At 37.2% G+C, this 144,179-nt stretch overlaps 1 protein-coding gene across 1 annotated transcript; it reads left to right on the top strand.

Annotated features, from left to right (window-relative positions):
- Window positions 1-87,261: 87,261 nt before the first annotated feature.
- Window positions 87,262-90,391, top strand: LOC131061716 (laccase-12). Its single transcript, XM_057995529.2, has 6 exons — window positions 87,262-87,716; window positions 88,136-88,287; window positions 88,384-88,628; window positions 88,784-88,912; window positions 88,998-89,942; window positions 90,035-90,391. Exons 1-6 carry the CDS (start codon window positions 87,606-87,608, stop codon window positions 90,163-90,165), a joined length of 1,713 nt encoding a protein of 570 aa, XP_057851512.1. The 5' UTR covers window positions 87,262-87,605; the 3' UTR covers window positions 90,166-90,391.
- The last annotated feature ends 53,788 nt before the right edge of the window (window positions 90,392-144,179 follow it).

Raw genomic sequence — 144,179 nt, 5'->3', positions numbered from 1 at the left:
CATCTCATAGCATATCAAAGCATACATCATACATTTACATCATGCATCATATCATCTATATAAGCATTGCATCATCATAAAGTAAAGAAAGAACATATAGAACATGCATCCATAACACATCACATGATCGAAGAAAATGGTGTCATCTATATATATATATCAAAAATTATCCAAATGTATGAAATCTGTCATGTTTGTGCTCAGTACAAACAAAACAATGATAAAAAATATAATAGAGACAACGTCTCTCAAGTATGACTATCTCCTGAGGGGGATGGTCTCACCACTGATGTCCCAACCTCTGGATCTCTAGGAGGATCCTATCTCAAAGGCCCCATCACACCTCTGCTCTTTGACCGCGATCTAGTCTCTCGAGATTGACTCAATCTCAACTACGTAAAGCTCTACACTTTGCTCTCCCTAGGCACTGCATCCTCATAGTGGCATTGATAGTACTCCACCTCCCTCACTCTCAAGGACAACTCTCTCATGATGTCCCTCATAGGACCACCTATTTCCGCTCTCTGTAGGTTCCCTACCAGCTCCTCCATTTGACCACGCCGCTCTATCTCCGTATCACGCTCTAGGGTTAGTTGGGTAATCTGACACTGCTGCGTCAATAGCTGTTCCTGTAGCTACTAAACTGTCAATTGCAGAGTCTTGATCTGAGCATCCTCCACATGTGTCAGGACTCGAACCCGTAGGGGTACCTGTGAAGGGGTACCCCCTATCCCTCTACCTGTCCTTGGTGCTTGTGGGGGTAACTCATCAGTCCTCCTCCTCTACGTTGGCAACCTCCACTCATCCATCTCTCCCACTACTGCTATCGCCTCTCCCATTGTCCTCTCCTCCCCTACTCCAATCACCAAACCTCCTCTCCCTCTATCCATCACATCTTGTCGAACTACTCTCTCCACCTGAACACCCCCATCTCTACCCCTGTCTCCTGTCCTCCCCCGATATCCTCTCCACTGTCATCCTCCTCCACCTCCATCATCTCCATCATCACCATCTCCCACAACCTCCTCCTCATCATCATCAAAGGCAAGCCGCATCTCCTTGGGATCTGATATCCTGGCCACAACACGAGCTGCAAACAAACCAGTAAACTCATGTGTCATCCCCACATCTAATATCTTAAGAGCATAGTCCCATATTTGACCCACTAAGCTACAGAAATCCTCTACAACTACTTCGCTATCAATAGTAGGGCCCCAATCCGATATATCCTACCTTCGGTGTGCATACAAACAAGTCCCCTGTGGTATACGCTGCTGCCGACCATATTGCCGCAAAACCCTGCCCACTTGGAATCTCTCAATCACAAAAGCCATCCACCCTATCAAAAATTGACTCACAAAAACATATGGCATCTCCAGCCCATCCTTGGCCCATACCTCACAATCTGTATACGGTCGCCAGACTACCATATCTATATCATCCAAAACCCTCCTCCAGTGCTCAAGTTTGCCCAGCTTCCGCTGGACAACTAGAGCCTAGTAACCATATGCATATGCCTGCCCAGCAGGCCTATCTCTATCCACTAGTGGCCTTGCTGCTGGAAAGTGCTCCCAACACCATACCTGTAAAAGTGTCACACCAGCTGACAAACTGTCGTAACCCAGATACAAAACCTCATGTAGGTCCCTGTACAAGTGAGCTAACATGGCTGATCCTCGAGTGAACCTATGGCCCCGGGTCACCATCTCCTCGAGCACCAATCCCCAACCCATAGAAAGTCCCTTCGACCTATGATCGGGACATAGGAATTCATCGATAAAACCTACTAGTATTGATGAGAGAGGCACATAGTCCAGATCCAGGAACTCCTACCATGGGATCTCATACCTGTGTGGGAGAAAAAGTGACACTAAGCAAACATGCCCTAATCTCACTTTCAACCACACACTTGTGGAATACGAAAGAGCCTAGAGGTATCACACAATTGGCTACTTCTTTTTGTGGAAGAGAGAGCCACGGGATACCTATTAGGATTTCTATTCCTTTGTTACAATTGAAAGATGAAATGATGCAAGTTCAATCCCTAACCCCAAAGTGCAAGTATGAACTAATAACAAGATTGCAGAATTGAACTTAAACAATGGAAAACTGTAAACACAAGGACAAGATAAGAATGTAAATGCGTACCCGGTGTTAAAATATGAATGAAAATGTTCAGGACGGGGGCGCGGGCGCCACTGTCCTGATTCTGCCCCTGAAACTGCTCTGGAAACTGCTGTTTTGCAAAGCTGTCAAGAATGCTAAAAACTGATGTCAAAAGGACCAAGGCGCCCAGCGCCCCTATCCCAGGGACCAGGGCACCCAGCGCCCCTGTCTTGGTAGGACCAGGGTGCCCCACGCCCCTGTCCTGGTCTTTTGCTCTGAGATTTGGTGTGAAGTTCGGTCTCCGTCTGCTTCTTCCGGATCTGTAACTTGTGGCGTCGTCCGGATTCCGAAACTTGCACTTATATCTGAAAAGGTGTGGTGGGCGGCTATATAGGTTTTTGCCTTAGTCAAACCCCCGCTTTGGTGATTTCCACCTCCACGAATAGCCAAGTTGTATTGTAAAAGTAATGTGTGTGCAGACCTTGTGTGTGTGCAAGATCCTAAGATGCAAGAAAGCAAACTAGAGCAACCTAGAAAGTAAACCCTAATTGCTTGTAAATGATAATGTAAATGCTCTAAATCAAGATGCAAAGTGATCTAAAGCATGAATAAAGGATATATTGAAGCTTGTGCAAAGACATGAAAACAACATGAAATCATACCCAACCCCAAGGAAGGAGTACAAGCCAATCTTCAGTCGGTAATCTCCTATTGCTCTTCAATGTCTTCCAAGCCCTAAGTGGATGAATGAAATTGATGAATTCTTGATGGATGAATGTTGAATGTTGTTGAAGCCTTCAAAGATCTGCTCTTTCGCTGCATAGAAGGTCCTTGAAAGCCAAAAATCCCATCCTTTCAAATGAAGAAAGAGAGCTCTTATGTATGAAACCCTAGGTCTTAATTTCAACTTTAGGCCGACTTAGAGATTGAATCTCCTGCCAATTTCTTGGGGTTAAGCTTTATTTTATGATTGGATCGTGCTCCTAAAATTTCAGGAAAAATATCCGGGACCATGTTGCACTCCGAGCGCCATGGTCCCGACAACTTTTCACCAAATTTTCAGGGCCGTCGGATATGATGATTTTAGAGAGAATCCCAAAGTTACAGGTAATTTCGAGATGTTTTGACCCCTGAAATCAAGCCCCCAAGTTCAAAATAGGACCTAATTAGGGTTTTTGATTAAATGATGTATTGGAGGAATAAATTGAAAGGGGCACACTTTAATGAAAGGGCCCAACGTTATGATGTAGGAGATGATAAAATAGGACCTTAGACCTAATTAATTTAATTAATTAAGTGCTAAAGGGGAAATGCAATGCAAAATACAAAATGCGCCAAGGCGGGTGCTAAACTAGGTGTGAAATTGTACCACCCTAGCAAGTGCGTACAATTTACGACGCTACATTTAGCCCCCACTTTAGCGGTCATATGAACACTACGTGCATATGCAAGCTAAAGTACAGAAAAGTAAACATTATTTGAAAAAGGATATATCCATAAGTCTGTCGAACGAAGCCCCCAGCGGTATCTGCAGTACACAGTTAGGAACCGCACCCTACAAAACACACGTTAGATCACAAAATCACCTAATGCTTACTAAGGAAGGTGATGAAAATTCGAGGGTAGCTATATGCCCCCCCCTGTTTCGGCTTGCTAATTTTAGTGAGTTGAAACAGGGTATCATGTTTACCGCTTCGAATTGTTAAAAAAAATATCGATGACAAATGCTCACAAGAAGATTTGATATGAGATCAAAAACTAATGGAGAATCATTTGGTAAGAAAGAGGACTAAATCTCAATTCCAACACAACAAAGAGTGTGAGGATTTGAGAGTTCTCTAACATGAGATGAAGGATGTAAATGGAAACAAAATGCAAAGAGAAAGAAAGGAAAAAAAAAGCATGAATACACACATTGGTGATCCATGAGAAGAATAGTGAGAGAGAAAACATGGACTTCTCACCCCTAGATCTTGTCTAGGTGATCCATGGGAAAGAGGACATGGAAAACTAGCCCCTAGAGTCTGTCTAGGTGATCCATGTAAGGGAGGAGAGTGAGCAAGTGTAGCCTTATGCCACTAGTTCCACTCCACCTTGTGCATGTGTGTGTAAGGGAGGTTAGAAGCACCTCATAGGAGTCTATGCCCGAGTATGCTACAACCTGTATATGTATAGTACAAAAGCGTGACATCTCGCTCTAAGAGTTTGTGCCCTGGTTCCGAGAATAATCACCTTGCATAAAAGAAAAATGGAGACATCTCACTCTAAGAGTCTGTGCTCTGGTTCTGAGAATGACCCATTTCTCAAAAAGTGTAATGTTTATGTCATAAGAAAAGTAGAACAAGGATACCTACCTTCATCACAAAAGAAGATACCCCAAAAATGCAACAATGTCATAGATCCAAGCAAGAGAGTTTTGCACTCTTTAAGCAAGGATAAGATAGTTGGAAAGGGATATCTTGTAGTATGTGTAAAGGAGATCCTTAGAGGAGAAGAGATCTTTGTACAAAAGCCACCTATCCTGGAGAGGAATTGTCTTAGACAAATATAACATCTCCTAGAATAAGACAAAGCAGAGAATAAGAATGCAATACTTCCTTCTTTTGCGAGGTGAAAGTGATTCTTAATGAAGGATGACGCTCTTTTTAACCCAATTAGGAGAGTGAATTCATTATGGATGTATTTTACCAAGTGCAAAAGAGGTTGTAGTCAAGGACTTACACCTCTTGTAAGAGAGAATCCTTGAACAAACAACAACAAATGCGTACAAGGCATAACATCAAGTAATAAAGTCCACACCATCCACAAAATAGGAAAAAGTGGATCCTTAGATAAAAATAAGGAAAGATCATTGCCTCCCAAGGATAAGGACAATGAGAAGGACTTACACAATCTTCTAGGGAGAGATTTGGACATAAGCAAAAGCAGAGATGTATGAAATCACTCTTGTCTACATAGGAACAAGAAAATTAGGCTATTATGTTGCTTCAAAAAAATATGATTGCACTTGAAATTGTACCATCATGAATGACAATGAGCCCCCAGTAAATGAGCTACCAATGTCACATAATGATGAGCAACATAACAGCCATTAATGTTATTTAAAGACATGATAGATTGAATGAGGTATTTGAATATGACATGCTAAATGCTCAACTATAAGTGAGATCAAAAACATGTATAAAGTGATAAAAATTGAAGAAGAAAAGTCACAAGAAATCTTAGAAGAGGGATGAGTGTAATTTATTAGAGCCTTATCCCTAGAGGAAAGGACTTTATGATGAATAGGAGATAAAGATTCATAAGTGGATTTTGAAATTTGAGGGGAGTCATAAAGAGATTTGTTCATCGCCAAGATTTCCTTATGAGGGGAACGAGAGTTGATAAAAGTAGAAGATGATTTAGTTGAAGTGAGATCATCATCACTACTAAATATAGCATTCACATTAAGAGATGGTCTTTTAGATGCTTTAGTGCGTTTGTAGGGATTGTAGCCAAGTCCAAAGGCATAATTGTGAAAATTAGTCTCTAGAGGAACCTTCATCCCTTGTTCATGAGCGCCACAACCATTTCCATGATACCCATGCTTAGCAAAAATGCGAAAACCACGACCATAACGATCAGCCATTTCAGAAAGAGAAGGTGGTTTTTCATAAGACAAAGAATCAAACTCTTCAGAATTAGAAGTGTGAGGAGAAGAAGTTTGAGAAGTGGCCACAAAATTATTACTCATAGGTTCAGGTAAGACTGATTGATCTCTAGTTTCTTCCTTCTTTTTAACTTTAAGCTCTCTAGGAGGAACCCTATACTCACCTACGAAGGTGGGAGTGAAATCAAGAGATCCCCAATCGTCTTCAGTGAGAACCTTCTCAGGATCAAAAGCCTCTTCATGTGTAGATTCAAGTTGAGAAGAATCTTCATTCAAAGAATTTTGATTATCAGAGGATGATGATTTGTCCATAGGTAAAGAGTCATCACTAGAAGAGGAAGATTTAGAAGAACTCCCTTTGGAAGTAGATGTTTGCAAAAAAGCTTGAAAATTAGTATCACCTATCAAGGTATATGTCTTATTGTTATAAATGAATTTAACTTGTCTATGCAATGTAGAGGGGACAGCTTGCATACCGTGAATCCAAGGTCTCCCTAATAACAAGTTGTATGTTAGATTTCCCGACATAACATGGATAGGAGTAGGCAAAGTAACAGGTCCCACTGTGATGGGTAAGGTGATAATACCTAATGAAGACTTAGCCACATTATCAAAGCCTCGAATGGGATGAGATTCAGGCTCAATAAGGGATGTATCCACATTCATCTTATGCAATAGATTAATGCTACACACATTAAGGCCAGAGCCATTATCTACTAATGTTCATCTTATAGCAGTGTCGTTTATGATAACCACAATCATCAAGGGATCATATTGATGTTGAATTTCACTAGTAGGCAACTAATCTTGAGTAAACACAATTTGAGCTTTAGGATTCATCATAGAGTTAACCAAAGACACTATATTACTAGATGTATTAGGTGGAGGAACATTCAAATCTTTCAAGGAATCTTGTAACATTCCATGATGAGTGGAAGAAGCTTGGATCAAATCCCAAAGGGATATCTTGGCAGGAGTAGTTTTAAGCTGTTCTATGAGATCATATTCCTTACCAAGAACTTGTGAAATCCGAGGATCTTGAGGAAGAATAGGTTGGGAAGGAGGAAGCGAAGTTGGGCTAACTGGAGGAGGATTAGGTTGCCTATTGTTTCTTGTGTTATAGGTATGGGCAACCGCATGATAACTCTCTCTAGTTAGTTGCTTAGCATACTCATAAGGGCTCTTAGTAGAATAACCTCCTTGCACAGTAATAATAGGTTTGTTAGGAGTGCAAAAAGAATAATTATCATAACCACCTTGAACCACTAAGATAGGCTTATTTAAAGGTTGAGAATTTTTAGAAGGACAAGCACCTTGGACAGTGAAGAGAGGTTTGTTAGGTGTTTCATTCACATGTATCAAATTTATTGAGGATGGTTTAGAGGAATGAACAAAAGTGTTGGAAGAATTGTTGATAGTCTTCTCTTGCACTAAAATCTTATCATGGATTAAATCAATTTTAGGAGAGAGACAAGGGGTAGGCATTGATGTTCCAGTAGGAAGAGTAATACTAGGAAAGGTCATATCATCCTCTATCATCAAAGGATCTACATGGGGAATAAACTCTCTAGGAGAAGGATCAACATTACTCTCTAAAGTCTCACTTTTGAGATGGAGATCTTTGAATGAGATGTTAACCATCTTGTTTTGAACTAGGGTTTCCTTATGAGTAGAACCAAGTTGAGGAGAGGGAGATACTTTATTTTTAGAGGGAGAATGATTGAGATTCAAGGAAGGTGAGAAACTATCAAGGGAGTTTTCAATCTTGATTTCATCCCCTTTGGCTAGGGGTGGAGAATAATCTATACCTTCTTCTAATGGTTCATCCCAAATAGTGAGGTTGTTGAAAGGAATGTTTGAAGTATTGTTAATTTCGGGAGAGGAGATAACATTGTTTATTAATTCCTCATCCTTAGGAGGGAGAGCATCAATAGATGTGTTAAACTCATCCTCTTTCCTCAAAATATGTTCAATATGATCTTTTGGGGAGAGAGAATTAAGGAAATTGCTTATTATTTCATCTTCTTTCTCTAAGGGATGCTTATGGGTAAGACAAACTTTAGGAGAAGGGTAAGCATTTATCACTAATTCATCATCTCTAGTGGGAATTTTGTTGGAAAAGGAAATGCCATCACTAGGAAATGTAGGGATAATGTCATCTTCTTGCACAAAAGGATCCTCATGAAGGGAGTGTTTTTTAGGAGGAACATGAACATATTTCTCCAAAGATTCATGCTTAGGAAGGAGATCTTTGAAAGAAGTGTTCATAACCTCTTGTTGCACTAACATGCCCCCATTGGAAGGACCAACTTTAGGAGAAAATAAGTCAATGTCCATCAATACTTTTTCTCTTAGAGAGGCATCATGTAGGGAGGGTGAAGTAACATTAAGAAAGGTGTTTATGATATCATTCTCTTCCTTTAGGATAGCTAAATAGGAAGGGCACATTTTAGGAGAATTGTCAAGATCACTCTTCAAGTCTTCATCCTTAGAGCATGGGAGAGTCTCAAAGGGATTGGAAGCAACTCTTTTAGGCACTAAAATGTTGTTATAGATGAGGGGAGGTTCTTTAGGAGAAGGAAGAATTGAAACAAGGGAAGCTAACCCATTATCACATCTATGAAATGAATGCATCATGACAACAATTTTCCTCTTTCAAATGATAACACATGCAAAATAGAAGGAAATGTTTAATTTTAACCAATGCAAGCACTTAGAATGTAGATTTAGAAAATGAAATTTATGATTCAAATGAGTTCCTAAATCAGATTTGAAATTAGTGATCCCAATTAAGCTATCCACAAGTTCAACTTTGAATTGAAAAATTAGGGTTTTAGCAAAAATTTCCTCTAGATTTTTTTTTTTTTGAATCTTGCAAGAAATTTAAACTTGTAAATACAAATTTGATTTTGAAATAGCATAAACACTCAAATTTGACAACATAAATCAGAATTAGAGAAGATTGGGGTTCACGTTGGGTTCACCAAAATGTGTGGGAGAAAAAGTGACACTAAGCAAACATGCCCTAATCTCAATTTCAACCACACACTTGTGGAATATGAAAGAGCCTAGAGGTATCACACAATTGGCTACTTATTTTTGTGGAAGAGAGAGCCATGGGATACCTATTAGGATTTCTATTCCTTTGTTGCAATTGAAAGATGAAATGATGCAAGTTCAATCCCTAACCCCAAAGTGCAAGTATGAACTAATAACAAGATTGCAGAATTGAACTTAAACAATGGAAAACTATAAACACAAGGACAAGATAAGAATGTAAATGCATACCTGGTGTTAAAATATGAATGAAAATGTTCGGGACGGAGGCGAGGGCACCACTGTCCTGATTCTGCCCCTGAAACTGCTCCGGAAACTGCTGTTTTGCAAAGCTGTCAAAAATGCTAAAAACTGCTATCAAAAGGACCAGGGCGCCCAGCGCCCCTGTCCCAGGGACCAGGGTGCCTAGCGCCCCTGTCCCAGGGACCAGGGCGCCCAGTGCCTCTGTCCTAGTAGGACCAGGGCGCCCCACGCCCCTGTCCTGGTCTTTTGCTCTGAGATTTGGTGTGAAGTTCGGTCTCCGTCTGCTTCTTCCGGATCTGTAACTTGTGGGGTCGTCCGGATTCCGAAACCTGCACTTATATCTAAAAAGGTGTGGTGGGCGGCTATATAGGGTTTGCCTTAGTCAAACCCCCACTTTGGTGATTTCCACCTCCACGAATAGCCAAGTTGTATTGTAAAAGTAATGTGTGTGCAGACCTTGTGTGTGTGCAAGATCCTAAGATGCAAGAAAGCAAACTAGAGCAACCTAGAAAGTAAACCCTAATTGCTTGTAAATGATAATGTAAATTCTCTAAATCAAGATGCAAAGTGATCTAAAGCATGAATAAAGGATATATTGAAGCTTATGCAAAGACATGAAAACAACATGAAATCATACCCAACCCCAAGGAAGGAGTACAAGCCAATCTTCAGTCGGTAATCTCCTATTGCTCTTCAATGTCTTCCAAGCCCTAAGTGGATGAATGAAATTGATGAATGCTTGATGGATGAATGTTGAATGTTGTTGAAGCCTTCAAAGATCTGCTCTTTCGCTGCATAGAAGGTCCTTGAAAGCCAAAAATCCCATCCTTTCAAATGAAGAAAGAGAGCTCTTATGTATGAAACCCGAGGTCTTAATTTCAACTTTAGGCCAACTTAGAGATTGAATCTCCCACCAATTTCTTGGGGTTAAGCTTTATTTTATGATTGGATTGTGCTCCTAAAATTTTGGGAAAAATGTCTGGGACCATGTTGCACTCCGGGCGCCATGGTCCTGACAACTTTTCACCAAATTTTCAAGGCTGTCGGATATGATGATTTTAGAGAGAATCCCAAAGTTACAGGTGATTTCGAGATGTTTTGACCCCCGAAATCAAGCCCCCAAGTTCAAAATAGGACCTAATTAGGGTTTTTGATTAAATGATGTATTGGAGGAATAAATTGAAAGGGGCACACTTTAATGAAAGGGCCCAACGTTATGATGTAGGAGATGATAAAATAGGACCTTAGACCTAATTAATTTAATTAATTAAGTGCTAAAGGGGAAATGCAATGCAAAATACAAAATGCGCCAAGGCGGGTGCTAAACTAGGTGTGAAATTGTACCACCCTAGCAAGTGCGTACAATTTACAACGCTACAATACCCACACACTGTCTCATCATGGAAAATGCACCGTAGTGCCTCAGTCCCACCCTCCGTAGTCTGCTCATACGGCAATAAAGCACCTACTACAGGAATCCGCAAAATCCTGTAACATTCCTTTGGAGTGACTGTCATCTCACCAGTAGCGAAGTGAAAGGTGTTCGTATCACTGTGCCACCTCTCAACAAGTGTTGTAAGTAGACCCCAGTTCATAGTGAACCGAGGCATATCTAACAAGGATGATAAGCTGCATCTCTCAATAACATCCAGGTCAGCCTGTGCCAACCGTGGTATTAATGCCCAAGGTCTAGGAAACTGCTCCCACGACTGAACCACTCCCAATCGCTCCTATCCAAAAGAAAAACAAGTCCAATATCAGTTTCCACATCAAAACAAAGATATAAAATCAAAATCACATCAAAAACATGAAACAATTTGCAAAAACTAATCAAGTTCCACATCATATCATTCCATATCAACTTGTAACACAATTCAAGTTTTCAAAAACATATCAAAACTTGTAAAACAACTCAAGTCTCGACATCAAGTTTTCCATCCATATCAGCTTGTAAAACAACTCAAGTTTCCAACCCATATCAACTTGTAAAAACTCAAGTTTCCAGCCCATATCAGCTTGTAACACAAATCAGGCTCCACACATATCAACACATTAATATCTACATCAAATAACTTGAAACAAATCACAAATTAAACTAAGTTATATCAACTCATATTGGACAAAGTATCATAAACATGACAAAAGACATAGCAAATGGCACAAATCCATCCCCCTATGCAAAACTGACCTTTTCCTATGTCATTTTTCACATCCAAAAATCATCTAAATCTTGCAAAACCTGATCCATGCACTAATTAAACTTGGCTATGCACTCAACTATACCCATGCGCTACCCTACTTTCTCCACGCACTATTCTATCTACCCTATGCGCTAGAATAACTCTACGCGCTATCCTTTTTTCTCCATGCACCAACCAGTCTACCCTAAGTGCTAAAACCGACCCATGCGCTAACCTATCCCATGCTTGTGCTACCTATTCAACCCTATGCGCTAGGTCTAACCTACATGTGACATCCCCCTACCCATGCGACCTCCTGTGGACCCTATGCACTTGGCTTCATATATGCACTACCTTTTTAACTCAAAGCACTACCCTATGTTCATCATGCGCTAACCTGAGGCCACGCGCTAACCTAAAACTTTCATGTGCTAACCTATTCATTTTCGGATGCTACCCTAAATTAATACCCTATGCGCTACTACATTTATCATATACACTAACCTAGGACATCTATGCGCTAAAACGTTAAAACTGAATTTCAAAAAAAAAAAATGGACCAAAAACATTCAAATGAAAAATAAAAAAGGGGTCAAAAGGGTTGACTTACTGGTGGTCCATACGTGGCAAGCCTCTGATACCTCTGAACATGCTCGAATTGATGTGTAGGATAGGGAATAGGCATTTTGTCTTCTCTCTGAAAATCTCTTTCTCCAAAGTCAACAAGCACAAATGAGACAAAACAAAGCACTTTTTCCCTTTTATAGGGTAAAATGAAATTAGGGTTAGGGAAATGCGCATATAATTTGCTTGCGGTCTCCCTCATACCCTAAAGCACGTCAATTATCGAGAGATGAATCAATTTCAACATTTCACCTAACCAAAATTTTGCACCGCAAACGCAATTATCAAATCAAATCAAACTTTTCCAAAAAATTTTGATTCATCTTCCGAGGGGGCATTATCACCATCGTTTATCAAATCTGGGGCATCACACATCAAATCTAGGGCACAACATAAAAATCCATAAAAATGACATTAATCATAAAATCGCAACGACACATCATTTTCTTTGAAATAACATGTGCACACACGTACTTCAAAGAGGGGCAAAATGTAGACGTATAAAAATGACCATATTCCTAATGAATATTTTATGTTCATTTCTCTATGTAATTAAATCTAATTTAATAAAATTACCCACATTCCTCTATTTAATTAAGTAAATTACTCAATTAAATTCACTATACCATTTAATCAGATAAATTCATTTTATTCAATTAAAGCCCTTGTCCACTTTTTAATTAAATTCAAATTTAATTAAAATAGTTATCTGAAATTAAATAAATCTAATTTATTTAATTGCAACCAAATTGAATTAAATTCAATTAAAACCTGTAGATGTGAGATAGAGAACCATGGGACCAACCTTGGGAAGTTGAGTAATACGTCGTTACTCCATAGCTTGCACCAAGAAGTCCTGTGTGTGTGTGTGGACTAGTATTTTGAAATATTTTCACATATTGAATTCTATCAGCCCACTTTTCCCGCATACAAAACCCATTTTCCCTCACCCACTTGCAAAAATCCTACACCTCCCACTTGCATCCTAACCCTCTTTCTAACCTCTTCTAGATTCTTCTAAACCTAATTAATTAACCTAAACCCATACTTTATCCCTTTTCCCTAAAGTTGAGGAGGTCACTTCTCAAATTTGGAGTAAAGTCTTCAAAATGCATTAAAGCCTTTATCCATTCAACAAGCTAACTTGTTGAATACCCCCAAATTTGGAAGGACTCTTACAAATTTGTCCCCAAAATCTTCATAACCATTAATGGCTAACTCAACCTTCTTACATGGTTAAAGAATTTCCATAAACTCAACCTCCATCTAACCCAAGGGTCTCATCAAGCATTTATTGCTTTGACCATGGTTATCCCTTTAACCTTTGCAAAAGAGTTTGCCTCTTGGGTAAAAGCTTTATCCATTGGATAACCTTAACTTAACCTTAACCCTTAACCCCTAGGGTAACCATGAGGTCTTCTCAAGCATTTAATGCTTATTACATCTCCTCTCAACCAACCTTATGTTGACAATTGTGACCATTTCATTGGTGCTAATTACAAACATGGATTCTCAAATTTCAAACTTAGCCCTTGATTAAATCTTTGAATCTTGGCCATCCATTGCCCTATTTTTGCTATAAATAGAGCTCTCCATCCTCCATTTTGGATATCCAAGTCTTTAGCATCACACTTATACTCAAATCTATTCAAGCTTCCACATTTCATATATGCTCATCATTTAGCCTCTCTTTTAAAATAGGGATTAATCTAAATATGCAAATTTAGAGTATGTTCCTTATCATTTGGCTTAAATCATAAATTAATATAGTATGCTAGGATAGTCTTGTTTACTAACCTTGTCATCTTATAGCTAGTTTATTGCATTTGTAGCATCATGCATAGCTTAGGATGCATCTCATCTTAAAATCAACAAAATCATCCCTCATTCTTGCATTTGTCATCCCTAAACAATTTTTCTCAGTGATCTGAGAGCAAAAAAATATTGGTTTGAGGGACCGTGCAAGATAGAGAAGCATGGAACCATCCTTGGGAAGCTGAGACATACTTCATGACTCCATAGCTTGCACCAAGAAGTCATGTAGGTGTGTGAGAAAGGCTTCCTAGAACTCCATTTTTCACATGTTGTGTTCTATCGACCCGCTTTTCCCGCATACAGAATCATATTCCTATTCTGGATTATGAGGGTATTAAAGAGGCAAATAATCTTGAAGAAGGAGAAATTGAAGTTTCTCTAGTTAGTAGAGAAGATCCAATATTGGATAAGGGAATGTTTGTCGTCCCTAAGATTGACTTAGCTCTTAATGGGTTGGATGGCTTGGGATTTCAACACTCAATCAAGTTGAAGAACCTTAACTCCCTTAAGGAGAATCCCCATACTCCAAGTTATGGTGGGCTAATCTGCCAAGATCAAGATGATAAAATATTTGCATGAAATGAAGAAGATGATGAAGAAACTTTTACAATGGTTGGAAGAAAGAAAAATAAGAAAATGGATCATAATAGTGGAGTGCAAACCAAAACCAAGGCTAAGGCGAATGTTGGATATTCTAAATCTCTACCAGGAAGAAAATCTGCTAGATGGCATAGAGAATTTGAAAGCTAACAAAACATTGCTGATGAGAGCCAACAGACTATTTGGGAAACTTGTTCCCCAAGTAGAAAATGAAGATTATTTCATGGAACATCAGGCACCTTAATGGCCTCCGTAAACAGGATATTCTCTGGAATCTAGTAAGAGACCATAAGTCTGATGTTGTTTTAATCCAAGAAACTAAGATGAGTAAAGATAAAGTTGAAAAAATTAATCTTTTCAAATTAGGAGGGGTTATTGGTAGTAGCTCTGATGGTGCTCCTGGTGGTGTTTCTATCTTTTGGAACAAGAATACCATTGAGGGTGAAGCTATTGTGGTAGATTGCAACTTGATCTCTATTATATTACACCATAAAAGGGATGACTTCAATTAGGTCTTATCTAATATCTATGCCCCCAATATGAAGGTGGCCAAGTATAAGTTTTGGAAAAAGATTGAGAAGATGAGGGGGTATTTTTCACATGAAAGTTGGTTGATTATGAGAGATTTTAATACCCCTCTCTAGGAAGCTAAAAATTTTGGGGGATCTCAAGCTCATTTGGATAGAAGAATGGATTTTATGGAGTTCATCAATAATATGGCTCTTTTAGATGTTGAGCTGCAAGGGGATTCCTCTACTTGGTCTAACAGAAGGGATGGTGATGAGTTGATCCAGGTAAGGTTGGATAGATCCTTGATTTATAATGAATGACTTGCTAAATACCACTGTTCTTTATCCATCATTAATAGAGTTGGGTCAGATCATTTCCCCATCTCCTTCACTACTAATAATCTCATTAAAAAATGCAACATTCCCTTCAGATTTGAGAAAATGTGGTTATCTCACCCTTCCTTGGAGGAAAACATATTTAGATGGTGGAATATTAGTGTGGAGGGCACTGCGATGTTTAAAGTGGTTAAAAATTTAAGATTTGTCAAGGATAATGTCAAATCTTGGAACAAAGAGATCTTTGGAGATATCTTTTCTACTAAATCTGCTTTACAAATGGAGTTAAAAATAGTTCAGGATAGTATTCAGAAAGAAGGATATAAGTCTGTGTCAAGAGTTAAAGAAAATGAAATCATTGCTACATATCATAGTATTATTGCCAATGAGGGAGAATTCTAGAGATGAAGGTCAAGAGCTTTGTGGCTTTCGGCGGGGGATAAAAACACCAAATATTTCCACATGTCTACTATGAAACGCAAAGCTACAAATAGAATATCCCAACTGGTGATAGATGGAGATGTCATTAAAAAGGAGGAGGAGATTGCAGTTGAGGTTGTTCATTTCTTTGCTTCTCTTGTGACTACTCAGCCTAATCTCCTTATGAGAAGTCAGGATTCTTTGCTGGAAAATATTCCAAAAGTTATTAGGGATGATCAAAATAAAAGCCTATCGGCTATTCCTACGACAGAAGAGATCAAAAAGGCTATCTTTTCCTTTTAGGGAGATAAAGCCCTTGGTCCAGGTGGGTATCCCATGTTTTTCTTCCAGTCCATACGACACATTGTTGAGAAGGATATTGTTAATGTTGTCAAGGAATTCTTTGGGTCTAAATCTCTTCTCAAGGAAGTCAACTCTACTTTTCTGGTTCTTATACCCAAAATATTTGCGGTAGACTCTTTGGACAAATTTAGACCTATTAGTCTTTATAACTCCTTGTACAAGATTATTTCCAAGGTTGTCACTTCTAGGATACTAGCAGTTCTCCCCTCCCTCATTTCCCCACAGCAGAATGGTTTCATTCTGGGGAGGCAAATCCTGGATTCCATTATTATGGTTCATGAGAATATTCACTCTCTGGATGTCTCTAAGAAAGAGGGGTTTCTTATTAAGCTAGATCTTGCTAAATCTTATAACAAAGTTGACTGGTTTTTTCTGAGAAGGATCGTCCATGCTTATGGCTTTGATGAAAAAGTTTCTAGTATTAGTTGGCAACTTATCTCTACTCCTTCTTTCTCTATTATCATTAATGGATCCCCCTCTAGATTATTAAAGACCTCGAGAGGTTTAAGATAAGGGGATCCAAACTCCCCCATTTTGTTTACTCTCATGTCAAAAAGCTTGAGCAGATATCTTCATAAGCTGGCTAGTATAGGGGAAATCATAGGTTTGAGACCCTCTTCTTCCAATATTGTATGTTTGTTGCCCCCTCTTCATTTTTCCGCTTATAGCCCATCAAAATAAGGGTCATTATTTTCATAGAACTTAAGTCTTCATCAAATGAGTTTCGTACTCATTCGTTGAAACTTTTATAAAGTTCAAAATTCGGGTTCAAAGGAAATGTGATCCATTTAGTTCTAAGTCTTCATCGGCATAGTCATTGAACTTTAACTTTGAACCTTTCCAGTTCAAGGTTCAAGGTTCAATTGGTCTTTTGTCTTGTGTTTTGTGGCTATCTCTTTAGTACTAGTCATGTGGTCACTTTGAACTTGAACCATTGAACCTTTTTTTAAAAATGGTTCAAGGTTCAAGGTTCATTCTCGTGTCGTTGAATTTTCCTTTTGTCTCTTCCTGCCTGTTAACAAATGTTGATCTTTTGTCATTGAACTTTGAACCAATGAACTTCTTTTAAAATAGTTCAAGGTTCAAAGCGGTGTTTTCAAATCAGCCCGATGGTGTTTAGGAAGAAAACGCAGTGCAATCAAAATAGAATTCTCCTTGGTTTTCATGTTTTCAAATTGCAATTATGGAAACAATAATGAGAAGGCATGTCGATTGTGTGGAGTTGATTTCTAATTAATAAGCATGTCAGAATTATATCAAATCACAAGTGGTTTTACATGGATGAATGAGCTGGGATGAAGCGTGTGTTGGTTCTTTTCAGACTTTCCCATCCTTAAATATGGGGCGTCTCAAGTAAGACAATTATTGTTGTCATTGGCGAAGAGTGGAGATGCAGAAGGTAATTTAGCTCAGTTCTTCCGAGGGTTTCACAGTTTGATGTTGAAGACAAGTGAGTTCAATTGCTTATTTTCCCCTACTCTATTTTAGTTCTAAAATTGTAAAAGTGTAATTCTTTGCCTTGAAGTTGAATGATGTCTGATTGACACAATTTAAAGCAAAAATGAGATTGACTCTTCCAAAATTGGGTTGAACGTCATGCTTGGTTAGTACCCTCCTAGAGTTAGATGATATAGCCTTCATTCAAGATGAGTTAGATAATTTTCTAGAGAGTACCAAGAACCCAACAGCCAATTCCATGATGGAAAAGATAGTTCACAGTGGTCTTGTTGAGGTCGTTGCATTCCCAATTGTTGCTCCTTGTCCAGAATTAGTATATGCATGCATGAATAGATATGATTCTAGTAATAGGTGTATTAGAGCCAATAATGGAGACATTCTAGTGCGGATTGATAGAGAAACAGTAATGGCTGTAATTGGAATTCCTCACAAAGAGCCGTATGAAGATTGGTCCATAGGAACCTCATATGCATTTTTCTCTAAAAAGAAAAGTGTTTATCAGAAAATCATTGCTAGAAACTAGCTCCTTAAAATATAGAAGGGAGGTTCTAGGTTACCTAAACCCTTGACAAGAGAGCATTTCATTATAGAAGTTAGGGATATCGTGATTCTTTTGAATAGGCTTAAGGGGAATTCACATGCCTTCTATTGGGAGGACTGGATGTATTTTTACATTCATGTATTATTAGCTGGTGAAAAATATCTTGACTGGGCACAAGTAATTGCTGAGAGATTGCACAAAGGTTTGAGTAATTTTGTTGGAACAGCTAATTTTCATACGACTCCATACCTGTTTTATATTTTAGCCTGTATCAGAGAATGGCCAGGAATACATCAAGAACCTTGGGTTAATGGAATGAAGGTCTATGAGTGCTATCCACATTTGCAGATATAGAGGTACACAGAAAACTTCTTGAGATGGAATGATGTCTTTGTGGGAAGATTAACTTTTGAACTGCAGGGAAATTTGAAAAATAGAATGTCACCTGAGGCACTAAAGTTGGTCAGCACATATGGGAGTTGTTTTATTCAATTTCCTAGATTTACTTATATTAGAATTGGTGGCTTTGAAGATGAACCTTTCAAATTGCCCAGATATGCTCTTGATAGTTATGTACTTTTAGAAGTTTGCAGACAGTTAGCTCATGTTGATAAGAAATTAGGGATGAAGAGTGAGTCTGAAACAATTTTCCCAGTTGAACTCGAATATTATAGCTGCCAAACTATTTCTGATGCATTGAACTTAGAATTAGAGCTCAAGAAGATGAATTTTCCGCCATATGTTGCTCAACAGGGGTTTGATAGCAAAGAATATGCAATGAAGCACCTAAATGTTGATGTGAACTTTTCACATATACCCCAGTTAGAAGACTACTAGGAGGATTGCTGTGATGAATTTGAAGTCCGGAGAAGATTATGGTCAAGGTTAACTTTACGGCAAATCCTTACTTTGAAATTGCCAATAAACATAGCAGAAATACAAGAAGAGGAAGGTGAAGATGTATTGGACCCGGAGTTCAATAAAAGAGTTCATGAGCAACCTATTCCTGAAATTGATTGGGATAGGAGAGAAGAAGAAAATATTCAGTCTAAAACTTTTAATGTTATAAGGAGAATAGAAAAATGGTTAAGAGATCGTAGATCTGGAATAAGACTAACCACTACCTCAGCCGAGAAATCAGCTGAGCAATCTCATGCTACTGTACCAATTTCTTCTTCTAACATTATTGTTGATATTGCAGGTGTCACTAATACTCAAGGTGAGAAGGTTCAAACGAGAAGGTTTAAAGAACCACTATTTGGTCCCTCAATAGTTCAAGTCACCCATTCCAGAAGTAAGAGGAAAGGTGCAGAAATTTTAGGAAAAGAAACTATCATAGTTCTTGATAGTGAAGAGGCGCAAGTAATTATGGGTGAACCGGAAGCAAACATCCCTGCAACTCAAGATGAAGGTAAAGAAAAGGAGAAACCTGAGGAAAGCCCCAATCAAGTGACTACTTTGGCTACCATGGATTCATCTAAATATCAGACACTGCCAGCAAAAGTATCCCCAAATGTTTCAAGGTTGTTGGGAGTGTCAATTAGTAAGAAACGTAATGTAGTCCCTACCAGTGTACCCATGGAGGATATGGTGAGTAAATGTCGCGAGAAAACACCTAAGTCTAAGAAGCTAAAACCAGAAGCTATGCTGGAGGTAGATGAGAATACAGGGCATTGGGTAGCTGAAGTGGATAGGCCGATTTTAGACAAAGACCCAAAAAATGCTACTGAGCAGGACTTTGCTATTGAAAAGATTGATTTAGGAACTACTTGAAGGGTTGCTGATCCAAAACACCTAGAGTCCTCCGCTAAAAGAATGTTGTCCAGAACATGGAAGGATGAGAAGGACAAATAGGACTTAAAACAGACATTTAAGCAGATGGCAGAGTACATCAATGCCATACATCATCCCATTCCACAACCCCTGTCACGGGTTTCTCAGAGTTTTGATCCTAAATCACCTATGAACCAAAATTTGTTGGATAAGGTTTAGAGAAATCATGTGTTGGCGGAAACCTTTGAGGAGTGGCTTGAATCCATAATTCAGCAAGGAACAGAGTATATTGCTAATCTAGTTAGGATGTATGAGGATGTTGTAACTGTAACTCAAGAGCTTGAAACAGAGGTGTCAGTGTGGGAGAAGGAAAGGAAAAAATGGGTTGTAGTATTGGTTCAGATGAAAGATGTGCAGAAATATGGTGTCATGAACTTCCTCATAGAAAAGGCAGTAAATGATTTGGATGACAAGGTACTGCATGTGGCCAAGGAAAACATTGAATGGAGAAATTCAATCATAAAGCAAGGTCACAAAGAGTCCATTAAGTTGTTGAAAGAATTGAAAGAACTCATTGTCATGATGCAGAAAGACTTAAAGTGCATCGATGTACAACTTCTAAAGGAACATGGACAGACTATCGAGCATGTAGTAGATATGGTGTAGAGTTTTAGAGGGAAAATAAACTCTTTAAAGAAGCAAAATCTTTCACTAGAGATGACTTCACCAGGGTAGCTCGGATTGAATCTATGTTGGTTGTCTATTTAGATCACTTAGAAGTGCACAAAATTAAAGTCACGCAAGTGGGTATGGATAAAGAAGTTTGGAAGCAACGCATCCTGCACATTGGGCTCCCACATTACCAGGTTGTTCATAACTTCTCCGCGGCTCATATGGAGTGGAAAAATATACGTGGCACCACGCACACCCCAGAGATAATTTAGGTTGTTTTCTATTCTTATCGTTATGGCTCTATTTATGGCTTGTAGCCATTTAATTAATTTCAGTTACAGGCGGTTGTTTCTTGAATTTCATAGTTTCATTTTGTTAAAAAAGACAATTAAGCCTGGTGGCTATATATATTAGTAATGATGTTTTTGCGTGATATAAAATTTTGTAAAAATTTGAAGTAACAGACTGGTCTTACTTGTAATTTTAGTGAAATGACCACCTTTGAATGGAATGGAATATATGATACGGCTTTAGAAAATCTGTGTGTTTTGAATGTGTAAAAATTTCTGTTGGAATGATTATATGTTCATGTATCTGATTCCTTTCTCTGATTTTTCATTTGAAGTCTATGAATCAATTTGATAAATGAAATTAGCTGAAATATTTGAATATTTTGATTCCCCTTGTCCTGTGAGTCATGAGTGAGTATCAATCAAAATTTAAATATTTTTGATCATTCTGTGAGTTAATCTTCATTCGAAACCTAATGTCTTACTATGAATTTCATTGTCTATCATTAAGCATTCATGTTGTGTTGACAAGTGAATGTTGAAGCCTTTTTGTTTGCTTTCTAGTTAAAAGTGAATTATATGATGAAATTTATCCAAAACTCATTGAATACCATATAGGGAGTTGTACCTTTATACAGAGGGTAAAATAATAATTATTTACCCAACTGTTGGTTCTCATTGGTTTTCTATTTGGGCAACGGGAATATTTATTTATAAATTTTGAGAAATCCAATCCGTTAGCCAATAGATTTTTGGTGACTCTACTGGGGAGTTGAATAATAAGATTAGTTTTACAGCCATAAGTTACTTTGAATTGGTTCGTAGTTTATTTTGAAGTCTATAGGGTGTGAGCACACTTGAGACCAGAAGATATACTAGATCCCAAAGGCAAGAATGATTAGTTGATTCAACTTTTGAAGAATTGCAAAACCTAAATTCCTTCCCTTCCTTTACACCTCAAAGAAGGGAAAGAAGTAGGCCCCCGAGATCTCCTTTTGTTCCTTCCCAATCTTCTATTTTCCATTCCTTGACTTTACATGGTGTTTTCTTTCCCTCTATAATTAATCTTACCCCTTTGAATATTATCCTTCCCATGGCTGCAAATAATCCCTGGGGTGCAGCAGTAGGCCCACTTGCCCTTGGAGCAAATTTGAATCCCTTACCTAAAGGTTCTAGAGAACATTTACCTAAGTTTAATGGTGATGGGAAATTTACAGCTGATGAGAATTTTAATGCTTTTAATGTTACATGTGGTGTGCTGGCAGTTCAGCATGAAGATGTTGCAATAAGGTTGTTTATTCAGACATTGACTGGAGTAGCAGCTGACTGGTTCTACCATTTGCCAAATGTTGTAATAACAAACTGGCAGGACTTGAAAACTAGGTTTGAGGATAGGTTTAAAGTGGCAGAAGATGACCATTCTCTTTTAGCCCAATTAACTCAAATGAAAAAGGAAATACCTGGATCCATGAGAGACTTTGTGGCAAGGTTTGACAAGATTGTTCATAAGATTCTGGTTAATCAGAGACCTTCTAATGATAATTTGAAATGTTTCTTCATTAATGCAATGCCTGCAGAAATAAGTTTCTTTATTCGTAGGCAAAGGGTCTAGGACTTAGCCACTGCCAAAACCGCTATAGTAGAATTAGAAGATGATTTGATCAATGCAGGCAAATGGAGAAGAGAAGTCCAAACTGCTAACTCACAGCCATTAACTTCCACAAGTCCCTCTGATCCTATAATCCAAAGGTTGGTTAATGATGTGATCACTCTCAAGAGACAACTTCCCAAGGTGAATACATCATACCCTCAACCTTATCAAGACATTCCAAGATGGCCTAATAATCAGCTTGCCAGAATAGGAAATAAAGCTTTACAATTGCCCCCAACTCAGCAAAGACTAGCCATTGAAGCACCCCCTCCCAGGAGAATTATGTGCATTTTTCACTTAATAGATAACCATGATGGTAACTCTTGTCTAGAAATGGTGAGACATGCATAGATGCTTAGCACAGGAGAAGTTCTAAATGAGCCTACCTCAATCAAGGAAATTCATGGACAACCTAGCGACTCAGGAATACACTTCCTTGAATATGAATCTGAATCAAATAGAGGAGGTGATATATTGGTAACCCTTGAAGATCCCTCTTGTGCTTTTTTCACTAGAAACCAACATCAATTTAAAAATACAATCACTCCATTATCCTATGAAAATTCAACCAAGGGTAAGGAACCTATGAACTGAAATTCAGAAGCATGTTCAAAGGTTCAAGAGGTTCAGATATTGAAGCGACCTGAGTCTGATATCCCTTTTGATATTGTTGAGTTTTGTAAAACATCAAATATCCAAATCTCTCCTACTGAATACCTCGGGCTGAATCCCAAAGAGCTGGAAAAGTTGATTAAGTATGTGCGTAGGGAAAAATTTCAGTTGCAGCCCTCAGATGTATTGACAAACTTTGAGTCTTTACCATTCAATACTGAAGCCCAGCTAACAAAACAAATGAATGCTTTTACATCAAAAGTGTTAGTTAATGAATCTGTAGGACCATCACATGTGCTTGACCAGAAACCTAAGTCTTTCTATGTCTCCCTATTTATCAATGGTTATAAACTTAATAACTGTAGCGTCCTAAAATTGCGACACTTGCAATTTCGACTGCATTTCAGTCTTCACGATGGCGATGCAACACGCAACCTGAATGGAGACCCCGAAACCTGATTACGACACTGAAAACTGCATTTTTCAAGCACCCTGGCCTGAACCTCCTTGCACCCTGCTGTCCCAGGAGGTGGGACCAGAGCGCCCAGCGCCCTGGTCCTTCAGGACCAGAGCGCCCAGCGCCCTGGTCCTTCAGGACCAGGGCGCCCAGCGTCCTAGTCCCTGGGTCCTATTTTGGGCCCGGTCTCCTTTGGACTTCAGGTCTTTTTGTTTGCAATTTGGAAAATAAACTTTCCTGGTCGGCCTAAGGTCAGGAAAATCAGTCTATCAGCCCTAAATGACAAGTATATAAACTACATTTTCCTCTCTCATTTGGAGAGATAGATACATGAGGGAAAAGGCATGGAAACTATACTCAAGCATTCAAGCATTCATTCCAAGTCTCCATTCAAGGCTAAGTGTTGCATTCAAGACAAGGATTCAACCATTGAAGAAGAGATCACATACTACATGCTACATACAACATACTACTACAACATACAACATACAACATCTAAACCTTTGCACATAAGGATACAAACATCCTTAGAACAAGGTATTAGTACTTGTTTTACAGTCATTTACATTTACAGCTCTTGCTCATTTCTTGGTTAATTCCAAAACCGGGGTTTGACCTAAAGGCAAACCCCTAATCCCTAACCCCCCAATCGTCTTCGCTTTTCTGTGTGTAGGTTGCAGGTACGCGACTGAAATTGAAGATCTGGAATCCTTATGCAGAGACGAATAGATCCCCCTTCGTTTCGCAGATTTTTCGGAGGACCATGGTGCCGGGTGCCATCGTCCCAACAACTTTTGCTCAAATTTGCAGGATAGCGCCGTATCGACATTTTACTGCTAATTCCAGGTCCGCAGCTTCATCCTATATCCCTATCTCAGTTTATAAGCGAATCTTTCTCACTTTCTATGCATTCCTAGCTTAATTCTTCTATGCACATTCTTTACAAAAGAGGGTAGCCTTGCTGTCATAGCCCTTGAAACTCATTTAGCATCCAATCTTGCAGTGCGTGGGATTGGATCTTGTGGGTTTCAACCCCTCTTTTGAATGTAAAGTCTCTTCCCTAAGTGAAAACCATCAACCCTAGCGAATCTCCCTTCTCTCTCCTCAGAGTTGGAAGAGGGGAGAGCAACTAGGGTTCGATCACGATTTTTCCGCTTTACATTTTGGTAAACCCGACATGAATCATCCTTTCTGATTTTTCATGCTTAGATCTAAAAAAATTGGTTACATTTCCATGTTTGATCTTTTGCAAAATTTTAGAGGTGATTGCATAAAAACCCTAAATTTTCTTTTTAGTAATTAAACTTGTGAAACATTTAATTGTTAATGCTTGTTTCAGATCTGCCCTTCTATTACAAATTATCAATTCATATTTGTGCTTTAATTTTGAAAATTAAGTGGTTAAGTGTCAAAACCCTAATTTTTGAAACCCTCTTGATTCAACCTTTGTCCGACAATTTCACTGATCAAAACATCTCCAAATCAGCTGTAACTTTGGATTCCGCAATAAAATCACAATATCTTTCATCCCTGAAAATTTGGAAAAAAGTTGCGAGGACCGTGTGCACTCCGAGCGCCATTGTCCCCAACATTTTTTCCGAAATTTCGGGAGCAAGATCTTACTGTATTTTCCTGCTAAAATCCAGAATTTTGGCTGATTTTATCAATTTTAACACCTTCAAAATTACAGTCAAAGTTGGTCTTGTGATTGCTTGGATTAAGGCTTTTAAACATTCAAAAATCATTGAAACTGAAATTTTGTGTCAAAATTGTGTTCTTACTGTCCTAAATCAGAAAAGTGTGTTTGCATTCATTAAAAATTTCAGTGCTTTATTCAAATTCTTGCATTTTGTGACTTTTGAAATTAAGTGCTTAATTACAACAACTTTGATTTCCGCTTTCAAAATTGAATTTTGCGTGAAATTGAGTCAATTCTTAAATTTCAAAACTTGCATTGCTTTTGACATTCCCTCTAAAATCATAAAATTCAAAATTTCAGTTTCCCTCTCTTTTTCAAAATTCAAATTTTGCATTTTTCGACAATCTTGGTAGGGTTCAATTTTGAGATTGCAACTTTAATTTGGCCTATCTACAGATCGTAAAATCACTCAATTTTTTCAGATTGGCTTTAAAATCATCATACCTTTCATCCCTGCAAATTTCGAAAAAAGTTGCAAGGACCGTGTTGCACTCCGAGCGCCACGGTCCCGGACATTTTTTTTGAAATTTAGGGAGATTGTCCTGATTGTATTTAACAGCTTAAATCCAGAAGATTGGCTGATTTTACTGAAAATTGCTACCTCTAAATTCAAAATTTCCTCTCCCTCTCTAGTGCATGAGTTTTACAACAATAAGCCCTACTTCCACTATTCCCGTTAGACGAAGCCGTAGAATTAAGTCTTTCCGAGGTTTAATTACCGAGGAGATGGAACCTAATTTGAATAGCCTTTTTAACGAGGACATGGGTAATTCCTCTAATCCTCCTAATGATGAAGAAGCTCTCCATGAGGTTTATGTAGAACAACTTTCAAAATTGGATAACCAATTTGACGATTTTTGACAATGGATGTCTCAAGAATACCCCGATAGTCAAGCTCTTCCTTTAATTGAGGGTCTAAAACGTATGCTTCAAAGTGATAAGAATGGAATTGATATTTTGCATGGTATTGCACACATTGTGGATTCAAATGTGATGCCTATGAAAAGTTGTGCCGAAACCTTAGGTTATACACAACCTCCTACTCAAGTCAATCATTCTATTCCTTTGACGACTTCTATTGCTAGCATACCTACCTTTACATCAAACATAATGGCTACTTCTACACAAGACATTCCTCCTGTGATCACCAGTCATGGGGGCAATCCTTCTTCTTCAATTAACCCTCTTCCTTAATTTAATCCGACTTCTTCATTCATTCCTTCAATGAGTGTCCCTATTATATCTCCACAAATGAACATGACGCAAGGGGGCAATTCATTTAATCATTCCACTCCTCCTTGTAGTGTTCCTCCTGTCCAATCATCCCCTATAATTGACTATCATAGAGTCCCACCACCTTACTCTTTGCCTTCTTTCAATAACATAACACCTCCATCTCAATCTAACACATCTAATATGAATTCTTCGACTGAAGCGACCATTAACAATCTTGCACAAACTGTCTCTTCTTTACAGCAACAAATTGCCTCTATGAATCAATCTAAGTTTAGTGTGCCCACATTTGATGTTGTGAGCCCACTTTCTCTTGACATTGTTCGAGCTATTCCCCCTAAACATGTTGAAATCCCACATTTGGAGCTTTATAATGGTAAAGGTGATCCTCTAACACATGTTAAGACTTTTCAAACAATTTGTACTGATTTTGCTTATGACCAAAGGTTGCTTGCAAAACTGTTCACTAGAACATTAAGAGACAAAGCCCTACAATGGTATTGCTCATTGCCTTCTTATTCTATTACTTCTTTCGAACAACTTGCAAATGCTTTCATTCAACAATTTCAAAACAATATAAGTCCTAAAGTTACTTTGATTGATTTAATGCATTGTAAACAAGGTGTTAAAGAAAAAGTGACTGATTTCATTGGTAGATATAAGCATTTGTATGCTCAAATTTCTTTTCCAGTGCCTGACAATGATATTCAAAGAATCTTTATTTCTAATTTACAAAAAGATATTCGAGACAAACTTCTGTTTTCTGAGTTTACTTCTTTCCAACAGTTGTGTGCAACTCTTCACAATTATCAACTGACTGTGAGTCAAATGGAACAATCACATCCTATGGCTCCGAGTGATAAGGGTGATAGCAGTCAACAACCATTTGGGAAGTTTAAACCGAACATAGATTCCATCAAATTCAATGAAAACATCATCAACAACAATGTGAATCCAGCATCAGGTGTGCCTCCTATTTCTAAATTTTTCAAGAAAGAAAGAAAGTATACTCCTTTGAATGAATCATTGCATAGTATTATGAATAAGTTATTGGAACAAAATGTGCTTACTCTTCCTCCTATAAGGAAAATTGATCCTGCAAAGATTACTTCACCTTATTTTGATAACAAAGCCTTTTGTCAATTTCATCGTCAGCCTGGGCATGATACTGAAAAATGTTTTTCTTTAAAGGGTAAAATTCAAGATCTGATTGATAATAATACTATTTCTGTTTCTGGAGTGAATGATAAAGGCAATACATCTGTAGCTCCTCCTAACCAAAATCTTCAAATTTTTACTGATCCATTACCTTCTCATACCTCTAATACGATTGAGGCTAATGATTCCTCTCTCTAATCTGATGGTCTTGTGTCTATGACTCCGAATGTGATTAACTTTGTAGAGCAGCAAGAAAACCCTAAAGAACCTTCCATCACATTTGATTCTAGTGAAACCATTAGAGCACCTGATGGTCCTTTATACATAGTTGCAAAAGTCAAGAATACACCTTGCCGTGGAGTGCTTATTGATCCTTCGTGCATGGTTAATGTTATTACTGGAGAATTTCTTTTTACTTTTCAATTGAATCAAGTGATTTATGACAAAACAGATGTGGTTGTGAAACTATTTGATGCATTTTCTTCTCCTGCAATTGGTTCTATTACATTGCCTATTGAGGTCCATAACAAATCCCTTGATGTGAACTTTGTTATTATTCCATCTTCCAAACAATTTCGTGTGAAGCTTGGCTATCCTTGGCTATCTTCCATGAAAGCTATTGCTTCTCCTATTCATAAGTGTTTGAAATTTCCCCATAATGGTGAAGTTGTTACTGTCAATCATAGCCTCTTTAAACCAGCTGAAAGAACTTCTAGCGTTCCTCTTGATTACTTTTGGCCTAAACAATTCCAATCTCTTCCTCCGCGAAGTGATCATCTTTTCAAATCTTATCAAAAATGGAAAACAGATATGATTCTATCTTTAAGTGAACCTAGAACACCTAAACTTGATATTCCTATTGTTCTTGAGAAGGAAGTTCTTCCTTTGAAAGATAAAACTAATGTCTTTCCTCAAAAAGATTCCCAACCCATCCCTATGGATGTGACTATGTCTATATCTAATAAACTTCCTAAAAGTAGACCTATCCCTCCTTGTCATGATGGACTTGGTCTCCTTCCTAAACCAAATATTCCTCCTTTGTATGGAGCAGTTCCTCCTCCTTCTTTTTATAGAGAGAAGAGACCTTCCTCTTCTCCTATTGTTCAGCCTAAGAGACCACAACCTAAACACCCAAGTGATAGGGATGAGAACATTCCTCCTCCTCAATCTTCTTCACTTCCTACTAAGACTAGACGAAATCATTCTGCACGTGAATGCCGGTGAAAGCGTCGTCTTAGAGCTCAAACTTTGCAATCTCCAAAAACACCTTCAACAAGCATTATTCCATTTTCTCCAAAATCTCCTAAACATAAGATGCATGATGGTCTTGATCCTATGTGAGTTAAAGATCCTATTTTTATAAATCTTGATGATGATATAGATGAAAATGTTATGCATGATGAAAATGTTACTTCTCTTGCTTCTGATAGTGAATATGAACTTGTTGATATTGATAACCATTTATCTAATGAATTTTCTAAAGCACTTATCCTAGCTCCTAGACAAGAACAATGTGGCTCGGAACATGAACATAGCCCTTGTTTGGATCTTGTGATAGCTCCATCTGCTGTGTTGAATGTTCCTCCTCTAGTGTGTTCCCTGCCTTCCCGAAACATTGATCAGCAAGATCGGGGGGTAGATGACGTGCTAGACTAGTTACATTAGCATAGCAGATTCTCTCCTCCTCTCTTGTGTTACTTCTTCTATATGTTATTATCATTCTTCTATTTGTTGTCCTTAGTGTTGTCTACTTGAGGACGATGCAAAGCATTGAGATCTCTTGATCTCTCTCATGTTGACTCAAAAGACACATGTGTTCCCTTCTTCTAGGTGACCTTCCTTGATTGGGGAATGAAGAACAATTATGTATACATACATATGATATATATACATGAATTATCATATAGCATACTAACCCTGAGGAAAGAAAAGTCACCTCATGCTTTGTGTTTTGTGTCTATTATCCTTGGGCTTATCTCACACTTGGGGGCTAAATCCTTGTGATAACGTGCTCCTTTCCCTTCTCATTTTCTTATATGTATCACTACCTTAAAAGAAATCACCCCCGGTGAGGCGTGTGCGATCGCTTTAACGTAGGGGGGCATACATCCCGTTCATATCTTTTCAAGATACTTGAAAATTTCTTGGCGAACTTAGCTTTGCCTTGAAAATTTTTGGTATTCCTTTTGCATGACTCATAGTGAGGGAACCTTACTACTGACAGTCATGGTTCTCCCTCATGATCTTCCCTTTTACTTTGTCAATCGAAGTCGTAAGATCCTTAGTCCACTGGGGGCTTGGTGTATCTTGCCTCCTTGACGTGGTGAAAGTCTTTCAATATTGTTTCCTTGTACTTTACCGGAAGTACGAGCATACATACTCCCGCTAAAGTGGGGGCTAAATGTAGCGTCCTAAAATTGTGACACTTGCAATTTTGACTGCATTTCGGTCTTCATGATGGCGATGCAACACGCAACCTGAATGGAGACCCCGAAACCTGATTACGACACTGAAAACTGCTTTTTTCAAGCACCCTGGCATGAACCTCCTTGCACCCTGCTGTCCCGGGAGGTGGGACCAGAGCGCCCAGCGCACTGGTCCTTCAGGACCAGGGCGCCCAGCGCCCTGGTCCCTGGGTCCTATTTTGGGCCCGGTCTCCTTTGGACTTCGGGTCTTTTTGTTTGCAATTTGGAAAATAAACTTTCCTAGTCGGCCTAAGGTCGGGAAAATCAGTCTATCAGCCCTAAATGACAAGTATATAAACTACATTTTCCTCTCTCATTTGGAGAGATAGATACATGAGGGAAAAGGCATGGAAACTATACTCAAGCATTCAAGCATTCATTCCAAGTCTCCATTCAAGGCTAAGTGTTGCATTCAAGACAAGGATTCAACCATTGAAGAAGAGATCACATACTACATGCTACATACAACATACTACTACAACATACAACATACAACATCTAAACCTTTGCACATAAGGATACAAACATCCTTAGAACAAGGTATTAGTACTTGTTTTACAGTCATTTACATTTATAGCTCTTGCTCATTTCTTGGTTAATTCCAAAACTGGGGTTTGACCTAAAGGCAAAACCCTAATCCCTAACCCCCCAATCGTCTTTGCTTTTCTGTCTGTAGGTTTCAGGTACACGGCTGAAATTGAAGATCTGGAATCCTTGTGCAGAGACGAACAGATCCCCCTTCGTTTTGCGGATTTTTCGGAGGACCGTGGCACCGGGCGCCATCATCCTGACAACTTTTGCTCAAATTTGTAGGACAGCGCCGTATCGACATTTTACTGCTAATTCCAGGTCCGCAGCTTCATCCTATATCCCTATCTCAGTTTATAAGCGAATCTTTCTCACTTTCTATGCATTCCTAGCTTAATTCTTCTATGCACATTCTTTACAAAAGAGGGTAGCCTTGCTGTCATAGCCCTTGAAACTCATTTAGCATCCAATCTTGCAGTGCGTGGGATTGGATCTTGTGGGTTTCAACCCCTCTTTTGAATGTAAAGTCTCTTCCCTAAGTGAAAACCATCAACCCTAGCGAATCTCCCTTCTCTCTCCTCGGAGTTGGAAGAGGGGAGAGCAACTAGGGTTCGATTGCAATTTTTCCGCTTTACAATAACTATATTATTGATTCGAGTGCTTCAGATAATATAATGCCTTCCACAGTGGCCAAAGCATTGGGTCTCACACTTACTAAAACCTCTGGCAAATGCTTTTCAATGGATTCTAAACAAATTCCTTTACTTGGTCAGATTAAAGATGCTCAAGTTGCTTTAGCAGTTCATCCCAATAAAAGAGTAAAGCTCACAATATTGGTTGCTGATATTCCAGCAAGTTATGGAATGTTGTTGAGTAGAACTTTTTTGTAAAGACCTAGGCGGAGAGATTAAAATGGATTGGTCTGAGGCAATGATTCCTATAGGAAGACAGAAGATTACTTTCATACCAGAACCAAAATCCAAATTTATAGTGTTTCCTTCAGAGGATCCAAAATCACAAATATTGTACCAGGAATGTGAATTTGGTAACTATTTTCTTTTCTTTGATGACATTTAAAATGTGTCAGAAGATGTGGTTGATTATACTACAGGGTTGTGGACAATGGAATTTGACGGAAGTTGTGCATCTGCTCAATCTAGTGCTGGAGTGGTACTTATTTCTCCACAGGGTGAGAATTTTCCTTTTTCATTTAAGCTGGAGTTTAAAAATACAAATAACACTGCAGAATACAAAGCACTATTGCTAGGAATTGAACAAGCTAAGAAAAAAGGGATTAAACTATTGTGTGCTAAAGGTGATGCAAAATTGATTGTTAATCAGGTACGCAATCGTTATTCTGTGAAAAATGAGAGGCTCAAGAATTATAGAAATAGAATTTGGGTTGAAATTGAGTATTTTGATGCATTTTCAATAGAAGCTATTCCCAAAAGTCAAAATTCTCACGCAGATTCCCTAGCGGTATCAACATCATTACTACTTCCACATCTAGATTTTGGTATAGATGTTTACAGAATTGAAGTAGTTTATCGCCCAAACATCCTTGATAATTCAGATTTCTGGCAAGTGTTTAAAGATGATAAGCATATTGATAAGTTCTTACAAAATGCTACTATGTTTGCTTCTTCTTATTTTGAAGGTTCAGAAAACCAATGTAATGAATTTTGTCTAGATGAGAAGGGAAGCTTCAGAGAGGGAATAGTTCAACTTAAGGGAAATCGAATTCCAAAAGGATTGGTGACTTTAGAGAGCCTGTTCGATCGCAATGACAAGTCTGTAAGAAGAACTGATTCCCACAATGCTTATACATTAGGTGAATGTGAGAAGATTAATATTGGTGATGAAAAGAATCCAAAAATGGTTAATTTGGGTAAATGTTGCACTCCAAAAGAAAGGCATTTGTTCATTGAACTGTTGAGAAGGTTTCTTGATGTTTTTGCCTAGTCCTATGAAGATTTGAAAGATTTCAGAGATGGTCAATTTCAACACCATATTCCCCTTAAACCAGAAGCGACTCCTTTCAGGCAGAAATTAAGGAATTATAACCCAAAAGTTGCAGATGCAATTTTCAGAGAAATAGATAAAATGCTTCAGGCAAGGATAATCTATCCAATTCATCATTCTACATGGGTGGCTAACATTGTTCTGGTTCGCAAGAAAAATGGAGAGATAAGAATTTGTGTTGATTTCTGAAATCTGAACTAGGCTAGCTTAAAAGACAATTATCTTTTACTAGCAATGGATCACATTCTCCAAAATGTTAAGCATGGCAAAAGAAGATCAACACAAAACCACCTTTACAACACCATGGGGAACTTTTGCCTATAACCACATGCCTTTCAGTCTAATAAATGTTGGAGCTACTTTCCAAAGGGCAATGAACCTTTCTTTTGATCATCTGATTGGTAAAATCATTGTTGTGTATCTAGATGATTTGACAGTTTTCTCCAAGAAAAGGGAAGATCATTTCAAGGATTTAGAAACTGTGTTGCAAAGGTGTCGAGATCATGGTATTTCCCTTAACCCAAAGAAATCAGTTTTTTGTGTTACTAAAGGAAAGCTTTTAGGACATATAGTTTCACAAGATGGTATCAAGATCGATCCTGATCATGTTAAAGCTATTCAACAGTTAAGTTTTCCATCAGACAAGAGTGGTGTCAAATCATTCTTTGGTCAGGTAAGCTTTCTTAGGAGATTTGTGCCAGATTTTGCTAAAATCACTAAGCATATTGTAGGAATGATGAGTGGAAAATAGATCTTTAAATGGAAAGAGGAAGCAAAGAAAGCTTTTGAAGAGGTTAAAAGGGCCATCGCTCATGCTCCAACATTAATTAATCCTGATTTCAAGAAAAGTTTTATCATTTATTGTAATGCTTCAGAACACACAATGTCCGGTATTCTCCTGCAGAAGAATGAACTTGGTGAAGAGTTTCCTATTGCGTTAATGAGCATTCCGCTTAAAAAGCATGAATTAAACTATTCATTGAATGAGAAGCAGGATTTCGCAGTTGTTAAAGTTGTTAAGCATTTTAGGTATTACATATTGCATTCTCATTCAATTGTTTTTGTGCCTAATTCTATTGTTAAAAGTATCTTGACTCAGCAAGAGGTGGGAATGAATAATAGGGCAACTTGGGTTTCAAAGGTTCAAGAATTTGACTTGGATATCAGGCCAACGAAGTTAGTTCATGGATAGGGATTGTGTCACCTAATGGCAGAAAATAAAGAAGAAGAAGGAAGTTTGCCTTTAGCCCTTTTTGTTAGCCTGGACGATGAATGGTTCACTGATGTAGCCTTTTTCCTGACATATGGAGAATGTCCTACACATTTGTCTCCCAGAGAAAAGAGAAACCTAAAATTAAAAGCAGCTAAATATGTTATTTTTGATAACATATTATATAAGAAAGGTCTAGATGGAACCTTCCTAAGGTGTGTGGATAAAGCGCAGCGTGAGGCCTTGCTGAAGTCATTTCATGATGATGCTTATTGCGGTCATTTCTCTTCTATAGTCACTGCATACAAAATATTAAGAAATTGCTATTATTGGCCTGGTATATTTAAAGATGCTTATGTTTGGGTTGCAAAGTGTGATAAATGTAAATTCTTTACAGGGAAACCACAACTAGCCGCTTTACCTCTTAGGCCAGTGGTTGTTGAAGAACCTTTCAAGCAATGGGGACTAGATTTCATTGGTCCACTGACACCTTCTTCTAGTGCTGGACATATGCATATCCTCATGGCTACAAATTATTTTACTAAGTGGGTAGAAGCAGTTCCTATTAGGAGAACAACCTCAGAAGTAATATGTGAGTTCTTAAAGGAAAATATTCTGGTTCATTTTGGGGTACCATTGAAGATAGTGACTGACAATGCTGCAAGTTTTTCTTCTACAGAAATATCCATGTTTTGTTATGATCACGGTATTTCCTTGGCGCATTCCTCTAACTATTATCTACAAGGTAATGGTCAGGAAGAATCTAGTAACAAAAATCTGATAAATATCATGAAGAAATTGGTCAGTGAAAATGCTAAGGATTGGCATAAAAGGTTATATGAGGCCTTGTGGGCAGACAGGACATCACCAAAATGAGAAATTGGTATGTCACCTTTTGAACTTGTGTATGGTGTTGGGGCTCAGCTTTCACTTCCTCTTGAATTGGCAACTTCCAAATTACAGACAGTTATTGAAGATTCACATTTTCAAAATGCACTGGAAAGGAGGATTATGCATCTAGCTAGAATAGAAGAAGAAAGGGAAAAATTGGTTGACCACATTATGGAACATTAGCAATGGGTTAAACAGATTTTTGATTGTAAAGTCAGGCCGAGGAAATTTATGCAGGTAGATCAAGTTCTACTCTGGGACAAAAGAAGGGAGCCGAGGGGAGCACATGGAAAATTTGAGTCCTTATGGAAAGGTCAGTTTCTGATTCATGAAGTGAAGGGACCGAATTCTTTCAAGCTCGCGTATATGGATGGTACTATTCTTCCCTTGTCTTATAATGGACATGACCTTAAGCTCTACAAATTGTAAGTAGGTTTTCCCTGCATTCTCTGTACATAGCTCAGTATTGTTTTCTCAATTTTGTTGTGTTAGTTTTGTTGTGTCTGGTTGTACTTGTTTTGCATCCTCGTCTTTGTTTTAGTGCAAAACTAGAGATTTTAAGTTCCTTCCTAGTCCTTCACAGTCCTGTTCCCCAGTCAGAGCCAATTGTTGCCCCCTCTTCATTTTTTCGCTTATAGCCCATCAAAATAAGGGTCATTATTTTCATAGAACTTAAGTCTTCATCAAACGAGTTTCGTACTCATTTGTTGAACCTTTTATAAATTTCAAAATTTGGGTTCAAAGGAAATGTGATCCATTTAGTTCTAAGTCTTCATCAGCATAGTTGTTGAACTTGAACTTTGAACCTTTCCAGTTCAAGGTTCAAGGTTCAATCGATCTTTTGTCTTGTGTTTTGCAGTTGTCTCTTTAGTACTAGTCTTGTGGTCACTTTGAACTTGAACCATTGAACCTTTTTTTAAAAACGGTTCAAAGTTCAAGGTTCATTCCCATGTCGTTGAATTTTCCTTTTGTCTCTTTTTGCCTATTCGCAAATGTTGATCTTTTGTCATTAAACTTTGAACTAATGAACTTCTTTTAAAATAGTTCAAGGTTCAAAGCAGTGTTTTCAAATCAGCCCGATGGTGTTTAGGAAGAAAAGGCGGTGCAATCAAAAAAGAATTCTCCTTGGTTTTCGTGTTTTCAAATTGCAATTATGGAAACAATCATGAGAAGGCATGTCGACTGTGTGGAGTTGATTTCTAATTAATAAGCATGTCAAAATTATATCAAATCACAAGTGGTTTTACATAGATGAATGAGCTGGGATGAAGCGTGCATTGGTTCTTTTCAGTCTTTTCCATCCTTAAATATGGGGCGTCTCAGGTAAGACAATTATTGTTGCCGTTGGCGAAGAGTGGAGATGCAGAAGGTAATTTAGCTCAGTTCTTTCGAGGGTTTCACCGTTTGATGTTGAAGATAGGTGAGTTCAATTGCTTATTTTCCCCTGCTTTGTTTTAGTTCTGAAAATGGAAAAGTGTAATTCTTTGCCTTGGAGTTGAATGTTGTTTGATTGACGCAATTTAAAGCAAAAATGACACCGACTCTTCCAAAATTGGGTCGAATGTCAGGCTTGGTTAGTACCCTCCCAGAGTTAGATGATACAGCCTTCATTCAAGATGAGTTAGATAATTTTCTAGAGAGGGCCAAGAACCCAATAGCCAATTCCATGATGGAAAAGATAGTTCACAATGGTCTTGTTGAGGCCACTGCATTCCCAATTGCTGCTCCTTGGCCAGAATTAGTATATGCATGCATGAACAGATATGATGCTAGTAATAGGTGTATTAGAGCCAATAATGGAGACATGCTAGTGTGGATTAACAAAGAAACAATAATGGCTACAATTGGAATTCCTCACAAAGAGCCATATGAAGATTGGTCCATAGGAACCTCATACGCATTTTTCTCTGAGAGGAAAAGTGTTTATCGGAATGTCATTGCTAGAAATTGACAAGAGAGCATTTCATTAAAGAAGTTAGGGATATCATGATTCTTTTGAATAGGCTTAAGGGGAAATCACATGCCTTCTATTGGGAGGACTGGATGTATTTTTACATTCAGGTATTATTAGCAGGTGAAAAATACCTTGACTGGGTGCAAGTAATTGCTGACAGATTGCACGAAGGTTTGAGTAATTTTGTCGGAACAGCTAATTTTCTTATGACTTCATACCTATTTTATATTTTAGCCTGTATCAGAGAATGGCCAGGATTACATCAAGAACCTTGGGTTAATGGAAAGAAGGTCTATGAGTGCTATCCACATTTGCAGATACAGAGGTACACAGAAAACTTCTTGAGATGGAATGATGTCTTTGTGGGAAGATTAACTTTTGAACTGTAGGGAAATTTGAATAATAGAATGTCACCTGAGGCATTAAAGTTGGTTAGCACATATGGGAGTTGTTTTATTCAATTTACTAGATTTACTTATATTAGAATTGGTGGCTTTGAAGATGAACCTTTCAAATTGCCCAGATATGCTCTTGATAGTTATGTACTTTTAGAAGTTTGCAGACAGTTAGCTCATGTTGATAAGAAATTAGGGATGAAGAGTGAGTCTGAAACAATTTTCCTAGTTGAACTCGGATATTATAGTTGCCAAACTATTTCTGATGCATTGAACTTAGAATTGGAGCTCAAGAAGATGAATTTGCCACCATATCTTGCTCGGCAGGGGTTTGATAGCAAAGAATATGCAATGAGGCACTTGAATGTTGATGTGAAATTTTCACATATACCTCAGTTAGAAGAGTACAAGGAGGATTGCTGCGATGAATTTGATGTCCAGAGAAGATTATGGTCAAGGTTCACTTTATGGAAAATCATTACTTTGAAATTGCCAATGAACATAGCAGATATACAAGAAGAGGAAGGTGAAGATGTATTGGACCTGGAGTTCAATAAAAGAGTTCATGAACAACCTATTCCTGAAATTGATTGGGATAGGAGAGAAGAAGAAAATATTCAGTCTAAAACCTTTAATGTTGTAAGGAGAACACAAAAATGGTTAAGAGACCGTAGATCTAGAAAAAGACTGACCACTACCTCAGTCAAGAAATTAGTTGAGCAATCTCATGCTGCTATACCAATTTCTTCCTCTAACATTATTGTTGATATTGCAGGTGTCACTGATACTCAAGGTGAGAAGGTTCAAACCAGAAGGTTTAAAGAACAACTATTTGGTCCCTCAATAGTTCGAGTCACCTGTTCCAGAAGTAAGAGGAAAGGTGTAGAAATTTTAGGAAAAGAAACTATCATAGTTCTTGATAGTGAAGAGGCGCAAGTAATTATGGGTGAACTGGAAGCAAACATCCCTATAGCTCAAGATGTAGGTAAAGAAAAGGAGCAACCTAAGGAAAGTCCCAATCAAGTGACTACTTTGGCTACCATGGATTCATCTAAATATCAAACGCCGCCAGCAAAAGTATCCCCAAATGTTTCAAGGTGGTTGGGAGTATCAATTAGTAAGAAACGTAATGTAGTCCCTATCAGTGTACCCATGGAGGATATGGTGAGTAAATGCCTCAGGAAAACACCTAAGTCTAAGAAGCTAAAAGTAGAAGCTATGCTGGAGGTAGATAAGAATACAGGGCATTGGGTAGCTAAAGTGGCTAGGCAGATTTCAGACAAAGACCTAGAAAATGCTACTGAGTAGGACTTTGCTATTGAAAAGATTGATTTAGGAACTACTTCAAGGGTTGCTGATGAAAAACACCTAGAGTCCTCCACTAAAAGAATGTTGTCCAGAACATGGAAGGATGAGAAGGACAAACAGGAGTTAAAACAGACTGTTAAGCACATGGCAGAGTACATCAATGCCATACATCATCCCAGTCAACAGCCCCTGTCATAGGTTTCTTAGAGTTTTGATCCTAAATCACCTATGAACCAAAATTTGTTGGATTAGGTTTAGAGAAATCATGTGTTGGTGGAAACCTTTGAGGAGTGGCTTGAATCCATAATTTAGCAAGGAATAGAGTATATTGCTAATCTGGTCAGGATGTACAAGGATGCTATAACTGTAACTCAAGAGCTTGAAATAGAGGTGTCAACGTGGGAGAAGGAAAGGAAAAAATGGGCTGCAGTATTGGTTCAGATGAAAGATGTGCAAAAATATGGTGTCATGAACTTCCTCACAAAAAAGGTAGTAAATGATTTGGATGACAAGGTACTGCATGTGGCCAAGGAAAACATTGAATGGAGAAATTCAATCATAAAGAAAGGTCATGAAGAGTCCATTAAGTTGTTGAAAGAATTGAAAGAACTCATTGCCGTGATGCAGAAAGACTTAAAGTGCATCGATGTACAACTTCTGAAGGAAGATGGACAGACTATCGAGCAGGTAGTAGATATGGTGTAGAGTTTTAGAGGGAAAATAAACTCTATTAAAGAAGCAAAATCTTTCACTAGAGATGACTTCACCAAGGTAGCTCGAATTGAATCTATGTTGGTTGTCTGTTCAGATCACTTAGAAGTGCACAAAATTAAAGTCACGCAAGTGGGTATGGATAAAGAAGTTTGGAAGCAACACATCCTGCACATTGGGCTCCCACATTACCAGGTTGTTCATAACTTCTCCACGGCTCATATGGAGTGGTGAAATATATGTGGCACCACGCACACCCCAGAGATAATTTAGGCTATTTTTTGTTCTTATCGTTACAGCTCTATTTACGGCTTGTAGTCATTTAGTTAGTTTCAGTTACGGGCGGTTGTTTCTTGAATTTCATAGTTTCATTTTGTTAAAAAATACAATTAAGCTTGGCGGCTATATATATTAGTAATGATATTTTTGCGCGATATAAAATTTTGTAAAAATTTGAGGGAACAGACTGGTCTGACTTGTAATTTCAGTGAAACAGCCATCGTTGAATGGAATGGAATATATGATATAGCTTTAGAAGACCTATGTGTTTTGAATGTGTAAAATTTTTTGTTGGAATGATTATATGTTCATGTATCTGATTCCTTTATTTGATTTTTGATTTGAAGTCTGTGAATCAATTTGATAAATGAAATTAGCTAAAATATTTGAATATTCTGATTCCCCTTGTCCTGTGAGTCATGAGTGAGTATCAATCAGAATTCAAATATTTTTTATCATTCTGTGAGTTAATCTTCATTCGAAACCTAATGTCTTACTATGAATTTCATTGTCTATCATTAAGCATTCATGTTGTGTTGACAAGTGAATGTTGAAGCCTTTTTGTTTGCTTTCTGGTTAAAAGTGAATTATATCATGAAATTTATCCAAAACTCATTGAATATCATATAGGGAGCTATACCTTTATACAGAGGGTAAAATAATAATTATTTACCCAACTGGTGGTTCTCATTGGTTTTCTATTTGGGCAATAGGAGTATTTTTTTATAAATTTTGAGAAATCCAATCCGTTAGCCAACAATGTTCACATAAGAAATTTGTGGATGATACCATCCTCCTTGGTTCTGCCACTGCCCATGACGCTAGATCTTTCAAAGGTTCTTTACTTTTCTATACTCAAGCCTCTGGTCAGAGATAAAACTTTGGTCTTCTTTATCAATCTCCCCCTCGGAGGCAGAGAAAAATTGATGACATCATTGGATGTACAGTGGATTCCTTTTCTTCAATTTACTTAGGTCTCCAATTGGGATCATCCCCTCCTGACTCCTTTTGGAACTCCATTGTGGAAAGGTTCAATAAGAAACTAGAAGGATGGAAAGGAGCCTTGCTTAGCCAAGCTAGGAAATTGCAATTGCTGAAATCTTTGCTTCAAAATCTTCCTGTTTATGCTTTGAGTCTATTTATGATCCCCTCCAAATATGTTGATGCTATTGAGAAAATTTAGAAAATATTATTATGGTCTGGAGTGGAAGATAGGAAAAGGATGCCTCTTCTTTCCTGGGAGAAGGTTTGTTTACCTAAAGCTTTTGTGGGTCTAGGCTTAAGGGCTATTAAAGAATTTAATAATCATTTGTTAGCTAAACAGGTTTGGAGGTCTTATGGTGATAGAAAGGAATGGAAGTTAGTTTGGTTCAAAAAATATATTAATGGAGTTCCTAACATGGTGTCATTCTTTCATTCCTTTGATATTCCACATGGTTCTTTCATCTAGAATACCATTCTCAAGGTTAAAAAGGTGGTTGAAGTTGGAGCTGGTTAGGTTTTAGGTAAGGGTTCTTATATCATATTTTGGGAAGATGCATGGATTTTTGACGAACCCCTCTATTTGCACCTTGATCTATTACGCTTTGTCAATATTTGCAAACCTATATTTGGCTCTTTTGTCTCTTACTACTGGCATAATTCTTCTTGGGTTAATCTAGAGGAAATCAAAGCTATCTTTTCTCCAATTCAACAAGCTCTGATGTCCTTGTTTGTTAATCCTTTGGTTGAAGATTTCTTTATTTGCAAGTTAACCCAAGATGTATCTTTCTCTATGGCTTCAATTGTTAATATATCGATTTCTCCCCTACCCCATCCTCCTATTTGGGCCAAGGCTTGGGTTAAAAACCTCATGCCCAAAGTTAATATTTTCTTTTGGCTTCTACTCCAAAATAAAATACTTACTACTGACAACTTAAATAAGAGAGGATTATTGATCCCAAATAGATATCATTTGTGTCTCAATGCCGAAGAATCTATCTCTCACCTTGTGCTTCACTGCCCCTTCATGGTTGAGATTTGGAGTTTGATCTTGAAGAAATGGAAGATAGCTTGGGTGTTTCTCGATAAGGTGGAAGATTTCTTTGTTCAATGGAAGTGTCCCTCTTCCAACTCTTTAATCAAAATTATTTGCTCCCTGCTATTCCCCTATGTATCATGGCATGCTTGGAAGGAAAGAAACAACATGATCTTTAGGGAATCATTTTGTTCAGCTGAGATTTATTTTGACAAGGTGTGTAGATCAATTAAAGAAAATATGAAGTTAATTTGCAGTGGTATTAACCACCTTCCTTCCACTTTTATTTTTGAGGAGGATAAGAGAATCTCTATGGAGTGGGGGTTAGAGGATGATATTAGCAAAGTTAAAGAAAAGAAATCTAGAGACAATGTTGTTTGCAATTACCCCTCGGAGGGATGGGTGAAAGTTAATTTTGATGGGGAAGCTAAGGGGAACCCTAGACCTACTTGAGGGGTGGGAGTGGTTAGAGATTCTAGAGGATTTTATGTGGCTACGGTGGCCTTGATGGACTTGAAAAGAACTGAGAGGGGGGGGTGAATCGGTGACACCAAATAAAACACTACTTCAAACAATAACCACTAGATGAACTTAATAAAGCTTTTAAACACAATGCATGCAATCTGAAATGATATAACAACATTCACAAAAAGTAAAGCATCCACCATAACTCAAGTGTTTATATGTGGAAAACCCAAATAGGTAAAAACCATGTTGAGATGGAACTCACAAGTTAACTATCTATAGTAATAGATAACTAACAGGTTAAGGTCTACAAAGTGCTCTATTAGGAGCGAATCTTGTTAGAGATCCCAAAGCTTGATTAGAAGCTTGTGCCCGATTAAGGGATTTGATTTTGTTGTAATGGTTAGAAAACAACAAGAATATGTTTGATCTGTTCTGAGTAGCACAATACTCACTTGATCAGATCCTTCTAAGTACATTCAACACTGCTCTTCAACACACTCTTCATCTTAACACTTATCACTCAAAAACTTTCACTCTTGATGCATACCATCAGTAACATAATGTCTCTCTTTAAATGATTCACTAAGATGTCTTTAAATAGACATTCAAATCTTATGTCAGTCCAAGGAAATCAAAGCACAATTTCCTAGGTGTAGTGTATCTAGACGTGTGATCATAACTCATCACAAAAATTCCTGCCAAGTAGTCGGTGTAGGTAACTCATCACATAAATAACTACCAAGTAGTCAGTGTAGGTAACTCATCACAAAAATAACCAAATACCAGTTGGAACAATCAATACCAGTTTGAATAAAACATATGAACTGCTATCCATGAATCTTTGCTTGATCTCCATCTGGATCTTCATCTTGATGTTGTCTTAGTACAGCCATAGGTTGTCTCTTATGCACATACTAGTTGACACAAAGTACCGGTTAGAGATAAACCTGTAACATATCAGTTAACAATGTAAACATTAAAGTTACAATGGTAGTCAATGTAATCATATGTGTGTGTGAGAGTGTTTCATCAATGACAAAAAGTGATGAATTTGTTACAATCATCATCAAGCCAACAATCTCTCCCTTTGGGATTGATGGCAACACTTAGAAAATTTTACAGTAATACCACTAAGTGTGCATACATAGCAAAATTACACATATACTCATACTCCCCCTTAATGCATGCATAAATACAAAATTTTCAGAAACACACATACATATTTCTTGTCCCCCTTTGACAACAATGCCAAATTGAAAAGGTAAAATATATATATATATATAGAAAATTTGTATCAAAATGTTTACCATATACAACAGTAACTAAAAAAATTTCATGCATTAGCTAATCTCATAAAAATAGCACTGAAGCTCTCCTTCATCTATGACAAAGCGTTTTCCCATGATTCCAGTATGTTTGCAGTATACTCGAATGTAGATGTCAGTTGTGAATGGAATTCTTCCATTGAGTCTAGTGTGCAGGTTTTAGACATTGCAAGAATAGCTTTTGCATTGGAGTAGGCTCTCTGAAGAATGCCTACTTGTGATGTGAGAAAACTCTTGAGTTCTTTTAGAGATTGGAGTCTCTTTGCCTTCTCATCAACATAGCTGTCCAAACTGTTATGCAAATGATCTACAGACTTGTTAAAGGCATGTATGGAGTCCTGGAGTGGGACATAGGCCTTGCATATCCTTTCCATTTCTTTCTCTGTTTCAATTTGACTTTTTGAAATATCAGAATAAAAGAAAGTAATATTAGAGGTGGAAGCAAGATACTTTCCTCCTATTTCAATAGTTGTACTCAACAAATCCTTATTGTTTGATAGAGACATTTTCCCACTGTCAATATCTTTTGCTAGTTTTTCTCCATACTTCTTCTTGTGATTCTTTTCAGCATATAGTTGAGCAACATCTTCTAGTGACTTGATTTGATCAAATGCATTTGCAACTAATTGACCAAGTTTGCCAATCGGTGTAGAAAGATGTGCGATAGATGTTTCTGGTAGTAGACCACACAAAATTTCTACTGCATTCTGAATTGTCTCTGCTTCAACCGTTTTCTCTTTCAGTCTCTTCTTATGTGCTCTAGATTGCATAGCAGTAGCAATCTTCATCATTTCTGATGCACTCAAAGTGTTCATATCAATAGGTCCTGAAATACTTAAAGAATCATCATCATCATCATCTTCAAGTTAGTTCTACTTTGTTGGTTTAGGGGATACAACCTTAATGATAGCTTTCTTTGTATTCTCCTTTGTTGTCTTTTCAGGTGACTGTGTGGCAACATTTTCAGTAGTCTCCTTCTAAATTTATTGAATGAATAGTGGAGATTGGGGTTTCTCCAGTTGTTCTATTGCTGATGGATTGTCCACTTTTGGTTGAGTAGTCGATTGCTCAACTAGTGTAACCTGTACATTAGTGATTGTTGGGGGCTCTATATATGGTGCAGTGATGTCTTAAGATAAGTCCACTATGTTTTGAACAGTATCATCAACAAGAATAATGAAATCATCCTTCTTCTTGAGTGGATAGACCTCGCCAGGCTGAATAATCTCCTCTTCATCCATTTCCGATGGAGTAACATCATCAATAGCATTATCCTCATTCATAGAGGATTGGATGAAGTCTTCCATCTTTTTGATATCATAGGATATATGGTGAGTCTCAGTCTCAATGATTGCCCTCTTTCCACTAAGTAACTTCAGTCTTCTTGCTTTGAATGTAAACTGAGATTTGTATCAAGCAACTAAATCACTAATATCATCCTTAGGAAAATATTGTACAAATACCATATCAATGATTTCTTTTTCTAATTTAATAGCTTCCTCCCACTTATTCAAAAGAATAGTATTCAAAGAGTCTGAGATATCCTTTTCTAATTCTTGTGGATATCTATTGTAATGACACAAATGAGTGATTACCTATTGAATCACTTGCTCTTTCTCATCTTTAGTGAAGGAATTAAAATGCTCCTTTACATTGTCAAACCTAATTCTCCTTAGTGTCCTCATTGTCCTTTCAAAATGGGTTTCAAGTTTGAAGGATACTATATCAATAGGCATAGTTGCCTTTGGCACTTCCTTAACCTTCTTGGATATTCTGCCGGTTGGTTTTGCTTTCTTTGGTTCTTCATTAGAATCTGTTCCCACAGATTCTGGTTGCAAAATTAATTTTTTGCCTCTCTTCTTTGTCTCTTTCTTAATATATACCTTGGGTTTCGGTTCCTTTTTGGTTAGGACATTCCTGGTAACCCTAGTACTCTTTGTTGCTGGAGATGCTTCACCGAACTTTTTACTCTTTCCTTTTGCACTTTTCATAGGTGCAATATCAGTTTGTGCAACTTCATTTTGGACTGCCACAATGTTCAATTTTTTTTTCTCTTTGGCTATCAGTGATGCCAAAAGGTATTAGAATAGCCAACCAGAAGATCATAGTTTACTTCAAAATTCATGTCTTCTATTTCTTCCTCTCTTGGCTCAATAGCTTGCATCAGACAAAAATCAGTGGTAAAGGTGAATATTATATCTTTCTCAAAGTTCTTTACCACCTCTTCCAGTATTCTTATTCTCATGCTCATTTTCTTCTGGAACTCATTGAAATACTTGTTCAGGGCAGCATGGAAAGTATTCTTTTCTGCCTTGATATTGGGTATATGCACGAAGCTGTGGTACCAAAAAGGTGCCACACTTCAAAAAAAAATTAAAAAGCGCATAAGGTGCACACACTATAGGGTGCACGCCCTATACACTTGGTGTGCCAAGCCTTAGGCTTGGCACACCAAGCCTATAGTGTGCATGCCTTATAAGGCATGTGCATTGTAAATAGCATAAAAAACCTTGCTCCACATTTCTGCATTCCAAACCTGTGTTTTGGCATTTTTGGGTACTATTTTCTTGTGCTCGTCCTTTGGAAAAGCTTAAAATTGGGCACTAAGTTGTCCATCTCTCATCAAAATGCTGCCACGCCATCGAAGAGCTCAAAGAGGTATGTATTTTTATTTTCTTATTGTCATTTTTTTAAATTAATTTGAAGATTAAACTAGGTTTATTGATTTAAATTTATTTTCATTATCAGAAAATGAGATTAGACAAGAAAATATTGAAAACAATCAATCACCTCCTCATGAAGACCATATTGAAGAAGAAGCACATCAATAAGCTCCTCATGAAGACCATATTGAAGAAGAAGCACATCAAGAACCTCCTACAATCCCTAGACACCCCATAGGTACACAAGAAAACCTATTAGGTCAAATTGAAAATAGCCAAAAAGAGCTTGAAGGTTTAATCACAAGGCTAAAAGATCCCACTGGAACAAACTCCCATAGGACAAACCTTGCCAGTTCTTTGCAATCTATTGTATCTCACATACAATCTATGAGTGATGCAAATAAATTTTTGGTCCCGTAAGAAGGAAGAACAAAAGCAATTTTATACTGACAAATTATCATATGCGGCAGTGAAGAAAAAGAAAATTAATAAATTTGACTTGTGTGCTCGTTTTACGGACCCCCAAATGAATCAACCTTTACACCCTGGATGTAGGAGATTCCCTATTCATTGGTGTCATCATGAAGGGATTAAGAACAATTTTTGGGATAGGTGGTGGATGGTATTTGATCAGCCCCCATGCAATAATCATGAGGTACCACAATACTTTTTGAGAAAACTGTACTGTGAGTTTGTCCTTAATGAGATCCAAAACTATTTTGATTTTCTAGATTTCCAAGGTAGAGGTGGGGGTTCCTCGCATGATAGAGAGGGTGCATAGCACGATCCAAATCTCCCACCAAGACCCTTGACCAGACCTATGGTGGTGCATGTTATTATTCCTTCCATTGTGAAGGAGAGTATTGAGGTCGAAACTCTAGACTTGATTAGCTCACTCACTCAGACCCTTATACAATATGATAGTCCTCTAGTAGAGGGTGATGCGAGTGATGATATTGATTCTTCTAGGCATCAAGTTCCAGCTCATTTTTGTCGATCTTGTGGTTCTCTTTGCACTTATGATCCTAATAGTTCTAAGAATGCATGTGCACAAGCGGAGTTTTCTATAGAGAACATTGTCATTACAGAATCCTTGCTGAACAAAACATTTGGCATTGATACCCAGGTGAATTTCATTACAAGTTCATTTCATTCTTTTTATTAAATCTTATATGTAAATTTGAGAATATATCTAAATTAGTAAATTATTATGATAAAAAATCAGGGTCAAAGTGTTCACAATACTAGCAACATTCTTGCAGCACCCTTTTTCACTACTTCGTTGACTCCACAGGTATACAACGAGTGAAAAAATATAATTATTATATGTAGATAGTTGAACCTTATGTGAATGATTTTCTAATTACTCATTTTGGATGTCAAATAGTTTGATGCTAGAGCTTCAACATCAACACTTCGTAGTGTATTTCATCGAAAATCTTTCACGCAGGTAAACAATTTATCTTTAATGTTGTTATTAAATAATATAGATAGTTTTGGCGATTAATCAATATACTTTGTTTAATTTTTAGATGTTGAATTTAGAGACTCCTCCTTTTGTCTACACGTCAATGGAGTGTGGTGTTGCTACAGCAGTAGCAAGTTCAACTGCTTTAACAGAAGTATGAGACATATTTGTAAATTTAGTAAATTTAGCATTACATTTGTTATCTTAATAATATGTTATTGAAAATTTCAACGACACTTGTATTTAGTTTAATTTATATTGTTATGCTTACAAGAGGGGCTTGTCACTCCAGATCATGAACGTGCACCTGTTGTGGATGAATATCATGATTATTTGTATGCGGTAAGTGACTATTCTATTATATGTCATTCTAAAATTCAATTTTTGTATATGCTAACATCATTCTTTTCATTGTATCAGGTGGAGTTACAAAAAAGTCTGGAGAGGAGGTCGAGTGGACGTACTCGAAAGACACTTGCATCATATACATCTCCATCCCCTTGACAGGAAAATATATCTCGTGATCTATTTCCTTCCCCTAGAGGGAAATGAATAGAATAGGGTCCTATGTTGTATGCCTATATGGCAATTTTGAATATATGTTTTGTATTACGAATATGTGACATTCTATCGCCATATGGCTTTTGGCAAGCTCCTATTTGACTTTATTGGATACCATGTTGTATGCCTATATGGAAAATTCGAACATATGTTTTGTATTTTGAATATGTGACATTCTATGTCCATATGGCTTTTGGAAAGCCCCTATTTGACTTTATTGGATATCATGTTGTATGCCTTTATAGCAATTTTGAACATATGTTTTGTTTTATGAATATGTGAAATTCTAAGTCCATATAGCTTTTGGCAAGCCTATTTGTTTGTATTGGATATATTTGATAGTTTTAACAGTATACAATGTTGCATGGATTTGTAGCTTTTTGGTTAATGCAAATCATTTATCATGGTTATCCATAATTGCACAAAGTTTATTATTACTTAAGCTTTGAACCTAAATATGTGTTTGTAATCCAAGACACAAGCCACCCCAATGCATATGAGCTGACGGCTCTGTGCCACAACATGACCTCGCAGGATCAGACGGATTGTTCTTATGATTAATGGGCACGAAGAAACGCGATACTGAATATTGACAACTTTGAGCAATTTGAGCACTTACGCGATTTGGCTACTAGGGTGTGGACCGCAATGATCGGGTGAGTTGGAGAGCAAAAAGAAGGAATTCCTAGCGTAAACTTGACCACCCTAATGCGTACAAGCTGACGGTTCGGTGCCATGATGAGCGGACTGAAAGATGGGGGATTGTGCAACTTTTCATTGAACTCATCTGTCGCTTTTTGTTGCAATCGAGAAAGAGTCGCCACGAGCAACTAGATCCGAGTCTACCCAAACTGAGAGAGGCTTTTTTAGAGTGCCATAACATGACCCCGTAGGATTAGACGAATCATTCTTATGATTAATGGGCATAGAGAAATGTGATGCCGAATATTGACAACTTTGAGCAATTTGAGCACTTGGGCAATTTGGCTGCTACGGTGTGGCTCACAATGATCGGGCGAGTTAGAGAGCAAAAAGAAGGAATTCCTAGCGTAAACCTGACCACCCCGATGCGTACGAGCTGACGGTTTGGTGCCACGACGAGAGGATTGAAAGATGGGGCATTGTGCAACTTTTCATTGAACTCATCTGATGCTTTTTGTCGCAACTAAGAAAGAGTCACCACGAGCAACTGGATCTGAGTCTACCCAAACTGAGAGAGGCTTTTTTAGAGTGCCACAACATGACCTTGTAGAATCAGATGGATCATTCTTATGATTAACGAGCATGGAGAAACGTGATGCCAAATATTGACAACTTTGAGCATTTTGAGCACTTGGGCGATTTGCCTGCTAGGGTGTGGCCCGCAACGATCGAGTGAGTTGGAGAGAAAAAGAAGGCATTCCTAGTGTAAACCTAGCCACCCCAATGTGTACAAGCTAATAGTTCAGTGCCGCAACGAGCAGATTGAAAGATGGGGCATTGTGCAACTTTTCATTGAACTCATCTATCACTTTTTCTTGCGACCAAGAAAGAGTCGCCAGGAGCAACTAGATCTGAGTCTACCGAAACTAAGAGAGGCTTTTTTAGAGTGCCATAACATGACCTTGTAAGATCAGATGGATCATTCTTATGATTAACAGGCATGGAGAAATGTGATGCCAAATATTGACAACTTTGAGCAATTTGAGCACTTGGACGATTTGGCTGCTAGGGTGTGGCCTGCAACGATCGAGTGAGTTGGAGAGAAAAAAGAAGGCATTCCTAGCCTAAACCTGGCTACCCTGACACATACGAGCTGACAGTTTGGTGCCACGACAAATGGATTGAAAGATGGGGCATTGTGCAACTTTTCATTGAACTCATCTGTCGCTTTTTGTCGCGACCGAGAAAGAGTCACCATGAGAAAGTGGATCCGAGTCTACCAAAACTGAGAGAGGAATTTTTAGAGTGCCATAACATGACCTCGTAGGATTAGATAGATTGTTCTTATGATTAACAGGCACAGAGAAACGTGATGCCAAATATTGACAACTTTGAGCAATTTGAGCACTTGCGCAATTTGGTTGCTAGGGCGTGGCCTGCAACGATTGGGTGAGTTGGAGAGAAAAAATAAAGCATTCCTAGCATAAAATCGGCCACCCCAAGACATATGAGCTGACGGTTTGGTGCCGCGATGAGCAGATTGAAAGATGGGGCATTGTGCAACTTTTCATTGAACTCATTTGTCGCTTTTTGTCGCGACCGAGAAAGAGTCACCACGAGCAACTGGATTTGAGTGTACCCAAACCGAGAGAGGATTTTTTAGAGTGCCATAACATGACCCCGTAGGATCAGATGGATCATTCTTATGATTAATGGGCATGGAGAAACGCGATGCCAAATATTGACAACTTTGAGCAATTTGAGCACTTGGGCGATTTGGCTGCTAGGGTGTGGCTCGCAACGAGCAGATTGAAAGATGGGGCATTGTGCAACTTTTCATTGAACTCATCTATCGCTTTTTGTCACAACCGAGAAAGAGTCACCACGAGCAACTGGATTTGAGTCTACCCAAACCGAGAGAAGATTTTTTAGATTGCCATAACATGACCCCGTAGGATCAGATGGATCATTCTTATGATTAATGGGCATGGAGAAACGCGATGCCGAATATTGACAACTTTGAGCAATTTGAGCACTTGGGCGATTTGGCTGCTAGGGTGTGGCCCGCAACGAGCAGATTGAAAGATGGGGCATTGTGCAACTTTTCATTGAACTCATCTATCGCTTTTTGTCGCAACCGAGAAAGAGTCACCACGAGCAACTGGATTTGAGTCTACCCAAACCGAGAGAAGATTTTTTAGACTGCCATAACATGACCCCGTAGGATCAGATGGATCATTCTTATGATTAACAAGCATGGAGAAACGTGATGCCAAATATTGACAACTTTGAGCAATTTGAGCACTTGGGCGATTTGGCTGCTAGGGTGTGGCCCACAATGATCGGGTGAGTTGGAGAGCAAAAAGAAGGCATTCCTAGCATAAACCCAACCACCCTGATATGTACAAGCTGACAGTTCGATGCCGCGACGAGCGGATTGAAAGATGGGGCATTGTGCAACTTTTCATTGAACTCATCTGTCACTTTTTGTCGCGACCGAGAAAGAGTCACCACGAAAAACTGGATCCAAGTCTACCCAAATTGAGAGAGGCTTTTTTACAATGCCATAACATGACCTTGCAGGATTAGATGGATTGTTCTTATGATTAATGGGCACAGAGAAACGCGATGGTGAATATTGACAACTTTGAGCAATTTGAGCACTTGGACGATTTAGCTGCTAGGGTGTGGCCTGCAACAATCGGGCGAGTTGGAGAGAAAAAAGAAGGCATTCCTAGTGTAAACTTGGCCACCCCAATGCTTACAAGCTGACAGTTTAGTCTCATGATGAGCATATTAAAAGATGGGGCATTGTGTAACTTTTCATTTAACTCATCTGTCGCTTTTTGTCACGACCGAGAAAGAGTCACCATGAGCAACTGGATCCGAGTCTACCCAAACCAAGAGAGGAATTTTTAGAGTGACATAACATGACCTTGTAGGATTAGACGGATTGTTCTTATGATTAATGGGCATAGAGAAACACGATGTTGAATATTGACAACTTTGAGCAATTTGAGCACTTGGGCAATTTGGCTGCTAGGGTGTGGCCCGCAACGATCGGGTGAGTTGGAAAGAAAAAAGAAGGAATTCCTAGTGTAAACCCAACCACCCTCACATGTACGAGTTGACAGTTTGGTGCCGCGACGAGCAGATTGAAAGATGGGGCATTGTGCAACTTTTCATTGAACTCATTTGTTGCTTTTTGTCGCGACCGAGAAAGAGTCACCACGAGCAACTAGATCCGAGTCTACCCAAACTGAGAGAGGCTTTTTTAGAGTGACATAACACAACCTTGTAGGATCAAACAGATTGTTCTTGTGATTAATGGGCGCGGAGAAACATGATGCCGAATATTGATAACTTTGAGCAATTTGAGCACTTAGGCGATTTGGCTGCTAGGGTGTGGCCCGCAACGATCGGGCGAGTTGGAGAGAAAAAAGAAGGCATTCCTAGTGTAAACCCAACCACCCCAACATGTACAAGCTGACAGTTCAGTGCCATGATGAGCAGATTGAAAGATCGGGCATTGTGCAACTTTTCATTGAACTCATCTGTCGCTTTTTGTCGCGACTGAGAAAGAGTCGCCATGAGCAACTGGATCCGAGTCTACCAAAACCGAGAGAGGTTTTTTTAGAGTTCCATAACACAACCCCATAGGATCAGATGGATCATTCTTACATGTCACTAACATTGAGAAAAACCATGCCGAATTTTGACAAATTTTCACACTTTGAGTGATTGACAACAAATGAGCATTTTTTACATCTTTTACCATATTAATAGGGTATACTTCACGAAATGATCCCATGTGATCTCTAATGGTCCAAAATGATATTATCTACATTAAATCACACAAAAAAAGACAAAAACATAATTTTTTATATTACAATGCCTCGAGTAGTCAAAAATACAAGTCATGTACATATATCCAAATAAGATTGATATTACAATTTTTTACATTTACGTTTAATCCATTGAACCATCTAGATCTGCTCTACTCTTTATCATGTCTAGTATGGCCTCATGGTCAGACTCACGAATCTTCCATAGGTTCTTGTTTAGTGGTCTACCCCCATATCTGATCAAATGAACATTTGAAGCTACAACAAGGTTAGAATAATGAAGAATCTTCCTATGTGTCTCGAAGTCCTTGAACAACCACGAGTTAGACTTCTTCACTGGGTACCTTCTAAGCCATGTACCAGTAACAACTACTGATCCTGTGGGGTACTCAATATTTTCTCCATCTACCACAGGGCGATCCAATTTCTTTTTTGCATCCACACAATGACACAAGTAATAATTTGTTCCTTCTTCATTGTCTTTAGCTGCAATTACTACATAAACATGCCCTGCAATGATAAAGTGAGAAGAATTTAGAAAACAACTAAGGTAAAATATTAAAGTACAAAAATTGCATGTGGATAATTTACCTGGTTGGACTAAATCTGACACATGGTCAAAGTCAATTGATGCTTCCATCTGTGTGAGTTGTAGTGCACTTGGAGGTCGATATGTCTCAAGTGGGATTAGAGGTCTCATACACCATTCGTCCACCCACTCCTTTGACTTACAGTCATTATAGGCACCATCTCTACATGAAGAACAATAACATGCCATCCACCATGTATGGATAGTCCATGAACCTGCATTAGAGCTTTTGAAAGAGTGTAGCTCACTCGATCCTGTCAATGTACAACAATCTTCTAATTTTGCATTGTTAGTATCATCTACCAACCAAAAAAATCTACGAACTAAAGACTTGCCTTGATTACCTAGACCAATTGTACCATTGCACCATTGAACAATTGATTTTGCATCTTTCAAGTTTGCATTCCCTTTGTACTTTAACTCTTCTCGTGCTAAAGCTCTTTTAATACATACTTCTGCACCATCATGCTCCCCTTTTCCATGCCCAACCTTAGAGAAATTCCACATATGTTGAATAGCAGTCAACTTATGCATCCTAATCAACCAATAAAACATCCAAGAGTTCTTAAATTACGATGCACAATTATCGGACCATATGATATGTTCGTGGAATGATATGCCTCGGCTAGCCAAATCATCATAGAATATCTGAAAACAACCTTGCACAAACTCTATAGAGTGTGAGCGATCATCACTGATGTAAAAATGATACTCCCTCAATATCTTCCTATCCTCTTCCATACTATCATGTGCATGAATGAATTCTATATACACAAATATGGCAACTTGTGTGGAGTTGTAATATTGTGATTGCACCTCGTTCTGTGGTTGTAGTGTGTAGTTCTCTACAAAGTCAACAATTGAAACGATTGTATGAAGTGGAAATGTGTCCTTGCATAGCTTAAATTGTGAGTCCAACCAATGAGCTTGATGGTTATACCTTGCATACTCATACACTATATTCTCATGAAAGATGCCCATAAACTGATACACTCGAATCTTCTCACTAACCAATTCACACCTTTTTGCTTCTTTTCCATCTTTTAGCATGTAGGCCACTATCTTATATTTTCCAAATTCTACTAATTCATTACCAATTTCTTGTCCAATATCCATATGTTGACAAATTTGTAAATGTCGCAATCCACCACAATCAACACATGTGCCATCCAAGCAACACTTATTGTAATATACTTGACCATCTACTCTTTCACATAAGATGCTAGATATGAATTCCCTTGAAGATGTTGGTGGACCATTTATGTTGCATTCTTGAAAACATTGTTAGCATGCAAATCTATACATATGCGTTGATAAACATCATAATGGTTAGAAAATTCAATATGTACTCTACAACAAGTTGTGCGTGTGTGATTTATTTTGACATAAAAAGGATTTACCATTTCAAAGAACCTTTGACTAATTTTTATTTGATGATACATACGTTGAAACTTGGCAAAAAATTGTGTTTAAGTCATATCCAAAAAATGTTTCCGATGTGGATCATGGATTTTACTACCAATCCTCCTTCTTACAACATATCTTTGATATGGAGAGACCCTTGTGTTATTCTTCCAAAAATCTTCAATTAGGGATCTCAAGGCTTCAACAATTGCTTTATCTTTCCATGGTAATCTATCGGAAAATGCCCATAACTCAATGTTATAGGGATCCTCTACTCTTTGTCGCCTTCCCAAAGCTCTCATTAGAGTTTGTCTACTTATCTTCAACTGTTTACTTGTCTTTCTAAGGAGGCGAGCTTTCTTAGTTTGAGTGCTTACAATTGTTGATGTAATGACACGTTGTGTGGCATTACTATCTTTTGTGTGTGAGTTAGAACCAACAGTATCATATGCATTCATAAGATTCTTCACAATAGATTTGTCTCTTGATTCAATCAATGTTCTTAGCCCAAGAATCTTCATTATAGGTCTAAATTTCAGATTTCTCATCATTTCAACAAATAGTTGACATCTTCCTGTCTCATTTAAAGGCTCAAAAAATATTTTCCATATCTGGTTAGCATGTCTTTGACAAGTACGCTTCGGAAACTTGTCAACCATTGGTTTCAAAACATTAGCATCAATATCAATCAAATACTTAGGCTTTCTATGCAAAACTCTAGGAGGTGTTCTCAAACTTTGAGTTATCTCAAGATTAGGAATGTCAACAACATTAGCGATAGGTGGCATACCTTCAAGCGGAGATGAAAATGATGACATACCTTAAAATTGAGGTGTACAAGATGGTGTAGCTCCAAAACTTGATGTCAGTCGTGAAGTACTTGCAACCTCAAATGTCATAGAGGGAGTGCATTCAATATGAGATTTTGTAGACACCAATGGTGTGCCAATAAGAGATGGTGTGCCTTCAACTTGAGATGTAAGAGATGGGGTGCCTTCAACTTGAATTGTTGTAGACATGCTCTCAACCTCGGGATTCAATTGTCTCATTGCATGAAGGTTTTTCATCCGTTGCCTTTATGTGGCCAATTTTGTCTCTCTCTTATATTGGATGGATATTTCATGTTCCTCTTCAATTGGCACCTCTTCAATTGACACCTCTTCTTCTATGGTATTCAATTTCCTTTTTTCACGAAGTTGCTTCATTCCTTCTCTTTTTTTTGCATTCTTAGCTTCATGCTCTTCCGGTGTTACATTTTTTGGTCATTTCCTCGGCATGATGATGCTGCATATGTTAAAATGGATATATGAAATTGAAATTATTTCATGTATTCCTTTTCTAAATTATTTCATAAGATCTTAAAAAGGATGTATGAAATTGCAAATTTTGTTTTAAACCACTAAACAAATAATTTTCTTATGCAACTTCCTTCAAATACATTGTTAAATCTAATGTAAATCTAATAGGATTATAATCAATTTTGACTCACACTTTTATTCTAACATTTAAACAAAATAACACTTAATAAGTATTTGAATTCTAAAAAGAAGAAAATATTACCTCAATTATTCAAATTTGATAAAAAAACTATGTTCTTCCTCTTTGACATTGCCAAATGAAAAAAAAGGTGGTGGAGAGCTAATGGAATGTATAAAATAACCTTGCATAAAATGTCAACACCATGCAAAAAGCATTTTTTTGTCTGATCATGTGCAAAAAGAAGACAAAATGAGAGAATGTGGGCTTGGATCACGGGTCAAGGGTCCCATATAACCATTTTTTAGTGCAGCTCATTTGGCTAATGCCAAATATGGCGCTAGCCAAATGACTTCCATTGAAATTTTTTACCTTAAATTAAACACTAACTATATACCCTATAACCCTTTTTTTGTGCAGCTCATTTCACTAGCGCCAAATATGGCACTAGCCAAATGAATTCCATTGAAATTGTTTACCTTTGATAAATTTCTACTCTATACCCTATAACCTATTTTTTGTGCAACTCTTTTGGCTAGCACCAAATATGGTGCTAGCCATATTTGGTGCTAGCCAAATGACTTCCATTGAAATTTTTTAACCTTTGATAAATTTCTACTCTATACCCTATAGTTTGATAGCCACAACCATAAAAATTTCTACACTTCCCTAGTTTGATAGTCGTATAGTGTCCTAAGGGGTCATATGTTGTCCTATGACCCCTTAGGACACCATATGACCCATTAGCACACAATATGGTGTCGTTATGGGTCGTATGGACACCTAAGGGGTAATATGGTGTCCTATGGGGCCATAGGACACCATATGACCCCTTAGGTGTCGTTATGGGTCGTATGGTATTGTAATGAGTCATATGGTGTCCTATGGGGCCATAGGACACCATATTACCCCTTAGGTGTCGTTATGGGTCATATGGTGTCGTAAGGGGTCATATGGTGTTCTATGACCCCTGGGGACACCATATGACCCCCTAGGACATAATAGGGTGTCATTATGGGTTGTATGTTGTCCTAAGGGGTCATATGGTATCTTATGACCCCTTAGGACACCATATGACCCCTTAGGACACAATACGGTGTCCTTATGGATCGTATGGTATCCTAAGGGATCATATGGTGTCCTATGACCCCTTAGGACACCATATCACCCCTTAGGACACAATATGGTGTCGTTATGGGTCGTATGGACACATAAGGGGTCATATGGAGTTTTATGGGGCCATAGGACACCATATGACCCCTTAGGTGTCCTTATGGGTCGTATGGTGTTGTAAGGGGTCATATGGTGTCCTAAATATAGGACACCATATGACCCCCTAGGAAATAATAGCATGTCGTTATGGGTCGTATGGTGTCCTAAGGGTTCATATGTTGTCTTATGACCGCTTAGGACACCATATGACCCCTTAGGACATAATACGGTGTTGTTCTGGGTTGTATGGTGTCCTAAGGGATCATATGGTGTCCTATGACCACTTAGGACACCATATGACCCTTTAGGACACAATATGGTGTCATTATGGGTCGTATGGACACCTAAGGGATCATATGGTGTCTTATGGTGCCATAGGACACCATATGACCCCTTAGCTGTCGTTATGGGTCATATGGTGTCGTAAGGGGTCATATGGTGTCCTATGACCCCTTAGGACACCATATGACCCCCTAGGACATAATAGGGTGTCGTTATGGGCCGTATGGTGTCCTAAGGGGTCATATGGTGTCTTATGACCCCTTACCACACCATATGACACCTTAGGATAGGATACGGTGTCGTTATGGGTTGTATGGTGTCCTAAGGGGTCATATGGTGTCCTATGATCCCTTACGACACAATATGACCCGTTAGGACACAATATGGTGTCGTTATGGGTCGTATGGATAGCTAAGGTGTCATATGGTGTCTTATGGGGCCATAGGGCACCATATGACCCCTTAGGTGTCATTATGGATCCTATGGTGTTGTAAGGGGTCATATGGTGTCCTATGATACCTTAGGACACCATATGACCCCCTAGGACATAATAGGGTGTTGTTATGGGTTGTATGGTGTCCTAAGGGGTCATATGGTGTCTTATGACCTCTTAGGACACAATATGGACCCTTAGGATACAATATGGTGTCGTTATGGGTTGTATGGTGACCTAAGGGGTCATATGGTGTCTTATGACCCCTTAGGACACCATATGACCCCTTAGAACACAATACGGTGTCGTTATGGGTCGTATGGTGTCCTAAGTGGTCATATGGTGTCCTATGACCCCTTAGGACACCATATGACCCATTAGGACACAATATGGTGTTGTTATGGGTCGTATGGACACCTAAGGGGTGATATGGTGTAAGATGGGGCCATAGGACACCATATGACCCCTTAGGTGTCGTTATGGGTCATAAGGTGTTCTAAGGGGTCATATGGTGTCTGATGACCCCTTAGAACACCATATGACCCCCTAGCACATAATAGGGTGCCATTATGGGTCGTATGGTGTCCTAAGGGGTCATATGGTGTCTTATGACACCTTAGGACACCATATGGCCCCTTAGGACACAATATGGTGTCGTATGGTGTCCTATGAACCCTTAGGACATAATATGGTGTTGTAAGGGGTCATATGGCATCCTATGACCCATTAGGACACCATATCACCTCCTAGGACAAAATAGGGTGTCGTTATGGGTCGTATGGTGTCCTAAGGGGTTATATCGTGTCTTATAACCCCTTAGGACACCATATGACCCCTTAGGAGATAATATGGTGTTGTTATGAGTCCTATGGACACCTAAGGGATCATATGATGTCCTATTGGGCCATAGGACACCATATGACCCCTTAGGTGTCATTATGGGTTGTATGGTGTCGTAGAGGGTCGTATGGTGTCCTATGACATGTTAGGACTCCATATGACCTCCTACGAAATAATAGGCTATCATTATGGATCATATGGTGTCCTAAGGTGTCATATGGTGTCTTATGACCCCTTAGGACACCATATGACCCCTTAGGACACAACACTATGTTGTATGGTGTCCTAAGGGGTCATATGGTGTCCTATGACCCCTTAGGACACCATATGACCCATTAGGATACAATATGGTGTTGTTATGGGTCGTATGGACACCTAAGGGTTCATATGGTGTCTTATGGGGCCATAGGACACCATATGACCCCTTAGGTGTCATTATGGGTCGTATGGTGTCGTAAGGGGTCATATGGTATCCTATGACCCCTTAGAATGCCATATGACCCCCTAGGACACAATAGGGTGTAGTTATGGGTTGTATGGTGTCCTAAGGGGTCATATGTTGTCTTACGATCCCTTAGGACACTATATGACCTCTTAGGACACAATATGGTGTCGTTATGGGTCGTATGGTGTCCTAAGGGGTTAGATGGCGTCCTATGACCCCTTAGGACACCATATGACCCATTAGGACACAATATGGTGTCGTTATAGGTCGTATGGCATCCTAAGGGGTCATATGGTGTCAAAAGGGGTCATAGGACACAATATAACCCCTTAGAACACAATATGACCCCTAATGACACCTAAGGGGTCATATGGTGTCCTATGACCCATTAAGACACTGTATGGTGCCGTTATGTGTCCTATGGTGTCCTAAGGGTTCATATGGTGTCCTATGACCACTTAGGACAAAATATGGTGTCTTTATGGGTCCTATGGTAACCTAAGAGGTCATATGGTGTCCTATGACCCCTTAGGACACCATATGACCCCTTAGGTGTCGTTAGGGGTCATGTTGTGTCCTAAGGGGTCATATGGTGTCCTATGACCCCTTTGGACCTAGAGAGAGAAGGGAGTGAGGAAAAAACTGAGGGAAAAACATGAGAGAAGGAATTAGGTGGGTGTAAGGATGAAGAGGGAGATAGTTCGACGGATAGGAGAATAAGAGAATTGTGAGAGCTAGAGAGGGGAGGGACAAAGAAGAGTTTGTATCTATTTCACATTTGGTGAATGCTGAATAGGGAGAGTGCCAAATGTGTACATAGAAACCCCCATCTCACCTCTCCCTTCTTTATCTCCCTTCCCTCGTAGTTCCATCTCTCTCTATGAACTAAATCTCATATTCTCTCTCTCCCGTTACCTCTTCTCAGGCTCTTCATTCTTATAGATACATACTCTTCTTTGTCCCTCCCCTTTTTAGCTCTCACAATTCCCTTACTCTTCTATCCCTCAAGCTATCTCCCTCTTCATCCACATTTGGCATGTGCAAAATGTGGCATATGGACCACATTTGGTGCATGTCAAATGGTATATGCATTCATCACATTTGGCACACGCCAAATAGGGCACTCGCCGCTCGCCATATTTGGCAAGCACCAAATGTCTTGCTTTGGAAAACACCAAACCTATGGTTTGGATTTGCCTTGGGCATCCAACCCAAAGGTTTGGATGACCATTTTAGGCTAGAGACGTGTTTTTGTCAGATATGTTTGCACGTGTTTCAATGAAGTTAAAAAAAAATATTCTTGTAAACTTGAGCTTCCTCTTAGCTATCCAAAAATATTTATTTCAAATTTTGATTTTGTTAAGTCTTTCATCTATAATTTCTTTTGTTAGTGTGTCTGTTTTTTGTCAAAAACCAACATGCACTATTTTGGGTCTAGATTTTTACACGTTCATCAGATTTTGAAAAAAATTACATTTTTAGAAACTAGACTGCATTCTACACAATTTTTTAAAAAAAGTTTTGATTTTGGATTTGTTTTCAATGATATTAGCGGGTAGCACACTCAAATTTATGTTTTTTAGGATGTGTCCACTTCTAAAATTAGAAAAAAATCATATACTCGTCAAAAAATTAGCTGAAAATTCTGGCATAAACTTCAAGGTGTTAGCTAATTTCTCACCAAAGTAATTTTAAAAATTCAAAAAAAAAGTTAACATTTTAGGGGGGCCACAACAGACGCTATGTTATGTTTTTTGCATAAAAATAGGACCACGTTTTGTGTCCCGCCTTTTTGAAGCCCTTAATCTCCACCATTTTCAAAAAAAAATTAATTGTTTAGAAAGTAGACTCGAAGCACTCTGACTCTTGTTGTTGTTGCATCTTCAAATTTGGAGTGTAACTATCTTCAATTTTTCGTTGAAGTTTAGACTTTGCTGATTTCAGAAAAAAAAAAGTGGCATCTTAAGACCCCCTTTTGGGACCACAACTTGGTGCACATACCCTATTGTTCTTGATTTGTGCCAAGACCGGTGAGTCCTTTGACCACTCAATGTCTCCTATCCCTAGTAAAAAAATTTGAAACTAAAAGAATAGGCTGACTAAAATCTAACCAAACTTGAATTTCTGACTACTATCCTTCTTGATAGATTTTAAATTCAAAAATACTTGTCTTCTGATAGCTTCATAGATATCATAGTTAGCATTATCCACAATCATTATGTGACTTATGTGGATAGTTGCAGATGGAACACTGTTAAGTCTACTAGAGTAAAATACTCAGTAGCCTATGACCATTGCTGCTAATTTCACTACAGGGTCCCTGATGTTGTTGATAGAAAAAGAATGCACTTCAGATGTAGAACTAGTTAAATCAAAGACAGTATCTGTAAAGCGGAAAAATCGAACCCTAGTCATTCTCCCCTCCCCAACTCCAATTAGAGAGAAGGGAGAGTCACTAGGGTTGATGGTTTTCACTTAGGAGAGACTTTACATTCAAAAGAGGGGTTGAAACCCACAAGATCCAATCCCACGCAATGCAAGATTGGATTCTATATGAGTTTCAAGGGTTATGATAGCAAGGATACCCTCTTTTGTAAAGAATGTAGATAGAATGATTGAACTAGGAATGCATAGAAAGTGACAAAGATTCACTTATAAACTAAGATAGGGATATGATATGAAGCTGCGGACCTGGAATTAGCAATAAAATGTCGAGACAGCGCTGTCCTGCAAATTTGAGCAAAAGTTGACGGGACGATGGCGCCCGGCGTGCACACGGTCCTCCGAAAAATCCGTGAAACGAAGGGGGATCTGTTCGTCTCTGCACAAGGATTCCAGATCTTCAATTTCAGCCGCGTACCTGCAACCTACACACAGAAAAGCGAAGACGATTGGGGGGTTAGGGATTAGGGGTTTGCCCTTAGGTCAAACCCCGGTTTTGGAATTAACCAAGAAATGAGAAATGTTGTAAATGTAATGTAAAACAAGTACTAGTACCTTGTTGTAAGGATGTTTGTATCCTTATGTGCGAAGGTATAGATGTTGTTGTTTGTTGTATGTTGTATGTTGTAAGTGATCTCCTCTTCAATGGTTGAATCCTTGTCTTGAATGCAACACTTAGCCTTGAATGGAGACTTAGAATGATCAATTTCTTGAAGGAATGCTTGAATGCTTGAATGCTTGAGTATAGTTTCCACGCCTTTTTCCATCATATCGAATGAAAGAGGAAAATGTAGTTTATATACTTGTCAATTAGGGCTGATAGACTAATTTTCCCGACCTTAGGCCGACCAGGAAATGTTATTTTCCAATTTGCAAACAAAAAGGCCCGAAGTCCCATAGGAGACCGGGCCCAAAATAGGGCCAGGGACCAGGGCGATGGGCGCCCTGGTCCTGAAGGACCAGGGTGCTGGGCACTCTGGTCCCACCTCCCGGGACAGCAGGGTGCAAAGGAGGTTCAGGCCAGGGTGCAAGAAAATGCAGTTTTTGGTGTCATGAGAAAGTTTCGGGGTCTCCATTCAGGTTTAGTGTTGCATCGCCATCGTGAAGACCCAAATGCGGTCGAAATTGCAAGTGTCGCAATTTTAGGACGCTACAGTATCCTTAGAAATTTTCTTTAGCTCAGGTACTTCACTGGTTGCAAAGTAGTCAGTCACAGCTTGAATGACTTCCTTGGTAATTATGTGAGTCCTTCCTAAGTACATGTTCCCTCTATGAACTCCTCAAAATTATTCTGATATGTGCTTCTTTGAAATCTTCAAGAAAATAGGAGGCATTATGAAAACCATTTTCAATAACCCTAGCATACTGTGTCTTAATTTAACCATTGTCATCACAAAGTGATTTCAGCTATGTGTAAATGTATAGTGACCCTAGGTCCTCTAACTTGCAGTCAATATAACTAGACAGATCGCCATTTACCACAACTCCGCTCGAAACTTGCGATAATGCATTATATAACACAATATCATTTGCCTTTAGAGCTTCCATAAGCTCTGAAGTGATCATCAACTTCTCTACAGACTTTGAAGAAGATGCCATTCGTATGGTGTCCTAAGGGGTCATATGGTGTCTTATGACCCCTTAGGACACCATATGACCCCTTAGGAAACAATATGGTGTCGTTATGGGTCGTATGGTGTCCTAAGGGTTCATATGGTGTCCTATGACACCTTAGGAGACCATATAACCCATTAGGATACAATATGGTGTCGTTATGGGTCATATGGACACCTAAGGGGTCATATGGTGTCCTATGGGGCTATAGGACACCATATGACACCTTAGGTGTCATTATGGATCGTGAGGTGTCGTAAGGGGTCATATGGTGTCCGATGATACCTTAGCACACCATATGACCCTCTAGGACATAATAGGGTGTCGTTATGGGTCGTATGGTGTCCTAAGGGGTCATATGGTGTCTTATGACCCCTTAGGACACCATATGGCCCCTTAGGACACAATATGGTGTCGTTATAGGCCATATGGTGTCCTAAGGGGTCATATGGTGTCCTATGACCCCTTAGGACACCATATGACCCATTAGGACACAATATGGTGTCATTATGGGTCGTATGGACACCTAAGGGGTCATATGGCGTCCTATGGGGCCATAGGACACCATATGACCCCATAGGTGTTGTTATGGGTTGTAAGGTGTCGTAAGGGGTCATATGGTGTCTGATGACCCCTTAGCACACCATATGACCCCATAGGATATAATAGGGTGTCGTTATGGGTCATATGGTGTCCTAAGGGGTCATATGGTGTCTTATGACCCCTTAGGACACCATATGGCCCCTTAGGACACAATATGGTGTCGTATGGTGTCCTAAGGGGTCATGTGGTGTCTTATGTCCCCTTAGGACACCATATGACCCATTGGGACACAATATGGTGTCGTTATGGGTCGTATGGACACCTAAGGGGTCATATGGTGTCCTATGGGGCCATAGGACACCATATGACCCCTTAGGTGTCGTTATGGGTCGTGTGGTGTCGTAAGGGGTCATATGGTGTCCTATGACCCCTTAAGACACCATATGACCCCCAAGGACTTAATAGGGTGTTGTTATGGATCGTATAGTGTCCTAAGGAGTCATATGGAGTCTTATGACCCCTTAGAACACCATATGACCCCCTAGGACATAATAGGGTGTCATTATGAGTCATATGGTGTCCTAAAGGGTCATATGGTGTCTTATGACCCCTTAGGCCACCATATGGCCCATTTGGACACAATATTGTGTCATTATGGGTCATATGGTGTTCTAAGGGGTCATATGGTATCTTATGAACCCTTAGGACACCATATTACCCCTTAGGACACAATACGGTGTTGTCATGGGTCATATGGTGTACTAAGGAGTCATATGGTGTCCTATGACCCCTTAGGACACCATATGACACATTAGGACAGAATATGTTATTGTTATGAGTCGTATCGATACCTAAGGGGTCATATGGTGTCTTATGGGGCCACAGGACACCATATGACCCCTTAGGTGTCGTTATGGATCGTGTGGTGTCGTAAGGGGTCATATGGTGTCCTATAACCCCTTAGGACACCATATGACCCCCTAGGACATAATAGGGTGTCGTTATGGGTTGTATGGTGCCCTAAGGGGTCATATGGTGTCTTATGACCCCTTAGGACACCATATGGCCCCTTAGGATGCAATATGGTTTTGTTATGGGTCGTATGGTGTCCTAAGGGGTCATATGGTGTCTTATGACCCCTTACGACACCATATGACCCCTTAGGACCCAATACGATGTCATTATGGGTCGTATGGTGTCCTAAGGGGTCATATGGTGTTCTATGATCCCTTAGGACACCTTATGACCCATTAGTACATAATATGGTGTCGTTATGGGTCGTATGGACACCTAAGGGGTTATATGGTATCCTATGGGGCCATAGGAAACCATATGACACCTTAGGTGTCGCTATGGGTTTTATGGTGTTGTAAGGGGTCATATGGTGTCCTATGACCCCTTAGGACACCATATGACCCCCTAAGACAAAATTGGGTGTCGTTATGCATCGTATGGTGTCCGAAGAGGTTATATGGTGTCTTATGACCCCTTAGGACACCATATGACCCCTTAGGACACCATATGACCCCTTAGGAGATAATATGGTGTTGTTATGGGTCCTATGGACACCTAAGGGGTCATATGATGTCCTATGGGGCCATAGGACACCATATGACCCCTTAGGTGTCGTTATGGGTTGTATGGTGTCGTAAGGGCTCATATGGTGTCCCATGACCCCTTAGGACATGATATGACCTCCTATGACAGAATAGGTTGTCATTATGGATCGTATGGTTTCCTAAGGGGTCATATGGTGTCTTATGACCCCTTAGGACACCATATGACCCCTTAGGACACAATACTATGTTGTATGGTGTCCTATGACCCATTAGGACACCATATGACCCATTAGGACACAATATGGTGTCGTTATGGGTCGTATGGATAGCTAAGGGTTCATATGGTGTCTTATGGGGCCATAGGACACCATAAGACCCCTTCGGTGTCGTTATGGGTTGTATGGTGTCCTAAGGGGTCATATGGTGTCTTACGATCCCTTAGGACACCATATGACCTCTTAGGACACAATATGGTGTCGTTATGGGTCGTATGGTGTCCTAAGGGGTCATATGGTGTCCTATGACTGCTTAGGACACCATATGACCCATTAGGACACAATATGGTGTCGTTATGGGTCGTATGGCATCCTAATGGGTCATATGATGTCCTAAGGGGTCATAGGACATGATATAACCCCTTAGGACACAATATGACCCCTAACGACACCTAAGGGGTCATATGGTGTCCTATGACCCATTAAGACACCGTATGCTACTATTATGTGTCCTATGGTGTCCTAAGGGGTCATATGGTGTCTTATGACCACTTAGGACAAAATATGGTGTTGTTATGGGTCCTATGGTAACCTAAGAGGTCATATGGTGTCCTATGACCCCTTAGGTGTCGTTAGGGGTCATGTTGTGTCCTAAGGGGTCATATGGTCTCCTATGACCCCTTAGGACCTAGAGAGAGAAGGGAGTGAGAAAAAAACTGAGGGAAAGACATGAGAGAAGGAATTAGATGGGTGTAAGGATGAAGAGGGAGATAGCTCAAGGGATAGGAGAATAAGAGAATTATGAGAGTTAGAGAGGGGAGGGACAAAGAAGAGTTTGTATCTATTTCACATTTGTTGCACACTGAATAGGGAGAGTGCCAAATGTGTACATAGAAACCCCCATCTCACCTCTCCTTTCTTTATCTCTCTTCCCTCGTAGTTCCATCTCTCTCTATAAACTAAATCTCGTATTCTCTCTCTCCCCTTACCTCTTCTCGGGCTCTTTATTCTTATAGATACATACTCTTCTTTGTCCCTCCCCTTTTTAGCTCTCACAATCCCCTTATTTTGCTATCCCTCGAGCTATCTCCCTCCTCATCCACATTTGGCACGTGCAAAATGTGGAATATGGACCACATTTGGTGCATGTCAAATGGAATATCCATTCATCACATTTGGCGCATGCCAAATAGGGCACTTGCCATATTTGGCAAGTGCCAAATGTCCCACTTTGGGAAACACCAAACCTATGGTTTGGATTTGCCTTGGGCATCCAACCCAAAGGTTTGGATGACCATTTTAGGCTAGAGACGTGTTTTTGTCAGATATGTTTGCATGTGTTTCAATGAAGTTAAAAAAAAATATCGTGGTACACTTGAGCTTCCTCTTAGCTATCCAAAAATATTTATTTCAAATTTTGATTTCATTAAGTCTTTCATCTATAATTTCTTTTGTTAGTGTGTCTGTTTTTTGTCAAAAACCAACATGCACTATTTTGGGTCTAGATTTTTACACGTTCATCAGATTTTGAAAAAAATTACATTTTTAGAAACTAGACTCCATTCTACACAATTTAAAAAAAAAGGTTTTGATTTTGGATTTGTTTTCCATGATTTTAGGGGGTAGCACACTCAAATTTATGTTTTTCAGGATGTGTCCACTTCAAAAATTAGTAAAAAATCATATACTCATCAAAAACTTAGCTCAAAATTCTAGCATAAACTTCAAGGTGTTAGCTAATTTCTCACCAAAGTGATTTTAAAAATTCAAAAAAAAAGTTAACATTTTAGGGGGGCCACAACAAACACTATGTTATGTTTTTTGAATAAAAATAGGACCACTTTTTGTGGCCCCCCTTTTTGAAGCCGTTAATCTCCACCATTTTCAAAAAAAAATTAGTATGGGTCGTATGGTGTCTTATGGGGCCATAGGACACCATATGACCCCTTAGGTGTTGTTATGGGTCCTATGGTAACCTAAGAGGTCATATGGTGTCCTATGACCCCTTAGGGCACCATATGACCCCTTAGGTGTCGTTAGGGGTCATGTTGTGTCCTAAGGGGTCATATGATGTCCTATGACCCCTTAGGACCTAGAGAGAGAAGGGAGTGAGGAAACAAATGAGGGTTCATATGGTGTCTTATGGGGCCATAGGAAACCATATGACCCCTTAGGTGTCTTTATGGGTCCTATGGTAACCTAAGAGGTCATATGGTGTCCTATGACCCATTAGGACACCATATGACCCCTTAGGTGTCGTTATGGGTCCTATGGTAACCTAAGAGGTCATATGGCGTCCTATGACCCCTTAGGACACCATATGACCCCTTAGGTGTCGTTAGGGGTCATGTTGTGTCCTAAGGGGTCATATGGTGTCCTATGACCCCTTAGGACCTAGAGAGAGAAGGGAGTGAGGAAAAAACTGAGGGAAAAACATGAGAAGGAATTAGGTGGGTGTAAGGATGAAGAGGGAGATAGCTCGACGGATAGGAGAATAAGAGAATTGTGAGAGCTAGAGAGGGGAGGGACAAAGAAGAGTTTGTATCTATTTCACATTTGGTGTGCACTGAATAGGGAGAGTGCCAAATGTGTACATAGAAACCCCCATCTCACCTCTCCCTTCTTTATCTCTCTTCCCTCGTAGTTCCATCTCTCTCTATGAACTAAATCTTGTATTCTCTCTCTCCCCTTACCTCTTCTCGGGCTCTTCATTCTTATAGATGCATACTCTTCTTTGTCCCTCCCCTTTTTAGCTCTCACAATTCCCTTTTTCTGCTATCCCTTGAGCTATCTCCCTCTTCATCCACATTTGGCATGTGCAAAATGTGGAATATGGACCACATTTGGTGCGTGTCAAATGGAATATCCATTCATTACATTTGGTGAATGCCAAATAGGGCGCTTGCCATATTTGGCAAGTGTCAAATGTCCCGCTTTGGGAAACACCAAACCTATGGTTTCGATTTGCCTTGCGCATCCAACCCAAAGGTTTGGATGACCATTTTAGGCTAGAGACGTGTTTTTGTCAGATATGTTTGCACGTGTTTCAATGAAGTTAAAAAAAAATATTGTTGTAAACTTGAGCTTCCTCTTAGCTATCCAAAAATATTTATTTCAAATTTTGATTTCGTTAAGTCTTTCATGTATAATTTCTTTTGTTAGTGTGTCTGTTTGTTGTCAAAAAGCAACATGCACTATTTTGGGTCTAGATTTTTGCACGTTCATCAGATTTTGAAAAAAATTACATTTTTAGAAACTAGACTCCATTCTACACAATTTTTTAAAAAAAGTTTTGATTTTGGATTTGTTTTCAATGATTTTAGGGGGTAGCACACTCAAATTTATGTTTTTCAAGATGTGTCCACTTTGAAAATTAGTAAAAAATCATATACTTGTAAAAAAATTAGCTGAAAATTCTGGCATAAACTTCAAGGTGTTAGCTAATTTCTCACCAAAGTGATTTTAAAAATTCAAAAAAAAAGTTAACATTTTAGGGGACCACAATAAACGCTATGTTATGTTTTTTGTATAAAAACAGGACCACTTTTTGTGGCCCCCCTTTTTGAAGCCCTTAATCTCCACCATTTTCAAAAAAAATTTAGTAGTTTAGAAAGTAGACTTGCAGCACTCTGACTCTTGTTCTTGTTGCATCTTCAAATTTGGAGTGTAACTATCTTCAATTTTTCATTGAAGTTCAGACTTTCCTGATTTAAGAAAAAAAAAGTGGCATCTTAAGACCCCCTTTTGGGACCACAACTTGGTGCACATACCCTATTGTTCTTGATTTTTGCCGAGACCGGTGAGTCCTTTGACCACTCAATGTCTCCTATCCCTAGTAGAAAATTCTGAAACTAAGAGAATAGGCCTACTAAAATCTGACCAAACTTGAATTTCTGACTACTATCCTTCTTGATAGATTTTAAATTCAAAAATACTTGTCTTCTAATAGCTTCATAGGTATCATAGTTAGCATTATCCACAATCATTATGTGACTTATGTGGATTGTTGCAGATGGAACACTATTAAGTCTACTAGAGTAAAATACTCGGTAGCCTATCACCATTGCTGCTAATTTCACTGCAAGGTCCCTGATGTTGTTGACAGAAAAAGAATGCCTATCAAATGTAGAACCGGTTAAATCAAAGACAGTATCCTTAGAAATTTTGTTTAGCTCAGGTACTTCACTAGTTGGAAAGTAGTCAGTGACAGCTAGAATGAATTCCTTGGTAATTGTGTGAGTCCTTTCTAAGTACATGTTCTCTCTATGAACTCCTCAAAATTATTCTGATATGTGCTTCTTTGAAATCTTCAAGAAAATAGGAGGCATTATGAAAACCCTTTTCGATAACCCTAGCATACTGTGTCTAAATTTTACCATTGTCATCACAAAGTGATTTCAGTTGTGTGTAAATGTATAGTGACCCTAAGTCCTCTAACTTGCAGTCAATATAACTAGATAGATCACCATTTACCACAACTCTGCTTGGAACTTGCGATAATGCATTATATAACACAATTTCATCTGCCTTTAGAGCTTCCATAAGCTTTGAAGTGATCATCAACTTCTCTACAGACTTTGAAGAAGATGCCATTCTAGACATACAAGATTCAAGACAGTATGTTCAAAGAAATACCTTGTTTCACGCACCTCGCTCCTTTTACCGATTGCAATGCCCAAGTGCACACCAGTTCAACTTTCTGCAACTTTCAATTCAACTTAATTTCTCAAATCATGAAACAATTTGACAATTAGAAACAAGACAATCTTACTCGGCTCTACAATCACTTCAAATTCTTTCTCGAATGATTAAGGGTAAAAATGACAAAGTAAAACTCGCTTTTATCCTTTTTACCTACTGCAATAAATTTCTACTCTATACCCTATAACCTTTTTTTTGTGCAACTCATTTGGCTAGCGTAAAATATGGCGCTAGCCATATTTGGTGCTAGCCAAATGACTTCCATTTAAATTTTTGAACCTTTGATAAATTTCTACTCTATACCCTATAGTTTGATAGCCACAACCATAAAAATTTCTACTCTTCCCTAGTTTGATTGTTGTATAGTGTGCTAAGCAGTCATATGGTGTCCTATGACCCCATAGGACACCATATGACCCCTTAGGACACAATATGGTGTCGTTATGAGTCATATGGACACCTAAGGGGTCATATGGTGTCCTATGGGGCCATAGGACACCAAATGACCCCTTAGGTGTCATTATGGGTCATATGGTATCGGAAGGGGTCATATGGTGTCTTATGGGGCCATAGGACACCATATGACCCCTTAGGTGTCGTTATGGGTTGTATGGTGTCATAAGGGGTCATATGGTGTCCTATGACACCATAGGACACCATATGACCCCTAGGACATAATAGGGTGTCGTTATGGCTCGTATGTTGTCCTAAGGGGTCATATGGTGTCTTATGACCCCTTAGGACACAATACGGTGTCGTTATGGGTTGTATAGTGTCCTAAGGGATCATATGGTGTCCTATGACCCCTTAGAACACCATATGACCCCTTAAGACACAATATGGTGTCGTCATGGGTCGTATGGACACCTAAGGGGTCATATGGTGTCTTATGGGGCCATCGGATGCCATATGACCCCTTAGGTGTCGTTATGGGTCGTATGGTGTCGTAAGCAGTCATATGGTGTCCTATGACCCCTTAGGACACCATATGACCCCCTAGGACATAATAGGGTGTTGTTATGGGTCGTCTGGTGTCCTAAGGGGTCATATAGTGTCTCATGACCCCTTAGGACACCATATGACACCTTAGGACACAATACAGTGTCGTTATGGGTTGTATGAAGTCCTAAGGGGTCATATGGTGTCCTATGATCCGTTAGGACACCATATGACCTGTTAGGACACAATATGGTGTCGTTATGGGTCGTATGGACACCTAAGGGGTCATATGGTGTCTTATGGGGCCATAGGCCACCATATGAACCCTTAGGTGTCATTATTGGTCGTATGGGGTCGTAAGGGGTCATATGGTGTCCTATGACCCCTTAGGACACCATATGACCCCCTAAGACATAATAGGGTGTTGTTATGGGTCATATGGTGTCTTGAGGGGTCATATGGTGTCTTATGAGCCCTTAAGACACCATATGGCCCCTTAGGACACAATATGGTGTCGTTATGGGTCATATGGTGTCCTAAGGGTTCATATTGTGTCTTATGACCCCTTAGGAAACCACATAACCCCTTAGGAAACAATATGGTGTCGTTATGGGTCGTATGGTGCCCTAAGGGTTCATATGGTGTCCTATGACACCCTAGGAGACCATATAACCCATTACGACACAATATGGTGTCGTTATGGGTCGTATGGACACCTAAGGGGTCATATGGTGTCCTATGGGGCCTTAGAACACGATATGATACCTTAGGTGTCATTATGGGTCGTAAGGTGCCGTAAGGGGTCATATGGTGTCCGATGACACCTTAGCACACCATATGACCCCCTAGGACATAATAGGGTGTGGTTATGGGTCGTATGGTGTCCTAAGGGGTCATATGGTGTCTTATGACCCCTTAGGACACCATATGGCCCCTTAGGACACAATATGGTGTCGTTATAGGTCGTATGGTGTCCTAAGGGGTCATATGGTGTCTTATTACCCCTTAGGACACCATATGACCCATTAGGACACAATATGGTGTCATTATGGGTCGTATGGACACTTAAGGGGTCATATGGTGTCCTATGGGGCCATAGAACACCATATGACCCCTTAGGTGTCGTTATGGGTCGTATGGTGTCGTAAGAGGTCATATGGTGTCCTATGACCCCTTAGCACACCATATGCCTCTCTAGGACATAATACAGTGTCGTTATGGGTCGTATAGTCTCCTAAGGGGTCATATGGTGTCTTATGACCTCTTAAGACACCATATGACCCCCTTGGACATAATAGGGTGTCGTTATGGGTCCTATGGTGTCATAAGGGGTCATATGGTGTCTTATGACCCCTTAGGACACCATATGGCCCCTTTGGACACAATATGGTGTTGTTATGGGTTGTATGGTGTCCTAAAGGGTCATATGGTGTCTTATGACCCCTTAGGACACCATATGACACCTTAGGACATAATACAGTGTTGTTATGGGTCGTATGGTGTCCTAAGGGGTCATATGATGTCCTATGACCCCTTAGGACACCGTATGACCTGTTAGGACACAATATGCCATCGTTATGGGTTGTATCGACACCTAAGGGGTCATATGGTGTCTTATGGGGCCATAGGACACCATATGACCCCTGAGGTGTCGTTATGGGTTGTATGGTGTCGTAAGGGGTCATATGGTGTCCTATGACCCCTTAGGACACCATATGACTCCCTAGGACATAACAAGGTGTCGTTATGGGTCATATGGTTTCCTAAGGGGTCATATGGTGTCGTATGACCCCTTAGGACACCATATGGCCCCTTAGGACACAATATGGTTTTGTTATGGGTCGTATGGTGTCCTAAGGGGTCATATGGTGTCTTATGACCCCTTACGACAACATAGGACCCCTTAGGACACAATATGGTGTTGTTATGGGTCATACGGTGTCCTAAGGGGTCATATGGTGTCCTATGACTCCTTAGGACACCATATGACCAATTAGAACATAATATGGTGTTGTTATGGGTCGTATGGACACCTAAGTGGTCATATGGTGTCCAATGGGGTCATAGGAAACCATATGACCCCTTAGGTGTCGTTATGGGTCGTATGGTGTCGTAAGGCGTCATATGGTGTCCTATGACCACTTAGGACACCATATGACCCCTTAAGACACCATATGAGCCCTTAGGACATAATATGGTGTCGGTATGGGTTGTATGGACACCTAAGGGGTCATATGATGTCCTACGGGGCCATAGGACACCATATGACCCCTTAGGTGTCGTTATGGGTCGTATGGTGTTGTAAGGGGTCATATGGTGTCCTATGACCCCTTAGGACACCATATGACACCCTAGGACATAATAGGGTGTCATTATGGGTCGTATGGTGTCCTAAGGGGTCATATGCTGTCTTATGACCCCTTAGGACACCATATGACACCTTAGGACACAATACAGTTTCGTTATACGTCGTATGGTGTCCTAAGGGGTCATATAGTGTAATATGACCCCTTAGGACACCATATGACCCATGAGGACACAATATGATGTTGATATGGGTCGTACGGACACCCAAGGGGTCATATGGTGTTTGATGGGGCCATAGGACACCATATGACCCCTTAGGTGTCGTTATGGGTTGTATGGTGTCGTAAGGGGTCATATGGTATCCTATGACCCCTTAGGACACCATATGACCCCCTAGGATACAATAGGGTGTCGTTATGGGTCGTATGGTGTCCTAAGGGGTCATATGGTGTCTTATTATCCCTTAGGACACCATATGACCTCTTTGGACACAATATGGTGTCGTTATGGGTCGTATGGTGTCCTAAGGGGTCGTATGGTGTCCTATGACCCCTTAGGACACCATATGACCCATTACGAGACAATTTGGTGTCGTTATGGGTCGTATGGCATCCTAAGGGGTCATATGGTTTCCTAAGGAGTCATAATACATGATATAACCTCTTAGGACACAATATGACCCCTAACGACACCTTAGGGGTCATATGGTGTCCTATGACCCATTAAGACACCATATGGTGCCATTATGTGTCCTATGGTGTCCTAAGAGGTCATATGGTGTCCTATGACCACTTAGGACAAAATATGGTGTTGTTATGGGTTCTATGGTAACCTAAGAGGTCATATGGTGTCCTATGAACCCTTAGGACACCATATGACCCCTTAGGTGTTGTTACGGGTCATGTTGTGTCCTAAGGGGTCATATGGTGTCCTATGACCCCTTAGGATCTAGAGAGAGGAGGGAGTGAGGAAAAAACTGAGGGAATGACTTGAGAGAGGGAATTAGATGGGTGTAAGGATGAAGAGGGAGATAGCTCGATGGATAGGAGAATAAGGGAATTGTGAGAGCTAGAGAGGGGAGGGACAAAGAAGAGTTTGTATCTATTTCACATTTGGCATGTGCAGAATAGGAAGAGTGCAAAATGTGTACATAGAAACCCCCATCTCACCTCTCCCTTCTTTATCTCCCTTCCCTCGTAGTTCCATCTCTCTCTATGATCTAAATCTCATATTCTCTCTCTCCCCTTACCTCTTCTCGGGCTCTTCATTCTTATAGATACATACTCTTCTTTGTCCCTCCCCTTTTTAGCTCTCACAATTCCTTTATTTTGCTATCCCTTGAGCTATCTCCCTCTTCATCCACATTTGGCACGTGCCAAATGTGGAATATGGACCACATTTGGCACACGTCAAATGGAATATCCATTCATCATATTTGGTGCACGCCAAATAGGGTGCTCGCCATATTTGGCAAGCACCAAATGTCCCACTTTGGGATACACCAAACCTATGGTTTGGATTTGCCTTGGGAATCCAACCCAAAGGTTTGGATGACCATTTGAGGCTAGAGACGTGTTTTTGTCAGATATGTTTGCACGTGTTTCAATGAAGTTAAAAAAAATATTGTGGTAAACTTGAGCTTCCTCTTAGCTATCCAAAAATATTTATTTCAAATTTTGATTTTGTTAAGTCTTTCATCTATTATTTCTTTTTTTAGTGTGTCCATTTTTTGTCAAAAACCAACATGCACTATTTTGGGTCTAGATTTTTACATGTTCATCAGATTTTGAAAAAAATTACATTTTTAGAAACTAGACTCCATTCTACACAATTCAAAAAAAAGGTTTTGATTTTTAATTTGTTTTCAATGATTTTAGGGTGGAGCATGCTCAAAATTCTATTTTTTCAGGATGTGTCCACTTCGAAAATTAGTGAAAAATCATATACTTATCAGAAAATTAGCTGAAAATTCTGGCATAAACTTCAAGGTGTTAGCTAATTTCTCACTGAAGCGATTTTAAAAATTCAAAAAAAAAGTTAATATTTTAGGGGGGCCACAACAGACAGATGCTATGTTATGTTTTTTGCATAAAAATAGGACCACTTTTTTTGGCCCCCCTTTTTGAAGCCCTTAATCTCCACCATTTTCAAAAAAAGTTAGTAGTTTAGAAAGTAGACTCGATGCACTCTGTCTCTTGTTGTTGTTGCATCTTCAAATTTGGAGTGTAACTATCTTCAATTGGTCGTTGAAGTTCAGACTTTGCTGATTTCAGAAAAAAAGTGGCATCTTAAGACCCCCTTTTGGTACCACAACTTGGTGCACATACCCTATTGTTCTTGATTTGTGCCAAGATCGGTGAGTCCTTTGACCACTCAATGTCTCCTATCCCTAGTAGAAAATTCTGAAACTAAAAGAATAGGCCGACTAAAATCTGACCAAACTTGAATTTCTGACTACTATCCTTCTTGATAGATTTTAAATTCAAAAATACTTGTCTTCTAATAGCTTCACAGGTATCATAGTTAGCATTATCCACAATCATTATGTGACTTATGTGGATTGTTGCAGATGGAACACTATTAAGTCTACTAGAGTAAAATACTCGGTAGCCTATCACCATTACTACTAATTTCACTGTAGGGTCCTTGATGTTGTTGACAAAAAAAGAATGCCTATCAGATGTAGAACCGGTTAAATCAAAGACAACATCCTTAGAAATTTTCTTTAGCTCAGGTACTTCACCGGTTCCAAAGTAGTTAGTCATAGCTTGAATGACTTCCTTGGTAATTGTGTGAGTCCTTTCTAAGTACATTTTCTCCATATGAACTCCTCAAAATTATTCTGATATGTTCTTCTTTGAAATTTTCAAGAAAATAGGAGGCATTATGAAAACCCTTTTCGAAAACCCTAGCATACTGTGTCTTAATTTTACCGTTGTCATCACAAAGTGATTTTAGCTGTGTGTAAATGTATAGTGACCCTAAGTCCTCTAACTTGCAGTCAATATAACTAGACAAATCACCATTTACCACAACTCCGCTTCGAACTTGCAATAATGCATTATATAACACAATTTCATCTGCCTTTAGAGCTTCCATATGCTCTGAAGTGATCATCAACTTCTCTACAGACTTTGAAGAAGATTCCATTCTAGACATACAAGATTCAAGACAGTATGTTCAAAGAAATACCTTGTTTCACGCACCTCGTTCCTTTTACCGATCGCAATGCCCAAGTGCACACCAGTTCGACTTTCTGCAACTTTCAATTCAACTTAATTTCTCAAATCATGAAACAATTCGACAATTAGAAACAAGACAATCTTACACAGCTCTACAATCACTTCAAATTTCTTTGTCGAATGAGTTAGGGTAGAAATGACAAAGTAAAACTCGCTTTTATCCTTTTTACCTACTGCAATAAATACTTGCTTGTTAGAGTTACAAACCCTAATTTCACTGCTCAAGTGGAAAACCAGTTGATACCATGTTAACAAAAAGTTACCAAAATTTCGTGTTTCAAAATTCTTTCCCGCTCATTTTTTACAAGGGATCCGGAGATGTTTTATTGTTAAGCTCCCCTTAACCATATTAAAAAGGCTTAAGTCACCAGTGCAGGGTTCTCTTCACTAGGTGAAGGAATAGTTTCTTCTCCAGGTGAGTCATCACTTTTCTTCTTCCAAATCCAATTCATATCCTCTCTGGTTTATTCAATACCAACTTTCTGCTTTCCTTTCTGATCCTTGGAAGAGTTGACTGGTTTGCTATTTTTGCATCTACAAAATTTTGCTAAGTGCCTCGGTTTGTTAAAGTGATAATAGGCCATACCGAATGATCTTCAAGGTCCTGCATTTCCTTTTCTTGTTCTTCTTATTCAATTCATATCCACATGACCAAAGTTATTACAGAAGGTGCAAATAACATTTGTTACCTTTTCCATCTTGAATGGACTAAACCGGTTGCCGTAGGATCTTTGCCAGTTTAGGTTTACCCAGTTACCAAATCTCCTCATCCGGCCACCATTTGGTCTTGGATGCATGTGTGGCACAGGGTTGTTTGCTCCATATCTACATTCAACAAATCTATGTCCATACATTCCACATGTGAATAAATGTCCTTCAAACTTTTTGGACACATACCTAGCATTAGTATTGTACCTTACATTTCTGTTAGGTTTGTCCCTGCAAACATTTGTAGTGTGACAAGGTTTATGGCAAACAAAGAAGACAGGTTTAAAGACCTTCTTACCGGTAGGCTTTTTGATCTTAGGAGTAGATTTGTTCTTAGTATCAGAGGATTCACCTTTTTCAGTTGTGCGAAAACCAAGTCTAGAGATATCATCTTTCATTCTTTGTGATTGAATTTGTTCTTCTAGCATGGTAGAGCTTTTGATGAACTTCTCCAATTTCTCATTGGCTTCAGTAAGTTATTTGATGAGATCTTCATTATGCTTAGACAGGTTCTCTTTTAGAGATGATGCAAGCTCAAGATCTAGTTGTAGGTTCTCTTTTTCTTCTCTTTCAGCAATCAAACTCTGATGCATAGTATCTTTTTCCCATTTGATATTTGTAATCTCTTGATCTCTTTCCTTGATAAGATCTTCAATAGCTCTTCTGGCTTCCAGTTCTTGACTCATGAGGATAGTGAGACCTTCTAGCTCTCTCCTTAGATTCAGTTTCTCACTGTTCAACTTTTCAACTTCCTCTACTAAAGCATCAATATTGGCTTCATCTGAAGAACTATTATCAGATAACTCTAATAGTTTTTCAGTTATCTCTCTCCTCTTGACTCGATAAGCTTTCAGTCTGACCCTAAGGGATTCAAGTTCATTTCTGCTAGCTTCTAGCTCTCTAGCCATCTCACAGTAGCTCATGTCCCCCATGGTGGTTTCAAGGCTCCCTTCTAAGCGATTAGGCTTCAAATAAGTTAGGCTCTGATACCAATTGATGGACTTGAAAAGCACTAAGAGGGGGGGTGAATCAGTGAAACCAAATAAAACACTTGTTCAAACACTAACCAGTAGATGAACTTAACAAAGCTTTTAAACACAATGTATGTAACCCAAAATGATATAGCAGCATTCACAAAAAGTAAAGCATCCACCATAACACAAGTTTTTATATGTGGAAAACCAAAATAGGTAAAAACCACAGTGAGATGGAACTCACAAGTTAACTATCTGCAGTAATAGATAACTGACCGGTTAAGGTCTACAAAGTGCTCTGTTAGGAGAAAATCTTGTTAGAGATCCCAAAGCTTGATTAGAAGCTTGTACCCTATTAAAGGTAGTACCCTTTTAGGAGTAACCTTGCTGGAGGATCTAAGAATCCAAACTAATGGATCACATTGTTAGAGGATTTGTACATTGAAGCTTGTTAGAGATTACCCAGTTAAGGGATTTGATTTTGTTGTAATGGTTAGAAAACAACAAGAATGGTTTGATATATTCTGAGTAGCACAATACTTGCTTGATTAGATCCTTCTAAGTACATTCAATACTTCTCTTCAACACACTCTTCATATTAACACTTATTGCTCAAAAACTTTCACTCTTGATGCATACCATCAGTAACATAATGTCTCTTTTTAAATGATTCACTAAGATGTCTTTAAATAGACATTCAATTCTTATGTCGGTCCAAGGAAATCAAAACACAATCTCCTAGGCATAGTGTATCTAGACATGTGATCATAACTCATCACAAAAATTACTACCAAGTAGTCGGTGTAGGTAACTCATCATAGAAATAACCGCCAAGTAGTCAGTGCAGGTAACTCATCACAGAAATAACCAAATACCAGTTGGAACAATCAATACCGGTTTGAATAAAACATATGAACCATTGTCCATGAATCTTTGCTAGATCTCCATCTGGATCTTCATCTTGATGCCGACTTAGTATAACCATAGGTTGTCTCTTATGCACATACCGGTTGACACAAAGTACCAGTTAGAGATAAACCTCTAACATAGCGGTTAACAGTGTAAACAATTGAAGTTACACCAGTAGTCAATGTAATCATATGTGTGTGTGAGAGTGTTTCATCAATGACAATAAGTAATGAATTTGTTACAATCATCATCAAGCCAGTAGAACCTATCTTTGGGCTCCCAATCCAATCATATAGCTAAAGCTATGGCAGCTATGGAGAGTCTTATAATCACTGAGAAATTGCAATTTAAAAAAGTTTGGATAGAGGGGGACTCCTTAAATATTATCAATTGTCTAAAAGGTTGGGCTAAGCCTTCTTGAAAAATTAAAAATATTATTATAAGGGCCCTTAAAATTATTGAACGCTTTGATAGGTGTGTTATAGTGCATACCTATAGGGAAGCAAATAAGGTTGCAGACACTTTTGCTAACTTAGGAGTTAAGTTATCAACCCCTTTTATGTGGCAAGGTGAAAGCAATATATCTTTAGAGGCTAAGGAGAAATTATTTTTTGATTGCATAAATGGAAAGGTTTCCCCCTTATTATCTCATGATAGCCCTTAGATTGAGCCATTTCATTAATGATGGTCGAGCAGGCAGGAAGTTTCTAGATTGCATGAGGTGGACTACCCTGTACGCTTTGTGGGTGATTATGTGTTTTCTCTACCTCGGCTCTACTATTCTCCATTGTTTTTGTAGAGTATTTTTTATCTAGCAAAGGAGGGGTGGTTGGAACTGTTAAAACCACGGGGGGCAATATTAACAGGAATGAGCTGACAAGCTGTGAAGGTTGGAAGAAGGAATAGAAAGGGGGGATAATAGGCTATATCGAGAAGCTTTGGAAGAAGGAATAGAAAGGGGGGATAATAGGTTCTATCGAGAAGCTACATGGGAAAAAGGACTAGGTTTCCAAACTTTGTTAAGGGATGGAAGAAGAAGAGAGTCACTCTATTTGGGCAGACGGTGAAATTGGATGAGAAGTTGGTTCCAGAGGTGAAAGGGTTGTCAATGGAAGGGGCCAAATTTTTCAAGGAGAGAAAATTCTCTGACAATGTACTGAAGACTTTTCCCAAGAAAGAAGATGAAAAGGAGAGGCTTGGCAAGCATGATAGGACTTACTTTGTTCCCAACCAAGTAAAAAGCTTTTGGCGTAAAATTCTAAAAGTGATTATGGAATTTGTTACGGTTGATTGGAGGTTTACTAAAGTTTATAGCTACCATTTTGTGTTTCTGAATCATTTTAGAAATGGGGAAAAGGTTTCCTTTCCCTCTTATCTGGTTTCTTCCCTTAATGACTATCTGGCTGACCATATTATGAACCCTAACTCGAGCCCTTTGGCTCATCAGGGGTTAATCTGTTTAATTTATGAGCATTTGGAAGCTAGGGTTAACAAGGTAAAGGCTAGTCTAGATGATAAAGAGGAGGATTATATCCCTAGTGATGGTTCGGATGATTATGAGTTTGATGTCAAGGTCACCGCTTCTAAACCCCCTAAGAAGGTTAGAATCCTCAAGAAAAATAATGATATTTCATCGGCGGAGGATACCTCTAGTTGCAAAGTGAAGCCTAAGGGGAAGGGTAAGAGGATTATTTTATCTGATTCTGATATTGGGGATAAGAAGCATCCTAAAGTTTCAAAAATCCAGGAATTAGAACCAATGGACTTGGATTCCCAGGACTTACAAGACAAGCATGAAATGATGTTCGATATGTTGGGAGCTGCTAGAAGTGCCTCGATTGATATGTACTAATTCCAACATTGGGTGTTTCATGAAATTAAGACTCTGCATCTTAAGAAGAGAACTTCCTCAGCTAAAATGGAAAGGTTTGAAGGGGTTGTGGAGAAAGAGGGTCAAGCAAGAACAAAGAATCAAGGGAAAAGAAGTGTTTCTGAAAGCAATGAGTGTGCCTTATGGAAAGAAGATGAAAAAAGAATGTTGTTGGATTGCCTTCATAAAAATGGTGAGGCTATATAGATTTTTAAGTACAAATATGATGAAAAGTTTTGCAAGATCAGCTTGAAAATGCAGAAAATTGAGGCTGCCCTCAAGAAGATCATGAAGAACAGTGCGGCTATGCTAAGAGTGTCTGCTACCAATATGTTGGCTATGGTGGCTAGATTGGAGAAAATGCATAATGATAAGAGCTTCATGGATTTGGAGATGTATGTTGGGGTCTCTAGCTCCAAGGATATCCTTCGCACCAAGGTTGAGGGGGTACCTATGCCTCAAGATCTTCTTGACCTCAAGGATGATGCAAAGACCATGCTAATGTTGGAGAAATAGGCTACTGATAGTCTCAATATTTTCATGTAGCTGCTATCTTTTCCTCTTGTTGTTATTTTGATGTTGTCCTTCTCTCTTACAGCCCATTCTATTTTTTTGCTATTAATTCTGGTCTAGATACTTTATTGATCTATCTTTGGAATTGATGTATGGGGTTTTAGGTGCCCTCGAAACCTGTTTTTGCTTAATCAAAAACTATTGATTTTATCCTACCTAGACACAAACGTACTAAGGCCAAGCTTATATGAGCCATCACTACATATACATAGTTTTACCTTTTATCCTTCACTTTTCTAGCCTTTCTCTCTTATCAATAGATTGTCTGCATTTTTAAAAAAAAAGATTTCATCCAATGTCTCGAGGGGGCATATCCTTCCCATCTTGGGGTAACTTTGTATTAGTTTATCTTCTTTGAAACAATGCAAAAGGATGCATTGTCTCAAAGAGGGGCAAAATGTGGACACCTAAAATTTTCCTAGCTTAATTAAAAAAATATTTTATTTATTTTTAATTATTTAATCCTAAGCCTTCTATTAATTAAATATATTTTCATTATTTAATTGATTCATTAATCCTCTTCTAGGCATTCCTTATTTAAATAAATATTTGCATTTATTTAAATTATATTTTCCTTAAATTAAATAAATATTTATTTATTTAATCAATTCATTAACTTTTTCTCTTCATGACACATGTCATTTATCTCTTAATTTTGCTCTACCTACCCCCTTCATTGTTTTATTATTTCTTCTACCTACCCTTTAATCCTAGCCAACCATTTCTTTCTTTCACCTCTTAATCTTATCCCTCCATTTTCTAAAGTGTCTTCTATATAAGAGGATTCCTTTATCCTTCACAATACTAATCTAATCAAGTAATCTTTATGCAATCAAGAAAGTTTATGACCACAATCTATTCTTTGTTAAGCTCTTTTGCACAATACAAAAATTTGAGAGCAAATATATTAAACAAAATCAATGGAGATAGGAGACAATGGATATCAAACCCTACTTGGCATTTCAATGGTATTATTGTTTCAACTTGTTGATTTGCATGTTCTTAGGTTTGTTCCTTAGTGTATGATGAATGCTTTATTGTAGAACTAGGGTTTTTCTTGTGGTTGGATATTTTGTGGTTTTACAATAGTTTATCATCTTCATTTTTTTCACCATATACAATAGTAAACATGTTAATATAAGGGCTCTAATTTGATACCAAATCCATAGATGATGGAGAGATGAAGTTAGATGAACGCGGCGAAAAAGGATCCATGTAAATCTGCAACTCATTATTCATTTTATCAATAGATTTATTAGATTTTTGTTTTCTTTCACTGTCCTTAATAGATCCATTGTCAATGTGGTCTTGGAATATATGTCTAAGATGATAATAACATTCAATGTCATGTCTAGGCACATGATGATATTGACAAAATTTTGAACTATCATACCAATGAGGGTATGGTCTATTGTCAGGCAGAGATCTAATTTTTGGAAGGGTTATAAGATTATCTTTTAATAATTTCTACATTATGCCCAAATAGGAGTCATTTAGTTTAGTGAAGACCCTATTACGTTGTGGTTCTTGTATAGTAGCTAACTAAGGCATAGCTATGACATTAGTCACAACTTAATTCCATCTAGATCCTTCCATGCACATGCCCCCAAAAGAACCAGTACTAGAATTCAGAGAAAACTCTCTAAACCTATCCATCATATGTTGGTAATTAGTGAGTCTAGAACACAGGTTAGCAAAATTTTGATAGGCTTTCTCCTCTAGCATCAAGTACTTATTCTACTCCTTGCCTTCCCACTTGTCAGTCTCTCCATCAATACTGCCATTCCCATTAAAACTAAAATAATTAAAAATTTACATCACCATACAAATGTTTGAGCTTCTCCAAATCCATAGAATGTCATCTAGGAATGATCAAACTGGTGGTTTTAATATCATCATTTTTGAAACTCCACCTAGGCAAATTCAATGACAAGGATCAACCCACACTCTTCAATTTAGTCACACCATCCATAGTCTTATTTAGAGGTAGCCCAAATTTTGTGGAAGAAAGAAATCCATTATTGATTTTATCCTTCCATGGTTCCCCAATTCTCACTCTGTTACTATTTTCACTGTGTAAAACATTTGAATTAGAAATTATGTCTTTTGGTTGCACCCACAAAGAAGGCATCCCCCTTCGAGCATGACTTCAAAGATATGCTTCTCAATGGGATGCCTATTTTTCTTGATCTCGTAGACCCAACTTGGATTGCTTACTCTCTATAGAGATACCTTGCATATGACAACTGCCACATGCCTCTACACCATATCACACAACACATTCCTTGCATCCCAGGAAGAAACACCAATAGGCCCTTTTCAAGAGCTATAGTCTCATATAGCCTCCTTGTCTCTAGGTTGGGCAACGACAAGGAACCTCATGAACTTATGCAACAGGGTGAACCATCATGAAAAATCCATACTCTCTCTTTTCTATTTGTACTTCTCTAGGTATACGATAGTACAAATCTTCCATTTCATCTTCCAAAAAATATATTCACTCCGTGAGTCTTAGTTTTTCCTCCTTTAGCCTCAAAATTTGATTGTTTTAGTAATCCTCCCAATTCTCGGTCTCATCTTCCTCAATTTCATCTTTACTTGCATTAGCTTTTTCAAACTCTTTTGCTTCTTACAACTTCCGCTTCTAATTGCGAGCCACTGAAATCCCCATTCACCACATGGACAACATCAATTTCACAACCAAAACTATTGATATATTCCTCAAGAGTCAAGAAGAAAACATGCCTAGCATCCTCATCCATAGCCAAAACCTCCTCCTTTTTCCAACCATCCCACCAATGTACATGGCATATTGTTTCATCTTTTGTTTTCACAACTTCACTTTCTTCCGAGTCTAAATTGCTGAGAAATTTGCCGATGACATAATAGCTTCATCTTCTTCCATCTCTACTCAATAACTTCACCAAATCTCTTATACTAATTGTCAATTTAAATGAGCAGAGAAAAACATATAATCAACATAAAATAGTAGAAATAAAATCCCACAACAAGGACATGTGACACAAATTTATAGTGGTTCACCATAAAGGCTATGCCCACTCTCAAGCATGGAAAAATTCTTATTAATTGTTACCAATAATTATACATGCATTGGTGACCATTGGGCTTCACATTCTGAACATAGTGAACATTGGTGAAAGCACTTCATCAAAGTTTCCATAAGCATTGTGTTTAACCCTTGCAATGTTCCACTCTTATTCAAATTAATGTAATAAGGAGGGAATGTTGGAGTTTTACAATAATTAGATAGGTATTTATAATTTAGGTTAATAAATAGATTAAATAAGTTGTTAAATGTTGGGAATTTTTTTTCTCGTAAGGGAGTTTTGATAGTTTTGTATGGGAATCAATGTCTTTATAAGCCAATGTGGAAAAATGTAGTATCTATCAAATTGAATCAATAAAGTTTTTTATTTTTCACTTTCAAAAGCAAATACATATAAACCCTAATGGGCTTTGGCTAAAAATAAACTAAACTCTTTTTATGTTGATTATGCTACTAGTGTAGTATTTTGTATAACCATATGGATGTCTATAATCCTATGGTAATCTTGATTTCTTTATCATAATTTTAAAAGTTTGTTTCAGTTTTTCAATTATCTAAACTTTCATTCCATTTAAATTTTTGTACCAAGAAGGTATAGATGCATATTTTATTAATTTTAATCTTTAAAGAAAATTATTTGGGTCCTAACCCTTGTTGCCTTGGCCTATTGTTATGTGGGTGACCAAAAAATATGTTCAAAGTGCTAGCTCACACAATATGATTTCCTAATCACATTGGTCTCTAACACCCTACTACTAGTAACTAAGCCATAGAGACTCGACTATTGCTCACATAAGTGACCAAGGCCACCTACAATTCCTATAACAAATTATAATAGAATAGTTTTATAGAAATACGAATATCATTGCATATGATGTTTGAATTTCATGTTTGTATTGAAAAGGTAGTTCATCTTCTATATCCTATTCTAGAATTAACTAAATCATTTCTTAGATTCAAATAAAAAAAATTATTTAATTTTATTATTTTTAGTTGAAGGATAAACATTGTGAACCTAGCATTAAGATTATATAGTAGAAGAGATGTATAAGTATCACATAATTACAAAATGATTCATAGAGTAATCAACTATCCCAAACTAAATTTTCAAATTAGGATTAGGGTCAATTATTTCTACAAAGATAGAATAATAATTTAGAGAAAATTATCTCTCCATCTTTAATAATGATGTGGAACTTTTAATGCATGAAAGGAAAAACTTGACATTGATTTGTGTAAGAGAGTCATCTTGGAATTCTATGACACCTCAACAATATTAGTGACAAGAAGAGTTGTTGAGTTTGATTGGTTATTGTAATTTAATAAGTTTGTTAATGCATAAAGTAGTTTGAAAGGATAGATTGTTGTGGTGTCATCTATCTTACATCTATGTAATGATTTAGACCCAAAAGAAGTTTATCAAAAAGAATGAAATATACCACTTAAAACTAATTTCTTATATAATAGAATTTTATTTTATATTTTTCTATTATTGTCTCCATCTTATTTTACAATTATACTTCTTACTTTTTTCCAACATCTTTAACAATATATATTACCATATCAAATTTATATCTTTATTAAAGTCAAATTTATATCAAATAAAATATAAATTCAACTAGAATTATAACCAACTTAAAACTTAGAAAAAAAAAAGTTGACCATACCCACATACATGTCCATTTAAACAAAATGATTTTTGATACACTCTAATTCCTTTTTTTTAATCTAAATCTTAAAATCTAGTTTAATTCAAAGGTTGACTGTAGGCTTCCTCAAATGTGACAAGAATGATTGAAGCAACTCAACAACTAAAATGAAAGTTCTTTAAAAATTATATGCCACCAACATTGTACTATATAAAATAAAATGTTTGATAGATACCCTGCATCGATCTAGGTAAAATTTGCAATTGTATTAAACCCTACCCTACATCGATCTAGGTAAAATTTGCAATTGTATTAAACCCTGCCCTACATTGATCTGGGAAAAATTTGCAATTGTATTAAACCAACATTAAATGACAAGTACCCCGAGGACGAGGCCAATGAGTAAATATGGCTTCAAATTATGCGTAGACCATTCTTTTGGACTGCTTCTCAATGATGATACTAATTGAAGCGTCATCTTTAAGATAAACCATTATTCAAGATACTCTCTGTCATCATCTACATAATATACAATACAAATGGGATCTTACGGATTACCTAATCCAGCGACTTCCCTAGGAATTTAGTGTACTAAAGCGTTGAAACCTTACCGAGTCGAACATATTTAATTGGGTTGTGCAACAATTAACATGCGTTCCATTATTTTTAGTCTACCCGAGTGAGCTCTGAGTGATATTCAAAAGGTGTTTGACTGAAGGCTGTGATAAATGATCAAGGAAAAAGTGCATCAAACTTACAATAAGTTAAATGGTTTTTCTTTCTGCCATTTTCATACCTGCTACTACACAATGTTAGTTAGCTAGTGCGTTTTGGCAAGGACCTCCGAGTAACCATTTGCTATTGGTCGATCTATACCTTCCTCATAATGACGTGTAACTATAATTTATTATTATCACATCAACCATAGATTAAAATATTTGTGTCACTAGGCGAGACGGTGACCGTCCAGCGACTCAAAGTACACTACATTAACTAATTCATGTGCAAGAAATTGAATGGGACGAAGAAATATTAAGATATCCATGGCAGTTGAAATTTCATACAAGCATGATTTGGACTGTTTGAAATATAAATTGGGGCATTAGTTCCAACCTCTTCCAATTCCATAATAATATTACAATTTAAAGACATTTGTTTCAACCTCTCTGTCTCTAGCTTAAAGCTTGGATCACAGTTGAAATTCTCTATCAAGTCCCTATATACTACTTTTATCATCGTTCTGGATATATATATATGTGTACATGATAATAATGAGTCACACAAGCAAGTAGTGACGGTATTCATCTTCACTACTACTAAGATAATTTATGTAGAATGCTCAAGTGTTGATACACTTGAGTATTGAAAGAGTGCTTCATACTAAGTCTCTACGAAAGGGCATTCGCGTCAGAGTATGATGATAATGTCGAAGTGTCATTCACTAAGGTTTCTACTGGTGGTCAGTACATTCATTGTGCTCCTCAATAATCTAGCAAGGGCAAGCGTTCATCACTATACATTCATTGTAAGTTCACATGGTCCTTTTGAGTATACATTTATTGTAAGTTCACTTGTTCATTACTTTTTGAACTTCATTTACAACGCAGATCTTCTAGTATATGTGTAGTTTAGCTGGTTTAGATTGTAACCGAAACCATACGATTGTAGGTGATTTCCACTGAAAGCCATGGGGATAAATCATTGTATTTTGATTCATTCTCATTCAGATTATAGTTGATTTACTAGCGTTTAATTAACATGTCAATTTAATATAGAACCTGTCCATATCTAAAAGTACTGCATTATTTTTCCATGGTTGACTTCTTGCTCATCATTTCTCGAATTCCAAGAAGAACTTTGTGAAGGATACAGATCAGACTGCATTTGTATTGAAGAGTTTTGTCTTAAATAAAGAGGATAATTTTTTTTTCTTTTGATTTGCAGATTGAAGAGACACCCATTACAAAGCTATGCCAGACACATAACAAAATCACAGTGAATGGACAGTTTCCTGGTCCAACTCTGCATGTACGCAATGGCGATACTCTTATCGTTAAAACATATAACAGAGCCAAGTACAATGCCACCATCCACTGGTAAATTGTGTCTCTCAAAGATTCTGAAAAAAATTCATCAGTTTTACAATGTGAATTACATTGTTGTTACAGTAATGATGGTCAAGTTGTTTTCAGGCATGGAGTGCGGCAGATTCGCACAGCGTGGGCCGATGGAACTGGGTATATTACTCAGTGTCCCATTCAGCCGCACGGCCGTTTTACATACAAATTCACCATTATCGGACAGGAAGGAACCTTGTGGTGGCACGCCCATGTAAGGTGGCTCCGTGCAACACTTAATGGAGCAATAGTCATTTATCCCAAACTGGGAAGTCCTTATCCCTTTCCACAACCCTCTGCTGAGATTCCTGTTGTGCTTGGTAATGAATCTGAGAAAGTAGTGATTTTGTGTTTGATTGTTTTAGGAGATATTTCCTTCCCGTATGAACAAACGACTGTAGGATCATATGAGATTTCTGTATCAATGCTTTTATCTTTTTCAAAATTCTCAGTTAATTTACTTTTTATTGAACAGGGGAGTGGTGGAACGCTGATGCCGAGGTAGTGGAACGTCAAGCGTTGATTACAGGTGGTAGACCGAATTTATCTGATGCATTTACCATCAATGGTCAACCAGGAGATCTCTATCCTTGTTCGACACCTGGTACAATGTTCTAACTCACAAAGCGAGTTAACTTCATACTAAGAATTTAGGAAGAAATCGACAATAACAAATATATTGCATGCAGGAACATTCAATCTGCTTGTACAACAGGGACGAACATATCTCTTACGTATCGTCAATGCTGCGCTCAATGACCACCTATTTTTCAAGATAGCATCACACAGTTTTACAGTGGTCTCTGTGGACGGTTCCTACACAAAACCTTACACAACAGATGTAATGATGATAAGCCCAGGCCAGACTACAGACGTTCTCCTCACAGCCAACCAAGCACCAGGCAAATACTACATGGCTGCCAGAGCATACACCACACAAACAGCAGGAAATTTCGATAACACCACAACAACCGCCATTGTAAACTACATGGGCTCTCCATCATCCACCACCCCAATCCTCCCTCAGCTTCCAGCCTACAATGACACTGCAACTGTGACTAGATTCAGCCGAGCACTACGAAGCCTAGCCTCACAGGAGCACCCGGTGGATGTTCCACAGACTATAAACAAGAGAATCTACACAACCGTAGGGCTGGGTTTAGTTCCATGTCCAGCCGGTATGACTTGTGCCGGGCCTAACAATACCAGACTATCTGCCAGCATGAACAATGTATCTTTTGTGCTGCCCAATATTGCGATATTGCAAGCTTATTACTTTGGCATTAATGGCGTCTTTACTACAGATTTTCCTGCAAATCCCCCAGTTCAGTTCAACTATACTGGCAACAATATCCCAACAAGTCTCTGGACGCCAACTTTTGGTACCAAAGTGAGTGTGTTCAATTATAATGATACAGTTGAGGTGGTGTTCCAAGGAACGAATATCTTCGTTGCAGATAACCATCCAATGCATCTTCATGGTTATGATTTTTATGTGGTGGGAGAGGGCTTTGGTAACTACAATGCTCAAACAGATCCTCAATCATTCAATTTGGTCGATCCCCCACTGCGGAACACTTTTGGGGTTCCTGTGAATGGGTGGGCTGCCATCAGATTTAGAGCTGACAATCCAGGTAACCAATATGAAACTTTCATTTACTTGTGTGGTTTGACAGTGAAATTTTTACAATAGATGTAAAAGAGTGCATAATTACTGTTTGTGCAGGTGTTTGGTTTCTTCATTGTCACTTTGATGATCATTTATCATGGGGATTGACTACGGTGTTTGTGGTGAACAACGGTCCTGGTTACTTGGCAACTTTGGAGCCTCCTCCTCCTGATCTTCCCCAATGCTAGCCGAGCAATCCATAAAATTTGAACTTTACCGACCTAGATGTTGTTGATTTTTGTTATTATGCAATATATAAGTAGAATAAGTGTTAAACAAGGCTTGAATCATTCAAGTCGAAATAAAATGAGGATGAAGACCCTTGCGCTTTATTGCGTTATGGGTATTCTGTGTAATCTTCATTTTGCTTGTGGTTTTTGTCTTCGAGTTAAATAAAATGCAATATTTTCCTCCTTTCCTGCTCATTTCGTCGGCTGTGGTGTTCCTAAACAAGGAGATGGGGACATTACCTACATCTCATTCGTGTCCAAAAGATTTTTTGATATCTAATATAGGGTTCTTTATATAGTAAAGATGTTTAAACAACCTTTTTTTAAGCTTATTTTATCCTCCCCAATCAAATGAAATGCATGTGCACAGCTCAACAAAAACCAGGAAAAATAATTCCTGTGATATATTTATAAAAAAATATAAAAAGAGATGTACAGTTTTTTAAGAGGATTGTTTTGCTATTCAATATTATTCTTAAGTTGAAATATCTTCTGTTGAACTCTTTCAAAATCATTCAACCTTATCAATAAAATAAAAGTACATAATGTACAGAATTTTTAAAAATGATGTAAATGAATAATTTTGATGTGATTTAAATTATGATTATTAATATGGAAAACATGCTCTCCTTAATTCGTATATTGTCTAGCAAGATCAATTCTTTAAATATGGGTTGCTTCAATGGACATGGATTTTTCCTATATTCTAAGGATTTGGGCCAATCCAATTCATATCTATGTTTTTCTATTTGTTTTAAAAATTTCTCATTATTGAGTGTTAAGAACTTAGTATACATAGAAGTACATTCGTGGGCTACTTTATGACTAAAATTAAATTTTCCTAAGTCAAATAGTTAGAATGGACATCTCTATGATCTTGGTGGGTGTTGAAAAATAATGTCGAGAGTACAAAATGTTCTTGTATGCAAATTCTAATATAGGCAAATTCCTTTTACTGCTCCATTTAAAATGTTTCTATGACAAATGATCCTTCAATGAAAATAATATTTCAATGAAAGATTGAAGCTTTTAGGATGTGAATTTGTCTACCTAATTTTTTTTAATAGTATTACATGCAAATTATCATGTAAACCATATATTGAGAAAAATCATGGTGAGGGAAAAAGAGAACTAGCAAATTTTGATTTTGAAATTTTGAATTCTTAGAATCACGGATACAAGCATGGGACTCATCATATTCATAGGAGAACCTGAGATAGGGGAATAACAATTTTGACATGCAAGTAATGAATGTTGGGACATGTAATGTAATAAATGTGTATGTAGAGGATAGTGTTTAGAAATAGATTCAATATGAAATAATACATGAGATGTGTGTAAATGGGAATGGGTGAATGATTTGTGAATGAACCTAATGATAGGAAGTTAAGGTGGCAAAGCATAAGAGAGAAAAACACAATCTAAAATAATTACAAGAAGAAATAACAAAATAAAATCTTTCATTGTAACACAATAATGTATCCAAGGAGAATTCCATGAAAAACCTAGCCTATAAAATCCAAACCAATAATATTGGCTATAAAACAATCTAGACAAGAAGCTTTTATAAGTGACAACATCAACAATTAGTATATGCAATAATATTTATAACATAGCCATACTTATTAGTATGCAAATTCTATTCTAAGCATCCAATAGGTAGACAAACTAATACATATAAACAATCAAAAGAAAATAACAAAATCATAAGCTAATACCACTCAAATGTCCCATCCAAATCTCTAATAAAAATCCTCATATCAAATATAAGATATTCCTTATACCTATCATAAGAATTTTATCATAATATATATTATAGTTATCTTTTAAAATTGTGTGATCCATTTTTTATTATCCAAATCATTCAAAAAAAATTTAATTATAATCATGATGACATGTTATGATTTGATAATGTCTTCTATTAAAATATGTACTCCCTTTTATAACTCTCTCATACATTGTTTACATTTAAAACTTTTTCCATATAAATAGCTGAAATTGTAACTCTAATACATTGTGGATAATCTTACATTTAAAACATTTTCCATATAAATAGCTGAAATTGTAACTCTCTCATACATTGTGGATAATCTTAAATTTACAATATTTCCCATATAAATGGCTGAAATTGTTTTGAATTTTGAATGTCGTAATTTATTTATTATTTACGTACATAACCTTGTGGAATGTAAAGTAGACTTGACATCCAATTTTTCTGCAATCATGTTTTATCATTTTTTAGTGCAGCTGTCCCTCTTTGAGCTATTTCATTTGTTTAGTTTGATTAAACAAGGGGTTAGTGTAAAAATGGTCCCTTGAGACTCGAACTTCAAGCAAGTCTAAAAAGTTGGTGCACCTAAAATAAGAAATGCTTTTACAATCAACAGACGGGAAGTATATCGGTATCCTTGATCAACATCACGTACAATCTTTTCCTCACGAAACAAGTAAAGGAGATATATGGAATATAGCTAGAAATCGACAGTGATAAAAAATTTCCGTGCATGAACAATGAAACTGTTTGTACAATAGTACAAAACTTATCTTTTATGGATCCCCAACGTAATATTTAAAAGTCACCTATTTATTCAAGGTAGCATCATACAATGTCAGAGTCATTGCTATGGACATTTCCTACATAAAACCATTCAACAGATGTAATGATTATAACCCCAGGCCAGACTACAGACGTTCTTTTAGAAGGTAAACAACTACCAACCCAATACTACATAGAAGGCAGCGTATACATCACCCAACTAATATGAAACTTTGATAGCACCACTACAACTACCATTTTGGAGTACATCAGTACTCAGAATACCTTTATATTAAATAAAATACCTTTTCATTTATACAACAGCCCGAAATAAAAATCCCCATAGCTCAGATATTACAGGGCTCTCACATAATGCTGTTAATAGCGACATTGAGCTTCGAGAATGATAGAGAAGAGTAAGGAAGCCTCTCCAAAAAAAAACGGCCTACATAAAAAGTACAATCTTTTGTGTATTATACCAACCTCTCCTGTCGAACTGGTCTACGTCTATTGAAATATATGGGCCCAAACTTGATGATATTAGAAGTAGCTTATGGTTTTTCTATTATTCATGTATGGAGTTAATTTTTTCTAAAACAACCTCTGACATATCAATAATGACAGAATATAACGACTTTTAATCAAGCAAATACTTACATAATTGATTAATGTAGAATTAGATTAGTTTTAGAACATTAACTGAAGTGTGTGAAGGGTCATGATATTAAAAACTAGTATATGATTCTGATGGACAATGTTTACATGAATATTAGTACAAGCATATGCATAGTAATTAAGTGGGTAGATAGAATATATATAAGGATGTGTAATAATGAGAAAGGAAATGAGTGTTAGGGTCATAAATAGTGTATCGTGGGGTATGATAGAAAGAAATTATGACAAGATCTATTTATATCCCATTTATACATTTTCCTATAATATAATGATCACACTTTTTCTCCATATTTATATCATATAAAAACCTTTTAATATTTCAACTATATAATTGCAAAATATAGGTGATCTATAATTTATGCTTTAGGTAAAATACAAGAAATTAATTATTAGATTCTAACTACTAATAGTTTTGTCATTTTAGCTTGAGAAAATAAAATCTATAAAATGTCTTAAGAAGTTGGAGATGAAAGATTTTTTTGTAGTTTCTTAAAATGCGGTTTCAATGGTAAACATAATGTCTATATTTCTAGATTGTTGACTATTCTTATTTGATAAATATATTTTATTCTTTTATGAAATATTCAATTTATTTCTTACAATTAATTGATCATCAATTCATTTGTTGTAGGAAGAGTGTCTATGGGTCAAAAATAATTTTCTATAATATAGTGTTGTTCGAACCAATAATACTATGATTATACATTATGGCAATGAGTAGTTGTAAGGAAAACATACTCCCTATTATTTTCATTATTGTAAATTATGAATCATATATTTTGTAATCTCACTTCTTATAAATGAAAAAAAATTACATGAGATAAAGGAATGTAGAACACAATAGTGAAATGACATTGTAGAAAACTATATAATGTTATGAGATAATAAGAATTTAAAAAATTGTTCAAACCTTTTTAAAATACAACATAATATATTTAATATCTCATACTTTAAGAATTTTGCAATTGAACATGTGAGCCACTCTCTCTATTGAAAAGAAATCCCACTCTTAAAAATGAATATGACGTTAAAATTATTGTTCAATATTTTAAGATGTTTGTTTTTGTAATTTAATGTTGTAGATCGTGATCTATAAACTAAGATTGTTTTGATTATATTAACATGAGGAGGGCCCAAACCCACTATATAACCACCACAACAACCATTTTAAAGTACATCAGTACTCAATTATCCACCATCGTAATCCTTCTGCAGTTTCCAGTGTACAAAGCCACTGCAGCTGCGACTTATTCGGTGATGCCTATCCTCACTGGAGCACCCAAACTGTTTTACAACAGCCTGAAATAAAATGCCCATAACTCAGATATTACAGGGCTCTCACATAATGCTGTTCATAGCGACATTAAGCTTCCAGAATGATAGAAAAGAGTATGGAAGCCTCTTGACAAACACGGCCTGCATTAAAAATAACGTAACCATGCAAAAAAAAATTAAAAAATATTGTTTTACAATGAAGTAAAAATTTCTCTCGTATACAGCTCAAAAAACTTAAAATATAGGGGACAATGAAAATAACAATTGTCCACCAATCATTTGCAAGGATTTTGGTTGCTATTAACTTCTTTTGTGTATTATACCAATCTCTCCTGTCTAACATAATTAATAAAAACTCTTCTACGTCTATTGAAATATATGGGCCCAAACTTCATGGTATTAGAAATAGCTTAAGGTTCTTCTATTATTCATGTATGGAGTTAAATTTTCCTAAAATAACCCCAACATATCAATAATGACTGAATAGCTTAAGGTTTTTCTTTTATTCATGTATGGATATCAATAATGACAAATAAATAATGATTGAATATAACAACTTTTTATAAGTAAATGCTTACATAATGATTAATGTAGGGTTGTCTTAGTTTTACAACATTAATTGAAGTCTGTGAAAGGTCATGATATTAAAATCTAGTACTTAATTCTCATTTATGATTTTGATTGATAATGTGTACATGGATATTAGTGCAAGGATATGCGTAATAATTAAGTGGGTAGATAGTATATATACATATATGTATTTATATATATATGTATACAAATATATATATATATATATATATGTGTGTGTGTGTGTGTGTGTGTGTATACATATATATATGTATACATATATATATATATATATATATATATATATATATATATATGTATATATATATATATATATATATATGTATACATATATATATGTGTATACATATATATATGTATACACATATATATATCTATACACACACACACACACACACACACACACACACATATATATATATATACATATATATATGTATACATATATATATATACACACACATATATATATACATACATATATATAATAGTGTTTTTCGAACCCATAATACTACTATTATATGTTTTGGGAATGAGTACTTGTAAGGAAAACATACTCCCTATTTTTTTCATTATTGTAAATTTTGAATCATATTTTTTGTTACATCACTTCTAATAAATGGAAAAAAATCACATGACGTAAGGGAATGTAGAACACAAGAGTGAATTAACATTGTAGCAGTGTAATGAAATAGGAAAATTGTATAATGTCAAGTAATAGGAATTTAGGAAATTGAAATCCTTCTAAAATGCAAGATAATATATTTAATATCTCATAATTTAAGAATATTGCAATTGAACATCTCAGCCATGCTCTCGATTGAAAAAGAAATCCCACTCTTAAAAATGAATATGATGTTAAAATTATTCTTTTGTATTTTAAGATATTTTCTTTTGTAATTTAATGTTGTAGACTGTTATCTATAAACTAAGTTTTATTTATTATATTAGCATAGGAATGGGTCAAACCCCTTATATAACCACCATAAAGGAAAGACAATGAATTTCAGAAGGAGTGAGATTGATAAAAAGCAAAGAGTCTTTAGAACTAAATAGACCAAAAAAAAAAAAAAAAACCAAACAAAAATTAGCTTTAATTAAGGGACTCTACTCCCTTAGCGGCCTACAATTCTTTCTACGAGATATACAAATTCTCTTTGAAAGAAACCCCCTTAGACATTAGACTACCTATATCACCATAAACCTATGGAGGAGAGTTGGGAAGCTCAATTAGGTAATTTGGGTTTTTTCCAAACTTGTTTCAATGGGCACAAACATCACATTACATTTCCTTTATTTCATCTCTTTTATGGGTTCAAAATATTTCTCAAGGACCTAAAGAGTAAGAGTAGTAATTTTAACTAAGTCCCTGTAGTAGTCTATAAGCTCCCAAATATTCTTCGTGAGAATCTCTTTTTGGATTCTCTTTTAATATTTTGCATCTCCCGCACAATCACCCTTCAACTTTTGAATCCATTTTGCATTTTCTTATTTTGTTCCCACACCGTATTATGGAGATCTTCCTTAGGCCAATCTTGAGATTTCTTGAATACTAGCTTCTCCATTGTTTGATTTTTTCTCTTGGCCTGATGCAATTGTGGCATCTGCCACTTAGAAAGTTCTATGTGCATATTGAAGGTCCTACAAATATCCTTTGTCTTCTATTGGAGCTTAATACTAAAAATGAATAGCATTTGGGTGAGTTTGAAAATAAGCACTTTTTCCTTCTCTACAACATCCTTTATGAGAGGGGAAAGAGGAGGAGTTATCTTGAGACCATTAGGGTTAGGATATAATAGACAAAGAAGTGGAATTTGTCTCATATCTCAAGGAATCAACACTATGTTCAGTATATCATATGAAATAGATCTTTGAAAGGGATAGTAAAGCACATTTTTTTCTCTTTCAAATACTTAGGGGATAAATCAACAAAGATACCAATGGAGGATTTAGATTCCTAGTGGGAAGGGTTGAAATTGGACTCATGAACTAAATTTACTGAAGAATATGCAATACCAAAAGTTGAAAATTTGGGACTTGCATGCTACATGAGAATGTAACGATTGACAATCCTAGGTTTGGAGTTAAACATAGGGTTGGGAGCCGTATTATAATGAAATAGACAAAGGATAAACACTTGGTGGAGGGGGAATTCATCAAAACCTATACTTTTTACTAGATATTCTTCCAAAGAGGTAAAAAAACTAGAAAGGAAAATTAAGCTTCCTCTAGCAATGAAAATGATTAAGCATAAGGAATAAAAAGATATGGAAACTCTTATATTAGTCTTCTATAGTAACATGCCTCATTAAAAATTTCACAACCCTTAGCTAAACATTTGGAAGGTCTTCATAGTTGTAGTCATTTTGTAGCTAGTTAACTTTATCCCCTTCTTTCAAGCAATCCCACATATCCTCCCTATAATCCCCTTAGTTTTATTTGTCAATTGGGCCTTCATTAAGGATACTAGATGTCATAGTTATGGTCTCTGTCGAGACCTACAAAGAGATTCCTTGCACTAAAGCCACACCATTTTTCCATGAACAACAAAATCCATGGAAATGGTTTAATCAAACCCTTGCATAGCTGAGATATAAAGGGAAAAATTTCCCTCCTTTTAGATATCCCAAACCTCAATCTCATTTTTAACATTTTCATGCTCCTTTAGTATGATTTTAAACAAATCCTCACCCCTATTAGTAGTATAGAAAACACAAAGAAAAACAACCAAAAGCAAATGCTAGGGAGGAAGACAATGTAGGTATATTTTGGAACCACAAGGATTTAATGTAATGAATCTAAAAATCATCATAAATCAGGTACATGTGGCTAGACTGAAAGATGACAAAATTTTAATTAGGAATGCCATTACGATCCAGGTGTAGACTATGGAAAATATTAGCCAAAAGGGCAATCTCTTCTTCCCAAACAATTAAATTATTCCTTTGAGTTTCTAGATTAACAAGTAGATTAACGAATTGATTATCCTCCCTAAACACTTGTAAAACCATGTGATTCTAGAAAAAAGTGATATTGGTGTGGGTGTCATCAATAAAATCATGAACTTATCTAGTTGGATTTGGCCATATCATTCAAGAGATTTACTGCATTCATATAGTTTGAACCCTCAACAATAATATCATTTAATCCCTTAGTTTTTTCTATGAGGATGTCATAGAAGGTTGTTGTCACCTCAACAAAATTAGAAGAATACACCTCAAGATTAATAGAATATGCAAAGATGAACTTCTTATCATGGTTTCAAATCACCCCACCCCACCCCTACCCATGTGCCTTAGGTTCCTATGTGAGGAATAGTCAAAATTAAGTTTTAGCCAAGCATGGGCAAGGGGCCCCCTATAAACTAAGATTATTGTTTTGATTAATAAAAGTCGGATAGGCCCGTACAACTAAGATTGTTGTTAATATGTAGTTTTTCTTTAAATATTTTAATATCCACTTTGTTGAAATAAAATTATAGTTTCTATAACAACTTGTAGTTAGCATTTACATTTTCTTACAACAATTTTCAAAATATGATTTCTATTATACTTACCTCATTATCTATAAACCTTGTGGATATAACTACAATGCCTTTCACTAATTTATGGTCTAAATTGTCATTAATATTGAATTTGAAACTTCATTTCTTGAATTTAAAATCTTATGACCTATCAAAAGATAAGTGTTTTCAACTTTATACAAAATGGAATCATTAACCTATTGGCAATTTGGCACTAAGTTGTCATGGATGTCAACCAGTTTGGCAAGGTCACTGGTAAGTAAGAAGTGGTGACCGATATGATGGAAATACACATGAGAGTGAGCAAACAAAAGGAAGGCTACTAGTACAAATGACTTGGGTCATTTACCAGTAAAGAAGACTTACTAGTAAGGCATAAACTGGGATGAAGGTTGTTTGTGTGCTATGAAGGCACAACAACCAGTAAACAGAATAGAGGGGATGGTTGATGGTCATACTGATAACATAAACTAAACTGGTAATTAACTAGGGTCAACAAAGTATGTCAAACCGACATAGGAATCCAAGAAAAGGTGGATGTCGACAAGCATGATAGTTGGATGCTAGGTGGAGGTATTGCATAGGTCAGTGGAGTATGCATTGATGTAACAAATTTGCAAGTAGGTTGGCTTTTATGAGGAACACACAAGTCACAGAGGATGATAGAGGATTGCGACTTGAGGAAGGCAAGATGGAAAAGGAGAAAGATTTGATCTTCGTACTTGTTTGGTGAAGGAACTAGAAAAGCCATTAATGGTGAGTGACAGAGAAAAGAAGAAAATCATGGTGCAGATCTCTAGATTTAGAAAACGCACATTGGAATGCGAAGTTCTGCTAGTGATTGAATGTTGTCATAAAGATCATATCCCTAAAAAATAGATCGAATCAAATGGGATTCGGATTGAGTTGGAAAAGGAAAACCTAACACGACAGTGTTTGAATGCATTCTTGGTAGGAATCCATGAATATAAATACATGAGCTCGAAATAGAAAGTATTGATGCTTGTGGAGAAGAAGAAGAGTTAAGAGAGGTTGAGTACAGAGAAGAATCATTTCCCTTAGAGTTTATTCTAAGTAAGTTGCAGAGTGAGTCAACAAGCAAACCGGTGAGAGAGTTTAGCCGATAGTCATTGAGTACCGATATAACTATAGCAGGTTCAACAATTGAGCAAACCAGTAAGGTGTGGTTGAGCAAGGTGACATCCAAGTGTGACACAGTGAGTTGTGAGACTATGAGAGAGAGAGAGAGAAGAGAGGCCAAGAATCAGAGAGAGTGATCTCATAACTAGTAGTGTGAGATCCCGTAAAGAAGAGGAGATTGTTAACCGGCAAAGATCTATTTGACCAGAGAGTTGCAAAGTTCATTTGCAACAAGAAGCCATAACTATATCTAAATTGTATTTCAACATACATCACCATGTTGGAGCTTGATGCAGGGGTTGGTGCTCCTTGGGTTGGTTCCCTAAATCAATAGGGGTTGGTGCTCCTTGGGGTGGTGGGTAAAAGCACAAAATGGTGTCACGTTTTAGGCTAACTTATTAGCACAAGTGAATTTAAGTAATTCTAACTAAAAATTAATTTTATTCAAACATATGATCTATATAGATTATTATAGCTAAGTTATATATGGGCTACAAATTTTCCAATTGGAAGTGTCTATTAAATGTATATTTTATACTACTTTTGGTCTAATTACAAAAAAATAATTAAAATCGATGTTTCAACAACTCCTACTCTTATAAATAATATTTTTTTTGAAATGTAAAAATGCCCTTTTATAGATCTATAAGTGAATTTTCCAAAATATATATCTTTCAAAATTTTAATTATTTTTTATATTTTATATTTTATTTTGATTGAAAGTAGGTCATCAGCACTAAAATATAAGGTTGATTATCTTGTCAAGGAAAAATACTAAAATTTATTAAATTTTTTTTTTTAAAATATGATGCAGTAGAGAAAAGAATCTATGTCAAGATGATATAATTCTTTTCTAATTTAGATAAATAATTAAGAAAAAAGGTAGTGGCAATTGGGAAGATTTATATTTCAGCACACATATATTTTCAAATTTATTAAAAAATATCCATGCACTAAAGTTTCAAGTTATCAATATACAAAAAAAACATGAAGAAAAAAAGGTAAAATTTACTAAATATAGTGTGGTGGCTAGTGTAACTTCAATTTCAGCATTTTTTCAGTAACTAAATTATAGTATTTACTATATAAAAAAACTACATTCAAATAATTTTTTAATTTTTTGTTACAATTATAAACATAAAATAGACATAAGAATAAATTTTTTATTAGTTTACACCATTTAAAAATTCAAAACATATATTTCACTTTCTATTGATTTAATTTAAAAAAATGAATCAACATTGACCATTTCCTTTGTAAAAGTGTGACATAGCTTTGTAATTTAGTGTTTCACTTGTGAGGCTGGATTAGAGCAATAGTCTCCAGCAACATTTCTCATCGAGGTTTTTCCCATATTGGGTTTTCCTCGTACATCTGGTGTTATGGGATGCATTTGTGTGATTGTCTTCTTTGGTCTCATCATTTTCTTTACTGGTTTGATTGTTTAGTACTTAAGATAACAACTGGTATTCTGAAGTTGCCTTAAAATGGAGAAGAGTTTAAGAACCATTGATTCACCCCCTTCTCATTGGTACTCTATGTTCAACAATTGGTATCAGAGCGTAGGTTCCCGATTATTTATAAACCTTGGGTAGATTCTAGACTTAGAACACAATGGTAAGAAATGAGTTTGCTTCCTCAAAAGCCCCCGTGTTTGATGGATCCAACTATTCCTTTTGGAGCAGAAGAATGGAGAGCTATATTTCCTCCCTTGGTTTCAATGTGTGGATGTTTTTCAAGAGTGGGTATGGTGTCCCTAGTGTTCCTCCCACTGATCTGGATGCCAAGAAGGAGTATGAGAACAATTCAAAGGCCAAACATGCTATTTTGAGTAGGCTATCTGATGAGTTTGTCAAGGTCATGCATTGTGCATCTGCTAAGGAAACATGGGATAAAATGCAGAGGTTATTTGAAAGAGATGCAAAAGTCAAAGAGACCAAGCTACAAGCACTAAGGGGCCAACTTGACGGGATCAATATGAAGGAAGATGAAAATATTGCAGACTACCTTCATAGCTTTGATGAAACTGTGAATACCATCAAAGGACTCGGAGAAGATATTGCAGATGAGATCCTTGTCAAGAAGGTACTTAGGTCTCATACACTTAAGTATGATACAAAGGTGTCTGCCATAGAAGAAGCCAAGGATCTGAAGATCTTTTCAGTGGATGAACTATTTGGCTCACTAACAACCTATGAGATGAGAACTGTTAGTGATGCTTCCTTAAGGAAAGAAGCAACATTTAACACCACCCAAAAGGGCAAAGAAGTAGCTGCTCATAAAGGATCCAATGAAGCCTCTAATGCAGAGGTAGCAAACTTTGTCAAAAAGATCAAAAGAGGATCCGACAAGTATAAAGGAAAGCTACCACTCAAATATTTCAACTATAGTAAGGTTGGATACTTTTCCGCAAAATGTCCTTACAATAAAACCGGTGGAGATGAGTCAAGAGAGTTTAGGAAATCTACTGGCAAAGATAGAGAAAGAAATGTCTACCAGCAAGGAAGAAGAGGCTACCAGAAGTAGAATAGCCTCTATACTATTGAGGATGATGACACAGATGAAGGAAGTGCATCAGAAGATGACTACCATGAGAATGATAGAAAAGTTAATCTCTTTATGGCACTTGATGAACCGATTGGTGAAGATGAGGAAGAAGAGGATATTGAGGCTAAAGTGGATTTAGAAGGAGAGCTTATAAGTACTCTTGAGGAACTAAGTAAAACAAGAAGAGAACTCAAGAAGGTCAAACATTTCATAGAAGATGAACAAGGTTTCCTGAAGCAATCCCTGGATGAGTCCAGTCAAGTCAATTTGACTTCAAACTGCACCTGGAAGAAACCAAGAGAATACGTGAAGTTACATCCTCTGATCTGATGAAGAAGGAAAAGGAGCATCAAGATTTGGAAGTAGAAATAGTGAAGCATAGAAAGGAGCTTGAAGAAAGTAAGGAAGAAATAAAAGTAAGGAGCAAATATGAAGGCAACACCAAAGCCTTAGACAAAATGTTGAGAAAACAGAAGCAATCCAAAGATACCGGTGGCTTAGGATTTGAAGAAGGTCAAATTTCAAACAACAAAGACACATCCAGTAAAGAAATAAAGTTCACCTCTTCAATTGAAGGTGAAGAAAAGAAGACATTCATTGTAGGCAAGGATACCAGTAAAAAGACATATGCATATGCTATTGGAAATTGCCACACAAACCGATATACACAAGCAATGAACTGGAGGCCACACTCATCATACCAACATGCAAATTCAAGGAGAAATGCAAGAGTTGACCATGAAGGATTCACCAGAGTCAAAAACATGAAGAGAAGAACCCCAGTGAGGCAATCCTTTGCAGGACCCAAGCAACCTAACTGGTATGTTTCAAACTTTCATGGTTACTATTACTGGTGTAACAAATTTGGGCATAGAATAGCTGACTATAGATTAACCAATAAGCCCTCTATGAGTTATGAAAGTAGAAATCCTTTTAATGCAATCTGGGATATAAATGTTGTCTGTTATCAGTGCAATGGATATGGTCATAGGAATTTTGAATGCAGGAAGAATAAACCAGTGCCCTACAATAATTTTAAGGCTTTACCCTTAAATGAAAATGTGAAATACTATAATTGTCAAGAGTTTGGACACGTAGCAAGGTTGTGTAAAAATAGGAAGATCAAGCAGAAGAAGAAAAATCCTGATCAAGAATGAGTAGTTGAACCTGAGCACAAAATAACAACTGACAAGAAGAAGGAAACCAAACTAGTATGGGTTGAGCAAGAAAAAGAAAAGGCAGAATCAAGTCTGATAGTCCAAACTACCTTACTGAAAGGAAAAATCTATGGGTTGTAGATAGTGGTTGCTCCAACCACATGACCAGTGACAAAAAGAAATTCATCAAACTTGAAGACTTGGAATGGTGGTTCAGTAAGATTTGGAGACAACTCATCCATCAAAATAAAGGGAAAAGGTACTCTAAGTATTGATGTAAAATTGAAGGCATGTGATGTATATTATGTGGAAGGCCTAAGGCACAATCTACTGAACATGAGTCAGATGTGGGACAAAGATTATAAATTCACCTTTGACTCAATCAGTCAGTTTGTGGCAGAAGGAAAGAGAACAAATGGTAATGTTTATAATCTGAAGGAATGTTATGAGTCCTAATGCATGTTAGGACAGGTTGATGAAAGTTAGTTGTGGCACTGAAGATTAGGCCGCATAAACTTTGATAACCTAGTTGGAGTAAGCAGAAAGGGGTGTGTGAGGAATATTCCACCCATGATCAAACTGGTAAGAACATTTTGTGATGAATGTGTGAAAGGAAAGAAAATTAAGGTGAGCTTTAGGACAAAAGATCACAACACCTCAAGACCACTTGAAATTGTGCATACAGATCTATGTGGTCAAACTAGGACAAGAGCACTTGTCGGTGAAAGATATTTTATGCTTTTTATTGATGATTACTCAATAGTGAGATGGGTCACCTTCCTACAAGATAAGTCACAAGCATTCGATAGATTCAAGATCTTTAAGAAGATGGTGGAGAAAGAAAGTGCGTGCAAGCTAAAATGTCTAAGATTAGACCAGGATGGAGAGTTCACATCAAATGAATATGAAGATTATTGTGAAAAACATGGAATTAGAAGGAAATACTTAGCCCCTAGGACACCACAGCAAAATGGTGTGGTAGAAAGAAAGATCAGGACAGTTAAGGAGATGGCCAAAACCATGTTAAATGAGGCCAGTATGCTAGACACATATTGGAAGGAATCTATTCATACTGCTGCATATACTTTGAATTGGGTTCAATTAAGAACAAACAACATAATGACTTTTTATGAGTTGTGGTATGACCAGAAGCCATCAGTCAAATACTTCAAGTATTTGGTAGTAAGTATTTTATCAAAAGAGATATGGATGGTCTAGGTAATTTTGACTCCAGGAGTGATGAAGGAATCTTCCTTCGTTACTCATCTAATAGCAAGGGCTACAAATGCTACAACAAAAGACTAAGAAGAGTCATTGAGAGTGTGAATGTAAAAGTTGATGAGGACATGTACAAAGCAAGTCAACCACATGTTAACCAGTATGATGATTCCGATGATGAAGGTGAGGAATCTCAATCACACAATGAACTAGATGAAGCATCCAAGAAGACTCCCAACCAGTATGTATAGTTGAATCACCCAGAAGAGAAAATTATGGGAAATAAGAGTGACGGTGTGCAAACTAGAAGAAGACTTGCCTGGAATGATGAGCAAGTCAACTTCAGCCTCATGACTAAAGTAGAACCTAAAACATTCAATGAAGCTAGCAAAAGACAAGAATGGATGGACGCCATGAAAGAAGAACTGCAATAGATTGAGAAGAACAAGACTGGGGAATTAGTCCCTAGACTGGAAGACAAGAACATCATTGGCACTAAATGGGTCTACCGAAATAAAATGAATGAAGAGGGTAAAATTGTTAGGCATAAAGATAGACTAGTATGCAAAGGATACTCTCAGATAGAGAGAATTGAATTTGAAGAAACATTTGCACTGGTAACTATATTAGAAGCAATTAGAATATTTCTGGCCTTCTTTGCCTACAAGGGTTATAAAGTATATCAAATGGATGCAAAATATGCCTTCCTAAATGGAAATTTAGAAGAAGAAGTATACATGGAGCAACCAGAAGGGTTTCTATTGCATGATGATGAAACATTTGTGTGCTAGTTGAAGAAGGCCATGTATGGTCTAAAGAAAGTTCCTAGAATATGGAATTCAAGATTAGATTAGTACCTGAAGGAGCAGGGATTCAAAAAGGAAAGTGATGATAACAATTTGTACATAAAGAAAGATGGAAACCACATGATCATTATGGTTGTGTATGTAGATGACATTATCTTTGGAGGCAATAAGGACACCCTCTGCAAAGCATTTGCTGATTAGATGGAGTCAGACTTTGAGATGTCAATGCTTGGTGAATTGACATACTTCCTTAGTTTGTCAATATTACAACAAGATAAGGGAATATTTATCTCACAAATCAAGTATGAAAAGGAAATGCTAAAGAAATTTCAACTAGAGGATTGTAAACCGGTAAGTAACCCCATGGTGACCGGAAGTAAATTGAGCAAGAATGATGAATCCCCGGTGGTGGATTGGACTTTGTATAGATCCATGATAGGCAGTCTATTGTATCTAACTGCTTCTAGACCTGATATTGTACATGCAGCATGCATGGTGGCCAGATTCCAAGATGCACCTAAGCAGTCACATATGAATGTTGTAAGATGAATCTTTAGGTACCTACAAGGGACACTCAGTTATGGATTGTGGTACCCTAAACAAGGGGAATTCATCTTGGAAGCATACACTGATATTGATTGGGTAGGTTGCATTGATGATCGGAAGAGCACAAGTGGTGGTGCATTATTCCTAGGTGGCCGGTTGGTCTCATGCAATAGCAAGAAGTAGGACTCAGTCTCTCTATCAACTATTGAAGAAGAATACATTGTTGCTACTACATGTTTCTCTTAGGTGCTTTGGATGAAGTAGACCCTCAAAGGCATGCAGGTGGACATCACTGATCCTATTCTCATTCGGTGTGATAATTCGGGTGCAATCAACATAGCAAAGAATCTAGTGATGCATTCCATAACAAAGCACATTGCTATCAAGTATCATTTTCTCAGAGAGAAGGTTGAAGGACAAGAGGTAAGGCTGGATTATGTCCCTATCGGAGAATAATTAGCAGACATTTTCAGCAAACCATTATCGGTAAGCACCTTTGAGTACCTCCAACACAAGTTGGGACTTGTATCATCTGCCTTATGTACTTGAGCAAGGAAGGATTTATATGGTTCAAGGGGAGCTCGGTATGGATCAAAGGGGGAGTGTACAGTACCCTTTGTCATTGTATCAAAGGGGGAGAAATGTACCCGTATGAAGTGTCTTGCAGTAAGTTGACATCAATGCCAAAGGGGGAGATTACTAGCAATTTGGCATTAAGTTGTCATTGATGTCAACCGGTTTGGCATGGTCACCGATAAGTAAGAAGTGGTGACGGATATGATGGAAATACACATGAGAGTGAGGAGATAGAAGGAAGGCTACTAGTACACATCACTTGGGTCATCTACCAGTAAAGAAGGCTTACTGGTAAGGCATAAATCGGGATGAAGGTTGTTTGTGTGCTATGAAGGCACAACAACCGGTAAACAGAATAGAGCGGATGGTTGATGGTCATACCTGTAACATAAACTAAACCGGTAATCAACCTAGGTTGACAAAGTATGTCAAACCAACGTAAGAATCCAAGCATAGGTGGATGTCGACAAGAATGACAGCTGGATGCCAGGTGGAAGTATTGCATAGGTCGATGGAGTGTGCATCGATATAACAAATCTAAAAGTAGGTCAGATTTTATGAGGAACCCACAAGTCACAGAGGATGACAGAGGAAAGTAGGAAGATTTGATCTTTGTATCTGTTTGGTGAAGGAAACAACAAAGCCATTAATGGCGAGTGACAAAGAAAAGAAGAAAAGCATGGTGCAGATCTCCAGGTTTAGAAAATGTATATTGGAATGCGAAGCTCTACTGGTGATTGAACATTGTCTAAAGATCATATCCTTGATAAGAAGATCAAATCAAAGGGGATTTAGATCAAGTTGGAAAAGGAAAACCTAACACGATAGTGTTTAAATGCATTCTTGGTGGGAATCCATGAATATAAATACATGAGCTCGAAACAGAAAGTATTGATGCTTGTGGAGAAGAAGAAGAGTTAAGAGAGGTTGAGTACAGAGAAGAATCATCTCACTTAGAGTTTATTCTAAGTAAGTTGTAGAGTGAGTCAACAAGCAAATCGATGAGAGGGTTTAGCCAATAGTGATTGAGTACGGAAATAACTGTAATAGGTTCAATAGTTGAGCAAACTGGTAAGGTGTGGCTGAGAAAGGCGGCATCCAAGTATGAAATAGTGAGTTGTGAGACTATGAGAGAGAGAGATAGAAGAGAAGCCAAGAATCAGAGAGTGATCTCATAACTGGCAGTGTGAGATCCCGTAAAGAAGAGAAGACTTTTAATGGGAAGAGATCTATTTGACCAAAAAGTTGTTGAATTCATTTGCAACAAGAAGCCATAACTGTATCTAAATTGTATTTCAATATACATCACCAAGTTGGAGCTTGGTGCAGGGGTTGGTGCTCCTTGGGTTGGTGCCCTAAATATTTGTAATTCAGTGTTTCACTTGTGAGGCTGGATTGGAGTAGTAGTCTCCAGTAGCATTTTTCACCGAAGTTTTTCCCATATTGGGTTTTCCTCATACATCTGGTGTTGTGGGCTGCATTTGTGTGATTGTCTTCTTTGGTCTCATCATTTGCTTTACTAGTTTGATTGTTTAGTACTTAACATAACAACTGGTATTCTGAAGTTGACTTAAAATAGAGAAGATTTTAGGAACCATTGATTCACCTCCCTCTCAGTGGTACTCTGTTTTCAACATAACCAATATACCAAAGTATTCCCCTAAAAAAAAATCATGAAATTAAATTGATTTTTTTTAATCATTAAACTATGTCAACCCCCTTCACTGACATATAATAAATATTACATCACTGTTAAATCTCCTTTGATATAAAGTGTTCCTTCTGATATTATCCAAATGTCACATAGCATTCACTATATTTTCAACCGATTAAAAATCTTAATCTATTAGCAAATTTGCCTACAGACATATAGAGTTCATAAGCATTAAATCTATAGACATCTATTCTCCATATAATTTACTACATACTATATAAAACTATATATCTGATTTCATTTCCTATCTAACTACTTGCCTACTAAAACTTATCGGGCATTATACCAAAAAACTCAAAACAGAGGGGCATTGCTAACTTGTCTAATCTTTAGAATTGTCTTCCATTTCTTCATTTTCCATGGGGTCTTCTGGTTCCATGTTGTTTCCATTTCTCTACATCTCGAGACCTTCCATCTCCATGAACTTTTCTATCCAGTCTGGCTTTGGATTCACCACCACATTTGTCAAGTTTAGAAGGAAATTCAGATTCCTCACTGCTATCTCCTTATAGTCTTGATATTTTGTTTCGTCATCCAGGATAATGATTGATAAATTTTGGATATCCTCACTCTTTTTATAAAATTCCTTGGGTAGAGGTATCTAAAAATTCTCAAAATTCCTCAGTGTATCTTCCATGCCTCCCAGGAATTGAGATTTGAAAATGGCCTTGGTGAGATTCCTGGCCATTTCCTTGCTTAGTCCCCTATCCAGTGCTAGAGCAAGAAACATTGATGAGACATTCGTGTTAACTCGATACCTGTGGTCTACCATTATGAACTCCTCACCCAGAACTGATTTGATCACATAAACTACTAGAGGGTGCTCATATCTCAGAATCAAAGCCAATCTTTTATCTATGATCCTCCCTAAAAAAAACCATTTGCCTTTTCTTGGTAGTCAGACAGAATGGGGTCTCCATTAGAGTGATTGGTCCATTCTTTGAAAAGATATCTATATTTAAAAATATCTCACCTTCTTGAAACTTCAAGAGCTTTCCCAAACCTCTTCTAAATTTAATTAATCTTCAAGTCCAGTTTAACTTCTCATTAGTTCGCATTATTCATAAATGCCATTCTGTCCTCCCGTGATTTTCCATCATTCATTTGTTGATCGCTTCCCGATGAGTCACTTCATTAAGTGGTTGATTTGGTTAATATTTTATCATTGTTTCATTAAATTATCCCATATTCCTTCTTCCTTTGAAATTTTTTATTCTTTTATACTTTAGCCATTTATGCCCATAGACATATTACTTCCTTAAAACTGCCCTCCCATAATTTGAAATTACTTTTACCCACTTTTCTTGAAGTCCCATCTCATTTAATTATATGCCTCGATTTTAAATTCCTCATTTCTAATCTACCGGTCAACTCAGTAATTACCATATTTAGAATTAGCTTCATTTCTCACCTAATCTAAGGAGGTAGAGACAAAGAGCTTTAAGTGATAAGTTGACCCTCTAAATTAAATTGAAAATATTACAAACATAAAATTTTAATCCCAATGTACATTGATAATTCTCAAGGTATATTATTTAATAGAATAGGCAGATAAAGACTTGTAAAAGTACCTTGCGAAACTATAATTTGTTACCTATATAGGGGAAAGGACCCAGTAGTTGAGCATGCACCAATTGTTGTGAAGGTTGTTGATACCTTTTGTTCCAAAAATTGAACAAATAAAACCTATTGTTTGAAACAAAAAATATCAATTTTTGTTAGGAAATGTACCAACAGTTGTTAGGAAATGTACCAATAGTTGTTAAGAAATGTACTAATATTGTAAAAAGTAACCAATCAGGTGATGCCATGTCAGCTGCAAAAACTATTGGGGTCTCTTTTGCACGTCTATTGGTCTCTCTTTTTTGGGGGGCTGTTTTGGACACCTTGGCAAAAAGCATGATGATGTGGTATCATATTTGATGATGTGGCCCTGAAATCTTAGTTATAAGCAGGGGACTTGCCAAGTAAGCTGCTGTAAAAAAATCGGAATGATTTGAAATTTCCAAGTAAGATTTTGAGAAGCGCGAAGTTAGGATGCACAACTACTGAATCCTTTCCCCTAACTCAAATGAACTTTGAAATTTATTTTCTTCCAACATGCATGTCAATTCATAACATATGATATTCATAATGATGAGATCATCGAAGAAGTAATCCATGAAGACCCATGCTCTACGCAAGCGTTTGTCAGACTTAATTATATCGTCAATCATTTGCAGTGGAAAACCTTCTACCGTTGAATTCCAAGAAAGGAACATGTCAACATTTTTGGTTTTATAAGCGTGCATGGTTGGATTCCTGTGCTAAAACAAAAAATAATGTCAATCAGAAGCGTTGAGAACTCCCTCTTTTACAATTTAGTGACGATTTATCAGCCTTGGCTTTAACCGAGTTTTAAATGTCTTTTCTCGTACGCTGAGATCTTCCTACCAGAAAATGTGGATTGTACGCTGAGATCTCCCTTTCACTTTGGTCCATGTTGTCAGCGTTTTAACGTTGACGCTATCAAAAAATTATTGATTTTAATTTTATAGTGGGTGGGCAGGACCTCGACACTGTTTTTATATTCCTAACTACTCAACTTAGATAACTTTCAATTGCCAAGCAACTATTGATGTTCAGCTTGTGGCCCAAGCTTTAGAATGTATGAATTGTTGTTTACGTTCTGAGAATGATTAGTTATTCTATAATCATAATTGTTTAGGGTATGCTTTTGCTTTTTCTCTTTCCACGACAGCCTTTTCTTGCTATTTTTGATATACAATGGTTTACTTACTAGCGCTGGCATCTACATGAAGTGCAATGAGTATGTTGATAGTAATTTATATCATGTTTATGAGACCAAGACCAATTCTAATTCGTTAGAAAACTCCCATTTCTATTATACTTTGTTGGATGTCTAAAGCCCGTATTACATGTGTGAAGCAAATATATATACAAGAAAGAATATATATAGTCCGTATTACCTATATTTGCAATCTTGTTCAATTCAAACCAAAATCTCCAAACAAAGGGAACATACTCATTGGTGTGTTCAACAAGTGAAGTCTTTAGGGAAGCTGCATATGTTTTCCTATTTAGTACGAGTTAGTGATTTCCCTCTTGTAGGAATATTGTTTCCAATCTTGTTCACTGTCTGAGAGTTGTGTACAGATAAAGTAGAGATCTAATCAACGTAAATGCAATGTAACCAAGAATGTTTGTTTTGACCATGTAGCCAAATCCACTAATTTTCAACCAAGCTATTCTTGATACTGCTCCCATCCAAAGACATTGACTTTCAACCAGTATAGCGCTTTCCATTTTTGAAAGCAATCTTCTGCAATTTTGTGCAATTTTACTACCTTTATTCATGTTTCTCTTTAATCTATCAAATAAATTTTTATTGAGTATTTAGAAAGTGTGTTTATAGTTATATACTATTGTGTTCTCTGACTCCTTGAGTATTGACAAAGATTTCAAATACTCGTCATTTATTTATTACTATGAATAAATAAAAACACATATATTTGTATATAAATATTTATACATTGATCTAATTATAGCATTATTATTAACACTCGATTTGGAAGTGTCTCAAATAAGATAAAAAAATTATACTTCTAGGAAATTAACCCACACAACGAAGGGGATTGATTAGTGGAGGGGAAGGTGATTTTGTATAGCTTCAAGAAGAATAGTAGTGGGGAAGAGGAAGAAGAAAAGGAAGGAAGATTGTGAAGACAAAGATCGAAAGAATGGAAGGGTTTCTCCATATATCTCATGTACGCAATCAATCTCACATGTATATCATGTTACTAAAACTATCTCAAGTATACTATTTGATAAATCCACTATTGTCCCTTATGTTGATACCTTGTATGCCTACGTCTAGACTAGTTATATTTATATATTAGTTAACTGTAGTGGTGAACGTTGGGTTTCTCTTTTGCCATGTGAACCAAGGGAAACCGATCAAGGCAGTAGAGGGTTAGTTTAAACACAAATGATATGGAAACCAAATAAAAAGCATAAAACTAACACTATTACCTTGCAAGAAAAAATCTCTCTTGTTCCTTCGATTGAACCTTGGATGAAATGAGGAATGCGCCCCTTCATCACTTGATTGGATTGGCTCCTTCTTTGGGATGTGGATTGCTCTCCACACGCAACAATATTTGAATAATTTGGTAGGATTTCGATTTGGATTAGATGGAAATGAATAGATTTGGATTTGATGAAGGATTATGAGGACATGATGAGGATATGATGGAGGAAGATAGAGGGATAAATGAGAAGCATAAGGTTAGAGGAAGATTCCATGTATTCATTTGTGAGGAAATGAGATTCCAATTTATAGATTGGAGGAGGCCAATGGATGGCCAAGATTGATTTTTGTATGAAAGGTTGAGATTTATTTGGGATGGATGACATGGATGAAGGTGTATTGGGAGAATAAAAAGGAATATAAAATTCATTGGGGAAAGGGGAGAGGAATTAAAAATTCCAAAATAAAGGATGTGTGGGAAGACTAAATGGATAAAGGAATTAAAAATTCCTTGGGAAGAGGATACATGGGGAGATTCAAGGAATTTGAATTTCCTTGAAAGGATCAAAGGTGATGTGACATGAGTAGGATTAAGAGAGTTTCTAGAAGAATTAATTAGGCTAAGTGGGGATTAGAAAAAGTGATTTGTAGGAATCACATGAATTAAGTTAATTAATTAGAATTAATTAACTAAGAGGAATTTAGAAGACTTAATGATTTTGTTGACTTTAGAAGAATAGGAAAATAATTAATTTATTTGATAAATTAATTATTGGACTATAGTGACAAGATTCATTAAATTTGATTTAATTAACCTTAAGAAGAAGAGAATTAACACAATTAAATTGGTTAGTTATGATGACAGGCTTAAATTAATTAAACATTAAATTTAGGTGTCTACATTTTCCCCCTCTTTGATATAGTGTCATGAGGTGATGTTATGTCAAAGAAGAGTAAAACATAGTTGATGGTAAGGATAAGGACTAGTAGCTTGATGCCCCAGTCATGAGATGATGAAAATGAAAAGGAGGAAGGATGATGAGGAATTAGTGGTATGCCCGCTTGAGAGGATAGGCGAGTTTAAAGAACACAAGTGTGCTCTCCAAATGGATTAGAAGATTAAATAATGAAAGAATGAAGATGATGAAAGAGGGAATAAATGAATTGGAGTCTTTGAGATGAACAAATGAAATGAAGTGGATAGGATTTCTTGTTGTGCAGATATGAAGAGAAAACCTAGTTTTGATATTGCCAAGGATGATCTACACCACTGATTATAGGAAGCTGATTGTCATGAAAACCCAAGGCATGGACTGACTCTTAGACAAACATGTATGCCCTGCACATAATCATGCAAGTGTTGATAAACACACATGTATGGTTTCAAGTACGTACAAGGGAAACCTTAAAACACACCATACTATAAAAACTATGCCCCATTATACACCAGCCAAGACATACCAAGATATAGGATGATCAAGGCAGTCCTAAAAAAGTATAGTCTTGGGACACAAGATAAAAATTAGAGCGAAAATCTAAATAATGCAAACAACATGCACATGGCCAAATAATATCTCTTGCCAAGAGTAGGACATGGATTTGGATATACTACCAAATATGGGAAGGGTACATCCCAATGGACAAGGTGTGGATAGATTGATGAATGACAAAAAACAAGTTGGTTGTGCAGAGCTTGTACATGGAAGGATTACCACTTGGATCTAATTAGCATAGTATGGATGGGTGTTTGGATTACGTGCAAGTCAATATAAGCTCAGATAGATGGGAAAAGCTCATTTTTGATGGGGAAAATGGATTGGATAATATGGGAGGTAGATTAATGATTGAATAGGATTGGATGGGATGGGGAATATGATTGAATGGATAGGATTAGATGGGGAATATGATTGAATGGATTGGATGAGATGGGGAATATGATTGAATGTATAGGATTTGTTTATGAATATAAGATAAATGGATTGGAGCCAATTGTGTGTGTGAAATTTGGAATCTGCATCTGAAACACAAACACTCAATAAGTCATTGCATGCATGGTTACTTGATCAAAATTAATGAATGTAAAACCATAACAAGTCGGCCTATTGCCTCCTCAAAGATGCAAGTATAAATTTGCTCTTAGATTTTGTAAAGCGGAAAATCGCGAGCGAACCCTAAGTGTTCCCCCCACCACTCCAAGGGGAAGGGAAGGAGGTCACTAGGGTTGATGGTTTTCACTTAGGGGAGACTTTACATTCAAAAGAGGGGTTGAAACCCACAAGATCCAATCCCACACAATGCAAGATTGGATTCTAAATGAGTTTCAAGGGTTAAGACAGCAAGGCTACCCTCTTTTGTAAAGAATGTAGATAGAAGGATTAAGCTAGGAATGCATGAAAAGTGAGAAAGATCCACTTACAAACTGAGATAGAGATATAGGATGAAGCTGTGGACTTGGAATTAGCAGTAAAATGTTGAGACGGCGCTATCCTACAAATTTGAGCGAAATTTGATGGGACGATGGCGCCTGGCGTGCACACGGTCCTCCGAAAAATCCGTGAAATGAAGGGGGATCTGTTCGTCTCTGCACAAGGATTCCAGATCTTCAATTACAGCCGCGTACGTGCATCCTACACACAGAAAAGTGAAGACAATTGGGGGGTTAGGGATTAGGGGTTTGCCCTTAGGTCAAACCCCGGTTTTGGAATTAACCAAGAAATGAGAAATGCTGTAAATGTAAATGATTGTAATGTAAAACAAGTACTAGTACCTTATTGTAAGAATGTTTGTATTCTTACATGCGAAGGTGTAGATGTTGTTGTATGTTGTATGTTGTATGTGGTATGTGATCTCCTCTTCAATGGTTGAATCCTTGTTTTGAATGCAACACTTAGCTTTGAATGGAGACTTAGAATGATCAATTGCTTGAAGGAATGCTTGAATGCTTGAATGTTTGAATGTTTGAATATCGTTTTGGCGTCTTGTACACATATGTCCTTCCTGCTTTTTTCATCCACCAAAATGGGAGAGGAAATGTAGTTTATATACTTGTCAATTAGGGTTGATAGACTGATTTTTCTGACCTTAGGCCGACCAGGAAACAATATTTCCCGAATTGCAAACATAAAGACCTGAGGCCCCAAAAGAGACCGGGCCCAAAATAGGGCTAGGGACCAGGGCGCTGGGCGCCCTGGTTCTGAAGGACCAGGGCACTAGGCGCCATGGTCCCACCTCCAGAGACAGCAGGGTACAAGGACGATCAAGCCAGGGTGCTGAAAAATGCAGTTTTTGGTGTCATGAACAAGTTTCGGGGTCTCCATTCAAGTTCGGTGTTGCGTCGCCATCATGAAGACCCAAATGCAGTCGAAATTGCAAGTGTCGCAATTTTAGGATGCTACAGATTTATCTAAGCAATACTAGTGACTAGACTACATAAGGATGGAGGATTTAATCTATATGAATTCAAGATTAAGCAAATTAAGCTAGATGGATGCAAACTATAATATCAAGTTATATGGTTCTAGCAAGATAACTTGATTAAGCTAATATGATTAAGCTAATATGCAATAAGATAAGATGCAATATTCTCAATGACTCTAGAGAAAAACCAACATGATAACAATAAAATCTCTAGACTTCTTGATTGAGAGATGAGAACCTGAATTTATAGCAAATCCAGAGAGAAAGAGACGATCGAGATTGATTGTTGATGAGCAGTCAAGATTCTCCCAGAAGTAGCACAATCCAGGTGATTTGATGTGATTGGTTTCTTTCTTTAGATTTGAAGGAGATAAGATTGAGCTAAAATTGAGATAAAATCAGAAAAAAAATTGATTTATTCCATTTTCCTTTCTTAAAGCAAGCTTTCTTTGATTTATTCCCTTTTATTCAATTTTGCTCCCTTTTTGAAATTTCTTTTTCAAATTCTCAAATTGATTCCCTTTTCCAAATAATTCATTTTTTGTGATTTAAATGGCAAATTAATTTATTAATTAAATATGCTAGGATATTTAATTAAATAAATAGGATAATTGATTAAAGAGATTTTGATGATTTATTTAATTGAAAAGATTAATTTGCCATGTGACATTGACGATTTAGGAATTAATTAATTAGGTGCTCAAAATTGATCTAATTGCCTTTGGTTAGGAACTTGGTGATGTAGTCGAGATTAGGGGCACATGGTTTAGATGACCATTTTTAGGGTGTTACATTTGCCCCTCTTTGAATTGATGTGTGAGAAATGCATTGATTCAAAGAACAACTAATGTCTAAGAGATACTGATTCTAAACTTGATGGATCACAAACATATGAAAAACAAGATATTCAGCTTGATTTGAAGCGATGAAACTAAATAGATTAATCAAAGAAATACCGATTCCAAACTTGATTGAACTAGGACCAATGAAGAGAGAAGATATCAATCTTGAAATTGATGGATTAAGAAGCGGGTACCGATCTAAAGCTTGATTGAACTAGAATCGGTTGAGTGAAGAGATAATACCGATTTTGAACTTGATTGAACAAGAAATGATTAGCGAAAAATAATGTCCAGCTTGATTTGATGTGATGAAACTGAATGCCTATTTGGATTGAGCATGTGATCATTGTCAAAAAGACTCTTTAAACCCTTGATTAGGCTTAAATAAATAACCAACTTGATGAGGTAATGAAACTGATTAGTGTTAAGAGATTGATTCAGATGAAGACAATATCAACTTGATTTGGTGTGATGAAAATGATATGCCCCTAGAGATTGATTTGATTTGAAGAATCTCAACTTGATATGCTGCGATGAAGTTGAGATGTCCCTAGCAATGAGGTCTTGTTTGATGAGATTTGATTGATGTTCGATTAATATTTGATTGAAAAGATTTGCTGCTCGACTTTTGATGAAGATTTGAAAAACAAAATAAAAAAAATTCTTGACTTTTGATGATGTAATCACTGATAATGATGATGCAATAAGTATGCCCGCTCGGGAGAAAAATCGAAAGATGGCAAGATACCATAGTGATTTGAGGCAATCTGAGTGATAAAAAGATTTAGCAATGATAAGTTGAGCACGGAGAATGATTTAAGAATTGATTTGAGATAAATTGAAGGAATTCTAAGTTTATTGGAAAAGATTTGAGCATAGAGTGATGAAAAGATTTACCTAAAGATGAATGTGCCAAGTGGTCAATGTTGTGAGAATTTGACTAGAAAAGTGATGTCAGATTTTGATTTCGATCCCGAAAATATGATAAATATGATGATTCTGATGAATGAATGAATGCCATGTTTGTTTTTTTTCTTTTTCAATGTGATAATATGGATGCAAATGAATATGCAATGGATTCGTGGATCTACATGATATGCTCATGTATATGGCTAACATCTCATGTAGGAATTATGATGTCAATACACAGGTACTCAACCATGTCAAAAATAATGATATACAGTTGACCACTTGGCAGAGAAATGATAATCATTTCAGATTCAAGCTTTCATTCAAAGGAAAGAAAAAGTAAAGTTATCATGCTGAAATTTCTTTAAATGCACAAAGCTTAGTATGAATGCAACCTAAGGCTTTAGTCACTAGATTTGTTATGCTATTTATCATCACTGAACATTTTAAAATGTTGGAGATAGACATAAGAACCAAGGCACAAATAGCTAGGATGACCTGAATGTCATGTCCTTTTGATTTAGCAAGTGAACATAAGCACCAAGGCATAAAGAGCCAGGATGACCTGAATGTTGCTTACGTGCAAACACACTAGATAAAGAAGAGTTCCCTTTTTTGTACTTTGAAATAGTGATTATCTTGTCTGCAATGACCATTTTATCATTCATATCCTAGGATAGATTAAGCATGAATTTAGATTGTATAATAAAGAAAGCTACTCAAAACAAACAAGGAAATAGTTCCAACCTCCCTATAGCATACAAATAAATAGATTTGAGGTATGCATGGCAATCTCACCTTGATGTGAAGGCACTTATCACAGACACCCAGTTTATGAGATGTTTCTAGATCATCAGAATCATTCCTTCAAGCAAAAGACAAAGAAAAGTATTATGCCCCCAATCCTTGCTCCTATTAGTCAATATAGACTTTCTTGAGTTCCTCAGAGGGGATAATAAGCAAAAGCCAATTTAAAAGACAACATACAAAGAAAATTTCAATCATAGCTCAAATAGTTTTAGTGATTGTTTTTGTTGTTCTTGCTTTGTGTGTTTGATGAGATGTCAATGGAAAAACCCTGTAGTGGTTAGGAGATAGGTAACTGACTTGGATTGGATGAACCATTACTATAGATATAAAGATGACTTGGTTAAACTGCTTAGGAAATTTAGATTGATCAGTTGATTGCCTTAAGACTACGACGTTGATTAGTTTCAAGCCATGAGGGTTCCAAGAAGAACCAAGGTGTCACAAAAGAAACTATAGGATATGTACAAGCTAAAGAAAAGATGTAGGAAAGTGGGAAATAAAGTAGGAAATGCTAGATTTGAATTGATAGATGTCCAACACTTTAGTACAAGAGGTGCCTATTTACCAGGTTTTCACCTTCTTTGCAGAGATTCTTTTCTTTCTTTTTTTTTCAAGACTTTTTAGCTGTAGAATTTCTTCAAGTGGATGGTGTTGATCAGTTCACAGAGTTGTTATCCTTCTAGTGTTGAGAGTTGGTAACTGCCAAAGCCAAAAACTATGGTAACAATGTAGGGACCTAGCCAGTTGGGTTCAAACTTCCCTTTTTGTTCCCAATACTGTTGATTTTTAGGATTCTCTCTCAAAACAAGGTCACCAGCTTGAAATTCTCTATGTCAAACATTCTTGTTATAGCCTCTAGACATTGTCTTCTGGTAAGCTCTCAGATGATCGAACACCACTTGCCAACATTCATCCGACAACTCGAGTTCTTAAAATTTGGATATTCTGTGATCTTCATCAGTGATAAGACTTTGCAAAGAAATTATCAAAGAATGAATTTCAACCTCAATAGGCAAGACTGCTTCAGCCCCATACACCAAAGAAAAAGGTGTAGCCCCAATAGGTGTTCTAATGTTTGTTCTATAAGCCCATAGCGTCAGGTTGAGCTGTAAATGCCAATCCTTTCCAGATTTGTTGACTGTTTTATGTAGGATGGCCAACAGAGTTTTGGTAGACACTCCAGCCTGTCCATTACCTGGAGGTTAGTATATGGAAGACCAATGTTGTTTGATTTTGAACTTGTCACAGAGCTTATCTATATCCTTGTTTTTGAATTGTCCCCCATTGTCAGTTACAATTGAGGAGGGGATTCCATACCTGTAGGTGATGTAGTTAAGAATGAACATAGCCACTTGTTTGTCGATTGGTTTGATTAGCGAAACTGCTTCAACCCACTTAGTGAAGTATTCGATGGTAGTTATGATAAAATTATATCCATTGGATGATGAATGATAGATTTGGCCAATGAGGTCAAATGCCCATTGTTGAAAAGGCAATGTATGATAAAAGGTATGAGCTCCCTTTCTGGAGCATGTATGAGATTGCCATGCAGCTAGCATTTTTGACAAGTTCTAGCAAATTTTATAGCATCTTTTTCCATATTTGGCCAATAGTAGCCAACCCTTAGCAGTTTCTGAGCTAGAGGTAGACCATTTGAGTGAGATCCACAAATACCATCATGGACTTTAGGTAACGGGCATTGAGACTCTTCAAGTTCTAGACACCTAAGCAAAGTACCATCTAAACCTTGCCTATATATATCGTTAGCGATGATGACATACCGTGAAGCATTATGGATTAGGTTTCTTTTCTCATTGCAAGTAAGGTTATCAGAGATGACTTGGTCATGTAAGTAGCAATAGATATGGTTATAGTGAGACGAGTCATGCCCAATGATAGAATAGACCATCTGGGAATTAGGGGAATCATAAGTAGGATAGAGAAACTCTTCCACTAGGAACTCATAGCAAAACTATGTTTGTTGTAGTTGTGGTATAGATGCCAATGTAGCCATAGCATCCGCTACTTTGTTTGTTGATCTAGGAATTTTTTGAAATGAAACAAAGACAAAGTATTTGTTAAAGTCATCAACCATTCTTTTATAGGGCATTAATTTTTTATCCCGAGTTTGATACATATCGTTAATCTGGTTGATTATCAACTGAGAGTTACCATAGATGTATAGCTCAACAAATTTGTATTCAAGAGCCAGTTTGATTCCATTCACCAAGGCTTCATATTCTGCAATATTGTTGGTAGAAGGAAAGTGGATCTTGTACGCCTTTGGAATTGAGTATCTCTAAGGAGTGATAAAAGGGATCCCAGCACCAGAACCTTGTTGAGTAAGAGACCTGTCAAAGAACATTTTCTAGGATTGCTGAGTAAGATTCATTATGGATTCATCTAGAAATTGTATGTTCAGAGGTTGATTATCTTCAAGTGGAGTGCCAACAAGTTGATCTACAATGACTTGTCCTTTTATAGCTTTGTGTTCTATATACTCAATATCAAATTCTATGATTATCATAACCCATTTAGCCAATCTCCCTATGAGTGTTTCTTTTCTTAGAAGATATTTTAGAGGATCAATCTTAGCAACCAATTTGATACAATGTGCCAATATGTAATATCTCAATTTTTGTGAAGCAAAGACCACTGCAAAACAAGCTTTCTTAATGATAGTGTAGTTCATCTCATAGGACAACAACGTCCTTCTTATATAGTATATAACTCATTCCTTGTTTTTCTCATCATGTTGAGCCAACAATACCCCTAGTGATGTGTTAGTAGCTTATATATAGAGAATCAAAGATTTGCCTTCAATCGGTGGCATCAAAATGGGTGGATTGGAAAGATATTCCTTGATCTATTTCAGGTGTTGTTCACATTCTTCATCCCAATTGTATGTAACTCCTTTCCATAATGCTTTTGTGAATGGTTGAGCCTCATCCGCTAGCTAATAAATGAAGTGTCTTATTGATTGGAGTCACCCTTGTAGAGTTCTCATTTAACTTACATTATTTGGAGGTGGCATTTCCATTATAGCTTTAACTTTTTCTGGATCAACTTCAATTGCTTTTGCTGAAACAATGTATCCTAGCAATTAGCCAGATGTAACTCCAAATGCACATTTCTTAGGATTTAGTCTGAGTTTAAACTTTTTCATTCTCTCTAAGATTAGACCCAATTATGAGAGATGTGTCGATCTTTTCATAGATTTGACCAAGGTATCATTGACATAGTCTTCCATGTTTTTGTGCATCGTGTCATGAAAGATTGTAGCTACAACTATTGGATAGGTAGCACCTGCATTCTTTAAGCCAAAGGGCATGACATTCCAGCAGAAAGTTCCCCAGACACATGTGAACATTGTTTTCTCTTGATCTTCAGGTTCGATTTTGACTTGGTTGTAGCCAGAAAAGCGATCCATTAGAGAGTATATTTCATAACCAGTAGTCATGTCCACTTATAATGTCAATGTTAGGCAGTGAAAAATCATCTTTTGGACATGCCTTGCTTAAGTCTTTGAAGTTTGTGTAGACACAGATTGATTTATTAGGTTTTGAAACAAGGACAATGTTGGATATCCACTTAGCATAATCAATTGCTCGGATGAATCTTGCTTTAAGTAATTTCTCTAGCTTAGCTTTAACAAGCAATGCAACATGAGGATGCATTTTTTGAAGTTTTTGTTTGACAAGCTTGAGTCCAGGAGCTATAGAAAGATGATGCATTATAAGGTCAGGATACAGACCTAGCATATCAAAATATGCTGATGCGAAGTTGATCTTTTTCTCTATGAAGAGATCAGTAAACTCTTTCAATTCTTTTGCTAATAGGGATTGAGCCACATGTATTATATGCTAAATTTCCTCTATTCCAATGTTCACTGGTTGTGTAGGTTCAATCAGTACTGATGATCACTCTTGAAAGTGATTAGGAAGAATATCAACCATCTCACCTTCAAGTGCCTCATGGAGGTTTTCACCATTAGATACATCTTTTATATTTACTTTTTTTTCAGTTCTAATACCACCATAGTGTGGTTTTCGCCATCTAAACAATTGTTTTTCCTCTTTTGATATTTGAGACTAAGATACTTGACATCCACTTTTGTCATGTTCACACTTTGTTCATTGATGGAAGACTTGATGGGTTCAACTACATTAAGGTAACATGCTAAGGCATAGTCATTGGAAAAATTAGGGATATCCATGGGTTGGTATTGTAGAGTATGGTCAATAAGCTCAGGTTATACCAGGGATAAAGATTTGATGGGTTCAAGGGAATTCATAGTATTGTCATCACAACCTTGGACCATCAAGTTGAGTTCTATAAGACTACCTAGCGTTAGCATCTTGAGACTAAGAAGAGTCATAACATTATTATTGAAGCCTATGTTAGCGTTTAGAGAATCTAACCAAGCAGACCTACCACTTGATGGACTATGTATTGTGGTTCAACAACAATAGCTTCTTCAAACTAGACTAGGTATTATGGTTCAACAACAATAGCTTCTTCAGATAGAGTTTCAACATTCATGACAAAGTAGTCATAGTTTAGTATTGAATAGGTAATACCATAGATGGAGCTCATTTCAGGATGATGAAAGTTAGATGATGAAGCATCTGACTCCTCTTCAAGCGACTCAGAAAAGCATGTATGGTATCATATGAACATATTTTATGCTGTAAGTTCGTCCTTGTTCTTGTTTAGTGATAACTTGTAGTTGACATGCCTGTTCACATAGCCTTGATGACTCTGCGAGTTTATGTCTTCTTTCCCATTCAGCTTCTTCTGGACTGATGACCAGTCCTACTTGACTAGCCTTTGGTTATTTTGTTGTGTTCCCATACCTGATTTGTTTTATCTCATAAGATAGAGATATAGTAGGTGAGTGAATTTCTTGTGCTTTCTCTTTTCTTAGCTATTGCTCATAAGCTTCTTGTCTTGTTAGTCTAACTTCCTCTAGTTCTTGTTGTAGCTTCATGTGTGCTATTTCTTGTGCTTCATCTATGGTATTGTTGAATTATTCAATATTTTCTTTAGTAGATGCATCTGATAGAGGTTCTGGACCCCATTCATACTCATTTGAGTTTGTTTCTGAATCTTCTGCTGGAATCATTCCCATATATGTGATAGGAATGTTTAATGGTGCAAACATTTCTTTGATTCTTTCTACTTGTTTTCTCATTTCTTCTAGAATTTCTACTTCTGGTCTTTTTCCTGCTTGTACCTTTGGAACTTGGTTATAAGCTTCTTCTTCTCTTTTGATCTCTAGCTCTTCTTGTTCTTTCTCATATTCTTCCTGAGTTTGTTGTCTTTTTCCTTCCTCTGGTGTTTGATGTGGCTGATAAGATTGTTGCTTTTGACTTGATGGTTTATCTAGATGGTATCCAAGTTCGGTTTTGTCCTTTGTAGATTTGGTTTGTAGCTTGATGGGTTTGGTAATTCCTTCTTGACATTTTCCTAGAGGACATGTAACTAAATAACCCATGCATTGGATTATTTGATAGCCTTTACTATATTGTTTAGGGGAAATTTCATAGCTTTGCACTTCTCTATCTTCATTTTCCTCTCTGTAAAGCCATTTGAGAACAGCTGCCTCTTTTGTTTCATTTGTAAAGGAAGCAGAGGATTGTACAAAAGTACCATCATAGATGATGTTTGTAGGTGAAGTTTGTAGTTTCATAGCTTCAGATGGTTTTCCAGACTATCTAGATGATGGAGGAAGAGACATCAGTGAAAGTATAGGTTCTATCTTGTATCCACCCATGCTAGCATCCATGACTTTTAGTTTCTTTTCTAAGTCCTTCATCATATCTTCTGAACTCTCGGCTATAGAGGCTACTTTGTTGTGAGGAACAAGAGTATCAACACATTGTTTTAATGCATTGCAAGCATAGCTGTTATCAGCAGAAACACTGACCTCAACTCCATTATAGGGAAACTTCAAGAATTGATGGTATGTAGATGGCACTGCTTGCATATCATGAATCCATGGTCTGCCTAGTAAAATGTTGTAAGATGGAGGAAAGTCAAGCACCTGACAGATAACATAGATCTTTCCACAAGTCGTACCTTGATTGGTAATAGCACCAAACCCTTAGAGGTTCTCTCTTTTTCATCATAAGATTTTATTGTTATCTTCTTTCTTGGAACTATATCATTCTCAAAAAATCCCGATTGTATGAGTAGATTGTAAGTACAACTGATTAGCCCAACACCTCCATATATACAAACATGTTTGACTTGGTGTTTATGGATCATGGACTCAATGTGTAATGGCTGATTATGTGGATGGTTCAAAGAATTATTGTCCTCTTCAGAGAAGGATAGGTAGTGAGGTGAGGTTAGGTGACTCACCATAGATGGAAAATGATCCGGATATAAGTCTTTAGGGACATTGGTAGCGAGAAAAGCTTTGTCCAAGACATCTCTATGAGCAAGAGAGATCTTAAGAAGTTCAAGAATAGAGATTTGAGCAGTATTTCATTTTAGCTATTCAACAATGTTGTAACCGGAAGAAGATGGTGAAACTAGTTGTTTAGATGGAGAAGGCTTAGTAGTGATTGTGGCTAGTTGTTTGTTTGAAGATGTTTCGATGATGTCGATGGATTTGATGATGATGTTTGATCAGAATATGAGGAACCAACTCCTTTGAGAGTAACTTTTCCTTGAGCATGGGTCACGATGTTTGCAGCTCTTGGTTTGTTTTCCTATTCTTTGACTATGATTACATTGGAGTGCTCTAATTGAGAAGGTTCAAGCATGTTGATGACGTTACCATCATTCGTATAGGTATAATTTATCTTGGCACCTCCCTTAGATTTAGAGGAATCTCCTTGCTCATAAGTAGGAAAGGGATCTTTGAAAGCCTTGTGATCAGAGTTGGTTGCATGATTCCCAACAATAATTTTGCCATTATCGATAAGGTCTTGAATCTCATGTTTGAGTTTCATGCAGTTAGTTTCATGCAGTTATTAGTTTTGTGACCCTTGTTTCGGTGATATTCATAGTAATCATTTTCCCTCCACCATTTGGGTTTGACTTCATGATCATATGGTATGGAGTTGTCAGGCAATGCAATCAGATCATTTGCCAAAAGAGTCTTAAGAGTTGTTTCATTGGATTCTCCCAAAGGATTGAAATCACATTTAGGATTTGAAATACAAGTCTTATCTTTAAACCACTCTTTTGATTTCTTAGGAGGGTATTCCACAACACTTTTAGTAGCTTTGAGGACCTATGTGCCACTAGTCAGATTAAATGCTGTTGGTTTTGGTTTTGGTTTAACAACATCAACTACTCCATCATTCACAATATTTCTATTATTATCTTTGCCATATTTTTAGTATTTGTTTTTCCCTTTAGAACTAGAGCCATGTTGTGTTTCCTTATAAAGTGAGATTTCTCCTTTTTTCAAAAGAACATCTTCTATTTTGAGAGAATTATCTACCATCTTATTAAATGAAGGATGTAATTGAATTTGAATATTATATTGTAACTCAGGAATTAGATTATTAACAAAGATTTCCATCTTTTCAGAATCAGGAATGGGTTGTGAATATCTAGAGAAAATATTTCTCCAACGTTGAAGGAAAGTAAGGAAAGGTTCTCCTATTCTTTTTTTTGTATTGCAGAGGTCAATCATAGTGATTGGATGATGAATGTGGGTATGTGCACAAAGATGGTGATCAGGAAAGTGGACACCACCTAAAAAAAACATGAAAAAACAAACAGCGCGTATGCGGTATTAAAATTTGAAATCACTACATACGCAATTAGATCCGTTCTCCCCAAGCCTAAAGAAAAGATACCGCGTACACAGTGTTTCTAGGAATGTGAGCAGATATGCGGTGTTTTTAGGAAAGTGAGCACGTATGCGGTTTTTAGTCCTAAAAACCTATGTATGCGGTACCTATCAAAAAAGTTTTTTAAAAAATGACTAGATCTTATTTTACCTGCAATTGCAACATTTTTTTGTTCATTTTCCCCACAAAACCATGAATGGGCTGCCACATTTCTCCACCAAACGTTATGGATCAAGGTTAGTTTTTCTTAATTTTTGTTTTTCTTTCTCATTTATTCAATTTTTTTTACGTTTTGAATTTAATTTTGTTTATTTTGTTTAAATTTTTTTATATTTTGTTTCAAAAACCAAATTATGATAATCCACAACAACAACAACAAGATGCACCTCCTAAAAACCCTGAACAAAACCCACAAGATACACCACCAGCTCCTTCTTTTGATCGTACACTTGATACATAGGAGCAATTGATTAATCAATTAGGACAAAACATGTCTAAAATAAATAGACTGATTAATAAATTGAAAACATTTGATCTTGAGCATCATAAATCCCTCACCACTAGCCTAGAAATATTAGCTAGTGGTGCCACAACCGTTTTCACACAAATTACAAAATAGGGAAACTATAAGGATATGTGTTGTCAATACTATGCTAGTGGGTTATCATACGAGGGAGTTAAAAACAAAAATATTAGTAAACAACAAATATGTGCCCTTTTTGTTGATCCTAAAACTGGTGAGTCATTACCTCTTAATGCAAAGAGGTTTCCCATACATTGGTGTACCAATGTGCAGATGAAGAAACTTTTTTGGTAGAGGTGGTGGATGGTCTTTGATGATCCACCTTGTAATAATTATGAGGTACCATTGTAATTTTTGAGAAAAGTATACTGTGAGTTTTTCCTCAATGTGCGGCCAAACTATTTTGATATGAGAGAGTTCCATGGTAGAGGTGGCAGCTCTACCCAAGATAGACCTGGATCCCATAGGCAATTAGCCCCGGAGAGTCGCCACCCCCTAGCACCCAAACCCGAGGTGCATCAAGCTGTCCCAGTAGAACTAAAAGACTTGATGGAGCTAAAGACTCTTTAGGTGGCCACAACATTGACTAGTGCCATCATCTAGCATGGGACACAATTAGCAACCCTCTTGTACTAGATGATGAGCCATTAGTTGCTCCAGATGGTGACGGAGAGCCCCTTTAGCATATGTGTGTCAATTGCTTGGGGATATGCACAAGGACAAATGATGAGGCCATTGTAGATGGATCCACATCTCATCCGTGCATGATTTGTGAGGAACAAAGCTGCGGTTGTGGGTGGGAGTAATTAGAGATAGAGATCGAGATTCTGACCTTCATGAGCGAGATCCTGACGATGCAACTATTATTAAAGAAGAGTGAGAGTCTGATTCTGTATATTATTTTGGTTATGCAGTATATGCTTTTGATCCAGCACTAGCACCTGGCTTTACTGCACCTGGGTTTGGGCCTAGGGAGATAGGGAGATAGGGGTATTCCTTTCATAGACCCGCATGACTTAGGATGTGTCGCTAACATATCAGTTGATGGACATGTTGTTTGGCCATCAGCCATAGACACAAGTGTGTTGATTTGAATTCATAACATTTTATTTATCAATCACTTTAAATTTGTAATTACATAAATTAATTTTCATTTATACATCGATTTAAATTGACACAAATAATATACATTTTAGGATGCAACAATGGTATCCCATACTCCTCCTGCAATTACTACACTTGCAACTTCGACACCTGAGGTATAAATTTTATAACATGTTAAAATAGAATAGTACACTTTGAATTCAAAACATTACAAGATATACTAACTATATTTAATGCTTGGTCCAATTTTTAGTTTGTAGGTGTTGACAGGGGACCAAATGTCTGAGATTCATGACATCATGCTCTCAGTGATCGATTGTGGCCTACAAGGCTATACGGTATCATATTTTGCACACCCTCTTTATGTATTGTTTTGATGGAATATGCAAGTCATTTCATTTTAGATTTTTAAAATTATGTTTAATATATTATATGTACTAATATCTCATGTTAATTTTGTTTTTTAAGGGTACCCCCTTTGTGTCTAGGCCTCGTCTTAAGCAAAATAATTCCTCAAAGATGCCAAAACATGGGAAGAAGGTAATTGAACACATTTTTAGTTGCACAACTGTTTGAAAATATTGAAATTGTCTTAGTTGGGATTTGTAGATTGATTAGTGTTTTTTGTCTATTTTACATGTACAACAACCATTGAGCTATGTGGATTTGTTGAATGCACCTGATTTGCCCGTGGATCAAGAGAGAGAGGAGGTACGTATCTCTACTTTATTTTCTTGATTTCATGATTATATGCACGTGTACATGTGAACTTGTGATAAATTATAATCTTATGATTTTTTCATATAGGTGTAAAGCGGAAAATGATTGAACCCTAGTTGCTCTCACCTATTCCAACTCCAAGGAGAGAGAAGGGAGGTTACTAGGGTTGACGGTTTTCACTTAGGGGAGACTTTACATGCAAAAGAGGGGTTGAAACCCAAAAGATCCAATCCCACACAATGCAAGATTGGATTCTAAATGAGTTTCAAGGGTTAAGACAGCAAGGCTACCCTCTTTTGTAAAGAATGTGGATAGAATGATTAAGCTAGGAATGCATAGAAAGTGAGAAAGATTCGCTTATAAACTGAGATAGGGATATAGGATGAAGCTGCGGACTTGGAATTAGCAGTAAAATGTCGAGATGGCACTGTCCTACAAATTTGAGCCAAAGTTGAGAGGACGATGGCGCCCGGTGTGCACACGGTCCTCCGAAAAATCCGCGAAACGAAGGGGGATCTGTTCGTCTCTGCACAAGGATTCCAGATCTTCAATTTCAGCCGCGTACCTGCAACCTACACATAGAAAAGCGAAGATGATTGGGGGGTTAGGGATTAGGGGGTTGCCCTTAGGTCAAACCCCGGTTTTGGAATTAACCAAGAAATGAGAAATGCTGTAAATGTAAATGATTGTAATGTAAAACAAGTACTAATACCTTGTTGTAAGGATGTTTGTATCCTTATGTACGAAGGTATAGATGTTGTTGTATGTTGTATGTTGTATGTTGTAGTATGTGGTATGTGATCTCCTCTTCAATGGTTGAATCCTTGTCTTGAATGCAACACTTAGCCTTGAATGGAGACTTAGAATGATCAATTGCTTGAAGGAATGCTTGAATGCTTGAATGCTTGAATGTTTGAATGCTTGAGTATCATTTCCACATCTTGTACACATATGTCCTTCTCCTTTTAAAATGAGAGAGCAAAATGTAGTTTATATACTTGCCAATTAGGGTTGATAGACTGATTTTCCCGACCTTAGGCCGACCAGGAAATGTTATTTTCCAATTTGCAAACAAAAAGACCCGAAGTCCCATAGGAGACCGGGCCCATGTCAAGGAGGCAAGACACACCAATCCCCCAGTGGACTAAGGATCTTACGACTTCGATTTGACAAAGTAAAAGGGAAGATCACAAGGGAGAACCATGACTGTCAGTAGTAAGGTTCCCTCACTATGAGTCATGCAAGAGAAATACCAAAAATTTTCAAGGCAAAGCTAAGTTCGCCAAGAAATTTTCAAGTATCCTGAAGGGATAGACAGGGTGTATGCCCCCCTACATTAAAGCGATCGCACACACCTCAACGGGGGTGATTGCTTTAACGTAGTGATACACATAAGAAATGAGAAGGGAAAGGAGCACGTTATCACAAAGATTTAGCCCCCCAAGTGTGAGATAAACCCAAGGATAATAGACACAAAACATAAGGTACGAGGTGACTTCGCTTTCCTCGGGGTCAGTATGCTGTATGATAAGTCATGTATATATATCATATGTATGTACGCATAATTGTTCTTCATTCCCCAATCAAGGAAGGTCACCTAGAAGAAGGGAACACATGTGTCTTTTGAGTCAACATGAGAGAGACCAAAAGAGATCTCAATGCTTTGCATCGTCCTCAAGTAGACAACACTAAGGACGACAAATAGAAGAATGAGAATAACACATAGAAGAAGTAACAAAAGAGAGGAGGAGAGAATCTGCTATGCTAATGAAACTAGTCTAGCACGTCATCTACCCCCCAATCTTGCTAATCAATGTTTCAGGAAGGCAGGGAACACGCTAGAGGAGGAACATCCAACACAGCAGATGGAGCTATCACAAGATCCAAACAAGGGCTATGTTCATATTCCAAGCCACATTGTTCTTGTCTAGGAGCTAGGATAAGTGCTTTAGAAAATTTGTTAGATAGATGGTTATCAATATCAACAAGTTCATATTCACTATCAGAAGCAAGAGAAGTAACATTTTCATCATGAATAACATTTTCATCTATATCATCATCAAGATTTATAAAAATAGGATCTTTAACTCGCACAGGATCAAGACCATCATGCATCTTATGTTTAGGAGAATTTGGAGAAAATGGAATAATGCTTGTTGAAGGTGTTGTTGGAGATTGCAAAGTTTGAGAAGCAGCTGCTTGAGCCCTAAGACGATGCTTTCGTCGGCGTTCACGTGCAGAACGATTTCATCTAGTCTTAGTAGGCAGTGGAGAAGATTGAGGAGGAGGAATGTTCTCATCCTTATCACTTGGGTGTTTAGGTTGTGGTCTCTTAGGTTGGATAATAGGAGAAGAGGAAGGTCTCTACTCTCTATAAAAGGACGGAGGAGGAACTGCTCCATATAAAGGAGGAATTTTTGGTTTAGGAAGGAGACCAAGTCCATCATGACGAGGAGGTATAGGTCTACTTTTAGAAAGTTTATTAGACATAGACATAATCACATCCATAAGAATGGGTTGGGAATCTTCTTGAGGAAAGACATTAGTTTTATCTTTCAAAGGAAGAACTTCCTTCTCAAGAACGATAGGAATATCAAGTTTGGGTGTTCTAGGTTCGCTTAGAGATAGGATCATATCTGTTTTCTAATTTTGATAAGATTTGAAAAGATGATCACTTCGCGGTGGAAGAGATTGGAATTGTTTAGGCCAAAAATAATCAATAGGAACACTAGAAGTTCTTTCAGCTAGTTTAAAGAGACTATGATTGACAATAACAACTTCACAATTATGGGGGAAATTTTAAACATTTATGAATAGGAGAAGCAATAGCTCTCATGGAAGATAGCCAAGGATAGCCAAGCTTCACACAAAATTGTTCGGATGAAGGAATAATAGAAAAGTTCACATCAAGAGATTTGTTATGGACCTCAATAGGTAATGTCATAGAACCAATTGCAGGAGAAGAAAATGCATCAAATAATTTCACAACCACATCTGTTTTGTCATAGATCACTTGATTCAATTGCAAAGTAAAAAGAAATTCTTCAGTAATAACATTAACCATGCACGAAGGATCAATAAGCACTCCACGGCAAGGTGTATTCTTGACTTTTGCAACTATGTATACAGGACCATCGGGTGCCCTGATAGTTTCATTAGAATCAAATGTGATGGAAGGTTCTTTAGGGTTTTCTTGCTGCTCTACAAAGTTAATCACATTCGGAGTCATAGACACAAGACCATCAGATGAGAAAGAGGAATCATTAGCCTCAATCGCATTAGAGGTATGAGAAGGTAATGGATCAGTAAAAATCTGAAGATTTTGGTTAGGAGGAGGTACAGATGTGTTGCCTTTATCATTCACTCCAGAAACAGAGATAGTATTATTATCAATCAAATCTTGAATTTTACCCTTTAAAGAAAAACATTTTTCAGTATCATGCCCAGGTTGATGATGAAATTGACAAAAAGCTTTGTTATCAAAATAAGGTGAATTAATCTTTGCAGGATCAATTTGCCTTATAGGAGGGAGAGTAAGCACATTTTGTTCCAATAACTTATTCATAATACTATGCAATGATTCATTCAAAGGAGTATACTTTCTTTCTTTCTTGAAAAACATAGAAATAGGAGGCACACCTGATGCTGCATTCACATTGTTGTTGATGATGTTTTCATTGAATTTGATGGAATCTCTATTCGGTTTAAACTTTCCAAATGGTTGCTGACTACTATCACCCTTATCACCCAGAGCCATAGGATGTGATTGTTCCATTTGACTCATAGTCAGTTGATAATTGTGAAGAGTTGCACACAACTGTTGGAAAGAAGTAAACATAGAAAACAAGAGTTTGTCTCGAATATCTTTTTGTAAATTAGAAATAAAGATTCTTTGAATATCATTGTCAGGAACTAGAAAAGAAATTTGGGCATACAAATGCTTATATCTACCAATGAAATCAGTCACTTTTTCTTTAACACCTTGTTACAATGCATTAAATCAATCAAAGTAACTTTAGGACTTATATTGTTTTGAAATTGTTGAATGAAAGCATTTGCAAGTTGTTCAAAAGAAGTAAAAGAATAAGAAGGCAACGAGCAATACCATTGTAGGGCTTTGTCTCTTAATGTTCTAGTAAACAGTTTTGCAAGCAACCTTTGGTCATAAGCAAAATCGGTACATATTGTTTGAAAAGTCTTAACATGTGTTAGAGGATCTCCTTTACCGTTATAAAGCTCCAAATGCGGGATTTCAACATGTTTAGGAGGGATAGCTCGAACAATGTCAAGAGAAAGTGGGCTCGCAACATCAAATGTGGGCACACTAAACTTAGATTGATTCATAGAGGCAATTTGTTGCTGTAAAGAAGAGACAGTTTGTGCAAGATTGTTAATGGTCGCTTCAGTCAAAGAATTCATATTAGATGTGTTAGATTGCGATGGAGGTGTTATGTTATTGAAAGAAGGTAAAGAGTAAGGTGACAGGACACTATGATAGTTAATCATAGGAGAGGATTGGAAGGGAGGAACACTACAAGGGGGAATGGAATGGTTGAATGAATTGCCCCCTTGCGTCATGTTCATTTGTGGAGATGTAATAGGGACACTCATTGAAGGAATGAATGAAGAAGTTAGATTAAATGAAGGAAGAGGATTAATTGAAGAGGAAGGATTTCCCTCATGACTGGTAATCATAGGTGGAATGTCTTGTATAGAAGTAGTCATTATGTTTGATGTAAAGGTAGGTATGCTAGTAATAGAAGTTGTCAAAGGAATAGAATGATTGACTTGAGTGGGAGGTTGTGTATAACCTAAAGTTTCGGCACAACTCTTCATAGGCATCACATTCGAATCCACAATGTGTGCAATACCATGCAAAATATCAATTCCATTCTTATCACTTTGAAGCATATGTTTTAGACCCTCAATTAAAGGAAGAGCTTGACTATCGGGGTATTCTTGAGACATCCATTGTCAAAAATCGTCAAATTGGTTATCCAATTTCGTAAGTTGTTCTACAGAAACCTCATGGAGAGCTTCTTCATCATTAGGAGGATTAGAGGAATTACCCATGTCCTCGTTAAAAAGGCTATTCAAATTAGGTTCCATCTCCTTGGTAATTAAACCTCGGAAAGACTTAATTCTACGGCTTCGTCTAACAGGAATAGTGTAAGTAGGGCTTATTGTTGTAAAACTCTTGCACTAGAGGATTTTGAATTTAGAGGCAGCAAATTTCAGTAAAATCAGCCAATCTCCTAGATTTAAGCTGTTGAATGCAATCACGACAATCTCTCGAAATTTCAGAAAAAATGTCAGGGACCGTGGCGCTCGGAGTGCACACGGTCCTCGCAACTTTTTTCAAAATTTGCAGGGATGAAAGTTATGATGATTTTAAAGCTAACTTGAAAAAATTGAGTGATTTTACGATCTGTAGATAGGCCAAATTAAAGTTGCGATCTCAAAATTGAACCCTACCCAGATTGTCGAAAAATGCAAAATTTGAATTTTGAAAAAGAGAGGGAAACTGAAATTTTGAATTTTATGATTTTAGAGGGAATGTCAAAAGCAATGCAAGTTTTGAATTTTAAAAGTTGACTCAATTTCATGCAAAATTCAATTTTGAAAGCGGAAATCAAAGTTGTTGTAATTAAGCACTTAATTTCAAAAGTCACAAATTGCAAAAATTTGAATAAAGCACTGAAATTTTGAATGAATGCTAACACACTTTTCAGATTTAGGACAATAAGAACACAATTTTGACACAAAATTTCAATTTCAACAATTTTTGAATGATTAGGAGCCTTAAACCAAACAATCACAAGACCAACTTTGACTGTAATTTTGAAAGTGTTAGAATTGATAAAATCAGCCAAAATTCTGGATTTTAGCAAAAAAATACAGTAAGATCTAGCTCCTGAAATTTTGGAAAAAATGTTGGAGACGATGGCACTCGGAGTGCACACAGTCCTCGCAACTTTTTTCCAAATTTTCAGGGATGAAAGATTTTATGATTTTGTTGCGGAATCCAAAGTTACAGCTGATTTGGAAATGTTTTGATCAGTGAAATTGTCAGACAAAGGTTGAATCAAGAGGGTCTCAAAAATTAGGGTTTTGACACTTAACCACTTAATTTTCAGAATTAAAGCACAAATATGAATTGATAGTTTGCAATAGAAGGGTAGATCTGAAACAAGCATTAACAATTAAACATTTCACAAGTTCAATTACTAAAAATAAAATTTTAGGGTTTTTATGCAATCAACCTCTAAAATTTGCAAAAGATCGAACATGGAAATGTAATTAAGGAAGCCAATTCTTAGATCTAACCATGAATAATCAGAAAGGATGTTCACGTCGGGTTCACCAAAATGTAAAGCGGAAAATGATCGAACCCTAGTTGCTCTCCCCTCTTCCAACTCCAAGGAGAGAGAAGGGAGGTTACTAGGGTTGACGGTTTTCACTTAGGGGAGACTTTACATTCAAAAGAGGGGTTGAAACCCACAAGATCCAATCCCACACAATGCAAGATTGGATTCTAAATGAGTTTCAAGGGTTAAGACAGCAAGGCTACCCTCTTTTATAAAGAATGTGGATAGAATGATTAAGCTAGGAATGCATAGAAAGTGAGAAAGATTCGCTTATAAACTGAGATAGGGATATAGGATGAAGCTGCGGACCTGGAATTAGTAGTAAAATGTTGAGATGGCGATCTCCTGCAAATTTGAGCCAAAGTTGACAGGACGATGGCGCCCGGCGTGCACACGATCCTCCGAAAAATCCGTGAAACGAAGGGGGATCTGTTCGTCTCTGCACAAGGATTCCAGATCTTCAATTTCAGCCGCGTACCTGCAACCTACACATAGAAAAGTGAAGACGATTGGGGGGTTAGGGATTAGGGGTTTGCCCTTAGGTCAAACCTCGGTTTTGGAATTAACCAAGAAATGAGAAATGCTGTAAATGTAAATGATTGTAATGTAAAACAAGTACTAATACCTTGTTGTAAGGATGTTTGTATCCTTATGTGCGAAGGTATAGATGTTGTTGTATGTTGTATGTTGTATGTTGTAGTATGTGGTATGTGATCTCCTCTTCAATGGTTGAATCCTTGTCTTGAATGCAACACTTAGCCTTGAATGGAGACTTAGAATGATCAATTGCTTGAAGCAATGCTTGAATGCTTGAATGCTTGAATGTTTGAATGCTTGAGTATCATTTCCACATCTTGTACACATATGTCCTTCTCCTTTTAAAATGAGAGAGGAAAATGTAGTTTATATACTTGCCAATTAGGGTTGATAGACTGATTTTCCCGACCTTAGGTCGACCAGGAAATGTTATTTTCCAATTTGCAAAGAAAAAGACCCGAAGTCCCATAGGAGACTGGGCCCAAAATAGGGCCAGGGACCAGGGTGCTGGGCGCTCTAGTCCCACCTCCCGAGATAGCAGGGTGCAAGGACGATCAGGCCAGGGTGCTGGAAAAATGCAGTTTTTTGGTGTCGTGGACAAGTTTCGGGGTCTCCATTCAGGTTCCGTGTTGCATCGCCATCGTGAAGACCCAAATGCGGTCAAAATTGCAAGTGTCACAATTTTAGGACGCTACAATAGGAAATATCCATAGTTACTTCATCAATGGCGAGCCCTCCTCTATGCACTAGAGAACCAATCTTAGGATCCGATACACTTTTGTTTGATATATTATATTAATTGTTTTTAACCTACAATACTTATCATTATATTAATTGTATTTAATTTTTGATCTTTTTTTGTATAGGTAATAGCAATAGTTTCTCCATCAATGGTAAGCCATCCTAAGTCCATAGGAGAAGCATCTCAAGCACCGGTATGCCATTGTTCTCTATATTATAGCTTTTAAGTGTTTTTGATGTATTCATGTTAGTATATTGTATTAATTATATATTTAATCTACAATAGCCCCCTTCACAGTTCAGCCATAACGTGGATCCTTTTAAGTTTGTCTTCAACAAAACTCCTAAGACTGACAAGGAGAGGAGAGCAAAGATATTAGATCCGAGATCAGCCAATGAGGTAATCTACATTTCAATTACAAAGAAATTATAGTTAAATGCATAGTTATGTTGTTAATTGTGAACTATTTTCTATAAAATAATTCTAACTTGGCTTTTGAATTGTGGTTTTTTAGCCATCTACAGAGTTATGTACTACATCAAAGAGGCTCAACTTTGACGATCCACCACAAGTTTAGGATCGTATAGTGTTAGTTGTGTTATATAATGACCAATACATGTAGATATATTCTATATTTTTATTATATATCGATTTGGACATGGCATATGCCACATTTTTATAATACTTTTATTGACTTGGCAAGCATGCCTTTATATATATATAAATGTTGATATTTGATCCAATAAATGTGTACTAAGTTCATTGTATTTCATGGTTGCCCTTTTATAAAGTTAATTGATATAAAATATTGCAATCGTGGAATATGATTTGATAAAATTTTGAAAATATTGAATTAACCCTACAAAACTCCTTGTATTTAGTCCATTATTGTGTATTTGTTGTATTTGGTGGCTTCCCTTTTATAAATTTAAATGAATATTTGCCTATGTAATCAACAATATGAATATAAAAAACAATATGTGTGTGGCACGAGAGCACCCTCATGCTCGCAATGGTCAAATTTTGGTTCTCGTGTTTGGGGTCATTTGGATCAAAGATGTAAAAGTTGCTCAATTATTGTCAAAGTTGTTCAATTATCATCAAAGTTGTCAAAGTTTGGCTTCATTTGGATAAAAGATGTAAAACTTGCTTAGTTTTTATCAAAGTTGCTCACTTGTTGTCAAAGTTTCTCAGTTGTTGTCAAAGTTGTCAAAGTTGTAAGATAAGTGAGAATTCATTCGATTCATCATGTGCACAAACCAAAGTCACAAGTGCATCTAGGTGGGTAGGTTTACACTAGGCATGCTCCTCTCATGCATCCCAAAGTGTCGAAACATCGAGAGTCATACCCTATTGGCACGATCTCTCAAGTACCTTGAGTCCAAAAAATTATCAAACTTTGACACGAGCGCATCTAGGTGTGCACAAACTAAAGTCATGAGAGTGTCTAGGTAGGCATTTTTATGCTAGGAATTCTCCTCTTCTGCATCCCAAAGACTGAAATATTGAGAGTCATACCTTATTGACACGATCTCTCATGTGCCCTGAGTCGAAAAAATTGTTAAACTTTGACGGACTGTTTCTTCCAATCCAGGACACATATGATTGATCTATTTGAACTTGTGGGGTTCCATGAGGCTCCTCTATAATGAACTATCTCAGTTTCTAATGACTTAGAGCCATTTTCAATTGGTAGCATTTTTCGCCTGTTGCAAAAATCGCCAGTTACATGCAATGCAAAGTTGCAAGATAGGCTAGAATTGATTTGGTTCATCCTGTGCACAAACCAACATCACAAGCATGTCTGAGTGGGTATTTTTATGCTAGGCATACTCCTCTCATGCATCCCAAAGAGCCATAACATTGAGAGTCATACCCTATCAATGTGAACTCTCAAGTGCCCTGAGTCCAAAAAATTGTCAAACTTCGATGAACTATTTCTTCCAATCTAGGACATACATGATCAATCTGTTTAAACCCATGGGGTCATGTGAGGATCCTCTACAATGTTCTATCTTGGTTTTTGATGACTCAAAGCCATTTTCAATTGGTAGCATTTTTTTTCCTGCTGCAAAAATCATTAATTGCATGCAATGCAAAGTTGCAAGATAGGCTAGAATTGGTTCGGTTCATCCTATGCACAAAATGACATCACAAGAATGTCTAGGTGGGTAGGTTTATGCAAGGAATGCTCCTATTGTGCATCCCAAAGCATTATAACATCAAGAGCCATGCCCTATCGACATGATGTAGAAGTTGCTTGACAACTTTTCTGACAACATTTTTTACAATAATGTCAATTTTTGCTCAAATTGTATCTAGACTCAATCTATGACCCCTATGACTCGATAATGAGTCAAACAATTCTCCATGATTATACAAGAATCAAGAATGCTCATGATTGACCTTATCAATAATGGTCATGATTGACCTTATCCCATCACATAAACTCAAAACATAGTAACAATACATAGACACAAAAAATAGTCACAAAACAATGTCACATATTATTAAAAAATTTGCCTCTAAATATGGTCAAATCAGCTCTTGTCTATTTGAATATACAAAAAAATGTCTTACAAATCGTTTCATGGGCTTTTATACAAAATTTGGCATTACAATATGTGTGATTCAGCTCATCACCATTTTAATATACAAAATTTGGCATCTAAATATGTACATATCAGCTCATTGCCATTTAAATATAAAAAAATATGCCCCTAAACATGTACAAATCAGATCATGGGCATGTATATATACAAAAAATGAATATAGAACAATTGGTCAGTGACATATACAAAATTCTCAAAATCATTCTACTCTAAACCATAGAATCAATCAAGTGAGCCTTCAGGATCGGCTCTAACCCATATTGTGTCAAGTATTGCCTCATGGTCAGATTCATGAACTTTCCATAAAATCTTGTTATGAGGTCTACCACGATACTTTATCAAATGAATATTTGTTGCAACAACAAGGTTAGATAAATGAAGAATATGTTTATGTGTTTCAAATTCCTCGAACAACCAAACATCAGAATTATTGATAGGGTATCTCCTAAGCCATGTTTCTATCATGACAATAGACCCTATTGGGTACTAAATACCCTCTCCATCAATGATTGTGGTTGTCAATTTTCTTTTAGGCTCAACACAATGACACAAATAGTAATTTGTTCCTTCTTCATTATTCTCTTTTGCAACAACTGCATACACATGACCTACATTTTATAAAGTGATAATTAATACCAAAAATAAGGTGTAATGTACAACAAAATGAACCAAAAAGAATACTTGCAAAAAAATTAACTCAAAAAATCACCTGAATCCACTAGGTCAGATACATGGTCAAAATACACTGATGTCTCCATCTTGCTCAATTTTAGTGCTTTGGAAATTTGATATGTATCAATAGGAACCAACGATCTACAAGACCATTTTTCAACCCACTCTTGTGATTCACATTCTTCCCACAAACAATACATGCATGAACAGAAAAATCATACCATCTGTCTCATATAAATTACTTTTGAACTTGCATTTGGACTCATAAATGAGTGCATGTCACTTGATCCTACAAAAATACACCAATCTAGATAATTTTCAATGTTAAATTCAGTGATCAACCAAAAATATCTATGAACCATTGGTGTACTTGGATTACCTTGACCCATCGTAGAGTTACACCATCACACAATTGTTTCTGCATCTATCAACTCAGCACCACTTTCATACTTCAATTCTTCTCTAACCAGGGCTCTTTTTACACATGCTTCTACACCATCGTACTTTCCCTTGCCATGTCTAGCCTCAGTGAAATTCCAAAAATGTTGTACAGTGCTTGTCATATGCATCCTTGTCAACCAATAAAACATTATTGCATTCTTGAATTGTGTGGTGCAATTATTTGACCATATTAAGGGTTGGTTGTATTGTATGTTTCTTTCCTTTAAATTATCAAACAAAACTTTAAATCATCCTTGTACAAACTTTGATGAATGAGTATGATAATCACTTATGTTGAAGTGATACTCTTTTACAACCTTTCTATCCTCCTCTGTGTTATCATCTACATGCATGAATGTTGTGTACAAAAATATAAAATTGTGTAGAATGATAATACATAGATTGCACTTCATTTTGAGATTGTAGTGTATAATTTTTAGAAAAATAAACAATAGAGACAATGGTGCCAAGAGGAAATGTGTCCTCACAAAACTTGAATTTCTCATCCAACCATTGAGCTCTATGTGTATGCATTATGTACTCATAAACTAGTTTCTCTTGAAACATTTTCATAAATTCAGCTACACATATATCATTTTTCACTAACTCACATCTCTTCAAATCTTTTCCATTTTTAACTCCATATGTGACAGTCTTGTATTTTCCAAAAGAAACTAGTTTCCTACCAATTTCATGTGTGCTCTCCAAATGTACACATCTTGGTAAACATTGCAAACCACCACATATAGCACAAGAACCTTCCAAACAAGGCATCTTATAATAAATTCAACCATCATGTCTATTATATAGCACACATGAAATAAATTCTCTTACCGACTTAGGAGGTGCTTGTATATTGCATTCTTGCAAAATATCCTTAGTGTGCAAAGTAGAACAAATATGACAAAAAATATCATAGTGCATGGAAAATTCAATATGCATCATACAACAACACGTGGTGCATACATGATTAATCTTAATATAAAAAGGTTTTTCCATTTCAAAAAAACTTTGATAAATTCTTATTTGAGGAAACTTTTCAAGGAATCTTTCATAAAATTTTGTTTGAGTCATATCCAAATAGTGTTTGGCATGTGGCTCATGATTTGTAGACCCGATTCGCCTTCTAACAACATCTCTTTGGTTGGGCGAAACTCTTGTGTTGTCATGCCAAAAAATTTCAATTAATGTTCTTAGTGCATCAATAATAACCTTGTCTTTGCATGGTAGTCTACTCAAGAATGCCCAAAGAGAATTATTGTTAGGTTCCTCTATTTTTTCCTACCTTTGTAACGCTTTACTTAATGTTGTTTTACGAATATTTAATGACTTGTTTTTCTTATCAAATGATCTTTTTTATTTTCTTTCTCATTATGGTTGATGTAATGACATGTCAAGTAACATTAGAATCTTTAGTATGTGATTTTGAACCAATATATAGCTTGATATGCATCAAATAGATTTCTCACAATAGGTTTGATATAGGTTGACATCTTTTGGTTTGATTTAAGTTTTGAAACTATTTTTTCTATATTCTTTTAACCATTCTCCTACAAGTTCATTCATTCATTTTATCGAGCATTGGCTTCAATATATTCTCATCCAAGTCAATTAGATACTTTGGTTTCCTACGAATGATTCTATGAGGTGTTAACATTAGTGCATGGTGTGCATTGTGTACATTCAATTCATAAAATAGAGCAGGTGTATGTTCATCATTTAATTGATTATTCAATGTGGTCTCTTCTTAAATTGCATTAGGTGCATTATGTTCATTTGGTAAATTGAATTGAGATGTTGAGGATGACATACCTTCTTGTCCCATTGTTCTTATGTCATGTAATTTCTTCACACACTACCTTTGTCTTTCCTTTTCAGCCTCTCGTCATTCCATCATTCCTCACTTATCTTAAATAGAATCATATTACATATATATGTAAACAAAAGTTCATAAACCATCAAATAACCATAAATTTGCATCTTATCATTATTTTTTTTAATCAAACTATTAAACAATCACAATAATATTGACAAAACTAAAAATATCAACAATTTAATTATTTGAAATCATGCAAAAACAAAAAATTCACTTACTTCTATGTATAAAATAGTGACAAAAATATAGACATAGTTATAGTGGGGCCTTCAAAAACCTCAAGAACATATTTTGAGGCCATTGAGGCTTTTGGGCAACTAAAACTATGTCTACGTACAACATACATGGTCTATTAATAACTGCATACATGTTGTTATTCCCTAAAATGTGTGCAAGCCCAACAAATTTTTTTTTGCATCCTGTATGTGCTTAGAACTCATAAATACCATGTATGTGCTCCTAGGCCTTGAAATTTTTATGGCAGGGCAGTAAACTAATAGGCTCAATACCCCGTATACACTATTTGTAGTAAAGAAAATGTGAAGGAAAAGGGAGGGATGGAGAGGAAGAGGGGTAGGGAGAGGGGGAGGGAGTGGGAGGGAGATAGAGGGGAGAGGGAGATAAAGAGAGAGAGAGAGAGAGAGAGAGAGAGAGAGAGAGAGAGAGAGAGAGAGAGAGAGATGGGGTATGGAGGAAGGGAGAAGGGGAGAGAGGGTAATAGAGGTAGAGGGAGGGAGAGACATAGAGAGAGAGAGAGAGAGAGAGAGAGAGAGAGAGATGATGCACAATTGGTTTTGTACACTGAGTCAAATTCTAAGTCTATCAAGGAAATCATAGCCTCTCGAGCTGAAACTCTAGACCTTGGGATTATTAGGTCTACTATTCATCCAAATGGTGACCACTACATGGCAGACCTAATTGCAATACAACAATATAAAGGGAGATAAATAGGGTAGGGAGAGAGGAATATTGGGGAGGGAGAGAAGATGAGAGAGAGGGATGGTATATGGAGGAAGGGAGAAGGGGAGAGAAGGAGAGAGAGGTAGAGGGAGGGAGAGAGAGAGAGGGGGAGAGAGAGAGAGGGGGAAGAGAGGGAGACAATACACACCCATGTGTGTGTGTATATACTTTATTTATTATAGATTATATAAAATATATTATATATTATTATATATATATTATATATATAATATATAATATATTATATATATATTATATATACAATATCATATTATACACACTCCCAAATTTTAAACAAAAGTAGCGCGTACACGCTTCTTATACCATAGGTACCTCGTACGCGCTTTTGACTGTTTAGGCTTGGAAATAGGCTTGGATGACAAAGATATGGGTTGGAAATTTGATTTCCCTCCATTTCCCTCCTTTTTGACATATTTTATTTTATCAACTTGGTTTATCGACTTTGTCATCATCATGTTTACACTTAATCAAGTGGCTATTTATAAAATTTTCACCATATTTTCACCCATCTTTTGAGCTTTCTAGCCATATAATTTTTTAAAAATTTGAACAACAATACCATATTATTATTGAATTTCTTTTACTAGTGTCTCCATAGTTCTCACAGACATATGTGTACCATTTTTTTAATAACTTTTGATCTAATTATTCAAGTTTTTTTAGTTTTACTTTTAGGTTGTTCAATGACAGTTTCAGATAGTTCAAGGATAAAGACACAACAAACATGCAAGATATAAAGTGAATTCAAGAACAACACAATAATCCTAAAGAAGTTGGCTGAGAGAGAAATACTTTGTTTGTAGACTTAGGTACACATCCAATAGCTAATCAAAATACGGTCATTGAGTCTCACGCAATAGATTCTCAACGTCATATTAGAAAAATCCAAACACTAATGGGTGTTGGCATTTTTTATTTTTATGTTGTGATTGTCATTGATGGACACACACTTGCATTGAGATCCACTTTATATGTGTGAGCTAGAGCTCAACCGGTATCTGTTCCAACTGGTATGTTGTATTCTAGTCTTTAGACTATTGGTGATTTTTGTAGAATGTGTTTCTCGGTCTAAAGCGACATGTCAACCCAAAGTGGTTCATAGATCTCAAGCGGTACGAGGAAGCAAAGTGGCATAACACATTCTTACCAGTCTTCATTTGTCAAACTGGCAACCAGTATTTTGTATGAACCGGTAATACTCTGTGATGAGTTACCAATCCACCGATTGTTTGACGGTGTCGACACATTGACGATGCTTTTTGTGTCATGT

The sequence above is a fragment of the Cryptomeria japonica genome, chromosome 10 (assembly GCF_030272615.1).
Source record: "Cryptomeria japonica chromosome 10, Sugi_1.0, whole genome shotgun sequence".
NCBI classification, from domain to species: Eukaryota; Viridiplantae; Streptophyta; class Pinopsida; order Cupressales; family Cupressaceae; genus Cryptomeria; species Cryptomeria japonica.
Note: the sequence above shows the minus strand (reverse complement) of the source record. Positions and strands in the feature narration are given on the sequence as shown.

Bases quoted from the DNA above. Each gene is read 5' to 3' on its own strand.
- LOC131061716 (XM_057995529.2), top strand. From the start codon at position 87,606: ATGATGATAATGTCGAAGTGTCATTCACTAAGGTTTCTACTGGTGGTC. The intron at 87,717-88,135 runs GTAAGTTCACAT...TTTGATTTGCAG, and splicing joins TTCATCACTATACATTCATT to ATTGAAGAGACACCCATTAC. The intron at 88,913-88,997 runs GTACAATGTTCT...TATTGCATGCAG, and splicing joins CTATCCTTGTTCGACACCTG to GAACATTCAATCTGCTTGTA.